Below are 144,179 nucleotides of genomic sequence, written 5' to 3'. Positions count from 1 at the left end.
TATTTTTGCGTTGAATAGACCATTCATCGAGGAAGGTTTTAGGCTAGAAGCCCTAACGCTGCGAATAAAAGGAGAGAAGATACAATGGAAAGTGTGGAAAAAACAAGGTATAAATTATAACTTATGTATATCTTCTAACCACGCGGACGAAGTCGCGGGCAACAGCTAGTCGAAAAATAAAATTCAAGAGCTCATTATTAATTGGCACTTCATTTATAAGGGAAGGACCAATAGAATATTTATAGGCAAGAACAATAATAGATTATGGTTTATAGTGTGATTTCGGGGTTTAAATAACAGAACGATGTAAATAGGCGATAATTCCGACATTGATTGAATTTACATTTAGCTAAATGCAAATTTGACGGTACCATGTTTGTAGACCAGTAGCATTGGTAGTCGCGTTTTGGTGCATTCCTAATTTGAATTTAAATTGGCAGAATAATTTGTTTGATTGTTATTTGTTTTATACAATAAATATTTAAATCGTACATATATGCCAGAATTGTAATTGTTGTTTTGTCATTCTGTTATTTGTTAATTTGTGGTTTTGAAAGCAAATGGTAAAAAGCCGAACCCTTTTACTGATGTAATGCTGTCTCTATCTAGCCATCCTTCTGTCATGAGCCTGTTTTTCATGAACCGTTATAGCTAGACAGTTATCTTTGTTTCCACTTTAATATTAAATAAAGATTGATGTACAGCAAATATTGTTTATTAATTTGATGGGTGATCAATTTTGTTTTTTTTTTACAAACTCGTAAATAACCTTTTTTATTTTATTGATGATGTGCTTCCAGCCATGACATTTGACACATATACACTCCTAAACAGTTTGCTATATTTACACATTTAAAGTATTTGATACTTTTAAATTAAAGCTTCACTTAGTCAACTTTCGAACTAGGTTCAATGGCCTTCAAAACTCATTGATCGTTCCACATGAATTATCTCTCAATTCATGTCAATCCCAAAAAACACCTAAAGTGTATCAAATAATGTTTGTCAAATACTTTTACGATAAAGACTTTGTATATTGCACGGACATAAATAAGTTCTGTTAATTAAAACCACACTGTTGCTAAATTAATAATGAGATCAACATTATTTAGTGACTTTGGAACTTTATGATTAAATTCTATGGTATATGGTGTTCCGTAATTAATCTGTTGTTAATCCCCATCATGTTTTAATTAGTAGTATCAAAGTATTTGGTTACAATTTTAAAATGTGCAAATAAATAGCGGTTTCAATCAGGAATGTTGGATAGTTAGTGGTTTACTTTGTATGGAATTAAATTATGTTTTACACTAAATAAATAAAATGATGTTATAACGTTATGTGAAAACTTGTAAGTGAAAGTCGAATTAGCGATCGGGGTTTCATAAAAACATTCCAAAAACTAACTAATTGATGATAAGACCTTTGGCCCCTTCATCAATTTTATTTTTATTTCTTGTTATAGAGTTCTCAGAAACCCTGAAATATTCATACGATATAATATTATCATGACTACGCCAAATCTTCTAAAACATGTAAGAATCTCAACAACAAATGCAAACAAGTAATCCCATCGTTAGGTATATTAAAAGGCAACTTGATCAAAACAAGGTTTTTAAAGACCACTGAAATTCAAATGCACGGCAACCCAGGGAAGGTAGCAGGGGAGCTTGGGAGCCGTCCCAGTTTACATAATTTAATGGGATCCAAGTGTTGGTCGGTCCGAGGTGGTAAAATTATATGAATCGTGCGGTGTAAGGATAAACTTTCACCTGGCATGTTCTGATAACACGGTAAATGTTATCTTTAAAGTTCTTTTAGCTGAGGTTGAATGTTCCTTTTGAGTATTACAAGATGGTTTGGTTTGGTCAAAAATGGTTTAACAAATGTATGCACACTGAAATCCTTACATATTATAAAACAAAGTCCCTCGCCGCGTCTGTCTGTCTGTCTGTTCGCGATAAACTAGAAAAGTACTGAACGGATTTTTATGCGGTTTTCAACGATTGATAGAGCAATTCTTGAGGAAGGTTTTAGTGTATAATAAGTTTAGGTTTTGTGTAAACTGACGATATTACAGCGATATTAGTTAAACATGTCAGAAAAAATTAAGCCATTCGAGAGCTTTCATCGAGAACGCTGCCAAAACCTTTCGAGTTACAACAAAACAATGTATGGCAAGTTTGTACCTCTTTAATAGATCTACAAAAAAGTCCGCGGTGGTATATGTCTATCTTCCAAGGATAACCCACAATAACCATTTTTATGTGTTTTCTTAATACAGTAAAATTATTGGTTACTTACGAACCTCTTTTTAACAATACAGTAGTAATCCTTATCCAAATAAATAAGTTAGATATATTATGCATGTAATATAGAACAAATTGCCTTTTACACTACGCCAAAAACGTAAATAGGTAATGAGTTATCGTAATATTAAAATCTCCGCGCGAGAAATTAAAAATCGATGAAACGTAACGAAGATATCGTTGGCATCTATATACTAATTGTACTATATATATACTAATTACTATGTATATACTATGTATGTACTATGTTTATACTAATTGTTTGTTTGAAAGCGCTAATCTCAGAAACTACTGGTTCAAATTGAAAAAATATTTTTGTGTTGAATATACCATTAATCGAGGGAGGTTTTAGGCTTTATGTATATCATCACGCTGCGACCAATAGGAGTGAAGAAAAAGTCATAACTTATATCTTCTAACCACGCAGACGAAATCGCGGGCAACAGCTATCCTTACATCCTTATCCTTACATATTATAAAACAAAGTCCCTCGCCGCGTCTGTCTGTCTGTCTGTTCGCGATAAACTAGAAAAGTACTGAACGGATTTTTATGCGGTTTTCAACGATTGATAGAGCAATTCTTGAGGAAGGTTTTAGTGTATAATAAGTTTAGGTTTTGTGTAAACTGACGATATTACAGCGATATTAGTTAAACATGTCAGAAAAAATTAAGCCATTCGAGAGCTTTCATCGAGAACGCTGCCAAAACCTTTCGAGTTACAACAAAACAATGTATGGCAAGTTTGTACCTCTTTAATAGATCTACAAAAAAGTCCGCGGTGGTATATGTCTATCTTCCAAGGATAACCCACAATAACCATTTTTATGTGTTTTCTTAATACAGTAAAATTATTGGTTACTTACGAACCTCTTTTTAACAGTACAGTATTAATCCTTATCCAAATAAATAAGTTCGATATATTATGCATGTAATATAGAACAAAATTGCCTTTTACACTACGCCAAAAATGTTAATAGGTAATGAGTTATCGTAATATGAAAATCTCCGCGCGAGAAATTAAAAATCGATGAAACGTAGCGAACATATCGTTGGCATCTATATACTAATTGTACTATATATATACTATTTACTATGTATATACTATGTATATACTAATTGTTTGTTTGAACGCGCTAATCTCAGGAACTACTGGTTCAAATTGAAAAAATATTTTTGTGTTGAATATACCATTAATCGTGGGAGGTTTTAGGCTATATATCATCACGCTGCGACCAATAGGAGCGAAGAAAAAGTCATAATTTATATCTTCTAACCACGCAGACGAAGTCGCGGGCAACAGCTAGTATAAAATAAAAGAGTCGTCTTAATTCTGACAAAAGAGAATCCACAGTGTAGATAGGAAAGTATTAATAAATAGTAAATAAAATGATTTTATTTTTATGTTGACTATTATTATTAAAATGATTAACCAAAGCCTAACCTTTTACGCTTGAAAAAAATACTACAATTTTATAGTGACGACGAAAATTTTTTAGACAATTTAAAACATTTATCCCTTAACGACGTACTATTGTTATTTAAAGAAACCAAAAATATCTCATTGTACGGTCTTCTCAATGCGAAAGGTCTCGACCAAAATTTGACATTCATTCATATTCCGTTCATTTATTTATTCATTCGGTCTTCAATCGGCAGGTGTCCCGAGTAATTGCTCTCTCGCTTCAAGACGACGCTTCGGGAGGTCACCTGACCTTTGTTTGGGCTTGTAACTAGGTGCCTGGTTGTTGAAGAGGTCATTATCAAATGAATGTGTTGAACTCTCTACAAGTGCTACTGGCAACGCTTGGCACTGAATAAATATAGGTACTCAATACGTTTATTGCAATCCACAATGTGAACTTAGGTGGTAGGTACATGAGGATATACATTAGTTTTGGAGCATTGTGGGCCCTGTCGGGCATAATTAAAACAAGAGTTAAGAGAAGTAATTATGAATATTTACAAAAATATGAAAAATTGTATCTATTTATGTAAACTGAAATTGAACTGCTCAGAAACGGCTCGACCGATTCTCATAAATTTTGGGGTATATTGGTATACTGTAAAAATAATTACACAACATTGATTTTAATGTATTTTCTGTTTGTTTGGTTTTAGTATTCATACATTCATATTTATTTAAATTAGAGTTAACTCCTTGCAATATAGTAAAACGATTTGTTTCGTATACTTTAGATCATTAATTCCAAGTTTTCTCGAGATGTTTTCTCAACTAATTCGAACCAGTTACTGCCCTAAAAGTTTCATTAATTAAAACGAGTTTTTCCTTTTTCTGTTCTTTTACTTCGTTAATAGTTTTCCGAATCAACAGAGAGACAGAGATGGATATTTTAACTTCAGATGGGTTTAACCCTTAAGCAGGAGAATAAAGTTGATATACGACCCTATTGAAATGGACAGTTTTCAATACCCACTGCTGGCAAAAAAAAGCATACAAAAATTGTGAATAAATTTTTAAATATTGCGAGCATAACGACTCTTTTAACGCACCACTGAAACGTTTCAACTCTTAATATCGCTCTTTTAGTGTTTGGAAACTGTGTAATCTTTCTTTTGTAGTTCCACATGGACTAAGAACTTTGTATCTAATTCACTGGTTTCAGGTGCTTGACTGCACGGATAAACGAGTGGTATAGGTCAGCACGCAAAATCCGGAGTGTGCAACGTGCCGCATGTTCGTTCCCCGCGTAGGACAAGGGTTTGTGTGATCCACGAATGCCTGTCCTGAGTCTGGGTATCTTGGTACATATGAAATTCAAAGTAGCTTTATTGTGTTGACTGAGTATATTACAGGTGTTAAATAATAGTAATAGTGTACTAAAGCCAGCTTTAGCATCAAAATATAGGCGTAAAATAATTAAATCCCAGTCGGGCAGCTATAGATATAATTAGCTAAAAATTACATTGAAAGGAAAAAAAAATGGTGTTCTCAAAATTTCGAATTTCATTGTTATGTTCACAATTAATATTATTTTATTTCTCGACATCAAGCCTTGTAGACATAATATCTACCTATCAACATTTTGAAAGCACATTATTCATGAAACAATGTAATATATTGGGGTCATATCTTTAGTTATATGAGGTATTGAAACGGTAGCAGTACACGTGTACATACTAAGGAAGTGTATTATTTTCAAGTCACGTTTCAGATTCATGGCAACGATTGCGACTCGTCCCGGTTCCTACAATTTATCTCTTAGTGATAATGCGTCGTGGTAATTATGGCCGCGCGGCGAACAACAGGCGGGCAGCCCTTTTTAAATGAGGAATATTTTTTTTCCTATTTTTTTCAATGTTTTAATGGTTTTCGTCAGGTTTTTACGTGACGGCGTCGGTAAACATATAATCTGTTTGTTTTTTACGTATACTTTGAAATATATAAGTTTCGAATTATGCATTGCATTTGATTGTAGGTAAATTAAGCTGAACGATAAAGAATAAACAAAAACATAAGCGAATAATATTTTCATAATTATTATAATGATTAGTTTTAACTCATTCTTAAATAAGAAATTTTCGTAACAGTTACACCACTGGTTGTATATAATAATGAAATAAAATGAAAAAGAAGATACTAACAGTTTTTACAAAGTAGTTTTTACTTGCGATATTTGCGTCACACAATCAAACGACGTCAATACAAAATCAGACTTATTTGTACCAGCATGAATTGATGAATACAAGTGCAACGAATCAATAAATGATTTCACTCGTTAAATTGTCTGGACAATGGAAACCGCCGGCAATTTTTATTGTTAGAGTCATATGTTTCAATAAATTCATTTGACATCAATAAACGTCAAATTTAAAAATATATAGACGCTTGTTTTTGGATCAGTAAGTTTCGTAACGATTTTCGGGGAAAAGTGAAATACAATTTGACTGCACGGATAGCCGAGTGGTTGAGGTCATCACGCCAAACCCACTGTGCGCGTCGTGTCGCGGGTTCGATCCCTGCGTAGTACAAACGTTTGTGTGATCTCCAAATGCTTGTTCCGAGTCTGGGTATCTTTGTGCATGTGATGTGAATGTTTGAAAAGAAAATGTAATTATGGCTAATATCACCGTATAAGTTGAGACTCCTTTCATTAAACAGTTATGTAATAAGACGAGTATACCTCTGACTTTTTCATTTACGATAATTTGAATGTGTACGTAAAATTATCAAAATGTATTTTAAAATAATTTGTGGTGCGTAAAGCTGATTTATTTATTACTTTTACACTAAGAAATGACGAGTAAAATTAATCTTGGCAATTAATCTAGCTTTGGTTTCAAGATTTAATTCTATTGCAATTAAGCAAGATTATTATATTTGATCTAGCTTCAATCAAATTAAACTTAAAATAGGGGTGAATTTACATTTGCATAGAGCTCTAATTCTGTGAGTATATTAATATACTAGTCCACATGATGTGTACTAGTATATACCTACTAGTCCACAAACAATTATAGACCCAGTGGTAGTGTGTAGTAAAAGTGGAAATGGGCCGGCCATGTCTGCAGACGGACAGACGGTCGATGGAGCAGACACGTGTTGGAATGGAGACCACGTTTAGGCAAACGTAGTGTAGGACGCCCTGCGGCACGATGGACCGTTGATTTGAAGAAGGTGGCTGGCAGCGGATGGTTGCGGGCTGCCCAGGACCGGGATGGTTGGCGCTCTTGGGGGAGGCCTACGTTCAGCAGTGGACGGCGATGGGCTGAGATGAGATGAGTAGTGTTTCAACGTCTAGCTCAATGCCTGGATAGCATCTTAAAACGAAAATTAAAATAAATAGTCTTGTTATGTTCTCAAAATGAAAATGCAAAAGGCCACTAATAGTAACTCTTTAAATTTTATTATCACAGAATATATAAAATGTTCGAAAAAAAGACCGTGTTTTGTTTTTCCCAAGCAAGAAGCTTCATATTAAATATTACCAGCCATATTATTATCTTGAAACAACCAGTTGTGACCTCAATATATTTTCTACGTCATAAGCTGTCTCTTACAAGCGGTCCAGTTTTCCTCTCCGCAACGCCCATTTGTCTTGACCTTTGAGGATGTTTTTCATTTACGCTTAAACGTACTGTTTGTTCTATGGAGAGTGGGATAATAGGTCTTGTTAAACTGGACATTTTAGTCTTTCATATGTTGGTAGTTTCGTATCGGGAGTATTTTGGTGATATAAAAATAGGAGCTACTTAGGTTTTATTGGTCGTGACATATGTTTATACTTATTGTCTGTTTCTTGTGTTTTTGTTCCGACGTTTAAATGATTAATGGTGTATATGATAACCAGAAAAGGCTATGTATGTATGTTCATATAATATATATTTTTTAGGTTATGGGAAAGTAATTAAAAAGCCGACCAAGTTCCGTACTAGGATAAAATATCACCTATCTAATTTATGGTGGGAGCAACCTGAGCTTAACCTTCGGTACTATTTATTGTTAAAGCGACAATAATAATTCATTTATCATGAAAATTTTAACTTTCTAGCAATCACGAATTATGAGAGACGCCTGTTGACAGACGGACAGACAGACGTCAGAACTTTAGTGATAAGGTTCCGTTTTGACCCTTTCGGTACGGAACTCGAAAAGCTTGTATCATAATACTTGAATATAAAATGGCACAGGTGACTGTAACATGTGATTATCTACCAAGTAAGGTGTGGGAGCTAAAACAAAAAATAGCACCTAACCTTTTTTTTTTGTACCAATGTTTTGTCATGTAAATGTTTCATAATTTTTTAAGACACCTGCGATTTGCTAAAATCCCTGACACCAGGTTCAGATGCCAAAAACTAATACTTTGCCAGATGTTTTAATTTAAAATCTCTTTTCTGTAATAAGTTGTACCTTACTCGCATAACTTACACGCGCTAACCATTTTTGAATTTAAAATTAACGGTCGTTTGCTTATTTATTTCAGAAAAATTCTGACTCTTCGCATAAATAAATGTAATTACCTTACTTTGAATTGAATTGTGTTTGTCATAGAAATTAGAGGATTATTTAAATTGTTTTAAGCTTCGAGACGAAAACATGGCGTTATACAAACTAGAAGTATTAATACCAGCTATAGTATTGAAGGGCAGAATGACCTTCGTGAACGGGAAAATGCCGTTGATGTATCCATATCAAATGGTCGTTTAAAAATCATGTGTAAGTACTTTTAATTCTTCTTATTTATAAAATATTTTGGATTTATTACCTATATGGTTACCAGAATACAGAAATACAAAACCAATATAAAATGTAATTAAGTTTTTATTTAGTCTTGTTGATATACAAATGTCACGTTTAATACGGAAAAACATGTTTACCAGTGCAGTACACAAAGTAAAAATTTAACTTAGCTTTGTTTTGAAATCAAGTTCAGACACTTTTTGTATCTATGTATGCTGTTCTAGGAAAACAGTTTTAAGTAATGTGTTTTGATACCAAACTTTTTATTTGTTGCATGAATGCAGACTCCTTTCAGTTTCAGGTTTGAATCTACCTACATTATCGCTATCACCTATTCTTTAGAGCGTAAGGTTGTGCTATTATATCATTCATCTCCAAAGCTTTAGCCCTGAATAGGTTGGTCTCAATTTCTTTCTCAATTAAGTTAATTGCTTTCCCATATTTTGCATCACGATACTCTTCAAGTTTTGTATTAAAATGAAGTTAAAACAACCAATTATAAACTCCTGTTTCCAGAAAAAAAATCCGTCACTTTCTATAGAAAATACGCAATTCATTTCAAGTGATATGCCATCGACAGTGGTTGCCAACAGCAACATAAGTTAGCGACTCTAATCTGCTTTAATAGCAGTAGTTTTTATATTTATAGCATATTTTTATTGTTCGCCATCAGTTTGGATGGCGAAGAAAAGATAATTACGAAGAGATATATTTATTTCTCCGCGTTTTGGACATTATGATGGGTTCAGACAAGCGTTTTTTTTGTTCGCGTTTCGACCTAAGCTTTATACATTTGTGCTTAAAAAAAGGGACTGGTGCACACGGGCTTATTTTGATGTACCTCCGCAGTACCGTTCGTCGCTCACGTGTTTTTATTTATTTGGGTCTTGCAGCCCCATCTTACTCTAAATATATATAATCCTTAATTAAACAGACGTTAACACTAAAATGGGTCCTACAAAGGCTGTGATCCAACTAGTCAATATATTTGAGCCTTCCAGGTCTTGCTTTAGCACATTCCTAGGCCAAGCTTAAACGACCTTCTAAGCTCAATGTTCATATAAGTTGACTATATGGCTGGAACCGCGCCTGAACATTCCTAAAAAGGTTTCCAAAGTCCAAGTTATACGTGCGTATAACGCTGGTTTGCAACCGCCCTAATTACAGCGACGGTTAGATCCGGAAGCGGTGTAACTTTCTGGCGCCAACACGAACGATTTATTTCGCGTATTTTATTGGTGGTGGGAGTTTGATGGGGTTTAGTTAGTGGATAGATTCGGAGGATTAAAACTTCTCAAGTTGTAAGTGTCAAGAATGATTTATGTACTGGTAGTTAGGTTTGAGTTAAGAATTTATGAGTGAGGAAGTAAATAGGGATTATTTCGGTGCTGTAGCTATACCTGAGTAGAACTACTAGGCATAGAGACAACTCTTATTTATAGCTGGGATACTTCACTGCACCATTTAATTTACATTTTGACGGAATCTTCAACAGTAGAAACCCGGTTCTTTTTGAGATATCGTACAAAGGGACATAGGTCAGACATAAAGGCCTTGTTGAGATTTTTATTCTTAACACCCCTACCCTGCGAAAGAACAGGCATGGATGTCCATGAGGCAGGTATAAGCGATTGCAAATTGTTAACCTACATCAAACTTTGGAATACTCAACTGCCTTCAAACACAAAACGGTTTCGTATTTATAGTACAGTCACTTGAGTGCTCACACGATAAAGTAGGAAGGATAATGGATATGTCACCTAATAAAGTATGTAGGTCCAAAGGGTTTCGCGATTCAAAAATTATCGAGTCCAAGCTCTAAATGGACTGATATCCATTAAGGGCTTAAGATTAACATAACTTGGGAATGTCATTTATATGCGGGGTCACACCAACATATTTGTTCAAGTTGAGTGCTGTCACATAATAATAACTTTGGAAAATGGTAAATGTTGCTAGGGATTACTCAACAAATTTGGGGAATAAAAAAATGTTCCAAGTGTGTGTGTGTGTGTGTGTGTCGATGTAAAGACTATGGAAATATTATTGGAGTTACATTTATGTTTTGTTAAAATAACATAATCTGTCAGTATATGTTTTTTAACGCTTTGATTGGGGGACATTCTCATAGTGACCGCACGCGTATTGTTTGATACCGTGAACATCAAATGTTGTTTGAATTTTAGCCTAAGGGCCCATTTAGACACGTATCTAACGTGATCTATACATATAATAAAATTGTAGAAAAGTGAAAACTGTACATTGAATATTTTTAAAAAAGAATAATTGGAGGGTGGTCTAGGAACGATTCCGATGCCGAAAATATGATTTTTAGAATTTTTGTCTGTTTGTCTGTTTGTCTGTTTGTCTGTATGTATGTCCGGAAAGATCTCGGAAAGTACTGGATAGAGTTGATTCATATTTTCAGAGAATAACAACAAGAGGTCTGGTCAACATACTTTTTACTTATTATCTCGCTTTTCGATACAGGGGGTGAGCAGGAGCCTTTTATATCTATACACAAATATCAAATTATCTCATAAACTACTGAATATATTTCGTTCAAATTTTGCATGAACCTTATCGAACACATGATACAACAAATATACAAAAACCATAACGCTACTATGCAGGGGGCATGAGCAGTAAAGTTTTAAATTTTTGGACTCACCCGTAACATCGTGTAATACAATTATGAGGTGTATTTTCACCCCATTGAGTAGTAGGCAGCACGGTCATCAATTTACTTCAAAAACATCACGCTATTTATCTTCAGACTTTTGGCAGAGCAATAATATATTTTTTCGAAAGTAAATCATTTTCACAAAATCAGTCATTTTATTCTCTTTCAAGTCTAATGTAGACCTAGCGCGACAATAATTAAAATAAAAGAAACATAAACTATTAATACTTTTATTATTATTCTTTTGATGCAAATGTTACTTCGTAATCGGTACATTCTTGAAACAAAGGAACTTAAATTATTTTTATTTTTATTGGTGTACTAAAATTACTCGAGTTCAAATGTGGAATGCCGTAATATGATTTTGTGTTTATTTACGATAGGTGTTTATACCTATGTTTTTAGCTCGGTAATGTTGGCGATGCTACTTCAAGATAAAAGAATTCGTAGTAACACTCAACCCAAAGTTGCATGTAGTTCACATTGATCTCATCTATAATTATGCATAACAATAAATTACTGAACGACACAGTTAATTATATTACCTTGGTTCATCTGTAACAACTAGCAACAAAAATATAAACTTTCAAACAAAAAAAAGCCTTTCAAACAATGAAATAATGTTTTCTTAAATTTGCAACATTACATAGGCCAAAAGTATTTCGGATAGAAAAGCCCAGAAAACTTGCATAAAAACTTCATAATAGGTATGCAATGTGAAAGATCTGTACGACCAAAGCTATCAATGAATACGAGCGTACGCTAGAAGGTTTTTGACATTATGTATCTATGATAGAACAATGTCTACTGATAACTGGGATTTTTCAATATTTTAACGATTTGATTGGTCTACATCCGCCATTACAGAGACCGCACACGTGGCCCTCCCAAAGATTCCTTTAATAATTTATTGTAATCTCTACTTCTTTAAAATTTTCTTCTCTCGTAGCCTGGTAAAAACAGGGTAGGAACGAGACTGAATGAGTTTCTGAGATCCCAAAGCTAAGCCGACGAGGATTAGAAACATATTTTTGGAAATTTCTCCAATAAGGCTGATAATAGCGTGTAGCTATCAGCACTTACATCCGTCACACAATGTCTGGAAAATTCATTGTGGCTGTCGGAATCGACAGCGTAACCTCATAACCAACCTCATGTAGTCTTTATTTAAGTTCCATTTATGCAGTAGGGATGACGGTATTTTACTTCAATGATCGTCAGGTAGGTTAACGAATAAAACACGTATTTTTTCTTTGTAAATTGGTACAGTAAATAGAACTCATGCGCATGAAGACACTTTTATGTTCATATTTTGCTTTGTCGTAACATCACAAATTGGACATATCCTATACTTTAGATTTTGTCATTGTCAATTTAAAAGAAGGGGTGTCTGATATATTTTTTTCACGCTATTTATTTATCAGCAATTTAAAGGCAAATTATGATCAAAACACCAGGGGGCCAAGATAACACGTTTACCAACTTTTTTATTTTGGAAATATTCCAAATGTTTGTGAGGAAGATCAGTTTTAATATTAAGAGGACAATCAAACATAACGTGTTTCAGGAAAGCGTTTATCTGGGCGCAATTTTGCAAAATCTTATATCTTATGACACTATGTAACATCCACAGTTACCGAGCCCGACTCTCACTTCACCAGCTTCGTCCACAAAAATAATTTGACATCTTATTTATATCGTCAGAAAACATCGTGTGTGAAAATAACAACTGTCTGGCTATCACTGTTCCTGAGAAACAGCCAGGTGACAGACAGACGAACGGACACCGGGGCCTCAGTAATATGGTTCTGGTTTACCTCTTTGGTTACAGTACAATAATAACTCATAACCACTATCATAATCCGTCTAACAATTTCAGGTGTAGGCCGGCCAAAGAACAGACGTGCTCGAAAATCATAACCCACCCAATTAGAAAATGGAAACCCTCGAAAGTAAAACATTTTTAGCAGAAGTGCTAAGACTGAGTTATACCTTCTGTTATTTTGAGGGTTCCGTACCTCAAAAGGAAAAAACGGAACCCTTATAGGATCACTTTGTTGTCCGTCTGTCCGTCCGTCTGTCCGTCCGTCCGTCCGTCCGTCTGTCAAGACCCTTTTTCTCGGAAACGCGTGGAGGTATAAAGCTGGAATTTATATCAATTACTCAGGTCTACTGTCCTTTGAAGCTGTGAAAAAATCAAACTTCTAAGCCAACGCAATCAAAAGATACAGCCGTTTATGCTGCAAATTTTCGACACTTGCAAGGGAATCAAAACCTACAGGGTGCTTCCCGTGAACTCAGAATCTTGAAATTTGGTACGAAGCAACGTCTTATAGCATAGATAAAGGAAAAATTACGAAAACCATAATTTTTTCGTTATATCACATAATATATATTTTTTTAATAATTTTAAACTTACTACCTATTTGCTCATAAACGCGTAGAGGTATTAAATTGAAATTCATACCAAATACTCAGGTCTATAATACCTTTAAGCTGTAACAAAATCAAACTTCTATGTCAACGCAATCAAAAGAAACAGCAATTTAAGCTGCATATTTTGAAACTCGCAAATACTGGGTACTTCCAGTCGACTTAGAATCTTGAAATTTGGCATGAAGCAACGTTTTATAGCACACATAAAGGAAAAATTCCGAAAACCTTAAATTTTTGGTTACATTACAAAATATATAACCTTGCAGGTTTGTACGGAACCCTCGGTGCGCGAGTCCGACTCGCACTTGGCCGGTTTTTTAATACTTGCATCCCCCCCCCTATTTTTGAACGGCTCGATTTGTCAAACATGTCTTAACGAACACTCGCACATAATTTACGTTTAAATTAAAATTGTACAATTCGTTCGGAAGCTATGATGTCACAGACAGACAGACAGGCAGGCAGATATGTCAAAGTTATAAGCCCCTCTTTTTGGGATTAATTAAGAAAAAGTCATTAAAACAGCTGTGAAATATTTGACACCAGGATAGTATACGATGAAATTTGTTTGATTCAAACATTTGATAGTCTTTGGGCCGCTCAAGATTCATTATAATTTAGAAAAAAAAGCAAGCTTAAATGTAAAAAGAAGTGTTTCATTTTCAATATTGCATTACATTTTTGCGATGATCGTTATTATTAAACTTTATAGTTGTTCACATCTTGAAAATCACGCAGACAAAGTCGCGGGCAACAGCTAGTAGATAGATATAATATGATCAAGCCAGCAATGTACTTGCACAACATTTTTCACATCGTCTAAATGGGCCTTAAGTGTGGGACTCAGTTAAAGCGGGAGTCGTGTAAAAAATAAATGATAAAAAAAAGAATTATCTCGGGCCGAAAAGACATTATTAATTAGAAAGTCTAGGGTTAAGAGGCTTAATTCATGTAATCTCTTAAATTAGTTATTCGGGTAAAAAATGGAGAGAGAAATTCGGATTAATACAATAAATCAAAACGCAATTATCTTAGCACGTGCGAACTATGATTTATCGGCTCAGAAGTCGCTTAGTGGTTACTCCTAAAATCTATTCTTAAGATCTCATACATCTTTCGACTTTGAGCGTTAGTGCAAACGAATTTTGAAAGACTTTGTCAAAAGCTAAAGTTTTGGCAGACTGGTATCTATGTCATAAGCGTATGACATTGATATAGAGTAATATTTTATATTAAACCAAACTAAAAGCTATGTGATATATAACAATGAACCTAAAAGTTTTGTTCATAAGATTCTTTATTGAATCAACAGTACTCTTGACGAAATTACAAGGCATTAGTAGTCAGTTACTGGCTCCAAAAAGTAATCCAATATGTTTCATTCGAATTTGAATAAGTGGGTGCTATTTTTAGGGCACGACTTTAATATAGACCTAAATAAAGAATAACGGGAGGCGGTCTATTCTTTGTAGAATAATATTACAAAATATTTGGAACAGAATAATATTATTATTTGATTACAATACAGTTATGGTAACGAGGAAGACCGACTTGTATAATGAAAACTAATTTTGTCTTAATATGAGCAGGTTGACAAACTTAAAATCGAATTTAAATGAAACTTGATGATTTTTATGGGACCAAATGGCAGCTTTAACACATTTATAAAAAACAAAACGCATGTAAATATGTATTTGAGACATTAAAGACGTTAGGACTGTGTGGCGTCGAAATGATTAAAAAACATGCAACAGCTATTAAACTTTAATGAACTCCGTTCTATAATATTGATTTCTGAATTAATAATTTTATTTTTATCTACTTTTGCTGTTGACTGTTACGCGACCGCACTATTACGATATAAAAGGTGGTCAGGTACCACACTAAAAATATACTTTTTAAATGGCGTATTAACGTATAAACCAAATATTAGTCGTTGTCGTAATAATTATTAGCCGTCATATTACTATAACATTTTGTAGTTCATCGATATAAAGAGTTTGACTGACATGGATGTTCCAGAGACATCCCACCACGTTTCACAAAAAATACCTGCTCTTACAGTTATGAAAGCGAGACGCCGCTCTACACCGTATATAGCGCTTACCTGCTCCCACATCTCTAACAGTGATAGTGCGATAGGTAATACTACGCTCCAATTCATTCAATTTATTCTTATTTTTGTTCCCGTTGATTGAAAAGTCACAGAGCTGTTACTGTAAATTTGTAGCTTTTAAGATTGCCAGACATTTTTGCTTTTAGCAATCAACGTGTCAAAGCAAAGTCTGGATCCCTGTTACGTGATTAAACGGGATCGGACAAGTTGAAATCGTTAGAAAGGATCAGAAACTCTGTCCGCTATCGATGTATATCTAAATATCTCACTTAGGATGAGATAAATTTGTATGGGATGTATAGGTGTAGGGAACTAGATTGTTTTTAATGATATGAAGTTTTCGTTACTCAGCAGCTTTCGTACAAGCTTGAAATAAGGATTGCAATGCATTGCCACATAGCGAAACAAAAACGCGGAGGACGTAAACGGCGGTTTAGGTTTAGTCAGTTAGAGCCTGACATTACCCCTCCCCTCCCCCGAGGGAGCAGTTATCCATGAGGATTCTTGACGATTACTTTACTTTTCTCAGAAATAATCTAAGCAAGTCAAATAATTTGGAAAGAGATAACGAAGTTCAAGGCACTTTCATTTTTATTTTTGAATAAGAAATTGGTGACTTGATTCTTACATTATCATAAAACAATGTTACATTAAAACTTTTTGGACGTCTGCGGACTTAGCATATAAAGTCCCTAGTCGCGACTGAACAGGTGTCTTTGCAACATTTTATCGTTTAGCAATTGAAAGTGACAATTTTTTGGGATAATCTTTTGTATTCTTCTTACAATGTTAGCAAGAGTCAAAAATATTTAATTAATCAATGAAACCTAAATTCCTTGATCGATACTGAAGAAATCGTCCCAAAAAGCTTCCATTGATTCCCATACCTGCTGATGAAATACTACAAAAACTAATTAATGGCGGTTAACTATTGAAACCACGTCATAATCGTAAGTTTATGTTAGGTTGAATATTATTAGCTAGTATCTTATATCTTATATACTATATACTAGCTAATAATATTCAACCTCAAAGATCAATGAAGCAGCAGATCTGATTCCTAGTGAAAGCAATAAAGTTGCAATGGGCGAGGAACAAAACACTAATGATGTATATAGAATATTCTATTATAGATGTAGATCGATCCGCTTTTGTTTTGTTAGTGTTATTAGTGCAGATCACTTGAGCGTTTATTTATCAAAAGACTTCAAAGAAAGATTTAGAGATCTTTAAAGGGATTTTAAAGATTTTATAAAATATGATGAGTTTTCAATGATTGTACTACTTTTAAATGGGTCAGTTAAATTACTTGGTCGCTTAATTTTCAGAAGGAAACACTAGAAATAGACAGGTACCTAATTTAAACTTATTTACTTTTACATATCGCGCTATAATTGTTTCAAGGTTTTCTTGCAGCAATCAATAAATCGGTAAATATTATTTAAAATCAGGTCATCTACAGTAGCTATTTATGTCAACCGGATAAAAATAGGCAGATGTGACTGACGTTACCGAGCTTTATTAAAAGGTTGACAAACATTGCAAGAGATGCCTTTGTATACAACCACTTAGCCAAGGTGTACGAGCAGTCTTCATGATAAGGAATTTGAGAAATGACTGTTTAAAAACCATATTGATCTCTTTTCTTTGTTTCTTTTTATCTGTTCACTCAACAATTTAAGCAATGAGAACAAAGGATTTTAACCCTTAACACTAATATTGCAAGTCATGAAGCTTAAAAATCACTTCGACAAAATATATTTTTCGTATAGGGGAAGGTGGGGTAAGACGGGGACCTTAAGGTATTTCATAAATAAAACCCATCTTTTTTAATTGCACAACGTAGGAACTTTTATTAATTAAATAATCAGTCTTTCTTCTTTTAATAACAATCAGTCAAAACAAAAAAAAATAAGTTCTTCTCATAAAAATATAAACTTTTAAAAAATAACTTAATCACCCCATCTTACCCCACCTATAGGGTAAGATGGGGTATACCCCTGGGGTAAGATGGGGTATAGACTATTTAAGCGCCGTCATCTTCACAAACCGGGCAGATATGTTCAGCTTCGTCATCGCTGTCTTCCACTCCTGCACAGACACAATGCGCTCACTTGCCTCAAGTACGATAAGTGATACAAGTATGATAATCGGAATACAAGCCGCGACAGTATAGACATTCTGTATCTTCTTCTTCTGTGCCTTTTCGCTTTTTCGGTTTTTCAAGTTCTCTTTATTGTTATTTTTGTCATTTACTTTTTGTTTGTTACATGTGGTTTTAGTTTCTACCTATTTTAGTTTTCCTCTCATTCTTTTTTATATAGAAAAGCAGTAATAATAGCTGCTTTTCCCCTTCTTCGAACTTGTCTTGGTCTTTTTTCGGCGAATCGCGAATAAGGCATTAACTTTTTCGGGCTAACCAGATGGAATGCATCATTATCTATATAATCATTTACTGTTGCCTGCTTGAGACATGAGGTTGAAGCAGTTGGTGGAGGTGGAGAGTTTGCTAAATGATTTACGGCGGTGTAGCCATTTAAGCATCAGGAAATGACAACATTACTGTTTTTGGAACTGTACTATAAAAAAATAGTTAATGTTGAATGCAATCTCAATACAAACTGAATAACAACTCAGCGGATAAGATCGGGTACCTACCCCGTCTTGCCCCACATAAGTGTCCCATCTTTCCCAAACTGGACTTAAAAGTTGTATTGAATTTTTAGAGGTTATAAATCAAAAGAAACCGGCATGAATTAATGAGTTTACAATAGTAAAATAAATACAAATTAACAAAAAAAATATGTCACACATTATGTTTATCATACATTATAACAGTCATGCACTTTATATGCTTCAATAATTAGATAAAACCACTTCAAATTTTAAAAATGTACTTACCATGAAGAATCGTGCGCTCCTTCGAACAAACTTTTTGCGACTCTAACAAGTACTGATAAATACGACTAGATGGCGTCAAAATAACTTTTCAATTAATACTGTATTATATATTTTTGGAGGGTCCCCATCTTACCTCGCTACCCCGTCTTACCCCACCTTCCAATATTGTTAAACTTTGCGATACTCCTTTATGAACTTTTGAGTTCAAATTAAAAAATGAGTGAGGTTCGCCCTTTATACCACAAAACATGACAAGGGGAAAAGTTCAAGATGAATGATGGTGAATTTTCATTCCAACTTTTCCTGGAGGAAAACGCGTAAACAATGTTGGGGTCACAAAATTAAATTTACATCTAATTACTGATGACGTAAAAATGTCAATTTGATTGAGAGAATGACGCGGTGGGGCAGACAGGATTTTAATAAAGAGATTTGCCTTTATTAAGTTCGAAACAAACAACTAGTAGAAGACGAAAATAAAGAAGACTATTCAACGCAATTCAATAAGGTGAAATTCTGCGTGTTGCTAAAGCCATTTTTGTTGAACGGAAGGACTATGATTTAATAAAAATTAAATAAATATAAGAAAAAATCGGTAACTAATTATAGTTAAAAATAATCATAATAAGGATTTTTTTACTCATATTGTATATTAATAAATACGCATTTTTACAACCAGTAAATTACGATTTACAAAGAATTAAAAAGCTTTTTGGTTAGGTTAGCACCTAGCTCGCAGCGAAGTTTATTGTAAAATTCGGTCAGTAAAAACCATTTGACATTTCGTTTAAATATTTGACTTTGACGTTTTGAATTACAAATTAAGTTTTAAATCCTTCGAATAGTCGAAGAAGCACATTCTTGATTGGTATCGTAATTTAATTCAGTTAGATAAGTAACACTTAATTTTTAAGAACAAAAATTCAAATTAACTTTATTATCAAGTTGAAATCGCTCGAATTTCTACATTTAAATATTTAACTAGTTCTTAACTTACTTCGTGGCATTATCAGTACGTTATTAAGTTTCAGTGAGGTAAAACTGTAAGTTCATTTGAGTCTTTTTTTTTTTAAATGAATTTTTAGGGTTTGAAGGTAACTGTTATTTACTTACTATGCCGATTAAAGTAGAGAAGTAAAGGTTTGAATGACAATGACCATGAATCGTATTTTGAAATTTAATTAACTTTTTTTTAATTTCTATGCTTTCGATATAGTCCAAATTTATACACTTTTTCTTTGCTACAGCTTGTGTGCACTTCATTTACTGCTGGCTGGAACTTTATTCGATTAAATATATTTTTACTGTTCAGCACTAAAGTAAGTTAAATTAGCTCAATTTTTTTAGGAGCTATGATGTCACAGACAGACATGTACGTCAAATATTTGAATTTTTAGTCGACCGCACCGGAATTTAGGCTACAATTGCGAAAACATTGACAGGAAGGAAAAATATTTTTTATATTAAAAAAAATACATTGTGGTTAAGAATAATATGCAATCTATTAATAACTTTATTATCGCTGTTACTAAATACAAATAATGTAATGACGGTAACGTTAACGTTTTGTTGATACTACAAATTTGCGTAAAGGCATAATTTATTAAATTAGTGATTGCTATCGTAATGGGTGTCCAACAGCAACGATTAACTGATCCACGTTTTATTAAACTGATGGCATGCAAAACTTTATTTTGTAGTAATTCAATTGAATAATTGTGTTTTTAATGTTGTTTATTCTGCGTTTGTATGCAGAACTCACCTATGTTCCTTCCTTTCCCCTTCGTGTTCTGGGGCACAGAGCCCTTTCGGACAATCGTGCTGCCCCGACAAGCATCAGTCCAAATGGGCTCCATAGAGCTTGCCCAAAGACTGGAAGCTTTTGTCTGGTACCACTCCCCGACCTCATCATCGGCCTAGCCTTTTCCCAACTATGTTGGGGTCGGCTTCTAGTTCAACCGGTTTCAGCTGAGTACCAGTGTTTTTACAAGGAGCGACTGCCTATATGACCTCCTCAACCCAGTTACCTTGGCAACACGATACTCCTTGGTTAGATTGGTTGTCAGACTTTACAAGCTTCTGACTACCCGTAACGACTATCAAAGATGTAGGAATAACAGCCGGGACCTACAATTTAATGTGCCTTCCGAAACACGGAAGAATTCGTTATGACAAAGATAGTCAGCCATCTGCGGACCAACCGCGTCAATCGTAGCTTAACCAGTGATCGATTCACTTATGCGGTTATAGCGTAGCCACTAGCTCCTCCTTAGCTTTGCCACTCCCGAACTCTGGCACAAAATCTTTAAATCATTCAAAAGTGTAACATTTAACAATGTAAACTCGTAAAACGTTCCTTTGTAACCAATATTAGTAACGATCTACCGATGACCCTTCCACTTATTTTTAAGAACATCGTTTACTTTGTTATGACTACCGATCCCATTTTCTTTCATGGCCGGCAATGTGCATAAAATGTCGTATATCTCCGTCATCATAGCTGGTTTGAGATGAAACTACATGAGTGTACCAAGAAACGGGACCACGCCTTTTCGCTACGAATTATAAATTAAGTAGCATAATTTGTATTTTATCCGTTCTTTTGGTATATAAGGAGGGATTAATAAGGGAAAGGGATCACTCTTAAACAAAATGTGTAATTTCGCATTCAAATAAATGAAATCACAGGTATTTTCTTACATCACTTTTTAATTAAAAAACTTATTACAAATCAAAGAAATAGCTCAGAATACACGCATGTTGAAAAGTTCCACAACAGTCTCTCAAATTAAGCTACTTTGGGTTAAAACTAAATCAAATTATTTAGATTAGGCAAACTTATAATAAAGCCTGCTTCACAAACACGATTAGACACAAGTAGTCCCGTACAAGGGATGCCTGAACATCGTAATTGAGTAATAACAGTTAACCAAAGCTAATTGCTTACGTCTGTGATTGTACTAAGCGGGTTTCTGCGGTTTCACGGCCTTTATTTACGAGCGGGAAAATCGGTTTTAAATTGAAAACATGTGGTTTTCTTGTGATTGCAAATGTAAGTATTTGTTTTCAATTTGACTTAGTTTAGATGCATTTTTAATATATGCAAGTGTAATAGGTTTCTTGTTCTGCAGTGGAGTAAAAACGGTGGGTTAAAAAAAAACGAGATGGAGTGGCAATTCTTAAGTTTTCCTACAATTAATGTTCTAATGATATAATAATTAGCAAGGAGGCATCTTTTAAGACTGTACCAAACATTCATTAAACTCTAATTATATTTTTGTTATTTGTTATTAAATTGGCAACAGAAATACTTCGGCTATGAAATTTTCCAGTCTAGTTATTTTTGTTAATGAGATACAACCTGGTCAGAGCGACGGAAACAGACGGAGGGATAGTCGAGCCTTGGCAACAGGGTAGTTTATATTTTGGGTACGAAACCTACAAATTAAATACTATTAGATACTAACACTTTTTGGTTTTACTAAAAGCGATACTATTGAAATAGCTACATAACAACACCATTTATAAAGTGCATTTATTGACTAGGCATAAAAGAAAAAATCCCAGCAATAAACGATTAAGCCAATAGAGATTGATGGATCTCGGTTTCCAACGTCGTCAAAGAGCGTCGAAATCGACTCTGTTGACACGAAAAGATACGGCTTTAAACTGAAGTTCCAATTTGACGAGACCGTACCGTGACATAGGAGTCGGCACGATTTTACGATCGCTGTTAAATATTCCTCGGTTTTAGAGATCCGTATCAAAGGGTTCACCCCTATGATACGGAACGTATTTGTATCATATATCGTAGCTCCTATGCAACCTTACTACTTGGTTCCATCTGTCCATCCGTCCGTCACCAGAGCCCCGATTCTGCTATTTTACAATGACCGATGAATGAATGGCAATTGGATTAAATTTGAAATTATTCCTGTTTTCTTAAACATTTTGCCAATATAATGATTGGAAGTTAATTGTTGACCTTGAGTGTGACGTTCCGTACTGAATTTAAAATTATTGTGTAGAGAATGCTTAAGAGAATATGAAAAATGTCATTTTGAGCCAAATTTCATATCGAATCGAGACCCAGGTAGGTAATATTTCATGACCGTGATATCAAATGAGTATTTCAGATACCGCTATGAATAAATACCAAAAATCGGTGCAGAAAAGTTGCGATTGGGTATACACAAAATTATTAATCGCAATCGATTTGATTCTGTTTAAACGGAACCATGTGTCTGACTTGCACTTGACCGGCTTTTTAAAGAACTCTGAGCCCTCGGCATGTCTACAAACGTCATCAAAAAGTGAGCTCTTAAAATGTACGATGCAACAAAAATGTTAAAGTAATTAAAAAAAATCCTACCTTTAATTTAATCGTCAAATCATTTACATAAATACCCATCCATTAGTCAACTGTTATTCTACATCTACATACAATTAAGTAGAATACACATATCTATGTATACAAGGTAGGTGTTAACACGACCATAAATTAACCCTCCAATCAGTTTACATTGTAAACACAGTCTGGACACGGCGACAGTAAGCTATGTTATACGCCCTGATTTAGATCTAGGTACCAAGTATTGCCTGGATAGCTTACGGGATCACCAATAGAGATTACCAATATTTATAATCTAATATATTATGTATTTCGAAGTGGAAAAAATTAACATGATTTTCCTTTAAAATGACCTACTATTTTCGCTCTAAGAAATAATATCTATTATTTATCGACAAAAACTACTAAACCAAAGACGATTAACTTTTATGGGTCTAATGACAGGTCCAAAACGTCATTATTTAATCGGTAGCAAAAATACGTAATCTGTAGAAAAATCGACTGTTTATAAGATACAGCCTGGTGACAGACGGACAGACAGCTGTCCGCTTTTACCCTCTGGGTACGAAACCCTAAGCCTCATAACTTTTTCGTAAACCAATCACAGAATCACCCTAGTGTATTTAAATGTATTTCTTCTTCACATAGCAAAGGAGGTTCGTTATGTTTTTTCTAAAACAACATAATTATTGTACTTTATTGTAAAGTGAACTGTAGTCACAGGGCACCGAGATTAATCTTATGCCAAGTAACCGCACACTAATCTGAAGTTGGCAAATGTTAAATGGAACCAATCTCGCCTTGTGGTACTTGCATGTACAGTGTGTTTCTCAATTAACTATAGGCAATAGTTTACGTTGCAACAGAAGTGTTATTTTTTTATCGTTTTATTTGTGTATGGTTGTTATTCACTCTAGTGTCAGAGTCTTAACCGTTCGTGGGTCGTTTGACGTGACGTAACCCTTAAAAAAATCTCAGGTGTAAGTTTTCTCACGATGTTTTGCTTCACCATCTTAGCAAGTGAGAAATATCTTGTAATACGCCTATTGGAAAGTCTACCGCCTTATCATATCATTACTCCATCACTGGGGAGGCCTATACCTAGCAGTGGACGAATATAGAATGATGATGATGACGATGACTCCATGAATGCATATTTTGATTACAAAATTAATCATGAGTCGGCGTTGATGCATTCATCGTCGCAATTCATGCGTCCAATAAGTTGAACCATACCGACCTATACAAATTTATTTCTAACATTATTCCCTAGAAAGAAATATTACACTTACATCTCCAATTTAAGGTTAGGATGTATAGAAACATGTTCTAAGAACCAGCCTTTATTGTGTACCTATTGATTCCACGTCTCTCTATTATTCTCAACCGAACGTCTAACGTCTGCTGTCTATTTATTTTGATAGATCACAAATTCCGCCATCCTTTCTTATTACAATCGTATCGTATTTTCATTTAGTATTACATGATATTACAGTATTCGTTTGTGAAGTACTCCAACGTTTTTGTTGTTATTTTCTATTGTTTGAACATCCAATTAGCAGATAAAGTTTGTTTTTGAAAGAAATGTTACGTTTTCTGAAGTTTTTGTTTTGTAGTAAACAGAATAATTAGGTAGTAACAAGGTTTCTTAAGTGATTTCATTTCTCATATTGTATTCTTATAAAAAACAATTGTTTACATGTATACGTACAAGTGCTTTGCCGATATCTCTTTTTATAAAAATACCAATCCAAAAATATTTGATACGGCTGAAAATAGGTTAACTTATGGTTTCTATCTTTAATCGAATCTATAAGATAGTAAAAGTATAGGTAAAATTCTCAAAAAAAATGTGTATTGTATTGGGTCAGAGAAACTTTCTTGTCATATGTCAATATACGAATCCGCGCGCTTTTGATTTAGTGACTGGTCCAACTTGGCTATCAACGCAGTATCGGAAAACTATGGTCAATTTTTTAACCATTTTCCGCTGCGAAGTTGTAATAATTTGTGCATTACGATACCATCACCTCATAAAAGACTATTGCAGTTGTTAAAGCGAGATAGTGCTCTATTCGTAGAGCGGCGTCTCATTTCCGCAGTTGCGACAGTTTAACTCTAAGAGAGGTAAGACCACTGAAACTGTGTACGTGGCGTTGTAAACACAGAAAGGCGACCACGGCTTGTGTTTCTAGTAACAACATTGTCACATATTGTTCTAGTATTTCAAAGCTTAATGGAAAGCTTGTGTGTTCCAGTCACTATGGAAGCGTTATTATAGTAGAAATTTCTTGGTGTAACCTGTTATTGGAAACTCTGCATTGATAGACTTAAAATAGTTTATTCAATTTGGGGCTTTTTGATCACTATAAGCTAGTTTTAAATGTTCTTAACACCATTTCTTAACAAATGACTCAAAGTAAAAATAATACCATCAACTATCGCAAAAATTTTCAAATCATCATTAAAATCTCTAAAAACAACAGTTAGGTACTCGAGATTACAATCTATACTAATATATAAAGCTGAAGAGTTTGTTTGTTTGAACGCGCTAATCTCAGGAACTACTGGTCCAAATTGAAAATTTTTGTGCCAATTTTGAACTTTTTGTGTTGAATAGACCATTCATCGAGGAAGGCTTTAGGCTATAAACCATCACACTCTGACTAATAGGAGCGAAGATAAAATGGAAAATGTGGAAAAAACAGGGTAGAAATAAATCATAACTTATATCTTCTAACCACGCGGACGAAGTCGCGGGCAACAGCTAGTATTCTCTAAAATCGTTATCGCTATCGGTTAACAAGTATACACCAAGAAACTGTCACCTTAACATTTAAGAAGAAATAATAGAATCGTAGCGTGTGAGTGGCCTCTATCGCCCCGTGCACGAAAAAGAAAACAAATATTTCTGAAGGAAATGTCTCCAAACTCATCCAAGTTATAAATGGTTTTTCGATAGTAGCTTGTTGTTATTTCCCTCACTAAAACTCTTTAGTGGCCCCTAACGACACCCCTGAGTACAGCAGTAAGGTCCCATTAAATGCTACTCGAAAACTAACTTCATTAAACATTTTGAATTTATATTTAAACAAAATATTCCATAAGTTTGGCTCCCACGCTAGCCGCGGTAATGGTTCAAAATATTTAAATATTGGTAAGTAACTTTTAATGAGAGACCTGAGTTCCTGTTGCTTAGCATTCTATATCATTTTATCTATTTTTATATCAATAGTTTTCATTTTATAAAATGTAAATTTACGCAAAGCCTTTAGCCACGCAATGGCTTTTGCTAGTATAACCAAGTCTCTGGTGTACCCCTAAACCTTTTTAAGTGCAGAACAAGTCCCCTATTACAGAAAGTCAAGCCACTTATTCACTGCGCTTATTAAGAAAAATAGTGTTCAGATTCGATCGGATGATGACAATTGGCAAGAAAACAAAACATACCACCAAACACTTTCCATTGTCTTGCCACCACGAAGGTATAGTACAAACTATGCTAACATTGATTTACATACTATTAGCGTAGTACTGCACGGTACAAGTTTCGCGGGAATCACACTCGCAATCAACCGGTAACAATTCCTTGAGGAACAAAAGCGAGGTATACCGTTTACTTACGCTAGGGTTGCCACCAAGCTATTATAGCGATATGATTTAATACGTTTATTGTTAGTCTGGGATTATGCTAAGTATTGCCAACTGTTATGTGTATTATCTGATTGCGGTTCTACTAAGTCCAATTCAGAAGCTTGTATACTCAGTACCTGCGACGATACAATTATACTGTGTTTCGAAAACATTAATGCATGTAACCTTTAAGTTTTTTATAAACGCCCTCCTTTTTTTTACACATCATAATTGACTGAACTGCCATAAGGTCACCACATCATTGACACGTCGCGGGTTTGTTCCCCGCGTAGATCAAGCATTCGTCCGATCCACGAGTGCTTTTTCTAGATCTGGGTGTTGTATGTATGTGATGATATAATCAGTATGTGCCTTTTTAAGAAAATATATGTTTTTTTAATCAACATTAAAACACCGCAAAGCAAAAATCAATCACAGGTTAAGCTACGCTTGACACGGTCGGTCAGTAGATAAGTGACTATCGACGTCATAACGACCCAACATAATTGGGAAGAGTCTACGCTGAGATAACAGTAAAGCTAAGACGACGTAGCACTTGGCTGCCGTGACAACCCTAGCCAACCACATCACAATCAATATCTAAACAACAATCAGTTCACTCCATCAACGCCACCATAATGATCACTGCTTCACTTCCTAATTACAGGTGATTGCAACTAACGATGAATATCTTGATCCAGTTTTCTACTCTATGCTTTAAAATAAATTAATGAGTGTGGAAAAAATAATGGAATACGAAAAATTCTAATTTTGATTAAATTTTTGAGTCTAATTATCGCGGGGTGAACGTAGTATTATGTGCAAATTATAAGTCTTCACATAAATAAATAAAATTACCTTATTTTGAAACAGATTTATTTTTTTATGTCAATCCCATGGATAGCTTAGTTTTTAAGTGCATAATTGTGTAACTTACGAAAGGATTATATTTATTGAATCACACTAAACCTATATAACATTTACTTACTTTTTACTTCTTTTTGGCAGATAGTATAAAAAATATGTTAACTCCAATGTAACGAAATTTTATGTCAAGAAAAAAAAAATATCAAGTACCTAAAAACAGCTTATCTAGAATCTATTAAACAGATGGTAGTGAAATTGATACTAAAATGTTTATGACTAAGTAGGGCCCGTTGAAAATACTAAAACGACAAATACAGGCTGATTTCGGTATCAATTACAAAAAAAAAATGTGAGTTGGAAATAGATCGGAATTTGAAACCCATCTGCAACTACAAAAAAAATTAACTTCGTACCGTGAGGTTGTTTACAATAGTTTTACTCCTACTTTTAACATTTAGTACTTTTAAATTTTTCCTTGCCAAACGTTATGAAACCCACCTTGTATAGTCCTTCAATCTTTATGGACAGTTGACCCGATGATGATAAAACGGCATTTGATCCGGAGACCGGGCCCTAAAGATCTAAGGATCACTCGAAATGGATATATTTACGAGGCATACCTACTTAATTTATTTAAACGGAAGCCGTCTTTTTATAGCGCCTAATGGAACAAAGATTAAGTCATTTTAGTGCCCTTACACAGTTGATAAAATATTTTAGACTGACCAGACTCAAATACTCTGATCGGAAATGAAACGCATTAATGAACAAATCTAGGATTTTTTCTTTAAAATGTACTTTGGGTTTCATGGTAAGTAGTTGGTGTTGGATGGTAAGTACTTGAAGGATATAAAATTGAAAATCACACCATAATTAATAGGTGCCGAGCAGTGATGACAAATCTTACAAATATGGACAGAAGTTGCGTGGAGTCTAAAAACTAATCCGATTTCAAAAAATCCTTCCTTATATCTTCTATCCACGCGGACAAAGTCGCGTTTAACAGCTAGTAAAGATATAGCTATATTACCTTATGATGTTAATGCAACTCAAGCCTATTCCTCTACAAGATACTGACGTTTTTCATTTCTTTACGTCAAACACGGAATGTTACTTCTTAGAAATGTATGACATCTTTCTATGTTTCCTCTGTCTCAGACCAATAAGTAATGAGCCTGATTCTTATAAGTAGACTATTTTTTTTATATTGGAAGGAGGCAGTTTGTACGTTGGCTAATGTAAGACGGTTTCTTCTTCTTGCATACCCTAATTTTAATCATCGAAAGAGATTATTTTTTTCAAGTTTGTTTCTGCTTTTGTCTAAGCGTAGTGATTTGACTATGCTTAAGCCGTTGTAGTTATAATTTAGTGCAATATTTTTTTTTCAATGAAAAATATTATAAATTATCTAACTTCTAAAAATAACTTGTTATAACTTAAACAATAAATTCTTAAAACTCTAAATCCTTTAATTCATAAACACTCAAAATAGTTTCATTTTGGAAATAATCTATTTGGAAGTTAAAAGTTTATTTCAGTCATAATGTTTTTTTTTCTCATTTTCAACTAAAGAATCACTTATTCAACTCAAATAATTGACTAAAATTATCGTCGATGATAATGATCATGTCTGAATTATTATAATCTTAAATGGTTATAAAATGACGCATAAAAATAATCTGATAATTATTTGATAATATTAAGAATGTCAGTAGCCCATGTGTTAATTCACTGTGTAAGCTACCTCCATAGCCAATTTCATGAAAATCAATTTAACCTACACACATTCACATACCCCATTTTGTCTTAAATAAATAAATAATAAACAAGTTTTATTCTATGAATGATCGTCAATATTATTATTGTTAAAAAAATAATTCATACTAATAACGTTTTTCTCGCACAACTCTGGTCTAAACGTAAGCTAATAATGTTTATTTGTTGTACTGTAAAAAAAACTTGGAAAAAAAACAATGTGATTGAAACAGACCTGTTAAACCACATAATCTGGATTAGTTCAATCACAGACGTAAGCGATTGGCTTTGGGTAACTGTTATTACTCAATTACGAACTTAGCACCTAATTGTTTTTGGAACATGTCAGCCGATGTTGTTCAGAATTTTCGTATTATCACCGAAACGAAAAAAGAAAATGGATGTTTGTTTTAGAATTATCCGGTACTTTTGTCATTTTGTTTTACAAACATTTTGAAATTCTTACTGTTGATTTCTGTTTTAAAAATATCGTCAATAACTTTTTCAATTTTCAATTAACACTTATTATACACTTCACAATCAGTCTCTACTTGAGTCAAACCTAGCAAACGGTTCACAATTAAATTACGGAAACACCATATGGTATGGGGAACTTTGCTGTACCGTAATGAGTGCCAAAATTTTGTTCCAGAAACGACCATGAAACATATGAGAAAGTCAAATACAATCGCACCTGAAGTCACTTTGTCTATAATTGTCTACATATTTGTTCGTGAAGGGACTTCTAACAACGCTTACAAAGTTTTGTCCTATGTAAATGAGTTTGAATTGGATTAGTTAATTAGATAGACTGTTTCGATACATGTTTTTATACATTTCAATAAAGTAGACGTATTTTGTTTAGTTCCTCTTAAGAACGTCTCTCCCATATGCCATTGTGTATTTGCTGCTACAATCTTCTGCCTTTTTTTCAAAATAGGCAAAATTGTTGAGCTTGGTGATAATGGGGTGAAAAGCAAATGACTGGAACAATGTCAATGTCTTTATTGGACGTTCAACTATTCATAAAGGTATAACAACAATTGCCGAAAGTGGGAGCGTTTGTACATGCTCTAATATTAGAACGTTATTATGTAAATACTGCTGTCTGAAAAATAGTTTTCTTTCTAATTGGCTAAATTCTTTCTATGTTTGTACCAATTTAGACGGACCTTCTGCATATCCAGTTCTCGGACTTCGCATTTTTACTTCGTGGAAACACGCACAAGTTCCACATAGTCAAAAAATGATTTCTCTTTGTTGAATCTAGTCGATCTGGTATACCTGGAAACTCCCTTAGAGTTGGATGTCGTACAGAACTTTAATATCGGCTACCCGTTGCTCTGAACTAATATTGAGTCGATTAACTGTGTGCTTGAGTAATTGATCCTATCTGTGTGTTGTTGGCTCATAAATACATTATACATAACTTAGCGTTTATCTAGTCTGAGTTCTCGTAGTTTCAATTTTCTCAGTTGATGGAGATGGCGCAATACACCGGACCTGACTACATGGATAGACGAGTGGTTGTGGTCACTACGCCAAACCCATTGTGCGCGTCGTGTCGCGGGCTTGATCCCTGCATGGGATAAGCATTTGTGTGATCCATGAATACTTGTTCTGAATTTGGCTGTCTGTGGGCACGTGATTTGTGTCTTGTGATTTTGATTGAAATTGTGACACAAGGATTAAAATCCTTAAAGCGGGAGTCGTTTTCTTTTTAAGTACGAAAACAATTCGTCCTTTATTTTATAGTGGAAGTTACAACTATCAATATTAAAAAAAAATATTAAAAGAAGACCGTGATTTATATCCAGCTCCATAGCTTCAGTATCTAAGGGCGTAACAAAAGATAAACAGTGTTTTAGCGCGAACAGACGTCGTTCGTACAAAAGATCCATGTAGCCACCTCGTCAAAGTAACAAGGTTCCTCTTATAACAATGAGTGACTGTCACAATAACATGTAAAAGTGTTTGTGTTAACAATGGTTTTTGGAATACATAACCTTATATTTGTGTTTGTAACCGCTTTTAAACTTCTTGAGGGAGTTATCTTACATTGTATTGTTCTTTCCCCTCGTGCAAGATAGACTACTTAATGCAATGATCTTTCGTCCCTCAATAAATGTATGCAATTTATACATTAACCTTTATTTTTGTTCGAAATCAGAAACAGCCTCCAAATCCGTTTTACCGTCAAAAATTAATTAATGAACCAATTATATAAATATAATTATTTTTTAATAGTGGTCTATTTACGTGATTTTTCGGGGTTGTTCAATTAGTTTCTGACCCAACCAGACCAACCATATGCATAAGTGACGGCGGGGTTGCAAATCAAACTGAATCGGTATTCACTCCCGATAAATAAATATAAATATAAATAAATGCGGACAACATCACATACATTGTTCTGAACCCAAAGTAAGTTGCTGAAGCATTTGTGTTATGGAATTCTGATACAACGAAGGTACCACAAACACCCAGACCCGAGACAATGTAGAAATGTGAATTTTTACATTGACCCGACCGGGGATCGAACCCGGGACCTCAGAGCTAGCGACACCTTGAAACCGGTGCGTACGCCACTCGACCACGGAGGTCGTCAAATAAGTTTGAGTCATCCGTTACTAGAAAGTACTTCTACATGAGCCTCCCGAAACTTACTTTAAAATCTATGTGACGATGTTGATTATTATTTAACTGTTACTGACTTATACGTCAAAATATCGTTTCCTTCTGACGTATTTTGGTAACCGATAAACCGTTTATAATTAAATTAAAGACAACGGAAACTTGAATCTTGGGATAATGATAGAGTATTTTCGGTAAGTATTAAGTGAAGCTGAGGTTGTTAATCTTCTTGCAATTAATGTTCTTTAGGAGGGTATCAAATGTCATATTTTTTCTATGTAGAAGTTTTGATCTGATTTTTCTTCAAAATGTTGGATAACATCAGCATTTTGAAAAAAGAGGCTAGAAATAAGATATAGTTGAACGTCAAATTCATGCAGTGCAATATTTGTAAATTCATACATCAACATTTAGACAATTTTCATTACTCCCAAATTAATTTCTGAATGTAAGTATAAATTTTGTCTCTTGGAGGAACTGGAAACAAAAGTTAGTTTGCTTGTATTTTTGTTATACTACTCCGCAAACAAAGTATGCGTGTTCACAGTACACTCGATCAATTAATAATATATCATTACGTGTTGATGTATCTAAAGATACACACAGTCGACAATGGTTTTTAGGATTCCTTACCCAATGGATAAAAACGATACCTGGTTACTAAGGCTTCGTCAGTTCAGCTGTTTTTTTTTCAGTTTATGTATTTCTGTCATTATCTGATTTGTTATTCTTAAAACGAGTGTATACAAATTAAATATTTATTGAAAAATAATGTCTTATTATCGTATTTCTATTCAAAGAATAAATAAAGGATTAAGCGATTAAAACTTTATTCGTATTTATTTTGTTCCATTATTATTTTGTACGAAACCATCAGTATTGCAACTCTGACTCGTACTTGACCGGTTTCATTAAATAATTAGTGTTTGCTTACAAGCCAAAACAAAGTCAAATATGTGATGTACACGCGACCATTAATATTTATACGTGTTTTGAACTTCATACCAAAATTATAGGTTTGAACATTCCAAGTAGGTTCCCCACAACATTGAAACGGACTTACGGAGATGTTTGCTTTTAGAGTTTTGAGCTTTAATTCTAGGGTTATAAAGTTCTTTTTGCTATTATGTTCTGGAATTATATTTCAGATTTTGAAATTAACAATAGATAATATTTAACGAGTGCTGTTAGAAATGCGAGTGATATTTTAGTCCTAAAAACATGGGTAATATAGTAAGAGATATTTCTATTTTTTAACGTTCGGTACCCAAATTTTAATAATAGAACCTTATTACAGAGGCCCCGGCTGTCCGCCCGTCCGTCCGTCACCAGACTGTATGTCATAAACCATGATAGCTGGACGGACATAATTTCCTCAGATGATGTTTTGCTGTAGCTTTACCAACAAAGGCTTGAAATAAGGATCGAGGTATTTAATTAATTCGCTTACCTGATCTCGTTTAACGTGACTTAGGGTTAAGTCGAATTTATGTTGATTCAGAAAAACCGAATCCTATCCTCGTCCAAACTGCGAGATTCGATAGGTACTCTTGACAATTTACCAGCTTTTGCTATCCACACCAATTTTCGTACTTATTCAAGAGAGACTTACAAATGTTGTCTAGCAAGTAAATGAAACTAGTCATTTGCCTAATTAAAACAGCAGACTTTATCCAACTCATATCGCACAAGTTTGTAACGACGAGAAAACGCGACACAATTTTCTCGTTTCATGTAAAGCATACGATTAAAACTTCCCCTCACAATGAAACATTAAAATGACATCACATCGTGTACGCCAACAAGACGCTTCAAGTCCTTCATTATTGTAATTAATCACTTAAATGTTGAGTGTGTTAAGTTAGCAACTTTTAGGTAATTATTTGAAAGCCTTGACTTCAAGAAAATAATGAACCACATGCCACGACAGCAATGAGAGACACCCTTATCACAAAGGTCTAGGGTTCATTTTTCAACCAAGAGTGTTGCTTGGTTACATTAAACTTTGCGAGGACTGAGAGCTTCATGGACGAAGGAACTATACGTTTGCTAATGAGCAAAAGTCTTGTTTTAGTTAGGTTACTAATTATTCATAACATTAGGTAATTACTTAATTTTATAAACACCTAGCTCTTTATTACTATTAAGCGAATCTCTTTATTTGAGTCTGGTATGTAATTTGCTTTATGTTATTAGCATATTCGAGTAGTAAAAACTGCGGCAAATAAAAATTAAACAAGAGTGACAAAAAATATTGAACATCTTTCGTAATCCACAATTGTTGTATAATCATTTGATAACGGCTACGCATGAGTAAACCGTTATCAAATAAATATAAATCCGCTTCGTAGCAGTTATTAGAATAATAATAATTTATTGATACGTATAATAAATTGAAACCGCAGATAACATTTGAAATTCAACAATCTCGTATCTGCTAATTGCGTGACAACAATGGCAAACAATGCGTTCGATAGGCACGTAAATACAGAATTAGTAATGTGAACGACGACCATCATTGGGCTGTTTAGCGGATGATAACAAATAGAACTGTTACCATACATATGCCTAGATCTATTTGAACTCTGTGTGTTTGTTACGATGTAGAGTATGTACATGGGGTTGGATGCGATTGGGAGGAAAATATAGGCCAGGATAAAGTTGGGGGATAAAGAGTAGTGGGATGTGGGAGGACTGTAAAGAGACGGAAGGTATAAGCAAAAACAAACAAGGCTGATGATAAAAAGAAACATAAAATTGTATTTAGAAGAAAGTAACATGAATCCTTCCAGTCTGCTGAGAAAAAGCAATAAGGGTGACAAATAATTATGAACGCTTTTTAAAATATCACTTGTTGAACGAAACTTACACTTCGAGACGAGATGATAGTGAAATCATATCATATAAGACCACGTCTGATTGCATTGAGTGCATCAAGTACATAAGCACCCACAAACTACTGCGTGATGTTAATAAGTGAATACGTCCTTTTGGTAGATGAAATTAAATTTTGTCTGATAATGATTACCAAGCAATATTATCTTAGCGATTTACAAGACAAGACTACAAATCATTATGAACATGATAAAAAATTTGCTTAGTCATTACGACCAAGCGATTTATTCTTATTAACACTATCATGACATTTAGGGTACCGTGTCGGCTGTTTGCATTAAATTCAAATTTACTGTTGGATAGCCTTTGTTCAATGATTTTAGTCCAAGTACCTACCTTATAGACCTTATGACCTCATGACAAATAGTACTAACGTCTAAAAATTTAGGTTAGCTTTAATTTCTAGATCCCTAATGCGATCTCAATATTAATACTTTCGTCTTAATAAGTAAGTCCATTTTGCTTTTTAATAAGACATGTGCATGTTTCCACTGCAGGGCAAAGGCTTCCCTTTCCATAATTTTCTGTCCGACAATTTCTTGCCGCTATTTCTGAAGTAAATCTATCTATACTAATATATAAAGCTGAAGAGTTTGTTTGTTTGTTTATTTGAACGCGCTAATCTCAGGAACTACTGGTCCTAATTGAAAAATTATTTTTGTGTTGAATAGGCCATTCATCGAGGAAGGCTTTAGACTATATACCATCACGCTGCGACTAATAGGAGCGAAAATGTGGAAAAAACAGGGCAGGTATAAATCATAACTTATGTCTTCTAACCACGCGGGCGAAGTCGCGGGCAACAGCTAGTTAATAATAAATTGCATTGAAAAAATCTACGGAACTAAAGATTGTTTTATGAGTCACTGTACTGATAAGCACTGTCGTTATACATGAGGATGTATGGTTATATAAATAAGCAAAACATTAGTCATTCATTGATTAGAGTGGAATCATGAGTTTCAACGACAAGGTGGTTATTGTGACTGGCGGCAGCTCCGGCATTGGAGCCGCAATTGCTATTGATTTTTCCGCTGCGGGTGCCAAAGTTTGTATTACTGGACGCGACAAAAAGAAACTCGACAACATCGCGAAGAAATGCAAGAATCCATTAGCCATACTCGCAGATATAACTGTCGAAAATGATCTCAAGAGGATTGTCGACGAAACAGTCAAACATTTCGGGAAACTTGACATCCTGATCAACAATGCTGGGATGGGGTTACCTGCAAGTATTTTATCTGATAACGCTATGGAAGTCTATGACACAGTGATGAACACTAACCTACGGTCCACAGTATACCTCACACATCTTGCTGCACCTCACCTTATTAAAACGAAGGGTAACATTATTAACATTTCAAGTATTTGCGGACAAACTGTGATGGGCACGAACACTTTTGCCTACAACGTTTCAAAGGCAGCTGTTGATCACTTCACGAGATCTGTAGCGTCTGAACTGGCTTCAAGTGGTGTTCGAGTTAACTCTGTAAACCCTGGACCCGTGATGAGTGATGGATTTGAAGCCGTATCACAAATCATGACGGATAAAGGTATAACGTTTAAACAGCATCTGACCCAACAGACAGCATTAAAACGTCTTTCAGAAACAAAAGAAATTGCTGATTTAGTTTTATTTTTGGCAAGTGAGAAAGCTAAAGGTATCACTGGTTCGTTGTTTGTTGCGGACAACGGATTCTTGGTTAATACTGATTAGAATTTTATTAAATGTTGTGAGAAGTTATTATTAATTTAATGCTTGTTACATTTATTATTTTACGTGTTACTGTACATAAACAGAGCAAAATATTGTTTCATACAGGTATTTAGTAAAACGAGAGAGTTTTTAAAAATGGGCAATGGGAAATTTAACTCTTATTATTAAAGGTTTAAAGGAGTCAGTTTCAAAGTAAAAAGCACTCAATTTCAGAAAGAAATTTTGGTTCAACCTACATAAGAAAATATATTAGCTTTTTTAAATATTGTTTGGACGTTTGTCTCATTATTTGAAGCTTTCTCAGGTTAGAAATATGAAATTCCTAATCGCATTCGGCCGGCTTTTAAAATTTTATTTTAATGTTCAATATTAGTTTTACAACTCTCTGCTTTTCTTAAAGTTATGAGTAAAAGAAACTATCGCGACATTGTCATTGTTATGCTTTGCCTCATCAAGGAAGAAAATCACGAGCTGTGTGAAGTTGGACCAACTTAGACCACAAATCCGGTACGAGCCTTTGTTTTCACAATTACCAAGTTTATGTACAAAGAGGTTTATTTGCTTTTCACTTTGAAATGAAGATTTTTAAAATGCATGGTATGATCTTCAAATTTTTGATAGTACCTAACTGTTTTTTGCCATGCTAATAATTAATAATAGAAGGTTAATAAACTAGTAAAATACTACATTTTAATCCTACCAGAGGTTAATTTTGAAATAAGCTTTTATATTTTTTCAACGTGTAGTGCAAATCTTTTATGGCTACTCATACCACTTTTTCCCTTTCTTATGAAGAACCCAAAATCTCAGAGTCTCAACACGTCAATGAATGAATACTTTAGGAGCATAACAATTTGCATGCATCGTTTGTTTCTTTAAGAAACAACTGACGGATCGTCGGGGAATTCCGGGACCCTAGAGTAAATAACTCGGGGCCGTTGGAACCTAAGATTTCCAACAATTTTCCTGTATTGTGCAATCTTGCCGTATTTGAGTATCTTCACTGTGAATGGAATACCATTACGTGTCTTGTGAGAACCGTAAGCCTTGTGTTGGTTTAGTAATGAGAGGAGCTTAAATTTCAGAAACGATCCTTCTCGGAACTCAAAATATGGCTCTGTTAGGAGGAAATATAATCGTTAGCTTAATGTACCTACGTTTTATACCATTAAAGCTTTACTTTTTCTTGAAAATATCCTATTTTATCAGTCTCGTGACGTAGATTTTTCACTTCGACAAATTCGAACAAGAACAGTTTTTGGAAAGATTTTTTATGAATAGAAAGTGAAAAGCACAAAAATTTATCAAAAATAAAAAAAAGGGTTTTCATATGCACAAATACACTCCTTTGCCAAAACCGGGGTGAGGAATAATAAGCACGCACTAGCAAGCTCATCAGTCTTGTCGACCTTTTCCTAAGGGTTAGGTTTAAAGTCAATACAACTCACTTCTTCAAAGGAAGTGGGACTTCATATCCGTTTTCTCCAGGGCCTGTCAGCTGATAATGGTTTTGAACATGAATGCTATTTTTGTATCATGATGATGGCGCAATTTTTTAATCAGAATGATGTATCTACTACGATACTACTTCTACTACGTTCACTGACTAAAAGTACCCAATATTGAGACTATACTATATTTTTGAGATTAAAGTAAATGACATGTTCAGTCACTTGGACAAGGTAATTTTAATACTCGAAATTTGTATCCAATAGCCGGTCAAGTGCTAGCCGGAAGAAAAACAAATCGTTTTGATGACCTCGTCATCCAAAAAACGTATGGCCTTGCCAACTTTGCTTAACCTTGAGCTCTATATATTATTTAGTTTGTAATTAAATACAAACAAGTAGTACAGACAGCGGTACCTTAATAATAGGGTTCCGATTTTATTTTATTAGTTTAACTTTTCTACATAGCTAAAATTAAAAATGCTATTAATAGAACTAGAAACGATAACACAGCCTTGTTTTTCACAACGTAAATTTTGTATAGTTAGTTTTTATTTGTCGTAATTAGTTCGCAAAGTTCTACGGTACTTTGGGCATATTTTTTAGTTATTGAAGGCCGATAAGCTTTGTTTATATAGTGATAATTTGTACTATATATTTTGCAGTATTAACATTAGTCCTGTATTGATTAGTGTCAAATCATGAGCTTCAACGACAAGGTGGTTATTGTGACTGGCGGCAGCTCCGGCATTGGAGCCGCCATTGCCATAGAATTCTCCGCTGCTGGTGCCAAAGTTTGTATTACTGGACGCGACAAAAAGAAGCTGGACAACATCGCGAAGAAATGCAAGAATCCATTAGCCATAGTCGCAGATATAATTATCGAAAATGATCTTAAGAGGATTGTCGACGAAACAGTCAAACATTTCGGGAAACTTGACATCCTGATCAACAATGCTGGGATGGCATTACCTGCAAGTATTTTATCTGATAACGCTATGGAAGTGTATGATACAGTGATGAACACTAACCTACGGTCCACAGTATACCTCACACATCTTGCTGCACCTTACTTAATTGACACAAAAGGTAACATCGTAAATATATCTAGTATATGTGGGTTGACGGTAATTGCCCAGAACATTTTTGCCTACAACGTGTCAAAGGCAGCTATAAACCACTTCACCAGATCTGTAGCGGCTGAACTAGCTTCAAGTGGTGTTCGAGTTAATTCTGTAAGCCCTGGACCCGTGATGACTGAAGCCTTAGAGGAAACAGGCGAGGCTACACTGGAGTTCCTGACGCAACTGACAGCATTGAAACGTCTTTCAGAAACAAAAGAGGTTGCTGATTTAGTTTTGTTTTTGGCAAGTGACAAAGCTAAAGGTATTACCGGTTCGATGATTGTTATGGACAACGGAGCTTTGGTAAATGCTGATTAAAACTGAAATTTGGCTGTTGTGGAATTTTGTTTCCAATTTCAACAGAATTAATGTGATGAAAACATTACAAAACTTAAAAGAAAAACATTCTATTATATTCTCCAATTGCTGCTCTAGGTAATTATCTGATAATCTAATTATATGATAGTACTGTTAGTGTACTGAAATGTCTGCCGCAGTTGATAATAAACTGATAAAATTATGACACGACCGATAATAAACAAATTGGTATCAACATTATCTTGTTCGAGCTGTATAGTTATATAGTTTCCCTTGTAAAAGCGAGACTGCAAACACCATGTGTAGTGTTATTTTGCTTCTACAATCCTTGCTTCAACTTACTGTAAACTGTAAACTAAACGTACTTGTTGAACATACTTCGTTCTGACTCTAGAAGCTTCAACTATTATCGAATTGTTTGCGTCGCTTGCCTTTTGTTGTATTAAAATAGTTGGGTTTGCAGCTATTTGAACTGCATGGTTGTGCACGCTCTTCTGGGTGACTTGAGTTACACGTGACAACTGTTCTGAAATTTTAAAATTAATTGTGAATGTTTCAGTGTAATAACAACCAGCACAACTGTGATTCTTTCCACGGGTTTTTTCAAACTTAACTGTTTCAGATACTGACGTAAGATGAATAGTAAAAATGTGAAAAGAAATTCGAAGAATCATTTTAGATATAAAGAAAAATATCTAAGGCTTTAAAAACTAAAAGTGAGTTATTTGACACACAAAATGTGCTTCACGTCATTTTCGCATAATGTAATGTTATGGAATAACTTACACCTTGACGATCGTTAACTAGTCTTGGAATTTTACACAAAAACTTCTCTCTGCCACTCAAGCCACAAAACTCTAAAGAGGCAGAAGGTTTAGTACTGACCAAATCAATTTTGATCATAATAACAAGAATAACACTAGTCATACAACCTAGGTTTTAAGAATCAGCAAACTTGCACAAGAAAATATGTTAAATAGAAAACAAAATCTGTGTTCAAAATAAAATAAATGAGTTTTTAATCCTTTTTACTTATATTCCTCATTCCTTATTCCTTCTCATTTTAGTTAAAGCTAACTATTCCATGAGAGATAACCTTAAGCACTTATAGTGCAAATACGGTTTTATTTTATTGTGGCATTGCAACTTTATAAACACTCAAGCTGCTCCTGTCTAAAATAAAATATGATCTGGTGACACGAAAGCACTGTCTGGCCAAGCTTGGTTTGGAACAAATTTAAAATGCCCAAGACGACCACTGCTCCCATAAATTCTATATCCGAAATTTCCCAAAGGCAAAACGAAGAACTGTTGCACATTTGCGCCGAAGACATTTTTACGTCCCCTTCTGTTGGGAATTCTTTACAGCTATTAATCAAGCACAGTTTGGCCTCTAAAGATTTTACGCAGATCGTTTCCTTCTTCTAAATTTCCATGATTATAATCATGTTTTTTTGGATTTACTTAAATTACGTAATTGGCCCATAAAAATGATAGGATAATTATTTGAAAAACTCAAGAAATAGGATTGATATTTGGACAACAGAATTTATGGTTATGTACCGACGCTAAGATGCTTAACCCAAAAATCGTTAAGGATTTCAGCATTGATAGTCACACAATAAGTACAATCAAGTTTTCTATTCAGATACTGTACAATTTTGAGGTCAAAAATGAAACACTCCTTGCAGAATAGAAATCATTTAATACATTTTTTAAGCAAAAGCTCATTTTTGATTTATTAGTTTTCTCAAGGTGTCGGTCACCTAATATAGGTATTTAATAGTGGAGTCTAAGAGAAACCTCAGTAAACATTTACCTCATGAAGAAACACTTCTGAAAGGCATCATGATTAACCCTATCGAGAATCAAGTATTAGTCCCTACTTAACCTTTGGGAATAAAAGAGGGGTTTTTATTCCTTGCGTGACTTATAAAAATGTGTGTAATTCTGTAGGCGAGGGAACAAATGAAGTTTTCGCACCTTGATTGTGATTAGCAACTCACTCAATTCTGATAATGACGTAAATAAGTCGACTAATTACCAGAATTAGTCGACTTATTTCTTTAGTAATCCTGCCAGTGATTTCCTTATTTGCTGCTTCTAACCGTGTCGATGGCAACTAATTTTTCCAGCCCAGATGTGGGCTATAAGAATGCATGACAGCAGCGTTTTATGTTTATGATATGAAGGTATCCTTTTTTGTTAGGTGCAAGAAACCTCATGTACACCAACATCTTCATGGAACAAAGTGGTTATATAGTGGGCTATTTTAAAGCCTAGTGACCGACCTCAAAAACTTCGAATTGTCGCGATGAAAGCTGGCAACCTTATATTATCAAACTAAATCAAAGCGACAACCATGTCGCTTTGTATTTTTGGAATATATGTGAAAATTGGAAGCCTATATTACGAGTATCAATCGAAACCAACGCAACAGCGATTTGGCTGTGATATTTGTACAATGACAAAATCGAAATAATGTTATTGTTATCGCTAATCAGGTTTTGCAATTTAGATAACTTCTCTATTGGAGTGATGGAGTAATATGAGGCTTATGTTAATCAAAAAACTCTGAATAATCTATAGACATCAATCAATGTCATTAAGTTAGCTGTGTCAACTGCGGACTAGGACCAAGATAAACGTCGCATTTTAAAAAAACATCTTCAGATATACCGGAATAACAATAAGTTTCGACAAGGCATTAGACTTTGACGTATTATTGCAGTGCACTTGCAGTTATCTTCTCACTATTAAAGCCAGATGAATCCATCAGTTCCTCATAATCTGAACAAGGGGCTACAATTCAACCAATATTTTTTACCAAAACGCCACCAAAGAATTCGCCAAATATACCCCAAGCAAGTGGGTTACGAGAGATAATAATACAGAAGTAGGCAAATAAAGATATTATTATTCTCTTTAGAGCCGACAAACTTTGTTTATAAGACCACTGAAAGTTAGTTTCTTGATGCTTGGATATGAATTGTGTTAAACTTAGCGATTCAAACGGGGCAAAGATAAGGGAGATTTCTAAGTTAGTTAGTTGTAATTTTAGTATGATTTATTGCTAGTGGAAACATTGAGGCTCAAAAACCGAGTGTGAATCGGATTCGCGCAACGATGTTCAAGTACTAACCGATAGAAGGCATTTGTGTCTAATATGGATTTGTTCAATGGCGTAAATAAGGTTTCGGAGTTTTTCTTTACCTGTGCTGTAAACAACTCAGAAACTAGCAATTTTATGAGTTCTTTTTCCTTTGCATGTTACTTTTCTAGATTAAGCAAACAGTTTTTTTAATGTATGTGTAATAAAGGTGCCTTTGTAGGCAAATGACATAATTATGTACCCACGTATGAAACTTTAAATACATTTTTTACTTTGACAAGTTATATTACACAGACACATATCACTCAGTATTTTTTATTGTTTAAAACAATTTGTACATTACTCTTACAGCCGAGTGGTAAAGTTCAGTCCACCAAACCAGCTATGAGCGACGAGTCGCGGGTTCGATACACATGCGTAGGGCAAATACCCTCTGTACCCATATTTAAAGCGAAATAAATGATTTGATTTGATTTGTAACATTTGTATTTCTTCTTGCTTTGAACGTGTGACGAATTTCCCGCAGCTAAAGACAAGGCTATATTCCTCAGTGCGGGAGTCATTTTAATACAAAAAGTTGCCCTTGAAAGATATTATACCTGTCTCTATCATTCTAATGCAGAGTTAAATAGGGAGTTAGGAGCGCGCCTGTCAGTCTTCACACTTAGAGTATTTTGATGAAAAGGTACGAATATAGCAATTGTAATTTGTTAAAGGTTAGGTTCCTCTTTAGACAGATATGTAGCAATATCTTACCGTAAGATAGTTGCCAACAGTGACGTTGTTTCGTTCACAGAAATAAAAACATAAAAGAAAAAAGCAAAATGCGCGTCAAACTCGCGATATTAAGGGTTCCTTATAAAGAAATTAAAGATAACTGTATGCCCATGACGAGCACTGTTCATGAGATATAGCCTGTCGAAATACGGGCAAACAGATCGCTAGACTTTAAAACACTTGTCCCAGACCTCAAGACAGATATTACACATTAAGTCAATAGCCGAATACCATTAAACAAAATCTTTTTTCTAAAAATAAATATGCTGTTTTATTCCAGTTAACAGCAAGTGTCATAAAGTTGTCGAGGAAAATATTATTCTTTTACTAAAGTTCACACAGGTCGTTATGCAGTGGATGGGCGCATTGTTCCAGTCGCAGACGTAACTTGCGCTGTTCCCTGTACATGCATATTATTACGCTTAACTCCATAAGCGAATGATGTTAATAATATGCAAATGCCTTAGTCCAGCCACTGTTTGATGAAAAAGGAGTGTTTACTTCAAGGCTCGGTTTAAAAAGTTGACAACTATTCAACATGCAATCGTAATACGTTTTGTAATGTAGAGTAGTTATAATTAATTTTTAACCGGTTTGAGCATTATGATTAAGCAAAACAAACAAGGCCGAAGGGTAAAACGTCAGTCTACAACAAGGGTTCATTGAACGTCCGGCTGGCCATCTACCTAGAGAATTGATTTTTTACTTATGGCATAAAATTTCTGTTACCGCAATAATAAGAAATCAAAAACGGGATTAATTTTTTACTGTAACGTGACTGTTTTCTATTCTAAATTTGTGTTTTTTAGCCTCTTTAGCGGCATCTTCAGTGTTGCGCGACCGACTGGTTGACTTGACCTATACACTTTATCTTGGCTTATGAGATAAGGCTTATTAATAAAACGGTCGCATTAAAATAGTCTTCGTTCACAGACCCTCAAAAGCGTATACAATGCTTCGTCAGTAGACATAAATGTTCGGAACTCCGGATTATAATTTTCCTGAGTGATTGCACTTCGAAATTGATCGTCGAAATCGTTTTGAGTATTTTGATTTAATAGCTTCAGAGCTTTTACATAACATGGTGAATGTATTAACGACAAAAATTAAAATTAAAATGCCTGTGCAAAAAGAATAAAATGCTCAATTTTAAATTTCATCCATTCAGTCACCCAGTAATTCAACCTTTATGAATGTCTTAAGCGTCAATTCTCTTGAGTCGGTGATATAATGTGGATGTATTAAAATACTTATTCTAGCAAAATTCTCCTTAGTACGGGGTGAAATTGACACATTTCCTTGAGAACAATCTTTCTTCCCCTGGAGTTTATACGGGGGATACGTTATAAGTTACGTCGTTTGGCTTAGACCGGGCTTAAATATTGTCGCTCTGAAGAACAAAGATTGTCTTTTGTTTTGTTGATGCGCTTTAAAAGTTGTCTTATTTCATAGTATGTTGTGATCTGTGACGTCATGAGTATGTTATGATAACTGAGCGATTTGCTTACAATATGAAGCTTGAACATTGTTTATTTTTATTGTCTGTTCTATCTGTCGGTTACACGTTTATTTTTTGTACATACTGTATCAAATAATATGCAATAATTGAAAAAAAAATATATTAGAGCTCTGAACTTAGTGACTATTTTTCTGACGGCACAGAAAAAAAACGAAAGCCATAACTTTCAAATTTTTTGATAATGTAACTTAAACGATACTCCATGAAATAAACCATAAAACGGGATACAAAAAAGTTTGAATCCTTTTTAAAAAGCGATAATAAGAAATTTCGTTTTATGGTGTCATAAAATTAACAATGTGGGATGAAACTTGGACCGGCATAAAATACGAATGTGCACTTTATTTCCTTTTGAAACCTTGTTTATTTTATAGAGCTTCGCATTCGATAGACCGAAATTTAAATAGCTATTCGTTACAATGCTTCATACATTATTTTTTTTATAAATTTAAGATGTTTATGATATTATGATACTGCACGTAAGATTTGAAATGATAAGATATTAAATGGTATATACAATTCGATTCTTATTTATCAACTTTAAACAAAAACATTTCGAAAAGCAAAAAGTAAAAACAAAATACATACATTATAAGACAAAATTACACTGAATATTAATATTAAATAAATACATATTCATAGAAGTGACTTTTAGATAAACAAAAATCTAATAAAATTGCCATAAATTACACTAAAAGCTTGTAGAATACAACTGTTCACAGAATATATCGACAAATCCAAAGGGATCGCTTACTAAATCAACCCTTCTACATATACATTAAACCCATTTGGATATCATAAAATATGGATGGTACAGTATTTACAAGCACTAAGTACTACTTGGATAACGTAACATAAATTTAAAGAAGCCAAATCAAATGTCATTTAGACCCTTTTAAGATACACAAATAGCTGAGCAAATAAAGGATAATTCATTTAATTTTACAGCAATAAAAACTAATTAAATGATGGCACGTCGTATCAATTTGTTGTAGGGTTAATTTCTGTACTGAATGAGAGTGTTTTTGAAAGACAGCTGTTTTTAACCCATGTGTAATTTGAAACAATAGTTCATGAGATTAGCGCGTTCAAACAAACTCTTCAGCTTTATATATTAGTATAGATGTATAATCTGAAAATTGTTTAGTAGACAGTTCCATATAATGCTGTTTTGTACAGGCTGTGAATGTATTTACCAAATCTGAACAAAAGTGTAATTTTTAAAATAATGGCTATTTCAGTTTCAGTAACACCAACACTTTTCAAGTCAAATTACTGTAAGCTTTTATTTTAAAATTCTCACCACACCCTTTACCCGCCTTGCCATCTTTTATTTCCAGCCAAAGAGGTTTATTATATTGTAAAATCCTATTTTCCTCTCTATTTTTGCAGAGGGTTTTTTAAAAGATTTTGCGGTCACAAATTTTCACTTAAGCGGGCGCATTGGGTGACCGTTAAAAAGAAATCTTTCCGGATTTTTTACGGTAGCTTAAGTTCTACGAAAAATAAAATTTTTAAAGGGGAAATACTTTTTATTCATGTTTTTTTTCTTATTTATCAAAGGTTCTTTGTCTGTATATAGACATCGTCTACAGTTTGGTAATATTCCTTGGTTAAAATAACTTCAGTTAACTGATGTGGGTTTTGAATTTTGTCTCAAGACATTTATGTTCCGCAAAATTATTTTTTGAAATAATTATTACATTTCCTTTAATATACATCACAAATAAACGTATAAAACCATAACGGAATAATGACATCAACAAGCAAAGCTCACAGCAAACAATATTTAATTAGATAAGATATTACCAAGAATTGTTTTATCGGAACAAAGCTTCCACATGTTTTTGTGGGGAAATAAGACTACATATTAAGCTTGATTCAAACTGCGATCATTATCATGTAAGTTGACATTCATTGCGGTCTCGCTTCGCTATACTGACAAAAATTATCATATACAGCAGGCATTGCACAGCAAGTGTCACAAAATTTCTCGCTTCTAGTGAATGAAGTTTTACTACCCACTATTGTTACACATTGTGGCATATTTTGCGGAATCAAATCTCGTATTTGTTTCGCAAACATGGGACGATTCTCGCCTGAGGCCAACCAGTGTGTTCACACCAGATATAAATATTATACACCCAATTATTACGTAATAGAATTAATGAAATATAATAATATGTCTTTTGAAAATACATGCTGGGAGAAATTACTTCAGTTTAACGAGTTTGAAATTTTTGTAGTCCTTTTTAAAATGTAAAAATAATACGTTTTCAGTCATAGTTTCATTTATAACTTTTTAAACACTTTATATTGTTCTTAAAAATACAAATAAACTCTGAAACAGATTGCCAAAGAAGTTTCAGAACTACACAGAAAAAACAATTACTGAAAAACAAAAACAGATGCCAAAGAAGTGAAGGCTAAAATTTGAAATGTTTTGTTTGAACTTTAATGCTTGAAGTATAGTTTATATTATTGTAGGTACATATATCATGAAATTTATAATGCAACTAATTTTGATAGTTAGCAACTAATTAGATACAATTTATAACACTTTTTAATAGCTTTTGCTTAAGCTTAGTATAAATGCTACAATGATACTGGCGCTTTGAATGTTGAAATCCTTTTAAGATTATTTATTAAATCATAACAGTGCTGGATAAAAAACGTTTTTAAAAGGGAAGAAAAAAAAACAAGTCGACATCTTGAACTAAAACTATTTTGAACGCGTCTAAAATCCTTTCGGACAATAGTAGAAACATCGAAAAAAAGGTTTAATATAAAATTTTCGAAAACATTTTTGACCTAGAACCCAAGCCAAGTCCAGTTCCCTTTGAGGTTCGCATGCGTTTGTGTATGGAACTGCCGCCTGCGACCTCGTTCCTCGGGATGACGTCACAAGTAGGTCGGTCGTGAGAAAAGAACAGACGCGCCTCTGTCATGGCGACCCTACAGTTAATCCGTTTCAACTGTACGGCGGAATATTTTGCACGGTTCTGTGTTGATAGATTGAATGCATAATTTGTTTCAGGTATTTTCCAGTTATTTTCTCTTATGTTTGAGATTTTGTAGTTGCAGACAAATTTTGAGGGAATAGTTTCGATTGTGGAAAGATCAAACTATACACGGTGATTTTTTAGTCGTCTTACAAAAGAAGCCCAGTTCATGTATCCGACGTAAAATATCCCTAGGCGCGATTATTACTTTTTTATCATCAACTAAGATAATAAGTACGAAGAAAAATTAAACAAGAGAAATCTGACATATACTCTTAAAAATGTTGTGTATTTATAAAGCTTATGTTGAGCGTCCCTGTCGACGAAGTCTTATAAGCGATTAAAATTAAAATTTCTGAAATAACTTTGACAAATGCTCACCAATAGCCAATACACGTTCTTTCTTGGACCATTATTAGAAAAGCTTTAGAAAAAAGAGGCACTTCAAAGAATTTCTCACGGGAAATCGAGAAACGAAAAATGTGATTGTTTTCAATTGCTTTAAGTTTCCAAAATTGTTTGTTTTCGATATTTTCCATCGCCATTTTAACTAAAGACTCTTGAACTGAAAAGTCTAGTCATCGTAAAATGCAAATACGGAACGATGTAAACAAAACACATAAAATATTTTATACCTTAAGATGAAATTTGCACTTTACAAATGGAATGATATTTTACAGCTGCTATCACAATAACACTACTTATTGCATTGGAAACTAGATATGAAGGGCCATTAATATATTTATCGCAAAAACTACACGTTCTACAATCATTTTAATAATATTACTTTCATTGTTGAAGTCTAATCCGTGAGGATCTCTTTAAGCATTACAATTTGGAAATGCTGTAAAAAATAAGCTGAAAAGATTTTGATAGTAAACTTACTTCACGCGAAAGTACTGCTTCATGATCAATGTACCCATTAAAAATAATTCGTCATTACATTATTCTACTCGTAAAATAACCTCTAATTGGCATATAGTAGGTTATTTTGTAAATGATAGGTCAGCGCCAATTACAATGTTGTTAAAAACAGTTCTGGATTTCGGGCCAGTTATAGGTCAATCCAGAAATACTAGACTACTATAAATCTTTAATATAAATCACGAACTAAGCATAGTTCGTCTCCCGAGGCTTAGGCGTTTGATTTATCTAATTACAGCTGTAATATAGTTTTAGTTATTTCATAAATATAAGGACCTAAGATAGCTATAAATTACTGTATTAGTGAATTATTACAGAAAAGTCTATTTAGTCCCTTAGGTATTGGAGGTCTAGTTTTAAGGCTATCTTAGTTTATCAGATATTTCTAAGTAGCTTTTTATTTGATGTAATGGTATGATAGATATAGCAGTGTTTCTAAGAAGTGGCGAAGATATTTTATGCGTAAACTAGAAAATTTTAAGAGCTACTACACAATATATATGCTCAAATTAAGAGTATGATTCATACACATTCAGTAGTTTTTACGTGAAAGAGTAACAAACATCCATACATCCATACTTACAAACTTTCGCCTTTATAATAGTAAGTAGGATAGGCTACAAAGTAGCACTTATTGAATGTCAAAGTTAAAAAGTTGAAAGTCACAGACAGCTCCCCGTATCGCCCACCAAATAAAAAATAAATATTAAAAAGATACAACTAGATAGACTAGTTTCGGACCGCGAGTCGAAATGGTCGACTTGCGACGTTGCTGCCGCACCACCTCCTGGTGAACCGGTTTATTCCGATACTAGTCAATCAATCCTGATATATACTCGTGACTAAACCTTTGCATCCTTTAAGTACATATTACGCCGCGCCGTACTGTAAACACAAACGAGAAACTTGAGTAATCGTTAATCACTTCGCCATTAAAAAAAAAGAGATCTTTATAGCAAAGTTCGGTGAAGAAGGTCCCAAAATAAAAGTACTTTTCTCTGAGATTGATTCGGCTTAACGCCTTCTTATACTAAGGAATCTATTTTTAGATGAAAAAATCATATTCTTTTAACTTGACATTAAGATTCAAGGTTGGCAACAAGAGCGTTTTCGTAGAACTATTCTATCGGAAAATGAAAGCAGTTTCTTGAGTCAGCTGAAGATTTCCAGTAAGCTTTGTTAGGGTAAATGTTTGTATGTACCTTTTCAAGGAAATTATTATAACAAGAAGAAAGAGTCGTCTCTTATAAAAGCTTTTTTTTGCATTTTATCAAAGGTACAACCGCAATGATACTATATGTAATACCAGGCCGATGATAAATTTAAAGCTAAGGAGTGATTTAAATATTCAATTATTTGTTTTTCCTATTGAACACGATTGGATTCTCAAAACTCTCCAGGTGAATTACGGGGCTGTTAATAATTGCTTAATAGGTTTTAAATGTGACCAAATACTTATCTACCTTTTGTAACTAGGAACTGTTTTTACATTGAGAGGATAAACAAATTTAAAAACAGCTGCGTAGAGGCAAACAAATAATTTTATTTAATTCCATTCTTGAAAACTATTTTCGTACCATATCCATGTTATGCCGGTGTAATGTTTTCGTTTTTAGTTGAGCGCTAGGATTTTGTTTTCATTTTTTTGGAGTTTAAAGTGCCTATTAGTAAAGGCAGCTCTTGCCAAAATTTCGAAACATGTTTAAATGTGAAGTTTTAATTAGTGTGTTTTTACTTTTTACGAATATGTTTTACTGTATAGTTTTACATAGAAAAGTTCATTTCACGTCCTTAAAAATGTTGTATGGAAACTCAACGGCCTTTTCGGGCGGATTTATATGTATGGAAACTAAGTCATTTATAATTATTTTGAAATGAAACTACTTTTACGGATTTTATCGCGGTTTAATTTTAGATTTTAGTTTCAGACGTCACGGGCAGACCAAAAAGTAGTTTCATTTCAATGTCTAACATTCGCGTAAACCTAAGAAACCACTTTATAATTATTTCTTATCACTAACAAGATAAAACTGAATTTATTCATTTTATTATTTAACAATTTATGTACACATACAGTATTCATCACAAAACATTCGAAAAGAGCTGTACAAAGTTAGAATTTATTTCTGTGAAAAATCTCTTCCCAACATTTGAACAATAGAAGTCTTTTACGAACAATACGACCTCTGTGGTCGAGTGGCGTACGCACCGGTTTCAAGGTGTCGCTAGCTCTGAGGTCCCGGGTTCGATCCCCGGTCGGGTCAATGTAAAAATTCACATTTCTACATTGTCTCGGGTCTGGGTGTTTGTGGTACCTTCGTTGTGTCTGAATTCCATAACACAAGTGCTTTAGCAACTTACTTTGGGTTCAGAACAATGTATGTGATGTTGTCCGCATTCATAGTTAAAAAAAAAAAACTATTTTACTGAATCCTTTGTAGAAAATAAGAATATCAGTCCATTACTGCTCCAAAAGTGTAATACAATCAAACTACCGCTTTTAACGTTACTAAAATATTAATCCTCACAGACTGTACTTAAAATAAAGGTTATTTTATTTATAGTTACAAACGCCTACACATTACCACCGCGGTTATCTAATAGAACACAGAACATAGTAAAGGGAAATGCCAGAGTAGTAGTGTACTAGAAACAGTTGATAAACGGTTTCTTGTTGTCATTTTAAGCAGTCTTTTAAAAAGACTTTCAATTCAATTTTTCTATTCAAGGTTAATTAATTGTTTAATGGTTGTGTAGAAAATTGAAAAAGTTTGTTTATCTATTCAATACGTATTTTAGGGTTAGTTATGAAATAATACTGGTTTTATTTCTGACAAATTTTACATGTGAAGTCTTCATCTCGTGCCTAGCCTGAGTACCACTTCTATATTTTTCTAAATTCTATGTACAAAACAATTTAAAATCTATAAATTACGACATTCGTTATTTTAGACAACTCTTAAGTAGATAGTAAAAAAAAAATATGTTATTTCTTGACATTTTACTTGTTCGTGAATAACTGTTGAGGCAATACTTATAAAATATTAGTAATTTCTTTAAGTGTTTGTCTAAATACTTGCTTTGTGCAAAAGTTGAACCCACGCTTCCCTAGATGGCGTTAAGATCGAAAAAGATCGCGCTATGGTTTCGTTACCGAGCAAACTATATATGTTTTTATTTAATTTTGTTGTAGTTGCGATTTCTTGTGATTCCTAGTGAATTAATAATAAATTGTCCTTAGTGAAACAGTGAGTGAGTTTCATTGAGTGTTCTCGCCTTCGGACCTTGAGATCCTGTTCAGTGTTCTTATTTTATGTTTTGATGTTGAATATAATCATATTTGAATGTTGGTTCATCCCAAAAATTTATTAAACCTTATAAATACACGGCTTATTCAATTTAATTGACCTTAATTTGTAAAAAATATAAAAAAATTATGATAACATTAAAAAATACGGGGTTATTACTCCTCCTATACAAAATAGATTTGTGTTATTCCAAAACAATTGAATACCGAATTCGACTAAAGGAAAAAATAAAAACATTACAACTAGCATTCGACATCTATCATCCGATGCCGGAACTACTCGCGACTGTCCACTATGATTTATATTGAGCTAAACTTTAGTACGACGAATGTTCGTAAGCCCTTTGGTCACTTTTGTTGATGAATGTACTTCGATGAGATCAACGTTACCGAGATGGATTTAGTGTATCGTTTATTTTCTATTTAAGTGATTTAATTTGTGTTCTATATTTTGGTGTTCTTGTTTGGGGGTGAAAGTTAGTAATAAAGTGGGTCTTGTATATTTTCTGTTGTAGATAATATATTGGGTTATAATATTGTTGCTAAGGTCAACTGTATAACGTAATCTTAAGGAAAGTTGGTTATCCATCATGACCTTTCCTGCGTCTTTAAGGAAGCTGTCATGATAATAATTTCTGTGAAAAAATATATCTCTATTTCTTATCCTACCTACCTACCTACCAGTCCTTTGAAAATCGGCCTATTACGGCACCATTATTTACTTTTCTCAAGGGGACAAAAACCCAAAAAAAAACAAAATTTTGTTTTTAGATTAGATGACTTAAAAAGAGGTTTTTTTGATTCAGATTGGCTAAAACAACTTTATTGATTCTCTTTTAATTTAATTTTAATGTCACATCTCATATCAACATAAATATCTTTATAAAATTTCATCAAGTTTGGTTCAGTACTTTTTGATGTGAGAAAATGTTATTAATGTTTCCAAGTCTGCTTACAACCCTAAAGGAATAAGAATTTCACATTGAATTCCATATCATGAACATCTAATGCAATAATTGAAAAGCCTATTTATATGCCTCACAGTATATCACTCGCGTATTTTGAACTGGCACTAAACTAAATTTAATAACGTGTGAACATCAACTGCATACTAATATAAAAAAATGCTTTAATTTTGTCGATTTTAAATTCAATAGTCTCATATAAAGTGAAAGGGATTGAATTTTACGAGCGTCGTTTTACAATTTCATCCACAATTTATTGTTTCAGATTTTAGCTGTTCTAATTTCTAGACGTTTTGGGAGACTAAGTTTCCAGTTTGCGATTCATCTTTCCGTCATTTACAACATTATTATCTCGGATATCTTTCTGAGTTATTTACGGAGATGACATAAAATTTTTGATGAATTTGCACTTGGTTTAATTTTTATGGCACTAAGGCTCCGCTGTCCGGCTCTCCGATCATATGTCACCAGGATGTATGTCATGAACCGTCATAGTTAGGTAATTTAAAATTTATCGCTATAACAAAAATAAGAAATATAAAAATCGAGGTGAAGGAAAGGTTTCAGGTGTGTTTCGGAAAATTTCAATAAATTTTGTAATTCTTTATTTTTTTATGTGCGCGTACGCGTAATCCTTAGTTACGCGAATCTCTCTTGACCGGTTTTTAAAGTTTAAAGTTCGCCAGTTACCTTGTGTAATGTCCTGTGGTAAAAAGTTGACCGGTAAATACATTTTTCATGACGTAAATAAACTCGCGTTCTTTGAATACACAATAAAGGGAAATTTTATTTAAGTACTAAAAGCTTTGGATCGTAGTTTACGAGTGTAGAGTTTTGGGCATAAAATAGGGCTTAATATTACCTTCGCTACGTAATCACTTGTGAATGTATTCTTTTATTTATTCCAACCTTCTGTTGTTTTAATTTATGTTATTTGAATGGTACTTTATTCAAGGTTTAATTTATGTTTGAATTTATACGAGGTATATATTAGTTTTACGGGTATGTGCCCGTCTCTTCACAAGGTTTCTTATTTAGTTGCCGATTGTGGAACCTTTTTGTTTTTATTGATCCTTCCGCGACTCGTCATCATTAATTATCATACATATATGCTACGTCAATAATGTTACGAATGACGAATAATAAAATTCTTAACAAGAAAAATAAAAACCAAACCAAAAGACAAGCATCACAAGAGTAACAATTTAAAAGCATCACTCTGACACGATTCAATATAAAGTTTTATCATTAAAACATTGGGCTTACACTCAGCGCCCGGTTTGTGTAAATGTCAAAATTTTTAGTATTAAACTTGGTGTCGGAGATGCCAACGATTAGTTTTCCGTCACGTACCCGCGATGACGGCCTAACAGAAAGTTATAATGAAGCTGAGAAGTCCCAGCTGACGATTTAATCCTACCGGCGATCACTCATCGTGTTTATAGGGTTAGGTGATAGTGATAGCGGGAGGAATTGTTTTTTTTTTTTGTTCTTCAGGGTAAGGCATTCAATCATTGTCCTGCGGGGGTGTCATGTGAATGAGAGTCACATGCACAGAGACTCAAATTTATTGTTAGTTGCCAGTTTCTGAGTTTTGGAGTGAGTTCTTTTAAATGTGCGACAATAGATTCCTATCCATGAATCATGGCTCTATCATTGATGATTTTGTGCCCAGTCTAAGTAGAGGATTTATACGTCTCATATTAAATAAATCAAAACAATTAAATTACATTTTATTTCAATAATTCAATTAAATAAAAAAATGTATATTAGTCATACCAGTTGTCGTGAAGACTCATGTTGCTCAGTTACCGGGCCAGTTGAAAGACTTTTTTTACGAGAAAAGTTATTAGTCTGTAAGTTTTGGGTGATGTTATTATGTGTACTGATTTCATCCTACAAGCAATCAATCATGCCACTTTCTAGAGTTCATCTGTTAGAGGTAATTATGACTATTTTGTCTTAAGAGGCAGTACTCATATTGAACGTTGCAGTTTTTTTTTAAATATACGTCAAACAAATATTCTGCACTGGCATTATCTGAGTGACTCACGCTAGAACCAAACTTAGCATCCCCTAATGTGTTACACGAAGCGTCAAATGCACTTGACTGCATAATTTGTTACCAAAATAAATATCTCACGTGTGCATGCATAATTGATCAGTCTAAATTTAGTACACTTGAATCAAAATCTCACTTAACATTCATAAATATTGATAATGCGTTTAGTCGTGGTTGCTGACCGCGGACTTTGGATCGATCATTGGAAAAGTATGGAAAAATGATTTATTGAATTAATTATAAGTCAATTTTGTCCCACAGCTGAACAAAGACATCTGTCTACGGCAACTTTAGCCTAGTCCTTCATATAACAATGGAGCTTATCATGCAATTTACGTCCAAAACCTTATTTGTAGACTTAAAAAAACTGATTTCGTATCTCTTAGATCATAAAGTACATTAACATTTCTAAAAATTAATACATTTTTCAGCGAATAGTTTGCGGCTTAGGATTGCTCACAAAACCTTTTCTTTCATAGAACACAATTAGTGACTACGAAGAATATTATAATTGCCACTATTAACGAACGAAGTTCGATGTACTTTGAATGTTCAACTAGCATCTAATTTTAAACTTTTAATAACTTCTACGGTTAGAAGAATGTTTCCTTAGTAAGCTGCATTTTCCCGTATTCCTTTAAGCTCCCATGCCTATAAAAAATAACTTCAATTTTATAATGCTTTAATGACTCTCATAGGAATCAACACTTCGGAAAGAAGTCCTGGCGGGTTAAGAACGAGAAAAATCTCTCTTCTAATATTGCAAGTTTGTTTTAATTCCAGTTCCTTATTAAACCAAATTACGGTATAACCTTTTTTGACGTCAATTTAAACGTTCAAAGAGTAATTAATTTTGCGCTGACTGCAGAACCCAAACTGAAATAAGAACCTTCACTTTTTTCCGGTGACACTGCGAGATTATTTATTTTAGTTGTTTAAGGATTTAAATCCCTCTGTTTTCTTAAAACTTTTAACAGGGATAAGTTATTTTTGGGTTATTTTAAGTTTCTTGTTATGCTTGTAAAAAACAAAGCCTTTTCTTTTTTAAGTAAAGTCAGGTTATTTTCAGTTCCTGCTTCCAAAATACTTTTCGATCGAAAAGCGGCTGCCTTTTTATTTTTAAACGTCAGTATAAAATGAAATGGTATTGATAATACTCGTATGTATGATATACTTAAAATATATGTAACTTATACCACTTCGTGTACATAACACTTCAACAATAAATGGTACTGACCTTCGTTGAAAACTTACTATTTAACTTATGTGTATAAAATAAAAAGTACCTTAAAAACATATATCATTTTTGTAATAATAATAAAACAAGAACTTCAAAAAACCTGTATGAAATAATACACAGGCAAAACTTCTCGTCGATCCAGCCCGAGTCTACTACGGCGTAGACAGCTCGTAGCGTCAGTTGATAGTCGGTCGCTACGGAGTACACCCGCTACGGCCGTCAACGAAAGTGCTACAGGAGAGTGCTACGAAAGTGTAGCTTCATAGAACTTTGAACTAAGTACTAAAGTGCTTGTGAAAGTAACTGTAGTAATAATTCAGAGTGAGAATATTAACTCTTTTGCAATAATGAACAATATTTAATTTTTAAATTTATTTTAAAATTGGTATTTAGTGTCGAATGTGTTTTAAAATAAATAACATACAATGAGAACACTGTTCACCGAAAAAAGCAATATATAGGTAAGTGAATAGAGAAATATACTATTTTTCTAATCATTGTTTATTAAAAGTAAATTGAAGTTAATCTATTTATATACGAATCGGGATTTCTTTTTTTACAATACGAATTAAAAGAAGACCATATTTTTTAAGTTTCATTTTATAAATTAATGGTACGATTGAGAACAGACTAATAATAATGTCTAGTTATAATACAATTCTTTTTATTAAAAACGAAAAACATCTGAGAAGCTTTCACAGCTTAGCTCAAGCCAACCTAAAGTTGCTTGTGTTAATATATTATTTTTGGAACATGTAATCATTGTTTCGGACGACTTGCAACTTTTTCTTTTATAATCCGTCTACCTAACAACATCTTCTTTAAATACATATCTTATTTTCTCGCTTAGTAAAACAGTAACAAAGTAAAGCGTACCTTTTATTTAAGAAAGAAAACAACAAAAGGGCACTCAAGCCTTGTGCAAAAACTAACATCATAGAATTAAGTAAATACTTTAAAGACATAAATAAAATATTTTCGACATTCGCATTAATCAAGATTGGCTTGAACGTTCAACTTTCTCATTCCACACGTCATAACAATTTATATTCTATTTATATTATAACTGTGATTACTAGAGACCTAGAAAAAATAGGATTCCTTAACAATTTTAAAATTAATTAACTGAAGCTGAATTTAAGCTATTCTCGTATTTAGGCAATTACTCAGTGAGAATTCAATTTTCATTTCTACTTATTAGAATTTTATGATTTTTTCTTTACGATTTCTTTATGGTTAGCTGCTTAACCTTTTAGTAGGCGGATGCGGTTCGCTTCCTGTCTTACCAGATTTAGATGAGTACAAAATTTGACATAGGAAGAGTATAAACAGTATGGCTCGCGTAAATATCGGTTAATGGAACAAAAACTGGCAAATATGTAAGAATTCAATATGGTAATTACTGCCCTAAAATCATTATTCGTAGTAACACAAAGTAGCTCGCAAACTTTACTTTGAAAATGGGTGAGATTAGATACTTTTACAATAGAGCATCATATAATAGAGTCAAGGGAGGAGAATGGTTTCAAAATATTTTAAAACAAACTGAACTGTTTACAAGTCACCCTTTTTAATTCGTAAAAAGGCGTTGATTGTAAAAAAGGATTAAATCAAATAAAACGAAACAAAGCAAACAAATTGCTGGCACACAATTCGTTTATTTAAAAGAAGAATTAAAAAAAAACTTAATTAAAAAAATCTTTTGTTCGAATTTGTTTAGAGTAATTGGATTCCGCATCAATCCCTTAGGTACTCGGCAACAAAGTTGTAATTGGAACCGAATTTCAAATACACTGAATAGACAAGAACGTAATTTGACTCTTAATTCTAATTCTAACATGTTTGAAACTTGGAATGCTTCGTCATCGAATAAACCCTTTCATGTCAACCTCATTTTCGCCGATTTATAATTCAAGCAAGAATTATCTTTAATATCTCTTTTTACAACTCCACAGAGGATTTACAGACTTTTTTGTTCTTGTAATTTCAGCACCCTTTTTCGCTATGTTTTTTTTTAAATATCTATTGCCTTCAGGGACTCTACTTTATCACCTAGACTATCACTATCATTTCAAAAATAAATTTAGTTCATCACTACAAGCTGTAATCAGATCAATAAAAAAACGACAAGCTACATTTCTTCCAATGTTTTACTCCATCGTAATATGTATAAGTATTCACTGGCTGAAAAAAAAACACAATGGAATATACAGATCTCGTTTCTTACGAGGGCCTATCCATAAAAATCCTCCAAGTAAAATGAACCATACGAGTGATGCGATCTGAGATTACCGTGCCAATTGAACTACTACATAAATTATGTAGCCGCCGATAAAAGCCTCAGTTTATTAGGCTTCCATAAAGCGTTAGGGCTGTCACTCACATAGTAAGGAATGAATTGGTTCTGTAAATATAGATGCTCGTACGAGTCGTTACTCTTGATTCATACTTTCATGGTCCAATGGTAATATAGCGCCTCGGTTTTTTAGGGTTTTATGTAAGACGTTCTATTGTTCTGTTGTGTTGGTATGAGATAAATAGAAAATTAATTTTAGTTTTTTTTCTATTTGAAAATTTCGTCGGCTATGTTGGTTTTGTGGCAAAAAGGAGTGCGAGATTACCGTACTTAATCATTAAATTAAGAGGGTTATTCGCTTAATTATAACATATCGTCATTATTTATTATTATAAAACATAGTCGTTTTACTGATAGTTAATTCGAAAAGTTTTACCATTTAGGAAACTATAAAAACTGTCCTAGAATATATTGTTTATAGGTATCATAAAATACTCAAAAATCGTTGTCTATTAAATTCTTCATGACAAATTTTCAAGATTGATGCTGACTGAATTACCCAAAGAACTGAAAACTACAAAATTTTAATAACCTTAAGTAGGTAGGTACCTATGGAGAGCTACAGGATACAGTTAAATAATAATTATAATGTGACATTGAACAGGTCACCTCACCTTTGTATTTCTAAGTACTGGAAATTGATTTAGTTTTGGTAAATAATCAAATATCGTCTTAAATCTAAGAGCGTCTGTTAATGAAAGAATCGTAATTAAAACTTTCTGTCTGGCCTTTACTTTTGAGCCTTAATGACGTCAAGCAATTAATGCCTGTTTATTGGTTTTTTCTTATAAATATCTTCTTGAACAAAGTCTATATTTTAAATGTACCTTACAGTACCGAAAAATATCAATTACCAAGTAAATGTTAAAAGAACTTACCTAACTAGAGTGAACGTGTCGGATGAAAGTTGAATATATTTCGAAAAATATTTAAAGGCCTACGTTCGTTTTCAATATTACTGACTATATTATTGCGAGAGTGGTAAAGACTACATAAAAACACTTGCAAAGTCAATTCGATTTAAAAAATAATAAAACTTATATCGAAATCTGTTTACAGTTCAACTTGGTCTATAGAAACGAAGGAATAATCTGTTTTAGAAGGAAATTGCTTGGAAAAAATCAAGTTAGTGGGGAAATCACTGCAGGACGGGACATTGCTGTTAGAGCTACAGGGAAGCTTACTTTTTTATGGCAGGCTATACAATATTAAAATTTCAAATTACCAAGCATTGAAAAGAATGTTAAGTGGTTTGGCGATTGCCTCGGTAGAACTAAGTATGGACCTATTTGTGCATGATTTTATGAAAGAACTCTTAAATGTTTTTATGATACTATGGAGTTTCTTGCTCGTTCTTCTCCATGAGAATCTACCTTCCGAACGAGCGGTAGCTTCAATAGGAGACTGACCGACAGACTGACAGTAGTTTTTAAAATTGTTCATATTTAAATTGTTTTGACGTTCAAAAGTGCCATATACTGGTCTAATTGAAATAAAGAATTTGACTTTGAATTTATGTTTTCTGACAGTTTAAATTGTATTATGCTAAATAAAAAGCACCTATGTAAAAGAATCAATATTTGCATTTTTTCTGGAACAAAAATAAGTTTAAATGTATTATTAAAATGTCCTGTACATTATATACCGATGATTTGCTGTGGATCAAGTAAAAAGCCAGTATTTTAATTCTTTATTATAGAATTCTAAATATAAACTGACTCTGTAAATTCATAAGCGATTTTAATGTTTTTTTTTCCAAACAGAACACAAATCAAAATATTATATATTTTACTTCTGAATATCTGAGGTATGTAGGTGAATTGGGGTGAGCTAGGAAAATAATAAATTGAATCGTCTGCCAGATATTCGGCCCAGATGCGTCACCGTGGACATTCTGATCATGTTGTGATACAAAACGACTATCTCTAGTTGTTACCGTGTGATTACATTTGACTACTTTTATATTTGATTATTAAAGTTAGGTACTTTAATAATCAAATGTAAAATGTTTTAACAGTTTATAGATAAAAGATACTTGTGTTTCATTTACTTAAGGTAATTGATTAATATTACATGTTTAAGTAAAATAATTCAAGAAAAAATAGAAATTGTTTGGTTGGTGAGCCTTATTATATAAGGTGATTTTTTGTCGTCTTACAAAAGCAGCCCAGTTCATGTATCCGACGTAAAATATTCTAGGCGGATTTTTTTTTTAAACATCAACTAAGATAATAAGTACGAAGAAAAATTAAACATGAGAAATCTGAAATATACTCTTAAAGATGATAAAAACGCCGCCGCCCGCGCCCCTCACCATTGTTACAAGGCTCAGACAGCGCTCGCAACAGAGTTGTGTTTCTAAAAAACAACGAATTGCATCATAATATTGAATAAAAATTGCATTTAAATTTATTCAAATCTCATAAATACCTATTTTTTATCATGAACGTGGTCTAGTCATTGGATACATGAACTGGGCTGCTTTTGTAAGACGACTAAAAAATCACGGTGTATACACAAACCAACAGTAATAGTTAATGTAAAACAGTAAATTTTTTGCCATTTAGTAGTTTAACATCAATTTTATACACACCCAATTAATTTAATCACACTTACATTCATCTAAAATGAAACATTAAACATTCTAATTCTGCCCAATTTGCATATTCTCTGTCGTTTTAATACACGTATCTTTCCGGGCCGTTGCCCTGTATACCCGGATAACCGTCTGACGTCACTGACGCCCCTTATGTAGAAGGTTAAATTATTGGCGCTCAAAATTGGTGGGCCGAGCCGTGGCAGTGACATATGGAGGGGACAAAACGGGGTTAGTAATGTGACCGGCCTAATAATTATAGTAAAGTACATAGTGGACAAAACGGACGAAATTGTTGCTAAATACTTGTTTTGTGGATATAAAGGATGTTTTATAGGCTTGTAATGAAATAAGGCATTACAAAAATGGAAATAGATTTCTCTATTTATTTTGTAAATAGTTTTTTAGGCGTAGTTGTTAACTATGCTATTTATGCTGATCAAATAATAGATCAAACATATTTTTGGATCATTTTTAAAAGTGCAACTGGAATTTAAAAGAAATTAGCTATAAACTAAATTCGCGGTCGATATTTTTGTCAATGCAAAAACAAAAACTTTTGAATGAATTGTGACGTCATCGACATAACAACTCATTGCATGCATAAATTATGAAAATAACTACAGAAACAGAACACATATTGCATCTTTACAATGGCGAGATATAACAACGTATAATACCAACTCTGAGGCGACGTAAGATAAAACAAAAGATATCGCAAGACGACGTTCAATAAAAGGGTTAATGGTTTTCTCGAACCTAAACAAAGGTATATTGTGTGAAGGACCTCCGATAGTAAAGAAAGGCCCTTAGCCCGAGCCACCGACTGGCCGAGTTATGATCGGTCTTCGTCATACAATATTGACGCGACGTGTCAAATATATAGGTCGCCTTTGATACCCAATACAAGCTGTCTTTATACTTAGCAGTATGACATTTTTCTGTTCTATTTCGTGAATTTTGAGGTGTATGAAGTAGGTGTGTGGTTTTCCTGTCTCCATTAAAGTAATTCAAATGAACTTCCAATATTCGTAGTTAATAGGTGTTCCAAAACTCAAATCAATTTACCATACAAAACATTGGTCGACGTCTTAATCATTTCATAGGGCCTAAAACCACCTTTTAAAGTTATATACACTATGTATCCTTTATTTTCAGTTAAATTTTACAATCAAATCAAATTTAAATCAACAATTCAAATGTCGCATTCCCAGTAATCATTAAGGAATACAAATTGAAAACATAAAACATTTAACAAATAGAAAATACACAATTCAATATCCTATCAAAGAAAATTTGATTAATTATTGGGTGACAAGGCGAATTTTGGCACGAATGGATTTCAAAGGTTGCCCGTATTTGGTTTGTTTTGTTACAAATGATAGGGAAATATGGTTATACTAGGCTAACGTTTAGCGGCTGTGCCCAATTACCTACCGATGTTGCCAATGTTTTTGTTATCGCGTTTTGTTTATGTTGTAATTATTATTAGACTCATATTAGATATCGCGGTTTAATATTAAATTTGATATTGTTATGAGTGGTTTACATTACAATGTAGTGTAAACTGATAGGCTTTTATTAATGAAACTTTTTGGTTTGGTTTTAGCACGACCCTTTTTTAGTCCTAGCTACCGCATTAGGTTAAGTTACCTGTAATGGTAGATTAGTGTGATAATTAAATAAATAAAAAATAAGTTAGTTGCATTAACAAAGAACATAAATACGCAGACAAACAGATAGATGGAGAACAAAGTGAGCTTACAAGGGCTCCTTTTTGTGCGGTAACTACGGAACCCTCTAAAAAGACCCAGAATTGCTTTTAAATATCTCATGACGGAGCCACGTTCCAATGTTCAGTCAACACAACTTGCTAGTCAAAATAGAAAGTCTGCAGAGAAAAGTACAAAGGAAAAAGGGTTTTAACCAACAATTACACCATAAAAGCAATATTCACTCGGCAAGAACTACTTGACCCCCACTTATTAGCTTCATATTTCTTCCACGCATTACTCGGGACGTAGAAATTATTCGCGTCGTTATTCTCGCTATATTTCTTTTATAAAAAATGGGTAAATGTAAGTAGGAGCATCGATCGTCGGTCCTTGGGTTCCAGGAAATTAGTCCTGAGAGCATTTGAGGAGACAATAAACGCTTGGCGTACTGGGTAAGGGATAATCGTTAGCGATGTTGTAATTCTAAGATTGTTTTGACATTCCCTAATGTTAGGAATTGCGAAAAGATTTTTGAACAAATCGAGTTTTATAGACTAGACTTTAGGTACATAGTTTTTAAATAAATATTTTTGTTACATTCATCTATGAAAAATTCCTTATTACTGATTGCTTAATCCTGATCCAAACCTTACGAATTAAGGTAAACTAAGAATATGATCAAAATAATGTTTATTTATTAGATCGTCATAAACGAAAGATTAATAACAGCTGTGGTTGGTCTACAATATTCGCAACAATCAACACGTTAGTTTTTAATTTACAACACATACCAGAGTACGTTATATCTATAATCTACTTTAAAAACAGGAGGATAATACAATGCACACTAAATCAAATTTTGTCGTTTAGGTACATGAGACAAAGTTTTCTTTTTTACATTATCGTTCCTTTGCCCATTCCAAGAATATAGAATACACCTCTGACATTATGCTGAGAAAAATTGGGTCCTATTTTCCGCCACTCAGTTTGCAAAAGAGCCGAACATAGTTACTTTGTCAAACGCACTGATCAGATGATTTCATCATGACGTCATATTGAATGTATTCTATTTCCTGATACCTTTTAGTGTTTTCTGAATAAATAAAAAAAAGTCAAATCAAACTACTATTGTATAAATCACTTGACTTAAGTTTGGCAAACATTATCGAAATAAAAAATGAGCAAGTATTTTAGGAGGTTCCGTGCCCAAAAGGATAAAACGAAACTATATCACTAAGTCTTTGCTGTCTCCTCGTCAGTTTGGCACAAGATTAACTTATATCCCAGTCCGAGGTCCCGAGTTCGATCCCATTGTTTTCAGACATACTTCTTCATCGTGTAAGTGTTATTAAAGAAACTTACTTATAGTGTAGGTCATCTGTCTTGCACTTGACCGGTAATTAGTATTTCGATACGATATTGGGATAGGTAGGCAACAATACCTACATTTGTTCAGATATGTCTTGATAATTCAATTGAATCCAGTAAATGGTACTTTTGCACGAAAATATCTTTCTTTAGCTATTTCTGTTACCTCAGAACTTTGGACTTACTCTTTGAAGTTTTAAGTGCTGAAAGGAACATATATTATTGCTTTATTCCTCGGGATTCCGGCAAATATTTGCGAACTTCCATTATTCTGGATTGGAACAAGAACCTCTTGAAGAGTAAAGTTCAGTGGTGCGAATATTTTTGACTGTTGAACACTTTTATCGAAGAAATGTTTCAAATAAACGTAAATATCAAGCTGTTTTCTTCCTAATCCTACTTAACGATATAAAGTAAACAGGTGGCGATTGATTTTAATAAGTTTTGTTAATAAAGTTTTTTTTTATTAAGATAAAATAGCAATAATACTCTTTCTGGATTCGGTTAAAACTCTTCATCGAAGACATAAGTCAAAATTACACCTATTCCAAAATCAAATTGCAAGAATAGTAAAAGTTATAAAATTAATTTAAATCTTTAAATAATATTTTAAACGAAACATGTAAATATATTGCAGACTTGTTGAAAAATGTGTAAAATATGATTCTCTACGAAATACAACTGACCACGGGTAACAGAGATAAAGTAATCTTAATTTTTCCCCAGCTTTTATAAACTCGCTTTTTATCCTTTACACGAATTAATTTCAACAATCAATCCACACAAAATGTATTGCTTTAGAGAGCTGATTAAACTCATTTTTTAATCCAACAGTTTTTCCCAGAAATTAAATTAAATAAAAAAATAACCCAGACTTATTAATTAAGAAAGTTTAATATTCTAAGAATCGCGATTTCACATATTCTAGTATCTTTTTTTACTATAACTTATTATTATATTTTATGTGATTTTAAGTTCTCTTGAAATGTATTTATTTCTAATCAAAAGAAAAGTGGGCTAAATTTAGGATCGTCAGTCCTTTGAACTTACAAAAAGACTGCCTTGACTTTTGGTAATTCTACCTCGTTTTTGACTCTACATTGGGAGCGGCTTTCAGTCTCATCGGATTCATTCAAGTGCTGTATGCTACAAAGACCTTCGCTCATTCAATTACCTAATGTAAATATTTAATTACGACCTAAAGCTTCCTTATAAATAAGATAACCCAGAAATTCCGAAACCCACCAATGCTATCTGATCACTTTTGATTACTGATCAATTAACAATTTAAATGAGAATTGGATATCTGATTTAATTTGTAAATCTGATCCCCTTGTGAATGAAGTAAGCCATTCATTACATTCAATCCCTAACGAGCTCATTAGGTTACTTGGCGTTAAGGGAAGCAAAGGTTTACATTGGTGTGCGTAAATTAATTATCATTCGTACTTTTTATTAAAGGCACCGTTTGAAGGTTTCTGTAGGATTATTTACATTATGGCAGTGATTAAACGGAGTTATGAGAATAAATAATTTATAGTGATCTAGGTGGACATATATTTTTTTTAATTTAATGAGTTTTTTTTCTTTTAGAGAGTTATCTATAAAAAAAAAAATTGCGTGAGCTTTTGCCTTTTTTTTTTCCTTTCCTTTTTCACTGTTAGTTTTTGGAGAACGAACGAAATTGAACTTTGAACAAAAAAGCTAGCGAGAACATTTTACTTCATACAGATACGGATCGGATTTTTTATACGAACCGATCGGTTTGAAGCAAAATGTTAAAGTAAATATATCTAGATTCCAGCTAAGAGCTGAGATAGAAATCTTTGTCAAATAGACTGAGCGCAGGTACGCCTGTGTGAAAAATTTGAGGACCGCATAATATGGCCATTTGCTAGGCCTGATAAGTATTCTTAGGTAAAGTACCTCCATTTGCTAGACCACTCTCAGTTGAATAGCACAGGTAGTACAGTGCGTAAAACTCTGAAGTAGAATGTTGCTTTTTTTGAAATAATTTATCTTTTTTTCTAAATAGTAGCTAAGAAATTAGTCCCGTCTCTTAACTGGTGATCTAAAAACCAGGGAGAACTCAAGAAGGCCTATTTCCCTAAAACACAACCCAGTTCAGATAAGCAGACTTTCTACCATTATTAAAAAGCTTGACACGTTTTTGATAAATCAACGCCACTATCAGAACTGTTTAAACAAAAGTGGCCGAAAAAGTTTTAATTAAAAAAAAAATAAGTATCTTTAATTTGTTTGTCATTTGAAGGTGATGAAAACTAAATCGAAGGAGACGTAAATGCAAATAAACAAACATCAAAAATACTTTTAAGCAACATATCTCATAAAATGTCTTAACAAATGCCCACATCTCTAAGGAGATATTTGAAAAGAAAGGCATTTATTTGCTTCTGAATAAAATTATTTACAAGGACACACCAAAGTCGCAGGTTATATTGAACAAAAATCCGTTACACTATTTTTCTGTCCACCTGAAATCCAATTTGCCAATAAGCCACAAACGTTTCCAATTGGCAAGGTTTCCCAATGAGGCTCAAAGGTTTTCGTTTGAATGACGGCAATATTGCCTAATCCGCGTCGGTACTACGTATTCTTGTTATAACAAAAGCGAAATATCAGGAACAACTAAACAATTATTAATTTTAGTCAATTTTTAAATTTACTAATACGTTAACCTGTGAAAAAAGTCATGTTAAAAAAAGAGACAGAAAAAATAGGGTTTTACTCTTTACTCATATAAGGTATGTTTGGAAGATCAACGGAAGTTCTCTCAGAGCAATTCAATATTATATTTTCTATAGCCATTGCGGTAACTTAACACTCACTAGCCAATATCTATCAATTATTGTACAAATTTTACTAACAATAGTTGCCACTGGAATTTGCAAGATACGTAATCAGACCGCCGATGCGGCAATCTCTTTCAATCTTCTACAATTGTTACTGGTATATATGACTCATTTTTGTAAAAAAAGTAAAAAATGATATCATTACTGTTCGAAGCATTGAACGCTACTGATTTTTTTTTTTTTAATCACACTTTAATATTATGCCGAAGAAAGAATCCGCTCTGTCACGCATTCACAGTCACAACAATATTACCATAAGACGATGCTTTGTTAAAGTTATTGTTTAATATATAGAACACTAGCTTTTTGCCCGTGGCTTCGCCCGCGTCGAGGTCGGTTATATCGCGTTTCCAAGAGAACTCTTCAAAAGTTCGGGATAAAAACTATCCTATGTTCTTTCTGAAGGTCAACTCCATCTCTGTACCAAATTTCATTAAAATCAGTTCAGTGATTTAGACGTGAAAGCGTAACAGACAGACAGAGTTACTTTCGCATTTATAATATTAGTAGGGATAGTGCATACGATTGGAGTATGCTACTGCAAATTAGCTCATAAAGATGAATGCATTTGCTGTTTTTTTCGAAAAACGAATTGAAAACTCTATAGTTAAACAGAAATTGTAGACGAAACCTTATAGATTACCTGAGTAAATTGGATAAGGATTGACCTTATTATATAAACCTCAACTTTCCAACTAAAACACTTATGTATGTCGAAACCTTTTCAAACTGAAACTTTCCAAATAACGTTAATGTTTGAATCACTGGAACCCTCTGCAGGAAGCCCGGGCTCTACCTCCTTTCAAATTAAGATTGTTGCAGTTGTGGAAGCGGGACGAAGCATATAACGTAGAGCGTCATCTCTTTCACACAATGGCAATGGCCTTGCTTTAAAAGGGGGTAGGTCTTCAGGAAGAACCTATCAAGGATGTAAGGATCGCAGCAATTTCACGGATCAAGTAACATATCTTTTGATCGTAAAGAAACAATTAATGAGAGTTTTTACAAAGGAAACAGTTCAGTGAAACCGAAACTTAAAGTGAGACATTTTACGTAAAAGAATATTATTATGTTTTGTTGAAAAGATTGTGGGTAATTGATGAGTATTTTGAGACAAAACTCAGATTATTGTGTTCCTAAGAAAAAACATATTCGAACAGAAATATTAAAAAAATGTTATATTTTATTCAGTAATCTAAATAAAATCAATTAAATCTTACTTACGAAGATAAAAGACATTAGTGATGTTGAAACGTATGAAAGGAGGAGGCTTAATGACATCGCATGGCAATAAAAGTATACCGATAAGTGATGTCACACAAAATTTTATTTTACCGTCTTCATTTTTTTTATGAGGATTAATAAGACACTTTAGAATACTAACCTCACGAAGCCAACCCGTTGATCATCATCAGCAAAATCTGGAGGCTTTTGTTACTGCTTAAAAACAACCCAGAAGCCAATGCAACCCTTGATTCAATGCTACTTCAATCCTCATTTCAAAATCTGTTTTCAATGTTTACCAATAGTGAAGCTGTTTGTATTTGTGAGTGCAACAGCTGTGATTGGCCGGACCGCATGAAACAGCCGGATATATTCCAATTATAAAATTGATCCGGACAAAAACGTTATTTATTTTTCAATACTATTTTGTTGTGGTAGTGTTGCTACACCGAATACAATATCGTGATTGGTTGCGAATTATTATAATGAAAATAAATATGGAAGCGTCATATAATAACTCCGATTAAAGGTTTATTAAATAAACAAGCAATTAATCCAATACAATTTATAATGTTTATTAAATATAATAATATTTTTTCAGTTTTATTTGAATTTAAAAAATATTTGAACACATAACTTAAAACTAAATGGAGATACAAATCTAAAGTTTACTTAAAGCGATCCATTCCAAATAGCGTGCTCCGTCCCGTAACATTGTATAACTATGCATTTCTAATCATAAACAGCGAAGTTATAGCCAAAATATTTCAGGCTATTCTATCAGGGTATAACCAATTCCAGATAATCGTTAAGTACTCATTTCGCTTTATCGTAGGGCCGTAATTCAAAATGGTTGGTAGGGCGCGATCATATTTTGTATGAAAGTCAGTACGATTTTGCTGAGATAGAAATAATAGCATGTGCAGCACGCAATCGATTCCTAGGACAAGAGTTTGTGTGATCAGATAATCTTTACCTTGAGACTAAGTACCTTAATGCGTGGAACCTACATGTTTGTAAAACCTACTGCTACACAAGGATTTAATTCTTTAGTGAGTGTGGTATTTTTTTTACTTCTTATGTTGTTGAGTTAACATATTTATTTATTTATAAAACGAACATATTTCTTAAAGTGAAATGGGTAAAAGCACAGAGAGCACTGCGGTTCCTTAAAATAAGACCTTTTACATTTAAGCAACTCCAACAAGTATGAAGGCGAAAAGCTGCGAAGAAATAATTCCTTGTATTGTTTTTAAAATTTTCATAAGACATTCATATTAAATTCAAACTGATATAATCTGATAACACAAAAAAGGGTAAACATCATTATAATTTATGAAACATTTTTGCCATCATCACCATAACATCGGCAACAAGCATTAAACCCCAAATATTCTTATTACTTCGCAAACGATCGTAGCCGGATTTAAGTGACATAAAGTCGCATCAAACCCGTCGTCAATGTGAACGCGGGTTTATGCGGTCTGCAATCGTGATTGCCCCGATTTGTATCACGCTGATGACCGCCCGGCTGTTCCCTGGATGAAGGGCGCTATTGAAGGCAAAATAAATTGCTTAAAAAGTGAAATAGTCAAAAAATCTTTGGTATGAAATTGGTACGAAAAAGTATTTGTCTAAGTAATATGTAGGTAAAGCAAAAATAATTAAGTTATTTTGTTGAATTTCATAAAAATACTAGTCCTTAGACTCAAAAATGATTGATTGACAATTTGAAAACATTCCTCGGTATTGAAAGGGAGCAGGTTTGTATTTGTAATTTCAAAATAAATCTCATACCCTGAACACTGACTGACCCATGAACGAAGCAAATACATACTTAATACCAAGCTTGTTTAATATTTAGTGTAAACTTGGCTAGTTTCCCAAGAAAGGAAATTAGTGTCACGTACGAGGCTTTCTGCCAATAACCCTCGCCAAATTCTAGGACTGAAACGAAAATGTTAAAGAAATCGAAACAGAAACCTAGATAAAGCACTCGAAAGGGAATAACATAGGAGAAATGTTTGATCTAGTTGTAAAAAGAATTGTTTAGTAAACGAACCTGAGGTTTTCGGATTCAACCTTTGCTCGGGTAAAAAGTATGTTAGGAAAACACCTAGATCTCAGTCAGGCAATATCGAGAGAATAGATCTATTGGATTGGGGAACGCTTACCTGAATACAGTTATCGTATATCTATGTCCATCTATTTGTGTAAGCCTCGTCTGATTGACGACCTCTAACGCTTAACAAATGGGGGAAAATGTGCCTATTTGGATCCACATTTGAAATAGGACTGGGTTATTTTTAGTTTTCCAAGGTGTGGTTTGTAGTGTTTTGGCGTGAAAATTGTAGGCAAAGCTGTGAATACTCTGCTTTAATGAAGCTAGTAGCTATGTAAACTACAACTGCAGAAGTGATCGATCACAGGTTAAGCTACACTTTATTCAGTCGATCCGTGGAAGGGCAAGTATTTATGTCATAATGAGTTCCTCTGTTTTTTGGAAGGTGCGTTAAATAGTGGGTCACGGATCCCAAAACTTTCAAACTCGTTACGTACTCAGAAACTAGAAAGTCTGAGTAACGGGTGCCGTATTGCCTAGGAAACTAATAAATAATTTTTATTTGATACAAGTGCGAATTTATACTGTGAGAGTCCCAGGAAATCTATTGCCAACAATAATATCAGATATTTCAATTCGGAAAATTTAAGATACAAAATGTACAATTCGATATTCTGTCTATTTCAATGATATATCATTACATGTTTAGTGGAACAGCACAGCAACCAGCTTCAGGGCCCTAATTAATGCTATTTACAATGGACGATAAATGAATGAGAATTGGCTTTTTTTCTACACAATTGGAAATTTAGTATGGGACGGTACACTCAAGGTCAATACAATGAATTTTCAAGTATTGTGTTGGCATAATGCTTAGATTAGCAAATGCTGTGAGTAGGAATAATAAAAGGAATTGTAAATAGCAGAATCGGGGCCTAGGACTAATACAAGGCACTGTATCTATGATCACGTGTGGGTTTGGGAATTATTATTTCAGTGCGTTATTCTTCTTTGAGAGCAGAGGTAAACAGGAAGATCATTACGCATTTACGAGTGCTTACTGCGCTTCGTATATCAACTTTTTCCTTGTTTTTGTTTATTTAATGGTGGAGATAATGTGAGGTGTCGGTTCATTTATTGCTTGTTTGTGACATTACATCAAATAAACTGTGGAATTATGTATGAGCCACTTTAAGTACCTTTATTTCGAGTTAAGTAGTAAGTAAGTTTTTGGAATGCAGTTTTATGAATACAAATTAAAACTGAAGCCCATAAATACGTTGTTTTTTTTGCATTCCAGCGAATGTTTATTAAATAATATTTTGTCTATGAGTCTTCAAAAAAAAAAAATTATTTGAAGATATTCAATAAATTTAAATCAACAAATTGCAACATATCTGTTACATAATAAAGTACTAGATGAAGAGATATTTCAGTTACTCGTTATTGATAAGTACTGGAACAAAGAATGAGTAAAAAGGTCTGGGATTAAATCGTATGAACTTCATGTGACATTGAGTTTTCTTTTCGCGCAATCTAGGCCAGTCCATGTTTTCCACTTCAATGAGTCGTGTGGAAATTCAGCCTTAACCTATCAACACTCGAGAAGACTCAATTTCTTTGATAAAAATGGAAGGAGTAGAAATACTTGAAGTATATACTTTTTTCTAAACTATGTAAAAAAAATAATCGTATTTCATTATGATTAGAAATGAGTAGAAATACATGGAGTACCTATCTAAATACTTTTTTCTAAACTATGTAAAAAAAATAATCGTATTTTATTAGGATTATGATTGAATTAATGATTATGATTATTTCATTGAACTTTTTTGTAATTTCCCTTTTCACTAACACGTAAAAGCTAGTCTCATTTCCTTAAAACATTGTAATGTAAACAAGCTCTTTCATACTAAAACTAAAAGCTGTGCATGTCTATTTATGCAGTACAGTAAGCAACACGAAGATGAATTTCCGTCACACAATTCGCATATTCAAAGAGCTCATCTTGCGTTGTACGCTGTACAATGCTTAAGCTGACGGAATGTTGGCTGTCGTCGTATGATAATGTTACTTTCACACGTTCTCATGTAAATTTTATTACTGGCTTTTCCGTTCCTTTTCGAAATTGAGAAATTCTCGTTTATTTGCATCGTTTATTACGTGTGGCGTGTTTTAACGGCTGTAATGAATATTTTCGCTGACAATTTTAAAGTAAAATGTTTTTCATATTGGTTTGAAATCTCTTTGTTGGGTACAAAAGTTTCATAAATCGTATACGACGTGGGTAGATATGATACGATAAAAATAGTGTACATGGAACAATAGCTTTGTCAATAAGCTAGCAGTAAGGTGCTTTAGATTACTAATAGCTTTCTATTCCATAAAATATTATGATTAAATTTACTATTCTATTTTGACTTGCGGCCTCTCCGAAGATACGAAACTAGTCGTGCTATCCCGATAAATACGCGTGAGCAAACCGTTCTCAAATAAATAGGTAAATTACTACACTTGCACGAAAAACGAAACCTAGCAGTCTCTTTACTGCAACAGTACTCCCGCACTACGCCAAAACGATTTAACAACATTCATCATATTACAGAAACCTATTTGTCTTAAAATGCATATCCTATTTCAATTTCGCCTCTTACAATGCAGCGGTTATCGATGGCCTGACTCATAAAACACTGGAAGAACGCCAGACTGCTGTTTTTGGACGTTCTTGCATCGAAGCTATATTTATTTCGTTTCGTTTGCGATCCAACAAGAGATTTGGAAAACCAGGAACCGTAGCAATAAATTTACGATACCTGGTGCATTCCATAAATTACGATTTTGAGCAAGATTGGTGTTTGGTTCCTACAAGTTTTATTTTTTCTGCGTTCTTCTTGCATCATCAAATAGTATTAAAAATGGATTAAAAAATGAGTTCAAAGATAAAACCAGGAATCGTAGCAATACTAGCAATAAATTTAAAATACCTGGTGTATTCCATAAATTACGATTTTGAGCAAGTTTTGTCTTATTGGTTTTATTATTTAGCGTTCTACTTGCTTCATCAAAGGTTATAAAAAAGGGTCCTAAAAATGGGACCCTTTTGAAATCTTCTTTATTTGCTTTCATCTAAAGAATCATTTTAATTATTAATAAGTTAACAGTTTACCATCAAACCATAATTCAAAGTAACTTTGTCTCAAAACTGGTAAATTGATATTGTCAGCTGAAGGATCTATATCTAATGATAACCAAAGTTTAATTATAATTCAATACCACCTGAGGCTTGAGGATTACCCAGACGAAGTTAGAACATTATTAACGTTACGTTGATCAATGGATTCGATGTTGTTTACCGAAAATGATCGCATGTGACTTGAATGTTTGTGAAACGCCCGCAACACAAGGATTTGTTCCTTAATGAGGGATCGTTTTTTACAAAAAAAAGAAGTAACGATACTCTTTTTTACAATACATTTTTGGATACAAATATTATTTTTGGAAAAAATTTTGTGTCGGTATTAGAAGCTATCCCGAAATCATTACAAGTTACTGATTTTTACCTCATTTAGACAAAATGGGAGTAAATATTGTGTACTGTAACAAAAAAATACTATTTCTATGTTTTATCTGTCATTCAGTCGACTTGATTCACTGTACTTTCGTAATTTCGTTAATCAAAATACATCAATTGATTTCCTAGTACACGGCTCTTATTAATTCCCGATACTAGCAGAGAGCCAGTGCGTCGTAAATTTAATATTATGAGCACTCCGTCAATATTGAACGCTGGACAGAATAGATACAATGTTTAGCCAAGATGCTGTCTTATAAATGAGTGGAGCTAAGACTTAGCAATATTTTCAATACGTCGGCTTTGAAGAAAATAATTTGGCATCCCGAAAATGTCGCCTTTCTCTATCTACCTACCTAAGCAAAGATTTGTATATAATACCTTATTGTTTACTTTAAATCGTCATTTTATCTATATTATCAGGTTTAAGTTGCTATTTAACAGAAACTTTAACGAATAGTTACAGTTCATGTTTATTGCTTTTCTTCAATCAATCAATCTATTAAACACAATAGATGATAAAAAAAGAGTTTAGTTAAAAATGGTCACCAGAAATCTCTAAATCTTTCTACGCACAATTAACCTCTATGCTTTGTCCAATCTCACACGAAACAGAATAGTCCCCCAGAAAACACGTTGTACTTCAATGGAATAGTTCAGACAATCAGTGAAGCAAACAGTCTGCGCCCGACGCCGTCTCTAAAGATCCTCCGTTCAAGACTAAGGGCCTATTCTCCTATCTTGTTTGTTCGTTTGAAAGGAATCGCAATTATCGACTGCGTTGACGTAAGCCCTTTTATAGTACCAGCCATTATTGTACGAGGTAATGTTTAGCCGAAATATATACTTTATGCTGTTTGGCTTGTGTAGTTGTCTGGTAATAAGCGTAATGAGACCGTACATATTTAAAAGTATTCTTGAAGATTTTTTTGACATGTTTTAATGAAAGAATTTTGAATGTTTCAGTAGTAAAACCGTTGCTGAACATGGAATGCCATGAAGGGAAGATGTGCATTATAGAACTTTTAGTTTGTTTTTTTTTTCACACTTTTTATTAGAGTCTGAAATCACCAATAACTGTAATGATTTGCAATGCTCTGAATGGAATTGGGTAGTAACAGAATTTAAAGTCAGATAAAAAGTCTCGATTCCGAATAATATATGATACTATGTAGTTAAAATTATATAATACATTTAAGCATCTTTAAAGTATTATAAAAAAAAAGAAAAACGAAAATTCCTTTAAAAAGCAGCGAATCAGAAGTTACTGAAAATATGCAATGTCATACTTGGATGAAAAATATTGAGAAGGGTTTTATAAATGGATCCCATTATCCGCGGTCCAGCTCCTTTCCATTACTTACCTTCACACATGTGATATTATGTAGAAGTGATGAATTCTACTCAGGAACGCGGAAGCAAAAGTACGAGCAATGAATCATCAAGTTCTGAAAAAGTGTATAAAAGTTATCTTCGTTTGTATAGTCATATCTTTATGTCCTAAACGGCTGGACCGAATCGAATGACTGTTCAACAAATATTTTTGAAATAAACTCGTTCGACTCGCCCTCATAATTAAGGACTTTGGTTAAATCCGAAACTTGGCAGTCCCTATAAGTGCGCATGAGTAACCCTTTATTGAATAAACGATTGTTAAATTACAGTCACACTAATCCCATCACTAAATCTGGAACAAAAGACGATATATATACCGTGATATAAGTAGAAGATCTGACTATAATTAAATTGAATATATTTAAGCATATCTGAAATTAAACACAAGGTACTATTCTAAACACAAAGCCATTCATAGCATAATTATAGTACTGAAGATTATATTATAATCGCATTATGCCCCTAATGACTAATTACGGGTCAAAGCCCAGCGGCTTAATTTCTGTTCACGTTTCAAGCCGGTTTGGGAAATATTTATATGGGGCGGAAGAGGCTATTAGTTATTTATAATTAGGGCGTATTTAAAACTGATAAATATGGTCATAACGCATGAAAAAAAGTTTTTTAATTCGGAATAAATTATGGACTTATTTATCCAACGTATAAATTTTAAGATACAGATATTTGAGTTAAAGTTTTTTGTGTGTTTAGAAAAAACTTGAAATCGATTAGAATATAATATAATTGTAATATACGTATGCACTTAATGTGTCTTGGTTACTTGCTATTTAGCTAAAAATAAATCAATGTTATACTCTAAATTATAACGGAGAATACTCCAATGACTCCTTAGTTTACATTAATTTAATAAGGCCGCGAGTTGCTAAAAGGCCGCAGCAAATTTGTCCGTCCTGCATCTTCAAATGACTTTGAACTTTTTACTCACAAAGATATGATGCAAAATTATTTGTAATATTTTGCCTCAAAGACGCTACAAGCCGTTGCTATTTAATGGCAAATGACCCTTTAACAACAGCACTAAAATTCATTACAGCAGAGTTAAACCGAAACCAAATAAATCCACTAGATTTACACCTACAATTCCAGCACCCTCAAGTTAATAGAAATCAGTCGAATATTCAATTAAACATCGGATCGTTCCAAATCGCACTTTGTTTTAATAACTGCCAAACGCATGCCGCGGCAAATTAGGCTAACAGGGCGAAATACGTGTTCTGAATGAACTCTATTTTGTTGACAACTTACTCATCAACGTTCTATGTCTGATTGATTAATTAACTACACATAAAAGCGGCTTTAGAGTTACGCATTTTTTCAATATTTATAATAAATAAACTGCTGATTCCGTGTAATTGAAATTCAAATAACTATGTACAACTTTTTTCTGGATGAAATGCCAAGGATTTCAACCCAAGCCGTGGGTAACTTGTGGGGATAAGACGGACTAAAAAAAATTAGGGCACCTTTAGATGCCTGAGCCAATGCTAAGGAATTATTCGCACTGGACTTAGGTAGTTTAGAGTACGTTACCTAATCCTTGACAGAAAAATAATGTTCTAAGTCAAAGGAGACTTCAGAACGTGAAGTTTTCACAAAATTGTACCCCATCTTATGATTTTTCCACCTTCTCTATACAGTCTGTTGTAAAGCAGATTTTAATTACTCGTCACGAATACATGTTTTATGAACTTAATATTTATTTAATTAATTGCACGGCGGCTATAATTAATCACACTGATACTTACGGCCCTATATTTAAGGAATACGTAATGAAATATTAAGACTGATAAGCTTCGTAATGAAGTGAGAAACTTGGGTTTCATGGTCTTTCCTTTAATTTATTTTAGGCTGTAATTTTGTTAAAGTCTGCAAATATTTTAAATCTTGATGATGTATGCCGATAAAATGTCAAGACTTCTATTTGACGACTTCGAATTGAATTCCAAAAGATTTTTAAAAGTTTTGTAGTGTTTATTTATGAATTGCGATGTTTTTTTTAGTAATAAAATATCTGCAAGTGAGTAGTTAATATTCTGTATCTTTGGGTGATATTCATAACAAGAAAATCAAATTCCCCAGTCACTCTGATTTTAAAGGAAGATTCTAAACATAATTTTCTTATGCATTATAGAACAATTTCAAGTAATACGTTTTGCGCAATTATTTTTTATACAAGTCTGGTAATGACTCGAATTACACCATGGTTTGCGGGGCACTTAAGGTTGCCCAAAATATTCATCTCGACTTTTGTTCTGGCGTAATTATGCAAAATTTTGAGTTTCGTATCACCTTCGACCGGCTCCCTAACTTAATTATTTTTCTCTATAAGTCTCCCAACGAAAAAGAAGAAAGAATATTTAAATAATCATTAAGGGAAATATCTTCGTAATTAAAAACAGATTTTTGTTTGCTTTTTTTTAATGTAGGAAAATTTTTATTTGTAGAGATAAACAAAACAAGTTTTGTTTTGGATTTCTTCATTTCTGTCATCATTTTTGTTTATTTTAATTTCTCAACAAAATCTAATTGTAAACACAATCATTAGTAATTAATTAAACTTTGCCATAGTTACTGAACAACTCAAAATTCACAAAAACACAACCAAGCTTAACATTTCCCAGACTAAAGAAACTCTTCAAATAAGTAAGTTAATGTAGAAATATAAACAATATTCGAGATTAGATAAGTCTGTGGTAACTTGATAACTGTATAATTTGGGGCCAGAATTTAATATTTAATACTGGAGCGGCCGACCAGGGACCCTTTCTCTGGCTATCAAACCTCGCTAATAATTAAAACATAACTTCCATAGACCTCTAGGGTTTCACGTGTGGACCTGCAAAGAACGTAGGTTCGATTGATCTTAATTGTATTAATTTGTTATTTACGTTATAAAGAGACTTGTACTATTGATCTCGAATAATTACTGATGAATGCTATTTTTTTCGCGATCGTAAGGGAACGGTACGTTTAGTGGGATTCATCTAGTACAATCGGACGTTTTTTTATATCTCCAAAATCAAACTATTACACAGAACTTTTTTAGCTGTAGTGATGTCTTGTAGGCATTTCTAAACTGCAATTTTAAGGTGGCCTTCTAAGGTTTCCTAAGATGTGTATTTGTCTCTCCCTAGTTTAGTCTATATACAAACTTCCTGGTTGGTCTTTCGTTATTTAGTTATTAACAAGTTAGAAAAAAATCTTGGTACCAACAAAAACATGAAAACATTGTTCTTATATAACAGGCTAGAAAAATAAGGAAGTAAATTGTTCGACAAGTTTTATCTCCTTATTTTTCTAGCCGATAACTCGAGGCTATAAAACTTGTCATCTTATTTCATGCTCGCGAAGAATCTAAAACAATAATTTATCATTACAGAACATTCTCGAAGTTTCGAGAACGTGTTGAAGTCTAGAGCTTTTTAACTTCTAGATTTATGATGACACGGAGTTGTGAAAAAATGAGGTGGAAAGGTGCTATCAAGAACGTTCAAGATTATTTTCTTAATAGGATATTAAACAGCCTTATTCCAACAGTTGTTGATTCCAATTGAGGATCTCTACACAACAGGTTAACAAATTTAAAATAGAATTTTTATTCAATATTATGATGCAATTCGTAGTTTTAGAAACACAGCTCTGTTGCGAGCGCGGTCCGAGCCTTGTAACAATGGTAAGGGGCGCGGGCGGAGGCGTTTTTATCATTTTTAAGAGTATATTTCAGATTTCTCTTGTTTAATTTTTCTTCGTACTTATTATCTTTGTTGATGATAAAAAAGAATAATCGCCCCTATTGGTATTTTACGTCGGATACATGAACTGGGCTACTTTTGTAAGGCGACTAAAAAATCACCGTGTATATTTGGCTAGTATTGTCCCAAAGCTCAATAGCGGCCTGCGGCCTGCAATAAACATGTTTGAATGGATTAAAAATATTATCTTCAATCGAAATAAAAGCTGTTATGTTCTATCAAAGTTCTATTTCAGATAAATCACGTTTCATAACTATTTATATATCATCTAGGTATCTTCGAACGGAATACTAATAGCTATTTTTATACTTCTTAATAGTACACAGATTGTATTAAATTTTCCATTAAACCGTAATAGGATATTATTTGAATAATGTCGACATTTTTTCGAATAAATATCAAAAAATCTTTTTCAATTTTTTTAGAACTATTTTAATGATATTTATTACGAAACTTTGTAAAGAGTTTTTCGATTTAAGCCTTTTGATGTCATCTGCCCTTTGATGTGTATTCAATCTTTCATATTTTTTAACTCAAAATTTACTTATTTAAAATGTTTGACGATTTGATTGAAAAAATGATAACGCTGTTTTATTTTTTAAGAAAATGTTATATTTTATTTACGTATAGTTGTTTACGCGTCAAATAGTTCGATAATAATCAGTTACAGTTTGCGAAACGTTTGGTGTAAGTACAATTTGAAATTAAATGAGGTATAATTTTATACACATGTCTTAGAAACACCTTCTCTCATACGTTTGTTAATCAAATAAGTAATTCATAACTAAGGCAGGAGTTGAACCTGCGACTCATGGCTATACTAAAGCTACCCAGTGACTGGCAAGAAGATTAATTCGTTAATTGGGCTAATGTTGCAATTAGTAAGCAGCTACCCAATTAGCAAGACACTAATTATTTTCGTATCTTATTCAGATTTCATAAAAGATATTTGCGAACATCCTACTAATATTATAAACGCGGAAACTTCTAAGTATGGATGTATGGATGTTGGTTTCTCTTTCATGCAAAAACCACTGGGCCTATTAAAATGAAACTTAGTACACAGATAGTTTATAACCAGGATTAAGGCATAGGATACGTTTATCTCGATTTTATGTTCTTGTGGGATCATTTTTGATTTATAGCCGGCGGGCCCGGGGGAAACAGCTAGTTTATTATAAAAAAGAAAACTTAAAACACTCTAAATGAATAGAGGAGTCCTTTGCCCAGCTGTGGAACAAAATGGGCTTACAAGAACAATTATAATCCAACTATGTTTTATCATGTGAAGGTTAAAGCAACTTGGCCTAAATATTTAACTATCAAGTTAGCAAGTCTCGGACCATGACAGGTTAATTACAAAATACCTCTTTACGATTTGCAGTAGAGATAGTACTTCAGTACATTTTTATGAGTAGAGTCCGCACGCAAATATGAAATTATGTTTTATAGAATAGTCACGTGAGCTTTTTATTATATTTTGCGGGTTAACCTAAATAGTTATAGTGGTATAATTTTATAATCACGATTATAAAACCTTCCTTGCACGATAGCATAATTTTTATTGTACGACACTAATTCAGACACAGTTATTGCGGGTACGTTATTTAAATAACACATAATGTTTATAACTATTTCGCGTAACAAAATTACGCATTTCACACATTTCCTCAAATTTTGTAACATAAACGCTTATCTACTAACAAACCCTGTCCATTACATTCTGATTGAAATTACATTGAACTGCTACTTAACTACCATGTTCTATTAATTCAGGAACAAGACATACCTATCGACAAATTAAACAGAGATGCGTTTTAGATCAAAATTTGTAATTAAACGACCCCAACACGATCGAAACCACACACTCACTTTTTTTGCAACTCAATTTTGACTTACCTCCCTTTAAGCTAGCAGGCTTAAATTTAATTATATTAAATTTAATTTTTCAGAGTAGATTTAGGCCAATGACAATGCTATTTAAAACTATAAAAAGTCTAAACCTATTTTGATACCAAATGAATTTAGTGACATTTAAACCGTGGGTTTTTAAAATCAAAATAAAATGTTTTTTATTTCAAGTAGGCCGTTTTCCAGGCACTTTCAAAACGTCACAATGATGACTCTAGTTGCTCGGTTCCAAGGTGTCAGTTTAGTTATTTTTTAATCAATTACGTTTTTGTTAACACTAATCTTTGTTCCTGAATATGCGTGAAAGATATTAAGACATTCAATCAATCAATCAAACGATTTAGCGTGTCGCTCTCGAGTGCTGGACATCGGCCTCCCCAGTTACGTCACAATACATGGACATTGAGTGGCTGATTTTATTACGACCAATATAAAACAATTTAATAGTAAGAGTATTTTTTCCATGAATGTATATTCAAATAAATGTTTCCACTTGGGTATTTATTCTGTGAACCCATATATTTCGAAGGAAATTGAAATGAAATTAGATTTCACGGTTTTAGGATTCCGTACACAAACTTTAAAAATGGAACCGCATAACTGAGGCTGTCTGTCCGCCCGTCCGTCACTAGGCTGTATCTCATGTGCTGTGATAGCAAGGCATTAGAATTTTGTACAGATGCTTTCTTTGTGCTGCCGCTATAACACAAAGTTAAAATAAATATCGAGGTAAAGCAACAGTTGTTACGGTCATCTAATACAATTTAAAATCCTATTTGTACTGAACCCGCAGAATTGAGAATCCGACCGATACTTAAAACATTTTTCTATTTATTAACGTAGTTTTCATTTTGCTCTCGTTCCTAGACTTTGTGGTATATTTTAGGTAATAAAATAATGATTTTTCCACTAACTAACGGTACAGGACCGCTGAATAATCTACATGAGTAGACCAAACACCATTTATCTTGTCTACGACCAAAAGATTAATGCGTGTAAAAAATATCGCTCGGTATAAAACGATGTTTGCAAAATAGCGGGTTATTGCAGAATATTTACAAATTGGCTTGCTGTTATGTATATGGAATGGATAATCTATTACTTAAAAAAATATAAAAAAACCTATTTTTCACTTTAAATTTGTGTGTATTAAAAAATCGGTAACAGTTTTTCTCCGATAAAAAATTTATTCAAATAAAAAATCGGGTCAATTTTTGAATTAGACACATGTTATATGTACATGATAAGGTACACAAAATGTCTCAGCCATAAAGAATAAAAAGCAATAACAAAGCACTATAACTTCATTTACTATCTTCCAATTAGATACACATTTAATTTGATATGATTACATCGTCACCCAGTATAATCCCTACATACTCCGCATATTAAATTACTAGCATCGGCTTTCAACCCTTCCATTTCCACAGTGATATATCACTTCGATTCTAATATCCATTAGCTTAATGACATATTCTTGCGTGTCCTATATTCATCGTCAGGCGGAATCGTTCCCCTATTTCCTGCCTATTCGATGCGATTGAACATTTTATGTCATCATTCCACCATTAGTTTCAATGGGAACCCTGTAGCTGAGTATTGTACCTATATGTGACTAGTACCATTACAACCCATGGTGTTGTTAATAAAGTACTATTTTATTTATTTCGTCGACGAACAACATTGTCTAGTGAAAATATTTGACGATAGTTGAAAGACAACCTTACAACCCATCTTTATTATTTATTTACCGTTTTTGTTAACTGTATTCCGCGGGCTCGCCACAAAATGATCTCACTAGAACATTAACATCGGGATGTACGTGTTCATGAATTATCTGCGTACTAAGTTTCGTCTGAATCTGTTCAGTGGCTTTTGCGAAAAGAGGAACAAACGTCCATAAATCCATTACAAACTTCCGCGTTTATAATATTAGTAACATTTATTGCATACCTCACAATTACCTTCTCATTCTTGGTGAATCATAGGAAACTGACACGTAACCTGAATTAATATGCTCCTTTACCCGGCTTAGCTTCGCAAAAATCAACTTAAACTTCATATCCTTATAATCTATTGTACTATCGACAGAAGAATAGTAATTTGCAGTATGTCTCGAGATCGCTTTAACATCTACCGGGGCTCAGATAACATTTACTGACCATACATCCTACCCGTACAATAGCCTCCTTTTACGGCGTACATAAAATAATTTATGATACAGCTATTCACGATTATCTGTTAATGTATTTTCGACTTTAAAGTAGATGGATAAAGTTGCTTTTTAATTGATTTTTATTGGTGGGAAGTAATTTGATTCTTTAGATTTGCGGGTCGTACTGTGAGGCCTTCTTGGATTTTTTAACCTCTGATACACTTACTGAAAATCTTATGAACACTACATTAAATGATATTGTTGTTTCCAAAATATAACAAAAATAAACTGTAATAAAGAGAGTGATTAAGGCGAGTGAAGAAATGAAGATATAGTCTGCCTTTGTGTTGATTTTAGAATATTAAAAAATTACAACAGCAGTGACGAAAAGGTTTTACTTGACTGCTGAAAACTTGAGCGTTCTTTGTCTTATTTTTCTTTGTTTCATTTATTATACAAAACAAATTTTACGTTTCTAATTACGACTGTAGTCACTCAGTCTGTTTGTTTTATTCAAACAAAACACTATTGTATTCATTTTAGTGAAGTGGATGAAAAAAAACCTCTTAGTAATTATTACTTTGCTTTTTATAACATGTTCCCTATATTTCATCCTTTCTGATGCAATGTTAATGGAACCAAATAATAACTCAGTTACGAACATTCAAAACCCATTATGGCACTGGCATTGCAAAAACACAAATATTTGTAGATGCAATCGATGTCGTTATCAACAAAGCATGCAATTTTAATGTTTTGCGACGGAGCAAGGTACTACTAAAGTACAGTAGCAGTAATCAATCGATAGTGTTCTAACAGAAATGTAGCGTTATATTGCGGGGTTAGAAGGAATTTCCAAATTTGAATCGCAGTAAAGCGTTCAATGTACTCGGTTGTTAAGCACGTTTTCGTGGTTTAGCAGTAACTGCTATGTACTTTGAAGTGGATTGCGCCTTGCGTTACAATCGGAATGTGAAGTTTGAAGTATGTTTCAAATCGGTCATTTTCAACACCGTTTCATAAGTGTTGTTTTAGACATACAATGTACAGATTTCGAACATTTTTGCGTTGCGATTGAAAATTGAATACCGAAAGAAATCAATGAATGTTGTCTCCATAGCAACTATTGATTCCAGTGACTAACAGTTAGCCAATGTTTTAACTTCAGCCGCTGAGGACAAACTTATATACAAAAACAAAAATTTTGAGGAACAAGCTTTAGACTGCTCCTTTGCTTAGGAATCCAAGTACCTACTTTAAAAGACAATTAAAACTATTCTATTAGTGTTTCTTAACGGATATCCCTCCAAAACAGCTTCAGCACTAGATCAAATCAATGCCAGGGAATATACATACGCGTTATCACGCAATACATGTACTTATGGAGCCAAATTTTACCTGAATCCAAAACCAGGAAGTGGATGAAAGTTAACGATTTGTTTTTAGACGGACAATGGGGCAGGTGAAGGTTTTGATTATTTCTGGAGTGCTGTTTTAAAAGGTCAACGAATCCTCATCCCTCACTCACCGTCAGCTGTCCAGCTTTCTGTCTGTCAGTGGGCTATACCTTACGACCGTATTAGGTAGACAGCATAACATGGAAGGTATTAAGTAGGTATATCTTTTTCTACAACAAAAATAATAAATGAGAAATTAGAATTTGATGTTTTCTGCACGCGCTAGTCAAATTTGACTTCCCTAGATTTTATTAAAATACATTTTTGAAATAGTTCGGTTTTCTTGAAAGTACTGATAAAACTTGGTCTATTGACGATTGTCTAAATTGTTTCGATTCAAGCTTCGCGAAATCACTAACAGTCTTCGCTCTAACGTGAAAGTGATTTTCTCAAACTGTGCTATTGTTCACGACTGCGATTTCTTTGGATCATAAAAAGCAACCTCACTTTGGCTTCTTTATACTCAACGTAAAGGATTTTCTCGTGCAAGACTTTTAGTTTTCTATTCCTGGCTTTTTCTAGGTAACATGGTCAAGTGTGTGAAACCTGTAGCTTCAAAGAATCACCAATCACGTGAAATTTACTGTCAAATAGAAATGGTCATCTCATGATTTATTTTTGATAATAATAAAAAAAAACTAATCGGTTTCACAATAATATGCTTCTGAATTTTTTTTCATTCATTTGCTGAGACATCTAATTGTGATTAAAATAATGGGAATGTGAGCACCCATTATAATGACATTGTAGTGACTTTACTAGTTGATAGAGCGCAAGATACGAGTAGATTATATTTATCAAGTGAGAGTCACAGAAAAATCAAATAGTCCTGTTACAGTTTCACTGTTTACAGATTCTTTTTGCAATAGAGAACGGATTTATCGAAGTCATAAATTCTTTACCAAAAAAAAGGCTTAGAGAAAATGTACGAACAATAGAAACATACCAATTTATGTTTTATGATGATTTTCCCTTTCCTTTTCTGGCTCATATTTCCATCATACTTGGCCCCAAGCCACAAGCCAGCTCAACAAATAAATGTTAATACTTCCTAACTTTCACTGTTGATAAATTGATCCACAACGAAGCAGATTAACTTAATCCGTTCAGTTCTTATTCTTGACAATAATCCGGAATTTATGCTACGCCGATGTGTTAAGTTGAAAATAATACAGCGTTATTTCATTTGGATTTAGAAATGTTCTTCTGATTAAGGTGTAAAATTTTGATGAATATAGGTTAAGAATATTTTTAAATAAATCATCATTATTTTAAATGTATTCGTTAATTTGAATACATGTTGTTACCATTTTATCTAAACTGTATCCTGTTCTCGCTTAATGAAAATTCAAACGTTGTCTATAAAAGATGCCTTTTAGGGATAAGAACGCCCATTGTGGCACCAGATTTATCTTTGTCCAAATCCTGAATCTATGAGGAGTGCAATAAAGAATATTCTATTCCATCCTATTTATTTGAGAATGCATTGTCAGCAAATTAATATTATTTGTAACAAGTACTGTAGTGTACATACACAGTACAGTACACTCTTAACAGTTACTGTTACATTTTTTCACATTAAGACAGTGAATAAGAAAGCATTACCCTCAATAATACTCCATCTCAATATTACACCGAAATGTATTAAGTAAATAAGGCCATCACAAAATCAAAACGTAATACTTTAATCTGACTCCTAAAACACTCTCGAGAAGGAAAAATAAATAACACAGTACAATCACGGCTTAGTACTTTGTCGCAGACAATCAAAGACAACGCTCTGAGAGTATTTTGTCAAGTCTAAGAAGTATTTATTAGATGCCTTAAGCTCCGTCAACTTAAATTAAGTATGAATTAGCAAGGCCATGACATGGCGACAGTCCATTAGAGAGTAACGACGGACTGGCAGATTGTTTCAGCAAAAAAATGGTTTGTTTTATTTTTTTAATTTATTTAATGTCACTGGGAGAGGAGCTCTTGACTAAGCTACAACTGCACAAGTAATTCGATCACAAGTTAATCTACGCTTCATACCGTCGAAACTTGGATTGGTCACATGTCATAATTGTCCTTAGTTCAGAGAACACGTTAAACTGTGGGTTTTTAATACGTATTCGTTACAGGTACTTAAAAGGGCATGCTGCATATGGTGGAATTTTCGTATCTACCTTACCCTTTGTTAAATCTAAAAAAACTACACGAATACATTTTAAATAACATTTAGTTACGTAACTGTCACTCAAAATGCGGTTTTACACCTTTCAGTCCATCAACTATTTAGGCTAACGACGTACTCGTCGAGTCAAAAGGGTTGTGAGTTAAGGCAGATTTCTAAAATAAAATACGTATGAATGAAACATTAGAATCACGTACGATATTTGATGCAGGAAACGCGCGATTATTATGGTTTTCCGATAGCAATAGTGTTTGAAGTTACAGATAAGGATAATACAATATAAACGAGAGAGGAGCGGAACGCATAAGCTTTTTTCACTTCTTATTAAATTTCACTTGGTAGATTGCAGATTTTTGTTTAAAGAATTTTCTTGTAAAACAATATATGTTTAGTCGGGCATGTTATGTTTTACTAGCAGTTGCCCGCGGGCCCATCCGCTACAAACCAAAAATGATTCAACGGAAACATAAAATCCTGGTTATTAACTATATGTATACCAAGTTTCATCTTAATCCGTTTAGTGGCCTTTGCGTGAAAGGGGAGGAACAAATATCCATACATTAGAAGGAAGTTTTAAATAAAAAATCTGGGATTATATTTTCTGTTCTTTAATGAAAAATATGTGTGCAAACAAGCCTTAAGTGAAATCTCTTATTAAAGGGTATATTTCAGTAGAAATATTAACGCGTTCATCACTAAGACGTTGGCTCTCATTAGTTTCGACGAAAAATAGCTTCGCTGTCCGCTTTTACAGTTTCTAGCTGACATTCTGAAGAAGACAGAGAAACCAATTAATATGGATCCGTTGACGTTGCCCGTTAAAATTAATGTTCAGGCTGCGATTTGTTTTAATAGAAACTTGAATGTATATGGTTGAAGAAAAGGTTTAATAACAATTTCTAGTACTTACACAGAATAAATACTATCTGACAATTGTTTCAACTGTGGCAGATATATTTCATTTGAAACTGCGTCAATAGACGCAATTTTTATAGTTAAACAATAGCAATATTAATATGTGACTCACGGGGCAAGAAAATGATTAAGATCAACTCTCTTCAGCCATAGTTTTAGTCGAAAAACTATCATGTGTGTGTGTTCATAGGTAGAAATAACGATAGACACAAAAGAGGCCCATACGGAACTAAAGAAACTGACGATAAAGTGCATCAAACCGTGAGCTATAAAACCCCATATCTACGAGCAGACATGTATTCATTTGTTCGTAAGTAATTGCTTAGAAGCCGTTCACGAACTTGGCTCTGTCAGCGGTAATAACTTTCCCAAAATTATAGCTCGTAGTTCAACAATTTTAAGCGCCTGTAACTTCTAATTCCGGGAGTGTATTTTTCGCACAATACATTTTGTACACTGTACGGTCTGCAGCAAATGTCGCCAAGCACTTCTCTTCATTGCTTTCTTTAGAAGTGTGAAGACTTGTGTTGTTGACCGTACGTTTAGCGTCGGTGTTTGAACTATGAAACATTAATCTGTTTTATTTCTATTGTACTATGTGTTTTAAAAAAGGAAAACACGTAGGGTGTCGGTGCGCAAAATATATATAAACTCAACTTTTTATTTCGACTTTTGCCAATTGGCTTTAAATTTCTCAATTCCCTGTTTCGATAAGTAGTGTAACTTACTCTTAATTTTTTTTTCATCCTCAACGCTTATAAAACATCCCCTTAGCATTTAGCTACATGACTAGTATTTTTCACTTTCTAAATACCTAAAATCCATCAACATACATAACATTCTACTAACTCACGCATCAAACTATTCTAGACAAGTTTCACACCCACTTAAGATTTATTACAAAACATTTGACAACTATTTGTTATCATAAAGCGAAAGCTGACACTTGTGATCCTATCATAGGTTCCACTCAACTACAATACATGGCTCATCTCTGAGGACAGAAGCTGTCAGGAGGCCGCTTGAGTAATGATCTAAAGGTCTTTTTGTACTAGACTTCAATTATCCTGTTTTCATCTTAGGTTATAACCTACTTGGTAATTCTTAAGCGTTGTCTAGGTAGAATATTTTTTGTTGGGAAAATAATTTAAAATTAGAATGTTTTACTTTTATATTCGACGCAATCTGTTTTGATATCAAACATACCTACGGTGCTATGTTTCAAAATCATGGTTTGTATACGAAATCTAAATTTAGAACATAATATAATGTAGTATGTTCAAGTAGGCAACTACTGTAAATTTCAATATACTTAGTACCATAATATCAACGATCACGCAAGCATCTCTAATTTTAGAAATCGCTATACAACACTACATTACAACCCACTCAAAACGCTAGGAAATGTCTAACGAATAATTTAAACTTACACATTCACTCGAGACTACAAATAAGGTATAGAATTATAAATGTTACGAGTACAATAAAATGAAAACGATGTTACGCATCGTCGTACAAATTGGCAAAGTTATTGCCTAACTTCACGTGTTTAGATAAACGCGATCAGTTGATAATCTTTTCAGCTAACACAGCTTGGTTCAGCAAACCGTATTGTGTTAGCAGTTCTGCTGTATTTCATACTATGAACGCATTTTAATTTGTATATTCGGAATTCGGAATAGGTATCGGATTTTTAAGTCTGTTATGGAGAACTAGGTTCTATGGAGGCTAATGTTGAACTCAGCCCTCAGTCTCTAGATGAACGATAGTACCAATATGATCAAAGTACTAACTAATAAACTGAATTAACGAGGAGTAAGATAGTGGTTACTTTAGTAGGAAGGTGTTTTAGTACGTGCCTTCCCTTTAGACAAAGACTAAAATCGAAAATTACGGTCATTACATTACATACATTTTCGTTGGAATGTACTATGGACATGTATTTATGACCACTACAATAGTAATTTTACTTCACATTTATAAATTTGATAAAGGTTGTAAAAAACTACGGTAGGTTAAACACTTTTGATAAAATTAATAAGAGATCAAAAAATACAGATTTTTCCAGCGCTGCTGAAGCAATACACTCTGTCATGTAAATTGACTGTATGAGCAATAAATACAGATTAACAGAAAAAGCTTTTGAAGTGTGGCTTTTTAATGGAAACTGTGTCCCTGTTATTCCACATTCCAGACAACGTACTGTACGTAGTATACGCAGCGTTCGTAGTGTTCGTCCCCGTGTACATTGTACACACTTGCAGTATTAAGGCCAACCCCCCAAAAACCAAAGATAATGTTTACACAATCGTCAGCAAATATCATACGCGTGTGTGTTTCTGATAAGATTTTTAGCGAGGCCAATCCAAGGCTTATTTCCGCGATCCCAATTTTGGCCTTGTGACCTTTTCTCCAATATAAACCGCATTATTATTTTCTATCGTTTCTGATCATATTTTTCTTATTACTTCTGTCGAGATCGGACAGTAATGTACAGTTGATATAAAGGGAAAATGTAGGCTCATAGAAACAAGACGAGCCTTAGAAAAACTTGTTTGAAGATGGAAGTAAACATTGAATGTAATTGACTTTACGTACTAAAATTATTACGAAAATTGTATTTATTGTTTGTTTCATTTTATTCTTTGACAAATAAAATAACGAAATGTTTATAAAGCCATTGTTGAGTTCCATATTTGATTACTGAAATATTTAATTATAACGTACTTTTCGAGAGACCTTGGAAAATTCAAACGCGAGTAATTGTAAGCATTCTAAGATTGATTAATGGCCGCTGTCTCGGTGGACTACCTATAATATAAATTGAACAACATTACTGTTTGGTTAATTACCCAGTAACCTGCCTACCGTCTAATTGTTGACATATCAATCATGGTCACCAATTACAGACAGACTTACATAATTGTCTGCGATGACATGGAAATCAAGAATTCGTAATTCGTTTTTCTATTTTTTAACATTCTAATAAATAAAAGAAAATATTTCAAAGAATACAAATTCTTTTTTTCATAGAAATTAATAATTTGAAATAAAAATATTTCATTCGTGTTTTTGATTATTTTAATAACTATTACCAGAATAACTTCAACAAGAGAAGTAACAGAACTTTTTTCTGTTTCACTAAACTAAAACCTTATTAAACGAAACGTAAGCTGACAGTTGAATTCCAATTAATTGACACGCACTGTTTCACCTGATTGGTCGCGATATAAAACGAAAGTGAGCAATCATTGATGTACGCCAATTACAAATAGCTTTAGTTTCAATTATAATTGATCAAAGGGTCAATCCAATTGATCTGTAATTGGTATAAAGAGATACAATCCTTTCAAATTTCACAATAATTGTTCAAAAGGTTTGTCTTCAAATAAGTTAGTTAAAATTTTGTTCTACAATTGAAATAAATTCAAGTGAGAGTTTTCAAGTCGCCAAAGTTAAAGAAATTTCGTCACAAATCCAATCATCGTAAACCACTGATCAAACGTTAACCATTCGTTTTCTAACTGAATTAATAAGCTAACGTAAGATACCTATATGCACACATACACGCAATATGTATAGGCTAAACATCATTACAACAGAAACAACCCGAAGTAAATAATTTGATCTGATTACTATTCACGATTCGACCTTTTTAGTACCGGAAAATATAAAATAAATTACGCGCCACTTATAATTAAAGGAGTATAACAGGAGAATTAAACAGATTATTAATACTTGTTTAGATAAGTAATTTAAGTGCTCTACTTAGCGCTTTTGATCGATAAACCGCGATTTGCGCGATATGGGCTATAAACAGGCGATAAACGTCGCATTAACTGTTTTTATTAAACTAAGCACGCAATAATTTTTCCTGCATATTAAATACTCTATAAAATACAAGTTAATCTAATATTAGGTGTAAGTGGACTGTTCATGTAATTTGAGATCATAACATCAGCATAATTTACAATTCAGATTTCGATTAATGTCATTCTGTGTTTCTATTTATTAAATGAGCGTGTCGAATTCTAAATTCGTGAAAGCACCTAGTTTGCTCATTCACCGTGTTGCTAGTAAAACGCAGGTGTCAAAAGATGCAATTATGATATCAAAGATAAATTAATATGTCTTCAAGAAAATTTACTGCGTTAGAGCTGATTTTAGTTAATCGTTTGCAAGCAGCAATTTAGTATTTTATATTAGATAATTTTACTACGTCAAAATCTGGATTTATTATCATTACATGTGAGATTTAAAGTCTATGTCCTGAAAAATAAAGAATAAAACAGCTCAGGTGATAATGGCCCACGAGATTTTCGATTAAACGAACGCTCGGCCAAAACACGACCTCTGACTTTAATTAAATTGCAGACTCTGCCAAAAAAAGTCGCTAACTTTTCACTTCGTCCATACCTACATTCGTCGTATCACGTCAAACAGAATTTTTAATTTTAGAGACTGCTAAGTTCATTAGAACGGTGGCGGCCATGACAGTTTTTATGAGTGACGTCAAACTCTGTTCATACGGAATCATTTTACCGTATGATATTTTTAATGAGACACTTAGAGAGTATTTATTACGCGTCGTTTTGGGTCGTGTATAAGAGTTTTTTGTGGTAACCTGGACGGTTTTATTCGGGCCGTTTTGTCTTTATGTACTCGCGGTTACATTTGGTCTTCATCTTTAATGCAGCTTATGGGAGGAAGCCAAATAAGCGGACATTATAGTGGTACATCGTGTTCCATAAAAAGCAAAACCTACATATAATAAGATTTTTTACTTTTGAAAAATTACAATTTAAGTACATAAAACTGTTTTGAGGATTAGAAATAAAAAAAGTGTTTGTGCCACTGAAATCTAAGCTTAGATTACACTTGTGTTGTAGGTGCCAGGAGTCTGTCTCCAAATCTAACTTTACAACGCAATTATTTCAAATCAAAAAATCAATTTGAATCTTACTCCCATGATGTTTGGATCTCAAAATCATTTTACATTTTAATAAAAGCAATATAAGCGAAACGTTATAATCCCCATACAAGCTCACATAAGCTTCATTACGTCTACTTACCATGGCATCGTACCGTGCAAATAAATTCATTCTTCATTCATTCTTGCTCATTCACTCGTTCCGTTCAATATCCGTAACGTCAGCCGTCTAAACCGCGCTTCGCAAGTACATTTCTATTATGTCGGTGCAAAACCGAGGCGAAGTAATTACACGTGTCAGTGCGTCTAGTTGCCTCCTATTGTGTGTTAAATGCTTATTTAAAAGAATGAAAGTATTAACACTAGAATTAATCTAGTATATATACGTTTTTATTGAAAAATGTTGTTTCAAGTTTGGTGACAGCTGATTCTTATAGTTTTTAAATAGTAATCTGTGTTTGTCCAGCTAAATAAATTGTGCTTTAAACGAAATGATTGCTTATCTCACAGTTGAAAACTCATTTTGTAGGTAACAACTGGCTGTCAGGATGGTAATGAGTTAACAACCGTCAAAGATAAACATATATCTGTCGGGACAATCGGCCTAAAGTGCTTTCACACGGATGGATTTAATTCTCGGCATGTTTACAAATGGTTACAAATCCATGGATAAACCGCGAGAGCTGCGGCTTAGCTTTTATTATTGGTCAAACCATTGGTTCAGCTTACATAAAGCCACAAAAGTATTCAACCTACGTGTCAATATAGCCTGAATATTTTAAGTCAAATATTAAGAACATTTTAATCCACTCCTTTTAAGTCCATTTGAAAAGAAAAAGAAAGTTGAAATTGTTTAAATAACGTAAGTTTACTTCAGGAAGAAATTAAGTTAAATAAGACGTCTTTAGCTAGCAGAAAGTTACCCAATAAGCTGCTAAAACTTTCACACTACAAAACTAAAAGTACATACACAAGACTGTTGCGTTATTTCACTTGAACTAAAAAGCAAATTCAGCCTCCATTTTGTTGTACAGTATTCAGTTAATTGATTTACAAAGTACAGTTTTACTTTCAAATAACGTTTTCATTGAATTTATTTTTAATTTTGCAGTCTACAGTATAAAATTCGCTTTCACATGTCTTCATTCTCAAATCATCATCGGCCTAGCCTTTTCCCAACTATGTTGGGGTCGGCTACCAGTCCAACCGGTTTCAGCTGAGTACCAGTGTTTTACAAGGAGCGACTGCCTATCTGACCTCCTCAACCCAGTAACCTGGGCAACACGACACCCCTTGGTTAGACTGGCTGTCAGACTTTTTCAAGCTTCTGACTACCTGTAACGACTATCAAAGATGTAGGAATAACAGCCGGGACCCAGAATTTAACGTGCCTTCCGAAACACGGAGGAACTCGCTATGACAAAGATGGTCACCCATCTACGGACCAACCGCGTCAAGCATAGCTTAACCTGTGATCGAATCACTTATGCGGTTATAGCACAGCTACGAGCTCTTCCTCATTCTCAAATATTTATAAAAATAAATATTTAAACTTTAAAAAGATTCTTACGAATCAGTTTTCAAAGTGATTAACATTGCAAAGATAAAATACATCAAGATTTATTCTTGAACTGGCATTCAAATGTCACGTATCCGTTTCAATATTAAGTTGTCACCACAAAGTGCCTTTCACTTGTTTATGTTCCCGTAAAGAATATATGTAGCGTACATATCAGAAAATCAGGAAGTTCGTAAATATTCCAAGCTTGGAAACATTGTAGAGACTATGATTTATCTTTGTTTTGTCGTTTGACTTTCTCTTCACATGATAAAGATAATCTAGGCTTTTAAATATTCAATCAGATTTTAGAATTATTAATTTAACCTAGGTAAAGTCAAAACAAAGTTGAAACAATGAATCAAATATGTCAGAACCAATACACCGAAGTTGATAACTGCTACGCGCTACGTCGTAGCAATGCTACGAATGTGCTCATTACGTATCCAGGCTGACCGCATCACTGCGTTATGCCATGCGTGCAGTGTAGCACACATATCATTTCTCAAACATGAATCCAAGTCCCTCGGTCGTACGAATTGATTAGCTACGATGCTACAGTTTTGTGTTTACTTACTTACGTATTTTTTTTAATGTGATACTATATGATGTTAATTTTTGTTAACTTGTCAGCGTAAAAATAGCTCTCAACGTAATTTTAATAAAAATTATATAATTATCGCTTCGAGGTGCCCACTGAGCTGGAAGCTGTGTGGTCTATATTAAATCATGGCTTCTACCAAATTTGGCATACGACGATAATTATAAAATTTGGCTAAAAATGTGTGTGGGACGAAAAGTAGTTACGAGGAGTTATTTTAAGGTAGCTAATTAAGATAAAAGCGTAAATACTGACTGTCGAGTATTATTTTATAACCCTAGAATTTTCATAATAATGATTTATTATATTCAAAATTTAAGTACATTCTGACCTACATATTGAGCAAAAGTATAAAGCGTGCAGAATTTTCTCTTAAAGATGTGGTCATATACTTGCATATCCACAAATATTTTATAACTTTTTTACAAATAGATGGAATTATACACGGTGATTTTTTAGTCATCTTACAAAAGGAGCCCAGTTCATGTATCCGACGTAAAATACACCTAGGCGCGATTTTTTTTTATCATCACCTAAGACAATAAGTACGAAGAAAAATTAAACAAGAGAAATCTAAAAATACTCTTAAAAATGATAAAAACGCCGCCGCCCGCGCCCCTCACCATTGTTACAAGGCTCGGACCGCGCTCGCAACAGAGCTGTGTTTCTAAAAAACTACGAATTGCATCATAATATTGAATAAAAATTGCATTTTAAATTTAGTTAAATCTCATAAATACCTATTTTTTATCATGAACTTGTTCTAGTCATTGGATACATGAACTGGGCTGCTTTTGTAAGACGACTAAAAAATCTCGGTGTATAAACTTCAAAGTACTATTCTTACGAATAAAACATCAATGCATCTAAAAACAAAGTTTTCAAATGTAGTACAGCAACAATAAGCGGTCTCGGTACAACGAATAAACAAAGCATATTGGTTCGCATACATATTAATCTAGTGCAGCATGTGGCACAAGTTTATCTAGCCATATTGGACAAGTGATGTACGACCTATGAATAATAATCGCATGCAACCAGTCTTCGATCCAATACATCTTTGTATTGCATTGTATTTCAAGTAGACAATATCAGCGAAGCAGTTTTAGAGTAGAATGTTACAAAATGAATGAATTTACCAAAGGGTTAAAATGTCCTCTTTGTACGGAAGTCTGTGTCGAGAATAAAATTCGCACTTTTTTTAATGCTGAATAAATTCCGTGATCTTGATTGTCTATCAATTTTATCTGGCCTCTGTATGTGATATAAGATCACAACAAGATATTTAAACAGACATATGGCAATTTTTAACACTGTGGCTACCGATATCCCCAGCTAGTAAAAAAAAAAACATTTTTGAATTAAATGTCAAATAACACTTGGGAACACATTCTTAATTCAGAAAGTTGTTTGTGTTCATGCACAAAAACGGTTTACCGTTTAGTGTTATTTAGACCAAACGTCACGATTTCCAATTTCATCAAAATGATATGCAAAGGAGGTGTTACACGAGATTGCAATCTATTCACTCACTCCTACAATCCGTTTGGTTGACAATTTAACACAGCTGCAAAATCAAGTAGAGCCTTGCAGTGTTATTGTCTAAGTATTTCAGCGTCAAACACAGAGCTGTCGAGCGTCAAAGTCAAAAGCACGTCAAAACTTTAATATGATTTTAGACGTTTTGATAGAGAATTTGGCGCCAAGTTCAGCGCTAGAGATTTACGTGACAAGGGTTAAGTATTTACGTAGTAAGATAAACAAAATATTAAGAAAATCGACGTTGTTCTTATCTAATACGCACAAATACCTGTAAAAAGAAGCTGACCATTCTATCAAGAATATTGTGTAGAAGCAAAAACAAAAAAACTAAATAATTTCAATATTTAAACGACTAAAAGTTTTTTAAATTTAGAATAAGTGAGTTAAATGTAATAATAAATAATGATAAATGAGATTTTCAGTTACTATTAATTTGAAACCAGAGATCTAAAGAGAGTTCTCAAGATAGCGACCGCATCTAGTTATAATAAATAACGTCAACTGGATATTTATTCTGATATTCAGTCGTAACGTAACCGAATGGATATTGATAAAATTCAATTTGCGAACCGACTCGGTGGGAACCCTAATGCATATTTAAAGGTTCAAGTAAAATGCAGTTTTGTTAGCTAAGATGTTTTTCTATAATAGTTTTAGTCCGACTTATTACTTTTTTGTTCGTAATCACAGAAATGAAAAAGCGTGATTTTGGGAAAAGGAGATTTTGTTTCCATGCTTGAGTTTTCGTTTTTGCGGAACTTTGTCACTGTTCTGCTGGCTTTTTTTGTAGTCGCGTGGCAAGTTGTTTAATTATACTGAGAATAACAGCTCCCTGTTATCTACTTAATTTGCTGATATTTAAAATAGTTATAATACAACATTTTTTTATTCGATTTTTAGTTAAATATTTTATTAGATAATAAAATTAGTTGAGTAGTATTTTTTTTTCAATTATTCTCTATGAATTCACGGATATAAGATCACCGCAGCATGCAATGTTCAAGGAGCCACTAAGGTGAGCACGTCACTCGCAGGTTCGACCACTTCTTGTGGTCGTCCTGTTATTGACAGCATGACTTCTCGACTAATAGAGGAACATTTACCAAATTGGTGCTATGCGGTGAGGTTGACACTAGTGAACAGGCTGTGGTACTTGCTTAACTATTATTTTTGATAAAAGTCGATACGTTTCACCTTTTTTTTGGTTTATGATTGCTTGGCACAAATTAGAAAAAAAAGACCGCAACTTAGAGGCGATTTCAAATATTTTCGCAGTAAGAAGGTTTTTACTCTTTCAAACTTGTGTCCTATTTTTTTTTATGTAACTTCGATACATTTCACTACACCTCATTATTAAACCCAATAATAATTTATCATTTGACACATCTTACCTTCGACAAACTTGCTAAAACGTATTTAAATTTGTACTTGTAAGTTAATTTGTTTGCAAGTGATACTCGACGTAAAAAACAAAAACAAACATGGGATATAAAATACTAGGCCGAATACTGTAATTTAATACGATTTTATGATGCCAACTTTGTATTGTGTACCAACACGTTTTGTATCACACGACACTCGATATTTCTATGAGAAGACCTTGACATTCAAGTACCAGTAGTATAAAGGTATATTATATTTCCACACATGCGATGAATCTCGCACGTAGTGACACGTAAAAAGGAATGCAAAGGCTACGGAATTCTAAAGAAAGAAATAGTTTTTATTTCTTTCTTTAGAATTCCGTAGCCTAAAGGAAAATACGTAACCGGTCTGTTGTGTCTTATGAACGTAAACGAAGTTTGACAAACTCATAAATTTAATAAGTGAACACCTTTTGTCCTAAATTCGTTTTATTTACCATATTTGTAAGGAACTTTCTAAATCCCAAGTCCAATTTACCGTGGACCGTTTTATTTTAAAGATGTTATTTTTAACTCTTTAGGTTTCATAGCACCAAATGAAATAAAGAGAGAAAGTATTTCTTATTAATTCTCTATCTCCGTCTGTAGGTACCTACATTATTGTTACAAGTAGACATTATTAAACAATAAGGCAGTCTATTGAAGCCACATCCACGATCACAATGCACTCTGCACTTACAGTTCAATCTACTGAGAATGGTAGATAATATACTAGTCTGATGGCCGTCGACTGCAGTTTGGATCACACAAAATTAGCATTTAAGTTCTGAGCATTAAGGTAGAGGAAAACTGATTAACTCTATCGGAACATACTCGAGTGAATTTACGTTCTATGACATCTATGTACTGGATTGAGAAACTTTACATAATACTATCTGACCCAGCAAATGTTGTTTAGCCTAATAAATTATTTCTAGTTGTATGTATTTTTAATGCCACATTATAAAAAAATAAAAACAAAAAAATCGTCCAGAAAATAAAAAATAACAATTTTATTGGGAGCAATCCTTATCACTTAGGGGTATGAAAAATAGATGTTGTTCTATTTTCAGACCTACCCAATATGTATACAAAATAACATAAAAATTGGTCGAACCGTTTCGGAGGAGTAGGTACGGTAACTAACATCGTGACACGGGAATTTTATATATTAAAAGATTACTATTGATCAATATCCGTGACGCGGATAAACAATGATTTACTTAATAATAGTTTACTAACGCATATTCATCGGGGTTGCCCGACTAGTTTGGGACCAACTCGTAAAAGGACTCTGGTTGGGTACAAAACTAGTCGTGCAATCCCAATAAATCCGCGTAAATGATTTACAAAGCAAATGTACAATAATTGAACTAAGAGTACATTTCGTAATATCTTTTGAAAAAATCTTGTACACATGGTACAAAATAAAAACAAACCGCGACTAAGCTCAGTACCAGGGCTGTGAGTTCTAGCACAACTATTGCCGATGTGGAAGCAAGATGGTGTTACGAGAAGTATATTGCGCTGTCTCACTTACTCGGTAGCACGAGTCCTGTGTTATGGGCTTATGATGTAGGTACAGGGTGCACTCACCGAGAGTGTGGCTTGAGATCCGTTGAGAGTTACTGCCACGAGGACTAATGAGTTACTGTTTGTGTATCATACATTTATGAAATACTATATTACATTGTGTTACTAGAAAATACCTACCTACTTACCCCTCCTTATTGTTAACGCGAAAAATTGTATGTTTGATCTTCTCTTACGCAAAAACCACCGATTTTACACGAAACTTGATACACCGATAGTTAATATCCCGATTTTATGTTCCCGTAGAATTATATTTTATTGGTAGCGGGCGGGCCCGCCGGAATAAGCTAGCAAGTTAATCTGCAGTTTAAATACATTTAATAAATCATTTCTCATCAATACCATAAAATTAAGAAAAATAACTCATAACGCAAATGCTCGTTATTTAAAACAGCAACAAAGAAATAATCAAATTGAATAAATCTAGCTTTTCATTTTGCAGTCAACTATCAATATTTAATATCAACAAATCTGACCCGTAGCTAAAATATAAATATAACGAGTTCGGTGAAAGAACTAATCTCCGTTTCTAAAATAAAAAGGTTTTATTTTATTTTCAAGAAACCTCATTATTCTGAATCAACAAAACGAAACGAAAAACTATTATCAACGGTAACTAGCTTCGCAAATAAAAATATGAGTTTGCATGTAGAAAATTTAATTAGAAAAGTAGGACAAAAGGTTGCGATATCGTTAATATTCCTTTACTTTTAATATAGCAACGGCTTAGAATAGATTTATCTTTAAACAGGATAACGCGAAGAAATGTTTATTAAGATTCTTATTTAAAGATTTGTAAAATAGACCGCATGATATGCTTACCTCAGCGATGAGGTTTTAAGTTTATTAATGTAGAACGATTAAGTGAGATAATTTCAGGATTCCTTTTAAAGATAGACAATGATTTAGTTAGCCATGAGTGACTTTTCCACTAACACGAATCGATTTTGAAACTAAAAGAGTGTGTGTTTAAATATGTAGTGCTTTTTGATTACGATAATAACAATAAAAACTGATCATCGTAAAAAGATTTCATCTTGTTTACATTTTGGAATTTCGAATCTATTGTTCTTAATGTGGTGAACGGTGTTATAAAAACGTCACTTAGTATGACACATTATTTATTCAATTTAATTCACGCTTTTAATACAAGGGAACAAACATAACACGTCTTGATGGGGTGAGGTGAATAAACTTATATATAGCTACATTCCATAGGAGACAAAATAAACTTAAAAATAATTGTCATTTATTGTGATTACGGTCTTCTTTAACCGAGATAATATGATCATCATACCAAAATGCGATAGTTAACTTATTACATAGTACACACGTACCTACACAACAGCATAAATACAATTTCAACAATGTCCCGTGTGGGTAACGACTATGCATAACTTTCTAAATCAAAACTCATTACTAAAATCTACTGACAATAAATTGAATAGAAAAATATTATTTTGCATCCGCAAGCGAGGTCTGCGTTGGAAGGGCAAATGACAGGCAACCATCGGACCGATCAGCTTATGAAAGTGTTATTGAAATCTGTTGGAAGCCTCGCAATATTCCAGTAAATGGACGAAAAGGAATCCCAAGAACTCGTCTCATATCTATACAGAAGCTTTACTGTATTAGAATTTATTATCTTCTTGCTTTTGTTGCAATATTATGAAGTTGAACTGAAACTTCGGCGAAGCTTGCTTCTTAGTACAGTTATAATTATTAATTTTCTAACAGAGGGCCAAGTTACAACTGCACAGGTTCATTGAGAAGTTAAGCTACCTTTGATACGGTTGGCCCTTGGATGATTGATCTAATGATCGAAACTTAGGTGCTGCTAGCTGTTATTTACAAATCCTTGTCTGTCGTGATGTGTTATTAGAAGCTAAAAAGTCTGACAACCAAAGTCTTACTAAGGGGTCAGATGGGTCTGAAATCCAGTCGTTATTTATGGTCCGGTGGCTCCGGTTAGACTGGAAGCCGACAGCAACATATTTGGAAAAAAGAATAGACAAATGATGATCTAACAGAGCATGTATCATCTGTTTAAGTTTAATTGGTTCTATCGTTGGTGTTTCATCAAAAAGTTTCATCAAAAACAGCCAGTGTAAACTCAATTAACTTCAATAATAAAACTGGATTAAAGTAAAATGATAAATTCCTTTTAATATTTTCCATTTTCACTTTTTTGGTTTGTAACAGTTCAGTTGCAATTGACCGCCGCTTGCCCCCAGTTACATACAAGTGCTTTTATCTGGCTTGCCATTTCAATTGCTAAGAAAATAGTGTAGAAGGAAAAGTACCACGAACTCGAGTAGTGAAAGTGGTTTAGAACATTTTCGTTAAGTAGCTTCTTCTGCTATTGTTACTTTGAAAAATTACTTTTCAAAATATTTATTTTTAGAAACCAACACCTACTACAGGTGATAATGGAACAAATCAATGCGATCTTACGTCAGTTTTTTTTAACTTACACTAAACTAAATTATGACCAAATGTTTTAATTTGCTCCATAAATGTTTTTTTTAAAGAAAATCTCCTGTACTAAGGACTAGATCTTAGCGTACATCGCAAACATTTAACTCACATTTACAAAGACACCCAGACCCACGACGAGCATTTATTTATTTATTTTTGTACACACAACAAAGACAGAGTAAAACACATATAAAAAGAAAAAATACTACAGGTACAAAGGTACTGCTTATTTCTTATGAATTTTCTTCCAGCAGACCTACGACAGGAGATAACAAGAAGAAACATAGTGTAGACAAATATAGGACATTAAAAAAAATAACGAAATATAACAACAACTATACCACTTTTTGTTAACTATATACTTATATAGATATCTAATATGTACATATAAAGTTACATTAAACAAGGACATTAAGCTATTTTACTGATCAAGATAGTGTTCTTTGACACGACGCGACGTTTAAATATACCTATGGATTGGGAGTCGCGAATGTTAGACGGCAGCGCATTCCACAGCCGCACTGCATGAACAGAGAAGGAGAAGGAATAGAAGTCGGTGGAGTGAGGTTGAATTTTAAGATGGGATTTAAGATGTGATCTGCAAAGGGCATTCGTTTATCACAAAATTCTTACTCTGGGATCAAAAACTTGGCTACTCGTACAGTCTTAGCTTAAGGAGGCATAACACTACCAAAATTCAGTCAAAAAAATATTTAGAACATTTTAAATTATTTATATTTCAAAATGTTATGAAAATACGTAACATTGAGGCCCTACTTAATAAAACTTGATGCTTGTATGTATAACCAAAACAGTAGTGCACCAAATCTTTATATTCAGTTGATTCACATACGATTTTAAGCATACAAAAGCGTTCAATAGACATCTGGCATATATCTCAAGCGGATTCTCGTAGGGAATATTTATAATAATAATATGGGCACGTTTGCCGGTTTGCCGGATTTTTGGGATATTATTCAGAGAGTCATGTACAGAACATGACGGTTTATATGTACGATCCGTTCCAATATTTTGAGGAAGTCTGCTTTGTGTATTTTGAGGATAGATGATTGCAAGTTTCAATCAAGGTTTTTCTTCTGACTTCTTCTTGTTTTTTCTTTCTTGAATTGTTTGAAATTATACATGACTTAAAATTGAAAAATACCTCGTTGTTGAAATAAAAGTGTACACTTCTTTACTTTTTTAATAAAATGATCTGGTATGAACTCCACTCCCAGTTCATTCGACCAAACAATTGAGACACCACTTAATTTGTTTTTAGAAAATTAACGAGCAACTTACTAAATTTCGGCTATCCACTTAATTAATGTTCAGCAGACACACCTCAGTTATTTTTTTTCTAGCTTGGCTAAACTTTGAATTATATTTATTGGACCAAATTTTCTGTTCAGGTTTATTGGTTAACCAGTTAGTGTTTATTGGTGCGTTCTAAATTAATTCAAGTGATTCTCAAACAAATAATTAAAATTATTTCTTTTATTAATTTAGTCAGCTGAATAATCTAGCTCAACGATCCATATCTTCAGTGAGGTAAACGATAAATACACATATGAGTATTCGGTTTTGGAGTTTAAGACCTATGCGAACATAACATCATGTTTCGTCGGTATAAAAGTTGTTTAGCCTTCGAATAAAATATGAGGAATTCATTCATAATAAGGAAGACGTATTTCTTTATTGTTTAAATATTCCATTATGTCAAAAAGACCTTGAATTGAACGTTTGAGCATGTGTGATGGATGTGACCTCTTTTTGAAACACATAAATCAAAACGTAACCGACATTATTATTTTGACTTATGTTTAACATCGATCCATCCTGCAATGATATATGTATCTGATATTCTTCCTCAGATGGCATAACGCGATTGCGCCTCCTGGTGGCACCGCCTCGTAAAATATATTTGCCTTTCATACCTGACTGACTCTGATGTGTATTCTCTTTTGTTACAGATTTGTTTACGCATCGAAAAATGAACAAGTCACACAAATGGGACTTCCTAGTAAAGATTTCTAGTAGAAGGTAATTTATACGTTACATAACTAACAATAATCGACACTCACGAGTAGAAGAGAAAATTCGATTTGTTCTGATCATGTAATAAAAATATATTGTATTTTTGTTCCAGAAAACTGGAGTATGAGAGAATGAATAACGGAAACGCGCTCGTTTCACACAAGAAAAATTACCGACGGATGCTGGTAAAATGCTTTGAAAAACTTACAGGACTCGCAGTTCTTTCGAATAAAACAATTTGAAATGTAGCCAAGTACTACAAAAGACATCATAATGGGGCAGACAGCAACGCACGTGGACTCAAACTTCACATCAATAAATTATACTGATGAGGTAATAGAGGACGATAGAGATGTTTGCGCTGTGGCAGATGATCCTAAATATCCAAGTACCTTCGGTATTACCCTTGCCGTCCCGGAATGGGAGGCTATTTGTACAGCTATAGTCCTAACGCTGATAATAATATCAACCATAGTTGGGAACATCTTAGTAATCCTCAGCGTGTTTACCTACAAGCCGCTGCGGATTGTACAAAACTTCTTTATAGTGTCGCTCGCCGTAGCCGACTTAACAGTAGCAATATTGGTGCTGCCGCTCAATGTGGCATACTCCATTCTCGGGCAATGGGTGTTTGGAATATATGTATGCAAAATGTGGCTTACATGCGACATAATGTGTTGCACTTCGTCCATTTTAAATTTATGTGCAATCGCATTAGACCGGTACTGGGCGATCACGGATCCTATAAATTATGCACAGAAAAGAACTTTAGAAAGAGTACTTCTCATGATTGGAGTGGTCTGGATACTCTCATTAATAATTAGTTCCCCTCCATTGCTAGGCTGGAACGACTGGCCTGACGTATTTGAACCTGATACACCATGTCGATTGACATCACAACCAGGCTTTGTCATTTTCTCCTCATCCGGATCATTTTACATCCCACTAGTTATAATGACCGTAGTTTATTTTGAAATCTATTTGGCGACTAAGAAAAGACTTCGCGATCGTGCTAAGGCTACTAAAATTAGCACTATTTCTAGTGGTCAAAATAAATACTCTAATAAGGATGATCACAATGATCAAGACTCTGTTAGCTCGGAAGCCAACCATAACGAGCACCAAGGCGTTACTCGCTTAGTCTCAGATAATGAGAAAAAAACGAAACGAACCAGAAAGCTAACTCCCAAGAAGAAACCAAAACGTCGATATTGGAGCAAAGATGACAAAAGTCATAATAAACTGATAATACCAATTTTATCGAATGAGAATTCCGTCACCGATATGGCTGATAATCTGGAGAATAGAAACACTTCATCAGAGAGTAACTCTAAAGAAACTCATGAAGATGATCTGATTGAGGTCAACGAAACTGCTCCGGTGAAGACTCATAAACGGCCGAAGCCAAATCAGCAAAGTGCTGTTTACCAATTCATTGAAGAAAAGCAGCGCATCTCATTGACACGAGAGCGCCGCGCGGCCCGAACACTCGGCATCATAATGGGCGTATTTGTAGTCTGTTGGTTACCCTTCTTCGTGATTTATCTTGTTATCCCGTTCTGTGCAAGTTGCTGTTTGTCTAATAAGTTCATTAACTTCATAACTTGGCTTGGTTATTGCAATTCCGCACTCAACCCTCTCATCTATACCATATTTAATATGGACTTCAGGAGAGCATTCAAAAAGTTACTTTGTATGAAACCGTAAACGTGCCAAAGACTGTAAAATTACTAAGTTTTATGCTTTCATTGAATGCTGCTGATTTGCTCAAATGTTTTGACTCATTCGTAAGTAGTGATTTAGAAATAATTAAATAAGCTATTGGATATTAACGTATATAAATACAAGAATGATTACGAATCTCAATGTACGTTTCTTATATACAGAAATGTTATGATATTATAATAATAATAATAATAGTTATCTTTCAACTATTGTAGAGTAGTGTTATGTATATATTTAAAGGTTGAATAGTGCATAGCACTTTAGAATTCTATGTGTGTGTAAATAAGAATTGTGAGTTAATCGAATTCGGACGAATCATTGATAACCAACGAAAACTTTCAAATAAATGTAATATTTAATTATGTACATACATATCTTGGTCCGTTTGTATATAAGTATAACAAGTATTGTAAATTATAGTAATTGTGACGGTTCATACTTACATATTATTTAGCAGATTAAACTTAAACAGTTACTTAAATATAGAGTTTTGTTTTTACGATTGTATATCCCTTTAAAATAATTTGAGCCCTTATTTAAAAGGGATATTAGAGTTACATCAGGTTGTTTAATTTCTCCTGGATTGTAATAAAATTTGAATTTATTGCCTTGTTTTATTTCTTTAATGAATTTTGAGGGGGCGTTAAATTAATGGGATCTCAAGTCAAAGTAAGAAGAGTTTTCTAAACTTTGGTAAGTTTGCTGACATCAAGACAAAGTTAGTGCTTAAACTCGTTAGAATATGACCCAGTTAATGAACTTTCTGGTGCAATTTGTGAAGCAGATGAGCAGTAAATCTTATTAAGCTCAATGAATAAGTTTGATCTTTATAACGGACGATCTCAGTAGCGAAACGAGTTGAATTAATCAGCCATTCGCAGCATAAGTTATACTGTCTGACGTAACAACGATATTGAATTTATTTTTTAATTAAGGATTATACTCATTTAATATGATGACGTATTAAATATGCATCTTAAACGCGATAAGTATTTGATACATAGAGAAAAGTAAGGTATGTACATATAACACACATTTACCAAACCTAACTTTCCTAAAATATTGACAACACAGGTTTGTATTCGAAAATGTATTCCATTCGTATACAATAATGTCACATACATTTGCCTTACACTGTAGCTACAATGTAACATATTGTACATCCGGCAGACATAAATTACTAAAACAAAATACAAGCGTGCGCGTCGGGGATTGAAAAACATGGAAAATAATGAAAGAAAAGGGTTAATACAAAAGGGAGGCTCTTAATCCTATTGAGACCGGCTTCATTGAAATATATGAGCGTCAAATTTAAAGGTATCAGTGCTAACACTGTCAGGGATAGAATAGAATTCAATGAAGCATATTCTAGACGTTCATTCTGACGTACAAAGATTAAAATGAAAAACCTTTTAACGGAAATTTATCCAGTGTATTCGGATATGTACGGTTCATACTGTGTGGAGCTGCTACACAAATAATATGATAAATAATTTGGGGTCGTTGCAGAATCTGCTATTCTCTTAATTAAAGGTTAACATACGGCTGAAGGATATGGAAGGTACTGGAACATAATTGACAAGGAATGGAAGAGGTGAGTCAATGTTCAACCTAGCGGCACAACATGAGAAAGTCAACGGTGATCTGACGGCCGACGGTGTGTCATGTCCCTTTAAATTATGCCAATTACTTGATTTCATTATACAGAAAATAAATATCATGATTTAGATTGTAATTTTTAAACTTTTTATTAACAACTTCATTAAGTCACTCGATGTTGACTACCAATAATATATCAAGTGCTTCTAAGATCTCTTATAAATGGAGCAGCACACTTTTACATATTACCTTTATGTTCTGTTTATTTACTTTGTTTGAACGTAAACTGTGTTGTAAATGAATAAATTAGGAAATATTTACATGAAACGAATTAATTAAAAAAACATGTTAATGATAAATCGAAACTTAGCTTAAGCATTTTTCTTAAATCGCATATATATTTTGATTACATGCATGCCATGTTTTCACTTCGACCCTGTAAATCTATACCGTGTGGGCCAAGTCACTTTATTTATTCAGAGGGTATTCGAATAAGTTTCTCTTTAAGGCATAAATGTACGATAATCCTTAAATTATGTAATTTTTTTGTGTTATTGTTTGTGGAAAAAACCCTAAAAGTACACTGAAGAAAATTAATATACGCGCTCTACAATGATTTGGAAAATTTATTTTAGGGTTAACTTACTTAAAGACTGTTCGTCTGTAAACTGTCCGTCCGTATGTGTGCTACTAGGCTATGTCTCATGAAACGTGATTTCTGAAACGTCACTTTTGTTGCTTTTACTTTAAATAAGGAAAAAAATTAACAGGCTGTTCATCCACAAATACTTTCTAATTAAGATGAGTAAATACTCTTGAAAGTCAAAATATCATACGTATAAATAGATGAACTAAAACAAATTATTCGTTCTTTAAGACTTTCTTTCTCTCGCTGTCAAAACAAAACACAGTCTGGATCTGTTGATGAAAGACAAAGGAATGTCTACGTCACTTTTATTCTGAAAGCCATTCACGAGTTTATTTAATCTTAGAGTAACATCTCGAAACAAATAGTACCTTTTTGCCATTCTTATGACGGCAATTCGACTAATGGTATATTCGCCGCAGGCACTGAAGCGGAGTCACATTTTGTGTTTCTCAAAATAAACTTAGAAGAGCAAGGAGATACAAAACATCAAATAAGTACCCCTTAGACAGACACCCAGTTTCTTTTGATCTGACAAGAATACAAATAGACGCATTAATGGAAAAACGAAAGGTTAATAGAACTAAAATACTTTAATCCTAAGAAGAAGGTGTTCCATTCAAAGTGACTCAAAGTCTAGAAGTTTTATTGAAGTGAATAACTTTACCGTTACATGTTATTTAAATGATCTGCTCGATATTTTTTATTGCGTTCTTTAAATAAAAGGGCCGTCTCTTTTATTCACATTTTGGGTTAGATTTATTTATTACTTAGGTAAATGTAAATTTCCTTGCCATTATTTTTATGTGAACAGAATCCGAGATTTAGTATGCTACACTCGAAGCAAGAACTTCTCTATACAATGCAAAATGGAAACCGGAACAATTGATAGGGTTGTTGACGTTCTTAGATAAAATAATATCGTTTGGGACGTTACTCGTTGGATATTATTTAGTAAATGATATATAGAAAAAAAAGATTGACGAAAAAAGATTAATAATTCAAATTACTTTGAATATTAAAGCCATGATCATTCCATTGGGCAAAATTTTACTTTAAAATGTCTTAGAAACAAACAATACTCATGATTCCTTACACTTCAGAACTGAAACCAGATACAGAGGAAGCAAGCACAACAAATACTCATTTCCTATTTTCTGAGAACCAAAATAGCGGTATCGGCATTCAATGTCGTGATTCAATACTCCCCTCCTGTGAGAATAAAAAGTTATAGGACCGACAAATACATACATAGGAACATTTTACGCGTACGCTTTGGAACTAGTGTTGATAAGGCGCAGTTTGCTTTATACATATGCAACACACGTAGGCAAAATGCGCGGAGTGCAATCAAGGTGTGAATTCATATGGCATGGTGCTACGTGTTTTACATATGTACCAGAGATCCTTCAGCCAGGGATTTGCTTGAGCATTTTATTCAAGAATTCTAATTACATTTAATTCTGTATGCGCTTTGCAATTTTTGAAGTGTTAGCTTTCTTAAAAGGAAATATTTTAAGAACTCTGGTATATTATGTGTTAGATAACTTACCTAGAATTAAATTATAAGAACCCTGTGGTTTAGTCACTTTATTTAGGCCAAATAAAAAAAAACATTTAAGAAAGAAAATAAAATCATTTATTTAAGTATCCATGACTCGTTATCTTAGTAACAATTTACTTAACAACTGTTTTAGTAGGCTTTCTATTGTAATGCAAAACCTAATAAAAATATACCTACTCGATTTTAAATCTTATTTTCCAAATTCACTTAATCTTTGACAAACTATGCTGTTGTTTGCTAAATACTTGGAAATTGCAACGCGACTGTAAAACCTTGTTTACTTCAATTCTCATAATAAGCATATTTGTAATATTTAAAAGCATTTTAGAACATGAATTTTAATCGAAACATGTTTTCAAGGTTGAAAGAGCGTTCTTTCTTTGTGGCACTTGACAGATGGTGAATTACGGTAGGGTTAAAACGTATACCAATATGATAATCATTGTACTGAGTCAAGTATCATATAACATACTTTTATTGCACACACCCATAAGTAAAACATGACACGGAAAATTCCAATACCGCCACCCTAATCGACTCGGAGTGTGTCGATCAAAATGTCTTTTCCCTTTCAAATGCCCTTTGAGTGACAGAAACAAAAAACGTATTTTGTTTTTTTGTCGAGAAAGTAAAATCTATTAGGGAAAAGGTAAGCTCGTTATGTCGCTCTTATAAAGCAGCGTTTTGCTTTATGTTGCCGACATCTGTCAAAATTATTTACGATTTTCTTAACTGTGGCGTTTATACGCTTTTTATTAAATTTCACCCTTTCTCTTTATGATACTAAACGTTCCGTTTTATTTATACCTTTGAAGTTGTTCTGTAGGTGATTTACGTACTTTAAATAAATTGACTGAGTTAAATATTTAACGTATCTTAAATCTCAATTCCATACATTTTATTGCGTAGTGATAGCACCTTTAGTTAAAAAAATATCAGAAAAAGCAAAAGTACTCCACTTATCGCTTTGCCGAACAATTTATTTTACTTTAATCTCTAAAAACACACAGAAATACAAAAAGTTTACATAGAAAAATCCAGACCGCAAAATATAAAAGTACTAAAAGCTATCGAACCTTTTGTAAACTTGTGTTATTGCCTTTATTTCGATCGGTATTTTAATAAATGCATTCAAACAATACAAAAACAAAAAAAAAACGCTTGTTCCTGTATTATGAGATTCGAAAGCAGAACTGTTATTGTGAAAAAGAGCTGGTGCAAGAGATTTCTTATAGCAGTTTCTCACTCCTACGATCGCATTTCTATATGTGCTCGCTCAATTCAATAGTTGGTTCGGAAACTTGAAAACCAGTGAACATATTTCACAAAGTTGAACCGCATCTGGTTTGCAAAACTAGTCAGTTTGAAGTATTAAAAGCAAACAAGTCGGGGCTGCGTTCTGTCATAGCAAGAACTGGTTTATAGATGGAAATGTATTTTACAATTTATTTTGAGATTTGCTATCGCTGTGCGATTTTATAAACGTGAATACTAAAAAGTTAAAAAAAATATATTCTTGCATGTAAAATGCAACTTTTTAATAATCAGGGAACGTCGAAGCAAAATGAAACGACAGCCGATAACTCCTCTGAATAGTTGTCAATATTGGTCTTATTTCGAAGAAACTATACATTTAGCATTCGATTCCTAGTATTCAAATAGGTAGAAACTAGACCAATACTACTTAGATTGTTCATCAAACTATTTCCAACATTAACATTACAAAGCACAAGCTGAACTTGAATTGCTTTTAAAACCAGTGTTGTACCAACACAGTGGTTCATTAAGTAAATGTTCACTTCAACTGCAGCTGAGTCCACAAACTGTGTATAATTTCCGCCTCTCATTAGCCCGCTACAAATAAAACTTTTTGTTTCTTGAGGAAGCCCAAGAGACAGCGTAATTTTTCATTCGGAGAACATAATTTTTAAAAAGAATATTTTTTTACCTTGATGAATGTTTGAGGATAACATTAAAGGAAATTAAATGAACTTGTGTGAATGTTTTCTCACTGATTAAGGTGGTTGGAAGAGGAAAGTAAAACGAACATTTGTGATCGTCGAAACTATAAAGTTCTGGACGTATCGCCGTAAGGGTGCGACATGTCGCGGTTTCGATTCCAGCATAGAACAATGCTTAACCTAAGTCTGGGTATATTTGTGCTTGTGACTTGAATACTTGTAGAACCCCCGCAATACAATGATTAAATTCCTTATTTTGTTTTCTGTATTTCAACCTCGAATGATAGATAACCACTTATAGAGGAGACCAGAAGCTGAAAATCGCACTAAGAATTAGAAACAACGTATGCCTTTAAAAAATACTTGCATCATTTATTTCCTACCAATAAGTAGAGAACAAACAACTACATTCCCAATAAAAAAGAGATATATAGGCAAATATTAATCAAGTCTAGTCCACTATTCACAAAAAAACTATACAAATAAAATCACGATTCATTAATTGCGTGGCTTGCAGTTACATATTGCAGTGTCCATAAATAACTGGCTTAAAGGAAATAAGTTTAATATCATTTGTTTCTATACAATATTACATCGCAGAGGATAAAAGACTATAACCAGATTAAGGCCGCATATTAATAGCTTCTAGAATCAGGCATAAGCTTGGTAATAAGCCGACTGTAATTAGTTTCCTTGAATAAGTTTAAACCTGCAACAGTTTGCAACATTTTCAAGTTGTGATACATGTATCAAACATAATTAAAATGTTCAATAGTGAAAAAATACAAAAAATATAGTAATTTATCAAATCAATAGGTTATTTGACAAGAAGAAAAAAAATTGGATAAGTAACAAAATATCAGTGAAGTAAAATCTAGTGTTACTTACCAGCACGCTTTTTAATAGCATGTGATGTTACTAGCCGCACTACCATTCGTTTCATCATCTGAAATGTTTTTCAGATGATGAAAATGAAATGAATGAATGATGATGATGAAAAATCAAAAATCTTCCTAATGATAGTAACTTATTTATGATATGATATTTTTTTTTTTAAGCCCATCTAAAGAACTACCTAGATTTTTTTACCTTATTGATAATGGCAGAAATCAACTGAGTATTTCGAGATACTAAATTTTTTATTGATTGAAAGAAAATCTGTCTACAGGTTTCCAAAAAAAGAGCATTGATATAGTAACAAATAAAAATAAAGTACATATTTTGCATACTATGAATGTCTAGTCAAAATGTTGGCACGGTGTCATAACATAAAACTTTACTGTTCATTCATCACAAGCACAACCACACCGAATAAACAAAAACAAACAAGTACGATTCTCCAAAACATGTGTAAAATGTATGAATTCAACAAAACAGTTTATCCTATAAGCACTCAAATGACTACCGTTTATCAAAGGGTTAACAATTGTAAATAAAAACATACGCAATTAAGTTTAATGTTTACGAATGGGTACAACATTTAAGCAGCATGTGCCGCTCTAATACAGCCTATTAAAATAATTCATATAAATTATATTGTCCTAGAAAGAGGAAGAGAAAGGTTTTTGCCCTGAAGCGGAAGAGAAACAGAATTAATACAAACTGGTACGTACAAGTTATACGAAGGCAAAAGAAAAATAATTTTATAACAAAAATTTGTCAACCACAAAAATAATGGAGGCTCATGCTAAACCCCGATATTTTTCATTACAATAACAATAAAATACATCATTTGTAAAAAAAACAACTATCACCATTCAAGAGATACAAACTAGAGACATTCGACAGATAGATGTGGCGGGCAAAAGGATAGACAGCGGGACCTCGGTAATAGTTTAAGGGTCTTTTGACCCTTTCAGTACGTATCAACGTGTTTTCATGATTTGACACAAGTTCATGATAAGTTTTATTTTGTAGTTGACAGAAATATACAGAAAATAACAACCGTAAAGAATCGACGTACTCGACATACGCTGCATACACGGTGATTTTTTATTCCTTAAATAAATAAAAAATAATAATCGCGCGTAGGGGTATTTTACGTCGGATACACGAACTGGGCTGCTTTTGTAAGACGACTAAAAAATCACCGTGTATGTCTTACAATGGAACCATGTAGGTATTTCAAACAAATCATTTTTTTACGACTTCCGCACTTAAATTTAATCTTCGTGGCGCGGGGATTCCACAAACATTTAAGTCACATTCAGAATCAAAACAAGCATTCGTAGATCACACAAACATGTCCGCGTACAGTGGTGACCTATCACTACACTATCCGTGTATATAGAAAAAAATCAATGAAAAGTAACAGTGCTATACAAAGAGTTTTAAATTGGTTATATGATCACAAAAGGGTTTAATTGGCCGTGGTTGAAATCCGACTATAAAAAACTGGAATATGTGGGTGGAGATGTCAATGGCCAGTTTCAACATTTTTTAAATTGTACGTACTAGTTTTTGAAATGCATTTTGTAATTTTTTTTTGGAAGTGTAGTTTTTTGCAAACTTTGCAAATTAGGTTACAAATAAAGTGCTTGTTTTTTCTACTATATACGTATGTAAAAAGTGCAAAGTATAACTTTACTTATATATAAAAATCAAACTAAAAATATAGGTAATTGAGTGGCTCGATTACTGCTTCTCAAAAAACAGATCAACTCTGTTAATGATCTGTCAAATCTAAGTTCTCTATTGCTCCAAAATTGCCCATAAGTTGCCCCAACATTCAGGTGTAGCTTCGAAAAAGATTGATTTTTCTTTAGTTCTCAGATAGGTCTTAAAAGTCTATGAAACTAGGATTAGAAATGTTTATTTCGTTTTAATTATTACCTTACGTCTGCTACTAATGTGAGATAAACATAAACTAAAACCATTTAACAGTTTTCTTAATCGGGCTACCTCTGTATAGAATCCTGTTGCTATGGCTCTACCTACAGGTCATCAATACATTATCTACAACATTATTTGTTCGGTTCAAACAATGTTATGTAATGTTACTCAGGTGGTCCCTTACTACTTAATGTAATAACAAAGTATCGTATGTCTTTTGTTTTGTTATTGACTGTTCTACCGTCGCTGCAACATTGTTGCTATATGAAACAAACAAATGACACTCGCGGTCAAGGCTACTTGTCACTTGACAAGTCACGTGACAACATTTTTTTTATTGTAATGAATAGTGACTATACTCCATGGGGAAGTTCTGTGTAATATTGTGTTTTGGCATGAATATCAGATTAATGGGTGCAGTGTCTTGTAGACGATCTCAGGAATTTGGTCAAAAGTAGATTGAACCTCGAAAATCAGAACAGCATTTCATTGCTTCAAAAATTGCCTTACACCGCGCTTGGGACACATGATAAAAACTAATATCAGAATCAGAATAAGATACTGACAATGTTTTGTCAGTACATACTTCCGTACAGAAGTTCTTGCTATTTTGATCCCTACAGTATAGTTACCATGCGCTCTTAGAAGCTCATGACGTCATTACGTGTTGGTTTTATGGTGAGGATGTTGCAATATAGTTGCAATCTTCATTCTCTATGCATGAAAACTGTACCCGTATCTTCCATAGTTTTAAGTTCTAGCTCTAGTAGTTTTTAAACATAAAGGAAATTGTTTTCTATAGCTGTATCTTGCAACTGGTTAGTTAAAACTTCTCGTCTATGTTATAGACACTGTTATATGTTATACCATAACTTGATGTCTATTACATAGACACCAATAAAAAAAATGACAAACAATCTCATGTTTTATAACAGTGTGAATTTTAGATTATTACAGCGATACCTAAGATAACCTTAACGGTTGTCCAATATGAAATCTTGATAAAAAGTCAACAGTTAATTATTTCTTACTAAGAGTGTTGACATCCGCCAAATATACTTTATAGGCATAAACAAAGCATTTGTTTAACAATAACAAGGTAATCATATTCACTTGTATTCCTCCAACCGCTTACCGCAGCCAAATCTACATCCCTCACAAAAGCCCCCTCACTCCATCACAGACATTACAACCCATTCAAATCCGCTATCTCAATTCTTTACTCAAAATAACATCGTAAAAACACGTAAACAGCACGCAGTAAATAGTTGAATCACGAACAAAGTATGAGGGACAAATCCTATAAAGTTTCGAAACACAAAACCTCGACAGCGGTAATGGTGAAACGGCTGGCATCAATAAGGGTGTCGGCTGTGGAGATAAAAAAGTAGAAAGAAAAGAAACCATTGCATAAACTGTTTGAGGAAAACGCAGCGCGCTCGCGGCTCTAAGTTGGATGAAAGCAAAGTTTATCTTTATTCCCCTTGGTCTTGTTATAATTCTTTTGTAACATTCAACAAGGAGTTAAATAATTTGTAGGTTTAACAATTTGTTTGGAGGATTTTGTTGGGTCCCATTTGCTGAATTTTCAGTTTAGCGCACCTGCGCTTAGAATCAAAATATGTTTGTTAAGTATATTTGCAAATTTAAAGAAAATGGATTTTGTCTAAAAATGAACCAACCATCATAATTATTTAAGAGACACTATCGTGTGAAGGTTTTCAAGTAATAAAATTAAGCAGTTTTTTTTTTAACTTCAAATTTGTTTTATTTCGTTTCGTGTTTTTTATCTATCTCGTTATTCATTTCGAATGAATCCGAAAATGAATTAGAATTTCTAGTATAAATCCAATTTCAGGAAAGAAGAGGATAGTTATTAATCACAGATAAAAATCTCATTTGGTCTATCGTAATTGGCCATCAATTCGGAAGCCAGACTTTAATAGGAAATGTTACGTCGATCCTTCCGTATCTGATACACAAAAACTTTGATGGAAACAAAAAAAAACTAGGAAATCAGTTCCACATGAGATAAAAGATCGATGTATGAAGAGAGATATACAAATAAAAATATAATGGTCATAAAAATATTTCTGTTATCCTATGCCGTAAAGAAAACAACTACATTATTTACAAAACCTTTTATTCAACAAAAACATAAATAACCTATAAATTAGTAAGGACACGCCAATCTAGGCTTCCCGTAATATTAGTCGAAATAAAAACAAAACGTAGCATTGCAAACCCAGACCCAATACATTTCCGGAATAGGCTAGGCAAAAGAAAGAGAAAATAATAATTATCTTTTCAGACCACAAGAAGGGAATGATTCAATATTGATTTAAAGTAAATCATGATCTTCCTTGATCATATCAGCTGCTTTCTCTCCAATCATAAAAACTGAGCCCATAGGATTTCCTCTAGTAATCGTGGGCATCACACTAGCATCAGCTATACGTAACCCTGTTACACCATTCACTCGCAGACGTCCATCAACCACAGTCCCCATTGGACATGTGCTGGTCATGTGACTGAGCCCAGACGACACACACATTACATAGCAACGCCAGTAATCTCGACTTCCTTGAGGAAACTCATTACATTTCGGGTCAGCGTCAGACATTACAGCCTTAACGCTAGTGTAATAAGTAGTATTCATGATGGGAACATAATCAAGTATGTAGTCAACTAGATCTTCTACATCCTGCTTGTCTGAGAAGAATCCATTGTAAACAAGAGGATCATCAGCAGGATTGTTACTCCTCAACAAAACTTTGCCTCGTGATTTCGGGGCAATGTTTAGAATTTCATTAAATGCCTGAAGTCTGTTTACTCCTTGCGCATACATGGCGTCGCAAATGTCATCTCTAAATCTGAAAGCGAATGTGCAGTAAAACAACATAATTTCTGCAGAACCCAAGTAAGTAATTACTTGATAATCTGGATAGTCTGATTTCTTGTCTAGAGCAACGAATCCAGTGAATGAGGATCCGGGCAGTTCGTATGGACTAGGTTGAGGGAAAGGTTCAGATAATTCATCCAAATTGTGTATTAAAACAACGCAAATATGCTCTTGCAGATTTTCTCCTACAGGTAGGTTAGATACGACATCAATATTTTTGCTCTTTAAGTGTTCTTCTGGACCAACGCCTGACAACATAAGCAGTTTAGGAGTATTAAATGTTCCAGCAGATATAATTACTTCTTTCTTTGCTTTCAAACTCAAAGTTTTACCATCCTCAGTTACAACTTCTACTCCTACAGCTCTTTTGCTTTCATCAAATAAGATCTTAGTAGCCATTGTGTTCTTCAAGACGTGAAGGTTGTGACGGTCTTTGACAGAAGATATGAAAGCGTAAGCACTGCTCTGGCGAGACCGCCCAGAAATGGTAACAGCTTGTGCAGAATAACCTAGAGGATGATGTTCGTTAAAGTCTAAGACAATATCGTTTCCTAGTTCTCGGTAGGCATCCAAAAACTTCTCAATTTCTGGGCGATGATCCCTTGTTATTCCTAAATAACCATCAGATCCGTAATATTTCTTGTCATTCGTGTGAAGTAACTGTTCATCTTCAAGTCTACCACTCTTGAGGAAGTATGGTAAAACATTTTCCCATTTCCAAGAATCATCTTTAGTTATTTCAGCCCATGAATCGAAATCTTTGGGCTGTCCTTTGTGGTAAATCATGTAGTTGAGTGAACTTGTACCTCCAAGCATTTTGCCTAAAGTGAATTCGTAATAGGGTGTCAAGTGGCACTCATCTTTGTATCCGTCGTACTCTGCGGTGTAATTCCAGTCGTAGGCAGATCTCTTCATCATCAAAGGTAAGCCAGGTAACTGAAATTCAAGTACTTTATTATTTTAAAGTTTCTTTTTAAAATGTTTTTATATTTATTGTTGAATCAAACACTTCAATTTGTAAGAAGTGTTTTTTATAGAACGAAAACTTACGTCAGATTCAAAAGGTGGATTGCCACCAGCCTCAATGAGCAAAACATTGACGTAGTCAACTTCAGTGAGTCTGTTAGCTATGACACTCCCGGCACTGCCTGCACCAACCACGATAAAATCATAGCTAGCACCATCTGTGAAATAAAACAAAATAGGACATATGACTTTTTTATCATTATTGACATCTTAAAATAAATACAAAATGAGAAAATTAAGATGAGAGCGAGAGCTTTTTATATTTTATAAATATTATTTTAAAGTTTCTTGTCATCAGTTAAATGAGTAAAAAAAAAAGTTTTGGTCGTTACTTACCATGAACAGTGGCTTGATGAGGCCAGAGGTAGTGCGTTAGTTGTAATGTAGCCAACACCCTCAGGGCGTTCTGCATCACCTCCACAGACTTAAAAGTTGCAGCCGCATTCATGGCGCTCTGTAAACATTTATTAAAAAATAAATTATTTATTTAACTTTTGCGGTGGCCTTACTAAACATTTATACCTCAATCTTATATTACGCTGAAATTCAAAACATCAAACTACCTATTCTCGTACCATGGAAATGAAAACCTAAATTCGACAACAACGATCGTATAAATAACTTAGTCTTTTAGAAAACAGATACACTAAACAAATTATTCACTGTAGCTAATTACATTACTAAGGAAACAATTAATTTACTTTGCTGATTCGTGTAAAGTCCAAGTGTACTTAGTATTAGCGGAAGGTCAGCATTATCAATAGCTTGGTCAACAATGTACGTATTGTAACATCACGTCTAAAACGACATGTTGAATAAGCGTTTTAATTAATACAAATATTTAAATGCGGAAGTAGTTTTGCCTTTTAGACTGTTACATTAAATTACACATGTTTTGGGAGATGTGGAAATGCCTCGGATTGAACATGGAATTGTTGTAGCAATATAATATAATAAATCCTGGGACAACTCACACACGGTTATCTGATCCCAAGCTAAGCAGAGCTTGTGTTATGGTAACCAGACAACTGATAAACTTACTTAGATATTTTTAAATATATTCTGGTGTCTGGGTGTAATTTATCTATAATATGTATGATATTATAGATAAATTAAACCCAAACACCAGAACAAATGATCCTGCTCATCACACAACATTTGTCCTGGGCGGGAATCGAACCCACGACCTCCGGTATAGCAGTCAGGGTCACTAACCACTAGACCAACAGGCCAATATATACTTGTATGTTTAGATAAACAAGAAATAGAGTCCCTGATAGAATGTTGGGCGAATTTGGCTGGATATATTTCAAGAAATTTGCTGCCCAAAGTCTAAAACGAGCCATATTAGGTACTAGCGTTTACGGTCATCAATTTGATGGGTGACCAGTTTTTGTTGTAATTATGTTTCCCCTAAACGGAACTTTTTATATACGGAATCCCCGGAATTACCATTCACTATAACCGGATTTTTTATTTAATATTTATATTTATTTATCGACTCTACCATTTTTATTTAGATGATTAGACAAAATTAATCATGACCCGATGTTATTGACCCTGACTGAGTAATCATTTAAAGTCAGAGTTTAATGTTATTATTATCGTATAATAGGATTTCTACTATCTAAAACACAACAAAAATTATATCAGATACTTAATTATATTAGTATGTAGATTCATTCACTCTGATTGACTAGAAAATAACATTAGAAACTTCTTGCAATGCTTACTGTTTATGAGCAATGTAAATAAATATGAAAAAGGTAGTTTCTTTATTATTAAAAAATAAAAAATAAACCAACAAATCGAATTTCAAATTATATTTTACAAAATATTTTTTGTGTGTATTGTGTTGTTTATTAACGTTCAATATATCAAAATAAGTGTGAGTTTATCCTTCCATTGTGTTTTAATAAGTATAATATTTGTTAAATTATAGCCTAATTGTTTACTTATAAAAGCATTCTGGTACTCTGTTTTTTATCACATTATACCCATTTGTCTTGATTTTATCATAAAAGAACAATTATAAATAATTTAAGTGTAAATTTTTCACACAAAAATAAGAAGAAGCGAATAAAATTTGCATATTTAAGTATAACTATATTTAAGTATGTTAAATAGACATACCTAAGTTTAATTTAAAGTGCCTAATTATTATTATTATCTATTTGATTATTATAATGATGAAAACATTTAGATAATATAATTAATTATGTCAAAATCAAACGGAAGTGGAAAAGCCGTAACATAATATACTATATTGTTTTAATTAATGTAATTAGTTCTATAAGTATCACTTAATGTTACACAAACGAATGACTATTAATTATTTGCCTTTAATTGCTTATAGACTTAACCACGGTTAAACGGCCACCAATAGAGTGAAATCAACTGTTCTTTTTTAACACCAAACTTAATCAAATTAGCCAATAAAACTTGACATCAATATAATTTTTTGACACGTTTAAGCACATCACAAAACAAAATCACTCACATCACTTATATTTTATCTATACATATAATAAAATAGTAGAAGAGTGAAAACTGTACATTGAATATTTTTTAAAAAGAATAATTGGAGGGTGGTCTACGAACGATTCCGATGCCGAAAATATGATTTTTAGAATTTTTGTCTGTTTGTCTGTTTGTCTGTTTGTCTGTATGTATGTCCGGAAAGATCTCGGAAAGTACTGGATAGATTTGATTCATATTTTCAGAAAATATCAACAAGAGGTCCGGTCAACATACTTTTTACTTATTATCTCGCTTTTCGTTACAGGGGGTGAGCAGAAGCCTTTTATATCTATACACAAATATCAAATTATCTCATAAACTACTGAATATATTTCGTTCAAATTTTGCATGAACCTTATCGTACACATGATACAACAAATATACAAAAACCATAACGCTACTATGCAGGGGGCATGAGCAGTAAAGTTTTAAATTTTTGGACTCACCCGTAACATCGTGTAATACAATTATGAAGTGTATTTTCACCCCATTGAGTAGTATTCAGCACGGTCATCAATTTACTCAAAAAACATCACGCTATTTATCTTAAGACTTTTGGCAGAGCAATAATATATTTTTTCGAAAGTAAATCTTTTTCACAAAATCAGTCATTTTATTCTCGATCGATCGATTTATCTCGATGCTACTTCAAGATAAAAGAATTCGTAGTGACACTCAACCCAAAGTTGCATGTAGTTCACATTGATCTCATCTATAATTATGCATAACAATAAATTACTGAACGACACAGTAAATTATATTACCTTGGTTCATCTGTAACAACTAGCAACAAAAATATAAACTTTCAAACAAAAAAAAGCCTTTCAAACAATGAAATAATGTTTTCTTAAATTTGCAACATTACATAAGCCAAAAGTATTTCGGATAGAAAAGCCCAGACTTGCATAAAAACTTCATAATAGGTATGCAATGTGAAAGATCTATAAGACCAAAGCTATCAATGAATAAGAGCGTACGCTAGAAGGTTTTTGACATTACGTATCTATTGATAAAACAATGTCTACTGATACCTGGGATTTTTCAATATTTTAACGATTTGATTGGTCTACATCCGCCATTACAGAGAACGCACACGTGGCCTTTCCAAAGATTCCTTTAACAATTTATTGTAATCTCTACTTATTTAAAATTTTCTTCTATCGTAGCCTGGTAAACACAGGGGAAGGAACGAGACTGAATGAGTTTTTGAGATCTCAAAGCTAAGCCGACGAGGATTAGAAACATATTTTTGGAAATTTCCCCAATAAGGCTGATAATAGCGTGTAGCTATCAGCACTTACATCCGTTATACAATGTCTGGAAGATTCATTTTGGTGGTCAGTATCGACAGCGTAACCTCATAACCAACCTCATGTAGTCTTTATTTAAGTTCCATTTATGCAGTAGTCAAGACGATATTTTACTTCAATGATCTTCAGGTAGGTTAACGAATAAAATACGTATTTTTTCTTTGTAAATTGGTACAGTAAATAGAACTCATGCGCATGAAGTCACTTTTATGTTTATATTTTGCTTTGTCGTAACATCACAAATTAGACATATCCTATACTTTAGATTTTTGTCATTGTCAATTTAAAAAAAAGGGGTGTCTGATATTTTTTTTCACGCTATTTATTTATCAGCAATTTAAAGGCAAATCATGATCAAAACACCAGGGGGCCAAGATAACACGTTTAACAACTTTTTTATTTTGGAAATATTCCAAATGTTTGTGAGGAAGATCAGTTTTAATATTAAGAGGACAATCAAACATAACGTGTTTCAGGAAACCGTTTATCTGGGCGCAATTTTGCAAAATCTTATATCTTATGACACTATGTAACATCCACAGTTACCGAGCCCAACTCTCACTTCACCAGCTCCGTCCACAAAAATAATTTGACATCTTATTTATATCGTCAGAAAACATCGTGTGTGAAAATAACAACTGTTCTGTCTGGCTATCACTGTTCCTGAGAAACAGCCAGGTGACAGACAGACGAACGGACACCGGGGCCTCAGTAATATGGTTCTGGTTTACCTCTTTGGTTACAGTACAATAATAATTTTATGATACCTCATAATCACTATCATAATCCGTCTAACAATTTCAGGTGTAGGCCGGCCAGAGAACAGACGTGCTCGAAAATCATAACCCACCCAATTGGAAAATGGAAAATTTCGAAGGTAAAACATTTTTAGCAGAAGTGCTAAGACTGAGTTATACCTTACCATACTTGCATCCCCCCCCCCCCATTTTTAAACGGCTCGATTTGTCAAACATGTCTTAACGAACACTCGCACATAATTCACGTTTAAATTAAAATTGTACAATTCGTTCGGAAGCTATGATGTCACAGACAGACGGGCAGGCAGGCAGATATGTCAAAGTTATAAGCCCCTCTTTTTGGGATTAAATAAGAAAAAGTCATTAAAACAGCTGTGAAATATTTGACACCAGGATAGTATCGTAAACGATGAAATGTGTTTGATTCAAACATTTGATAGTCTTGGGGCCGCTCAAGATTCATTATAATTTAGAAAAAAAAGCAAGCTTAAAATGTAAAAAAAAGTGTTTCATTTTCAATATTGCATTACATTTTTGCGATGATCATTATTATTAAACTTCATAGTTTTTCACATCTTGAAAATCACGCAGACGAAGTCGCGGGCAACAGCTAGTTTAAAATAATTTTATTAATTAAATAATTATTACGCATACTTACATTGTATTATCGCCACGAATATCACTGAACACCAGAGGACCACTGCCTCGAATAATAACAACTGAACATGCTCAACACTTATATACTTGAGTGAGTAGGTATATAAAAACGGTAAACATAATTGTAAATTTTGTCTGTACAAGGAGATATTTTTATCTGATTACTTTTGAGGAGACGGGGGTAAAATTTGGAAGTTGCATTTGTCGTTTTTAATTTTAAATGCAACAATGGCAATACATTTTTCGAAAAAAATTGAAATAATATAACAGATAATTTTATATGGCAATTAAAATTGAAACGAGTATTACAGATATTCTAGTTTCAATTTTAATTGCCTCAATATATTGACATCTATAAAAAATATTTTCTTTATAAAAATATCCCTGAATCATAATAGATCAAGTATAAAAATACTTTTGTGAAGAGGCTTCATAACTTTTTATTTAATATTCTATTTATAAATAATAAATAATATAAATACATCAAATGGACCGTAATAGTCAGTAAAAGTTAAACACATGATATTTACCATATCAATAAAATTTATCTTGTCAAATCAATCCATTTCATTTAAAAATAGCCTTCTTTTCTTGACTTATAAAAGTCTAAATCTTAGTAATTATACAATCATATTTTGTTCAATGTTTCAATAAACCTAAGCTTCCTTTATTTTTTTCTTACAATATGTTCTATTTTTCTCTTAAGCTTCTATCTGCAAAATCGGTTGAAGTAATTTTACAAAGCAAATCCGAAAGCATATTTAATTTTACGTCTATTTTCGTCAGTTCAAGAACTCAGTTTTCGTCTGAGTGAGTTTCGTCTTATTTTAAATAACTTAAGTTTACTCACTTCAACAAACCTAAAGACTACTACAAAAAATGCTGGTCTTGTAGTCTGAATGACAAGCATAATAAGCCCATCATGACCACCAAACACAATCTGATATACGGCTCAGGTTCTGTGATACACGATTTCTTAATTTTCGGGAGTTATTTTATTAAAAGTTTTTTTATTGGTACAGCATTAAATCATGAAAATCGGTTCAACCAGTCGCAAGTTATGAGGTAACAAACATAAAAAAAATACAGTCGAATTGATAACCTCCCACTTTTTTTGAAGTGGGTTAAAAAGATGTGTGCCCTGCAGCTGCACCAAAAAAAGGCATCAGTTCAGCATTAATGCCAGGCAACTAGTGCCTCACGCTATATAGATTTTGGTATGTAATTCCAGGGTATTCCTTTTGGTCTTTTTATAAATGTCCCATATGGAATTCAAACAAAATAAAATACTATGTGCAACCATTAGTAAAAAATATTTGTAATTTTAAATACATACTCTTTAAAGAAATATTTATGTATCTCACTACATATTTCCTTTGAAACCATGCTTAGGTAGACTTAGCTCAAAGCATTCTGCTGAATTTTTAAATTGATTGCTTTTTATCTAAAAAACACTTGAAAATAATTCAATGTCTTCACGAGACCGTAACTCACCAGGCACTTATCTTAATTAATCATTGAAGAGCTAAATTAGTGCGGAAAGTCTTACTATACTGTCTAGACAACCTTTATCTTTGTGCTACCTTAAATTTCATGAAAGGCTTTGACAAGAAGTTTAAAAGTTAGGTAAGTCGGAATCAAGTTTGCAGGATTATTGCGATACGGTTCATTTCAATAAAAAATATATAAACTATTGGAATTCTGCCAGTTTTGAAAAAGTGTTAAGTACTAATTTTATTTTATTTTTTCAGCTATATTTAGTTTTGGACGGCTATTTTACATGAATATTTTTATTTTTTAATTAGAATACATTTATTTAAAAAATTGGCACTTTTAGAATAATACTGTACTATTTTTTCATTTTGCAATAAAATAACAGAGGTAAGTAAACTAAAATTAGCTATGTAAAAAGAATCATCTATTTCATAATTTAAAATACGATATTTGTAAGAAAATGTTTACTTTCGATAAAGACGAATTCCCTAATAGTTATTAGGGAATTCGTTCAGGTACTTCTAATTTATAAAACCCATAACATTTTAACCGAAGCATCAAAATAATGGCTTAAATAGAAATCTCTTATGCTCCGAATTGCTGTAGTGGCAAGACGAGTCAAGAAGCACTTAGGAAACTTAGTTGAGTAAGGAATGCAATTAAGACGAGGTGTATGGCGTAGGAGACGATGGTAAAGTGGAAAGAAAAGGTTTTCTTTTAAGTACAAAATGTAATGGTAAACTTTAAATATCGAAGTGCCCGTTAATTTTAGTTTGATCTCTTGACATTCAAAGTCACCGTGCGACACTTTACAAGATGGTAGAAATAAAAAGGGGAAATTGAAGTACCTTTGTGCAACTGTACCCCACTCCACTCTCATGCAACGATGTACGAATAAGTTGGATAACTAAGCTAGAAGACTGAAGGAATAGGAATATGCGGACAACATCACATACATTGTTCTGAACCCAAAGTAAGTTGCTAAAGCACTTGTGTTATGGAATTCAGATACAACGAAGGTACCACAAACACCCAGATCCGAGACAATGTAGAAATGTGAATTTTTACATTGACCCGACCGGGGATCGAACCCGGGACCTCAGAGCTAGCGACACCTTGAAACCGGTGTGTACGCCACTCGACCACGGAGGTCGTCAAACTGAAGGAAAAGTTTATCGCTGTTCTAATGCGAACTATTTTCTGTTATGGTATATTGCTAAGTAAGTCGCAATTAAATTTGTTTAGAGGTAGCTAATATGTCTAGAACTAAAGTAAAGAACATTGAAGACTTGTGTGGATGTTTAAACCTCTTTAATGGTAAGCTGTAAGTGTAAGCTGTACTAGAATTTGACTGATAATAAGATAATAAAACGACGCTTTAATGCCGTAACCAATGCACACGCTTCGCCGTTAGTTTTGACTGTTATATATTTTTTGAATCTATTATTATGTATTTAGGAACTTATATGTGTAGGGACACAGCCATGCCAATCTAATCATAACCTGATTTACTAAAGGGTTTACGCTGTTTTCAAAACCTTATATACACATATATTTTTCTTTAGCTTAGTAAGGCAGCTGCATTCGAGGTAGTCTCTGACCTGTTAAATCTTGCTTTTAAGAATTCCGACGACGACTCTACTATGAAAAGTTTTTTGTTTGAAAAAAAAAACAATAGATCTCATAGATTGATGTAAAATATGTAACAAACTATAATATAATGATATGTTAAATAAATGTGTGGAATAAAGAATATTGCATATTTATATCTTAAATAAAGTTTACAACTACAAAATAAAATGCACTCGAAAATGTTTCACAATATTAACAAAATAAAAACATGCTATGAATATTCAGTATTTGATTATACATTTGAAGTAATTAATATAAGTTATGAGGTACAAATAGCTCTTCGTTTTTCAAAATGTTTGCAGGAAGCGGTATACATTTTCAACCTTCAGTCAATTTGCACTACAATTTAAAAATGATGTAAAATCTCTTCTCGTGTGTGACTAATAATCATGCAAAAAAAAACTAAAAAGAAAACGCACGTGTATCTGTAGTATGTATTCTTAAAGAGGAAGTCGCGCTGCATGTTATAGCGTGCCTTGTCACTCTTATAATGCAACAGTATTCCCTCAATTGTTTGTAGTACGTGCGTTTACGTAATTTTTACCTCAATCCATCATAATAAATCGTCTGCTTTAAAGCAACATTAAAATAATCAAGATTTGAATAAAATTATTTTAGATTTCAGAAAACATACAGAGTTCGTCTTTTCCTCATTTCAATCTCAATATTTGGAAAATTGACGTTTCTAAAATCAGACGGTCTTTTACTTCCACTTTATTTTTCACTGTTATGGTTTCTTGAAACAATTTCCACACCACTGTTAATTTTAGCCACCTTTGAAAAGTCATCATTCTGGGATCAAAAAAATATTTCATCTCAAAGTATAAAAGAAGAAAGTTTTACCTAAAAGAGTCCAGCCTATTTTAATACATGGCATGAAACGTTTTACTTAAAACGAACATTGTCTCACAATAAATGGCAGAAACTTTGTTTCAACTGCTTCGACAAATTTACATTTTCACTTAATGCTAGACAAGTTTTCGTGTAAGGCTCTGGAGAATTGGAACAAATAGATAAGTTGGATTGTAAACACTTTTAAACGACGAAGTACCTTAAACTATGTATCACCAATAACTAATCTGAATGAACTGAATCAGGCCTCAATAGACCTTGTACAAAGACTACAAAAAAAACAATAGTAAAAAAGTCAATATAAGTTTATGAATTATGTTTAAGAAATTCAGCTTAAGACGCAATTAATAGACGCAAATAATAAATTCGTGCATTAATTATTTTAAGAGGTTGAAAGAGAATTTTAATGTAGCTACTCTGTTCACACAAAATCAACAAACAAAAAGATAATTATTCTTATTAAATTTAAACTTGAACAAAAATTTCGGATTACACAAGTATGACAACTTAATTATTTAAATTTATTAAATCATTGTCATTGGGATTTATTTTATAATAAAAACAGTCATTGTTACCAGAGACTGAGCATTGATCCACGATACAGATAAATCGAGATTTATTTCCAAACTACTCACTTACTCTAAGACTCACTCTCACACTCTCAAATGACCATGAGAGTAGTTCTTCATGACTTCGCAGAGCGTAAAAGTATCTATCATACATAAGCTAATCCCGACTGTGATTTTTATGACAACAAATTCTGTGAAATGATGGGCGTATGCCTTATTTTTTGTGAAAATAATAATATATAATAATTAAATGTTAATTGTACTAAATTTTAATCGAAATGTTAACTGAATATTTTAATGTTATAATAATGTGTGTAGTTAATATCTAATCCTAATACTGTATTTTTTCTTTCTCATTCTGTGTTAACGTAATTGGTAATCCGTGTAAGCATAAATAAATAAATAAATAAAATAAATAAATATCCTTTTTATTTCTAGCATTCCGAAGCGCACTATTCGGACGTATACCCTAACCCTTGCATAAACAATACTTAAGTCAGGTAGAGTCACTAGATCATACTGGATCTTATATTTAACGCTTCTAAAGCGTCTCTTACAGGCCTACTAAAAATAAAAACATATTGCGATCGAAACAATTGATTTTGATTTAAAACAGATATCATCAACCAACTTTTCAAATTTCGTTTCGTTTGTCGCTTGCACGATACCCACTGGATTCCATACAACATAAAGCGGCGACGAAGACGACCCCGAACGAGACGGCGCGGCGATGCATACCACAAAAAATGGAAGGAAAAAGCAATAGACCGGTCAGAGTGGAAAAACCTAAGAGAGGCCTTTGCCCTGCAGTGGGACAGTAATGACTAAATAATAAAAAACCCTGTCTAAATTAGAGACGTGATATTTACCTTCTACATCGACGAAATTATATACGACCAAAAAGTGTAAAGGCCAATGAGGAATCAAAAAAATATTCCTAAACTCTTCAGACTAGAGTTAATGAGCCGAATCCTGATCTTCATAATTGAACCGCGTATCGTCGTCCTATTCCCTTGATTCCGAGAAATGAAATTGGACTCCAGATTAAAGTTTGAAACGTCTTCCATTCCCGGTAATGAGAACTGAAAGGGTTTAACGAAACTTTTGAACTCGTTCTCTTATTTCATTTTGAGTAAGATGATGCTACTTTGTTATTTGCTAAACGGATTAAGACGGGCCTTGAATGCATTACCGAAAAGGATTATAAGATTATATGAAGTTTTAGCAGCATTTTTGCTAGTGTTTTCTCTCTCCTGTCTGGTTCTTAACCTTGAAAGAATTAAAACATTTATTATAGAAATATTGAATAAATCTCTCAAGGTATTTTTTTTATTTGATTTTCGGATTTCGTAGTCAGCTTAAAAACACATAGAAAAACGGTTTACTGTGACGCAAAATTCGGGAACAGATGTTAAATGTAGTAAAATCATCGAATTTTTTATTGGTATGATATATTTTCTTATTTAACTTTACGTTTCTAGTCTTCGTTGTTTGAATGTACATTAACGTTATACCGGTTAATAACATGAATCTAAACAAAAGAAATCTCAAAATTGTTTCTTACAAAATTGCGTCGTAAATCTGTTGACGACGGAAACAAAAAACCCTTCCCAATTACAACGTTTGGAACAACACATTACCCGACAAGGCAGGGACACCTAAAACAGGCTGTAAACACAAAAACCCAGTAATAAACCTATTAGTACTTATTGTCTTACTTTTATTACGGCGCACAGATGGGCCTATTCCCGTTTCTCAGTACTTCAGTTTTGGAAAACCTAATTTGAGCACACAACCAATGTAAATCCAACCTTGCAGCTTCAGCTCATGGTTTAATTTCCCGCGTTCATAAAATGGCTTTGTATGATGGATATTAATCGGGTAAAAAGGTTACACAGTTATTATTAAATATGTATTATCATAGTACGAATGTCTGGTCGTTGTTCAAACAATTTGATGATATTATTCATTGCCCTAGGTTAATAACGTTTCCTTTTTTATTTTTTATTCAAACATTTTACTTGCAGCTTGTTTTTTGTCTAATGTTTTGTTATTATGACGTATCTATAGAGGTGAATTTAATGTCGACTTCATTCGATTAACCGACAGTAGGTACTTCATCGAATGAGAGAAAAGCGAATACCATCTCGAACTACTACTTCAGAGATAGCAAGATAGAGAAGTAAGTAGCCATATATTTTTATATCCGTGTCACACTCGGCTATCAAAGACAACTTTGCACAGAGTAAGCAATTTCGTCGGATGAGCCAATCGAAACTGCGCCTCAAGCAAAGAGCGCTCACTTCACCTGCGACCTAGTTCACTCTTCAAGGTCATATTTATATCGAAGGTACTATCTATAAGTTTATCAGAATAATACTATGTGCGTCTCAAGTAGAACTAGTGGGCAAGCGAGATGTTGCCATACACTGGTTGAAGCTGTTCTCGCTTTAACAACAGCAATAATACTGCTTCTAAAGCCCTTAGTAAGTGCTCTGTACCAAAATGCCTATAAAATGGCACTTCTAATAAAGCTAGCTGGCAAACTAAGATGGCATGCAGAATGTTCATTATTCAAATTGAAATATATAAAGGAATGTCGAAAATCCCGAATGTATCGATAAGGTCATCACACGGGATATTGCATTCAATAGTAAAACCTTTTTTATTCATAACTCATACGAAATTGAAATTTACTGGTACTCGATGCTTAATATATAGACTGTATTTCAAAAAAACATATGATGCTGATGTAGTTAAAATGGCTTTTAATTATAGTTTTTTCAATGCCCAATGTTACAAGAACCCAATGTTTAAATATTGCTTTCGTCTGTCAAAAATGTATCGTCTAATTTTCGTTCACATTTATTCATCCTGTGAGTTTGCCTGGTAGTAACATTTTTTAAATGGAATCAGACTAATTTAATCTGAGTGTTTGATTCTACTAACTCTTTGACTACTTAGATACAAACTAGTAATAAATACCTTTTTATCACAAAAAAAATTGTCTTCACATTCAATTACATAAACAATTGCATTAATTTAAAATAGAGAACTCAGTTCCATGATCACATTTAATTGTGAAGATTGTTTTAAACACATCGAGGCGTTAGACGGAATTCTAAAACAAAATGATAATTGGATTCAAGTCAATGAATTCACTGCAGACCTTTATTAATCAATTTAGGCGGCAGTCTACGGACTTTGCGGACTTAGAATATAATTATAATAATCATTTATTTTCAAATAACACTTCTGAAGTTCTATTGTGAAGTTTAAATGGTGTTTAGTGTTCAAGCTTGGAAATATAATTAATATTCACAATATAACTTGAAAATATTTCCAATGCTATGCTTCAATAAAAATGATCTTCATTAGGGTATTTGAGGAAAATACATGCTTAGACTGATAGACGGACTACCAAAAATATTGGATATGTATTTTTCTCTTATCCCGTAGACAAAAATGAAAGTGATTTAAAATCTTGTGTGACGTCACTTACCAGTACGCTTTTTACTAGCAATTGAGTTTTAAGCCCCCATTATCATACGCCCTTTTTTATATTCCTTTCTTTTTAATTATGAGATAGAATTAAAAATATGTAATCAATGTTTTTTGGAAATCTGTCTGACAGACTAAAAAAATGTATACCTATGTATAATTTGATTCAGTCAAATACTATATTGTTTAGCAATTCACAAAACTTCGTAACTTCAGTATACGTCTCGGTAATTACGAACAGGCGCTTGTCATAATACATTTTCCAGGGTAACGTTATATTAAATAACCTAGAAAAAAATAGAGTATAACTAGACGTTTCGTATTAAATTGTTTTTACAAGTTTCATAAAAGAAAGTTGCGACTAACTTGCACAATGTATCTACACATAGTGAAAATGAGAAATTCATTTTTCTTAACTGACGGATGATCATCATTGGCCTAGCCTTTTCCCAACTATGTTGGGGTCGGCTACCAGTCCAACCGGTTTCAGCTAAGTACCAGTGTTTTACAAGGAGCGACTGCCTATCTGACCTCCTCAACCCAGTTACCTGGGCAACACGATACCCCTTGGTTAGACTGGCTGTCAGACATTTTCAAGCTTCTGACTACCTGTAACGACTGTCAAAGATGTAGGAATAACAGCCGGGACCCACAATTTTACGTGCCTTCCGAAACACGGAGGAACTCGTTATGACAAAGATGGTCACCCATCTACGGACCAACCGCGTCAAGCATAGCTTAACCTGTGATCGAATCACTTATGCGGTTATAGCTTAGCCACGAGCTCCTCCTCCTCTCTTAACTGACGGATGATATTATCTATTATTGTTTATGTATAGCAGTTGCCAGCACATCAGTGGAAATAGTAAGTTTTTAAAATAAGTTATTGCTTGCAATAGAGTCTTGTTCCAAATCAGAAAGGTACATTGAATATTAAAAAAAAATACTATAATAAAAGGAGTCAAGTGCGAATCGGACTCGCGAAACTGAGGATAAGGAAGACTAATTTTCCATTTAACCATTGTATTTTTTTCTGATCATAAATAGTAGTTTCATTAACATTTTAATTAAAACATTTTAAGCCTATCCAATTTAAAGTATAGCTCAACCATTTAAAAAGCCAAACAGAACATTTATTTTTCTTTGCCCACTGTGCCAATCTTCTGGGCAAAGGTTTCCCAAAAATTCTTCCACCACTCTCAGAACACTAATTAATTAATATTTCTAAGAATTGCTCTAACAATACATTGTTATTAATTACTTTAGCGCCATCTGTCGGGCACGTTACTACAGACTGTTGCCGTCAGCGGGATATCTTGTCAGAAACATGACATTGAGATGTCCAGTCACCGGAAATTACAATGTTCTAAGTAGAAAAGTTCCTTAAAAATATACGCAGTTAATTAATAGTCTACGAAATTAATTAGGTTTCGTCTTGTTGAGCGTGTTTACTGTATATACTAAATGAAAACCAAAAAGTTTTTATTCCAAAAAGGCCGTTTTCCAGACATTTTCAAAACGTTACAATAATGTGTACACATGGTAATAAAATGTCATTCCTATGGAGAAGAAACGGCAAGAAACTATACTTATGTAGACTTGTGGTTTAGCTATAAAATATATTACACAGAAGTCAATGCGAAGATTAAGAGCCTTAAAATATGAATTGCGCAAAGAGTATTTTAGCGTTATTATAATTTCGATTAACAGGCACCGCAGCAAGGAGCTACAATTTTATGGTTGAACGTGCTTTTTGAAGAAATTAATAATGTCAGCAAAAAAATTCGAATTTTTGACAAACCCCAAAATGTTCGATAACCCTAGTGCTCTAAAAAAAGTCATCCATTATTTAAGAAAACGTTTTACATTTTTCATCTACAATTTGCCGACTAAACCACGCCAGTAATTTAATACAGTAAACTTCAACAAACTCGGTTATCTGTGGTAGACTCAATAAAAGAATCCTAAAAGTTGAGAAGTTCTTTGTGAAAGGAAATTTCCGTTAACCGTCAAATACTGGAATCGGATTCAAGAAAATTCTCGAATCTTTTGCATACACATGTCCTACAAAGGATTTTCACATTTAAATGTCACAGTCCTGGCGACTTATGGAAGTATACAGCGCAGTTTTAAATCACCGTAAGAGCCATGCTGCATGCATCGCTTTAGGCTGCCTTCAACCAGAGATGTAGTACCTACTCAAAAGAGGGAAATGTATCGTACGAGGTTCTGTATCTGTGATGTGAAAATGTGTGGCAGTTTCTACCAAAGCTATGAAAATGTGACGCACGAGGATTTATAGCGATCCTGAGTAAGTGTGCATTAATGTGTGGTGCAAGGATGTGTTGCAGGCTGGTACAGTATGACGTAATCCTCGCGACACATTCCTCAATCGTTTAGGAATTGTGCTTTCCGAGGTGACGGAGTGATTCTATAGGATCTTCACAAACACATCCTTCGATAGCCATCTTCGCATATTTCGTAAAAATCGCATAAAAAACTTGTGGCTGTAATCATATACTTTCGTCTTCAAACTTAAAAAAATAAACTCTTGAAAACAGGATACAAGACAAGTTGCAAATATTATAAATAGTCTTATCAAGAACCTTTGAATCCTGACGGTCGGCACTTACTTGTCTCTATGTGATCTTAGTCCGTAACTCTCGGTGTTAATCCAATCGAAGGCCGGTTAAGCGACTAAAACGATTAGTAGCTAACGTGGAAGTAATTTTGTTTGTTTGTGGACGCTCTTGCGAGTTAAACTTCAAACACCATCTGCATATTTCACGAAGACTATGAGTGTAATATTTGCATATATATTTTTCCCATTTCATAATAATATTAGAAACCATTCACACAATGTCATCTAGTCTCAAAATGAGCAAAGGTTTACATATTTCTAAATACATAACTATTTTAGATGAACGAAACAAACATTTGTCCCGAGTGGGAATATAGCCTGCAACCTCCAATACAGCTCCACTAGATTAACTGGATTGTGAATATAAATGCGGGCAATGCGGACAACATCACATACATTGTTCTGAACCCAAAGTAAGTTGCTGAAGCACTTGTGTTATGGAATTCAGATACAACAAAGGTACCACAAACACCCAGACCCGAGACAGTGTAGAAATGTGTTTTTTTTTACATTTTCCCGACCGGGGATCGAACCTCAGAGCTACCACCTTGAAACGGAGGTCGTCAAAAAATATATGAGTGGAAGGCCTATGTCCACCAGAAGACCGGGACCGTTTCAGGCTGAATTCTGTTTTGAGTTTAGGTGTATTTGTGCATGTGACCTGAATGTTTGTGAAACCCCCGAGAGTCAAGGATACAATTCCTTACTGAGGGATTTCAAGAAAATATAAGCTTGCTTGTATCGTTCATTTAAGCAAAAAAATACTAACATTGAATATTTCTTAAGAACTCGCCGACTAAAAACTACTATCACAAAACATCTGTTATTACTTATTAGAAACTATGTTTATATACTGTGTATATATTGTTATATGTAAAAAGAAACCAGTTACGCATGTATTATGTATGTAAATATTGCGTTGTTTTTTGGTTCATATGTCAAGAATACATCCGTCTCGAACAAACTACGTCTCAAGCGTTTAATATGTATATGATTGCAAAAGATTTTGGCAATATCGTCGGCTTATTACGAAAAGAGGTACTGACATCTTCATATTGCTTTCAATAAGCAACTATAATAGTAACCAAAGATGTATATCATATCGTATGTAAGGAAAACCGGTCAAGTGCGAGTCGGGCAGAAAGTGCTGTGCAAATAATAAAAAGCAAAATGTTATGCAAAGACATGGTCATCAATGAAATTTATGGCCGTTAAATCGTTGCTTATCATTTTTTTTTTTATATTTGTTGTTAAAGCAGTAAGTAACAGTTTAACATAATCTGTGAAACTGCAACTGTACAAATATACAAAAATTATAATTTGGATATAGGCCTCAAACCTGGTCAGTGATCACGGTAGCCAATTGGTTAAGCGACTGGCGCGTATAGCCAGGAGTCCCAGGTTCGATTCCTGTCCGAGGTTTAAATTGCTAATATAGTTTTTACATTCAAACATTTTAATCAAGTCAGTATCTTTGAATATTAGTCGCAAAATATTGACTTAAAGCATCTTTAGTATCTCTAACATGACTTGGTATCTCCATTATTTACACAGTATACCTCAAATACTTGGTATAAATATTTAACTCATATGTCCTATTTGTATAGTAAACAAAAAAGCCAACTCAGTCTTGTAACTATGTATGTACATTTTAACAAGGATGAGTCCAGTAACAACACTTTTCACAGCATTTTATGTTAAATGAATATTATTATTTCCAGTACAATCATTTGCTATATACAAAAAAAAACTAGCAAAGCGTCTCGTTGACACTTCTCGTGACCCAAAGGCTGGCTTTTACCTCGCTCAGAGGATTAGCATAGCCATTCAACGTGGCAATGCTGCCAGCCTTTTGGGCACACTCCCAGCAGGCAGCGATGCCGATGAATTTTTTGATGCATTGATTTTATTATTGTTTATATTATTATTTGACCAAACTCCAATATTATTAACAATAGGTGTAATTAGAACTGTACAGATTAGCCTTATTACAAAAAAAATGGTACCTAAAATGTGCAGTATCATAACTAAGATAAAAAGTTTAGGTAATTGAAAGTAGGGTTTTAATAAAAAGTAACGTTTATGTTCATTGCATATTATGTGCATGCATTATATTTTTAATTAAAAATATCAGTCATCCTTATTTTGTCCATTTTCATTAGAAGTCGTCGAAAATTCTTTTAAAAATAATAATAAATAACTTAGTGACTAAAATACATACATTCAGTACACATACATCATAATCCGGTATTGTTTTAGAAAATGAAAAATATTTTTGGTAATATAAATCTCATAATATAAAGGCCGATAGGAAGGTATGGAAGAAGATGGCATGTTGCGCCGACCCCAAATAAAATAATTGGGATAAGGGCAGGAGAATGATGATGAATGATGAATATAAATCTAACAAAAAATATCAAACATCAACGTTTTGATTGAATTTTTTGACATTTTTGAATTTTTTTTTTAAATGTAACTTTCATTTAAAAAAATACAAAACTAGAGAAATAAATATGTATCAGTCAATATATAATAATTATTTTGACTTTAATTGTTAGTATTTTATTCATTTGTTTACCAACCCTTTGAGGTGACTTACCCTAAAAGAATTCTGCTTCTTTTATTTAAAAAAATACTCACTTTTGTACTAGCTTGTACTGACATTTAAACCCGTTTATGGGTATAAGAATTAACGATAAATAGTTATTTATAACAGATATGTATAGGTAGTAGGTTCAACGCCAGGACTACAATTTGAAAAATACGCCAACGGTAGCACGTATCTAATACTTCACACTCAAGCTATTATTACAACTAATAACATTTTGATCGTGTTGCCAATATATTTACTCATTAGCGCTCTATCACACACCTTCCAACTTCTAAACACTGTTAAAATACCTATAATAATTGTTATTATATAATGGTTTAGAGAATTATCCTTATTATAAGTGCATGTGTCATTAATTGAATTTATGGATTACGTTTTAACGAGTTTAGATAAAAACTTGGCAGGTACTTAACTAACGAGTATGTATTATAATAGCAAAACACGAGGTAAACATTCAACTGAGTATCGACGATCTTAAAATATGTCTAGTGTCAATATGCATGATGTATCACTTGATCCCCGCGTAGGACAAGCATACGCGTGATCCGCGATCGCTTGTTCAGAGTCTGGTTGTGTTGTGAATGTGAAAGAAATGTTTGTGAAAAGCCCGCGACACTAGGATTAGATTTCTTTGAGCGACAGAGATGCATTTAACAAAAAAAAAGAGCCTACTCTCCTTGTGAAAGCGAAACACTGTTCTATGTATGTGACGCGAAACACCGTGTCGCTTACGCTATTGCAATAGACCTCCTTCAAGAAACGTAGGTAGATCACCGGCTCATTGTTTTTTATCACTGGTATAATTACTGTAACATTTTTTTTACTTTTAATTGAGATCACTTAGCTGATGACAGCTGGTGATGCGTTCGTCATTTGTTTATGAACTGACAATACTTTTTCTAACACTTAGTTGACGTCCTGTGTATTAGTCGATACTCAATGCTACTACTTGAATACCATACTGAGTATGGTAATACTCGTATTGCGTTTAATTTTAGGACTACGGAGTCATCTATACAACTTTTAATCGATCTTTGTAACTACAAACAAATTAATACATTCGCTATAGGTAGCGTAGGTCCAGACACCGTAACAAATCAATACAACCGGCTTGCTACTTGGGGAATTCTCCTGTTTTTTATATCCATGTTTGACCATTTTTTCTGATCCAATAGTAGCACCAATTATCACGGTTCGTTAATCGTTAAAGTGGTCCTCTACCGTGGCATGGCACTCAGTAACTTGATACAAAATACCCGTACATTTTAGATTCATTATTTGTTTGAAACTATAAATTGTGTTCACAAATATAAGTCGCAGAAGTTACTAACTTGATTCATTAAAACTAATATTCAACATTTAAATGAGCGTAGGTATCTTCTTGCAGCGTTTTTTATAGAGTGTATATTCGACTCAAATCGCCGAGTTCCTGTCTTCAGTTTGCCTAATTTCCCACCAAAGTGCGGTAACCTCGCAATAACTTTATACACATAAATCGTGACTTGGGTTAGGTAACGAACCGCAGAAGCCTTGACTTTGCCATTTCTGAGTTCAAAGGGTTGGGAATCGTCTTAAATTGCGTACAAAATATTCTTCTGTAATGTATTTAACATTTAATTTCAAAAGTAAACATTTTTCTTATATAATAAGACTCTTTGGTTTATATTCATTACTTATTCTAACTTAGTGCTTCACACAACACAAAATCTATCACGTTTAAATAAATGAAAAATGCCGAACAAAAAAACGAGTTTTCAAAAATATTTTTTGGTCGACGAATCGGAATGAAAACCGGTCGGCTGTCAAATATGTACTTGTGCACAAATGCAACCTCAAAACCAGTTACTTTATCCATTAACTTGTACAGTCAATAAAAAATGATCATCCCGGATACAGTATTTGACTTTTAACTCATAAAAATAACTGTTCGATCCAACAAAGGTTTGCATTCCGAGTAAGTCTTAACAAACTGTTTTGATCCAGGCTTGGCATCTAATATTGTAAGCATGAATTACGTGACTGACCGTTTATTTCCTTTAAGAGCGATAAATGGTCGGGAAGGTCACAGTAGCCAATAACGTATTTCGAATTAGATTTCAACGCAAAATTGTGGTAGCCCTACTCGACCCGCTCAAAACGACCGCGATCCAAATATGTGGCATGTGGACACACCTCGTACATAAATTAAATTTTAACATTCACATACTAGTTAATGTCATTATTCATTCTCTTTGTTAATACCAAATAATATCTACACCAAAAATCTTTCAATATTCTTCTCACTGATCCGTCGGGTTTATTTTAAAAGTATTTATTTAATGTTGATATAAATAAAACACGACTTATGGCACTATCCTCCACATCTTCCAAGTCTTCTTGTTCACTTAACACTTTCACGCTTTCGTCTATTTCTTTTCACTGGTAACTTTGATTTGTTATTCCACTGATATTTAGTCTTCGGGAAAGAAAAATCCACCGTCTGCAGGAGGCGGTTTGGTCGTCGGTTTTGTCACATTTTCAACAGTAATTTCACCGAATCTGGTATCAATGAGATCTAGAATGTCGTCCACTTCATTTTCTGATTGCTTGCGGTCTTCATAGTTTGTGGGACCCTCGAAGGCGATAGAGGTAGGGTCATCAGGGTTAGGGATGTACAACCTCCTTGGTGCCGACGCCGCGATGCTTATGAGGCACAGAAACACGACCACGAACTTTGTACGGCACATTGCGACGACCTTGCTTAACGGCGCGAGGTAAACAAATGACTTACAACAGGTTGTTAGCGTGAGTTTTGAACGCAGGCTTTTATGTTCCGCAGATGAATGAAACTTATGAGTTATTCTGCAATATATATAGTAGTTCGATTTGTTACACTATCCTGTTTGCATCTTGTGATTCATGTTATGGTATTTTGTTTTACTGTCAACAGGAATTTTGAGGACATGCCTTTGCATTTCAGGAAAATAATACTATTAAATTATAATAGTTAACTTGTCGAATGAAATTAGTCTTTTTGTTCCAGATAAATTTACCCAGATTAATAAATTAATGAAGAAGCGAGAAGTACCGTTGAAAGTTTTATCGCTTGCCTGTGTCATAATGCCCTATTAAAATAGAGCTGGTGCCCTATTAAAGTATTAATTAATTGTACCCTTCTACCATTTTTTTTAATCTTATTAATATCAATTAGTACATAGTATTAAAGATTTTTTTTCTAAAATGTCTTGTTTGATTTGTATTTTGTTCCTAAGGTATTCTTATCTTTTGACATTAGAGTTAATGCATTGCAGAATTAGATACTGCATACTCGGTAAAGTCCCTCAAACCGGTGTTGAGTCAGTCCTTAACGGACCACAAGATAATACACCTACTTAGCTGTAATTAGATAAAAACCCTTTCATTGTCTTTATTGCTTAGTATCAATTGCAACAAGCCCCATAATCGATTACATTACTGATATAACTATCATATCACGATTTCTTTAACCGACTTCGAAAACCTACTTCATAACTTGAGACTGGATGAAGCGATTGTTCCTGATTTTTTTTTATTATCAGATTTTGCTTAGTACATTTTTATTTGAAGTTAGTCTATGTTTTTGTCGTTGAAACAATGTATATTATTTACGAACATAATTCTAATATAGATAATCATTAAAAATGTAAGAAAAATTAAACCTCCTTAATACATTGATTTTGGCTGGTACATATATTATATTATCTACTACTAAAACATTTAAGTAAAAATTGGGCATTCCCCTTTAAAGTAGTTAAACTAAAACACCTTACAAAGGAATTAAATACAAACGGCTTAACGTTATCTTAATTACAGTTTAACTTAAGAATAGATGTCACAGATATCGAAACTAATCTAGAAACTTAGTTTCGAGATCGTTTCGAATCGATTAATCAATAAGGATCAATATAATGAGATTCTCATTTTGATGACCGGTTGTACTTTATATTGTCTAAATTTTACGTCTTTTCAACCGGCTACAGAATAAGGAGGTTCTCAATTTGTGATTTAGTTTTGTTTGTCCCGCCAGCTGTTCGGAGACAAAAAAAAACGCATTTTTTTTCATTTTTAGTGAAATAGCTGTCAATTTTTTTACACAGAAAATCGCTGGCTCAGTAAATTTATATTTGATGTCGGTTGTACGTTTTTGCTGTTAAAACAATGTTATAAAAAGCTATACAATGACTGATGACAAATTATCAGGTAGATAAGGTCGTAAGTTGTCAAGTGTTTTGTATCTTTACTTTTATCTCGTCTAATCTTAGGTTACGCCTATTATAAGTTATGATTAATACTTGCCCTGTTTTTTTCATATTTTCCATTGTATCTTCGCTCCTATTAGTCGCAGCGTGATGGTTTATAGCCTAAAGCTTTCCTCGATGAATGGTCTATTCAACACAAAAAGATTTTTTCAATTTGGACCAATCCTGAGATTTGCGCGTTCAAACAAACAAACAAACTCTTCAGCTTTATATATTAGTATAGATTATCCTATGATATAGTATACTATGTTTAAAACAAGATGCCCCTTCAATTAAGAATGTTGATATTGAAAACTATTAAAACATTTGGCAATAAATGTGGTTAAAACTCTACATTATTTTTCTTCAATATTTTTTACTGTAATCGTGACAAAATACTTTTGTAACCTAGTCCTGTGTGTAATAATTTCGCTCATGTAATTATATGGTGTACAGTACTTAAGTAATATTATATTTTATTCTACTCCAAATTGTACCAACATTTAACATAGATCCTACTCCATATTTCGTTAGTTTTGTAGCGTCAATTTTGTACATGACAACAAATATTCTGACATATTTGAAAAGGGTAGGTCCGTCTAATAGGAATATATTTTCTCTTGTAGACTTTATTGGAAATTTGTCAGTAAAAACACTTTATACAAACATGTTTTCCTTCTTAAAAAACCGGCCAAGTGCGAGTCGGACTTGCGCACCGAGGGTTCCGTACAAACCTGCAAGGTTATATATTTTGTAATGTAACCAAAAATTTAAGGTTTTCGGAATTTTTCCTTTATGTGTGCTATACAACGTTGCTTCATGCCAAATTTCAAGATTCTAAGTCGACTGGAAGTACCCTTTAGGTTTTGATTCCCTTGCGAGTATTTGCGAGTTTCAAAATATGCAGCTTAAATTGCTGTTTCTTTTGATTGCGTTGACATAGAAGTTTGATTTTGTTACAGCTTAAAGGTATTATAGACCTGAGTATTTGGTATGAATTTCAATTTAATACCTCTACGCGTTTATGAGGAAATAGGTAGTAAGTTTAAAATTATTAAAAAAATATATATTATGTGATATAACGAAAAAATTATGGTTTTCGTAATTTTTCCTTTATCTATGCTATAAGACGTTGCTTCGTACCAAATTTCAAGATTCTGAGTTCACGGGAAGCACCCTGTAGGTTTTGATTCCCTTGCAAGTGTCGAAAATTTGCAGCATAAACGGCTGTATCTTTTGATTGCGTTGGCTTAGAAGTTTGATTTTTTCACAGCTTCAAAGGACAGTAGACCTGAGTAATTGATATAAATTTTCATACCTCCACGCGTTCCCGAGAAAAAGGGTCTTGACAGACGGACGGATGGACGGACGGACAGACGGACGGACGGACAGACGGACAACAAAGTGATCCTATAAGGGTTCCGTTTTTTCCTTTCGAGGTACGGAACCCTAAAAAGATAAAAATTTAGTAAGAATTGGTAAACACACGAATGCATTGCAAAATAAATTATAATTCGATACTTTTTTCCGGTTTGTGTAACATTAACTGTTATGAAATAAGCAAAATTTGCATTATTAATAGTCAACATATTTTTTTAATGTATATTGCTGTTTTTATGCGACGTTATAGTATTATACTTCAATATCTGTTTAGCGCAACAATATATCTTCTCCTTAAAGATTAAAACTAATTTTCAAGCTCCTCTTTGTTTTTGATCTCGTTTTGCATAATTGAATGTAATTACTACGGAATTACTGAACCCCCATATATTGCATCCAAAGAATTGAGAGTATGACCGATTAGTCACGCTGAATGTATCGAGTCATTGCTGGGCCCCGTTAGACATTTATTAAGCTTTTTACTTATTTTGTATGACGTGGTCTTTCCTTCGCCATTTGCGTAATATTGCAACATAATTAAGAAATTGCAATTTCAGTAAAGTTGCAATGGGTTGTAAAATATTTCATTGTTAATGACTTGGCTTTCAAACTACTACATAATATGTATACTAACACTGTATGACAATTAAAACGTTACTTTAAAAGCCGAAAGTCCCACAAGTAAACTAAAAAACCAAACTGATTTGAAAACAAAATTTCGCATAACTTTATAATATGCACGCTAGACCTATACAATACTGACATTTGTTTTTATTTGATGAAGTATATTGTAGTCAAAATATTTTTCAAAATGCTTGAGGAAAAACGAACATCACCTAAAATCTCGGCGTCTTAAGGTTAACAACTTATTTTAAAGAATGCAATTTAAATAATTCCATTTGAAATTAAGATTAATAAATTCCATTATAGTTTTTATGTATTGAAACCATCTCGCTTCCATATATACACTAATGAAAGCGTAAAGAACACGCATTGTTGATAAATCAGTCCTTACTAAAATATTATAAATGTGAAAGTAACTCTGTCTGTTTGAATGTTACGCTTTCACGTCTAAACCACTGAACTGATTTTAATGAAATTTGGTACAGAGATAGAGTTGACCTTGAGAAAGAACAGGATAGTTTTTATCCCGGACTTTTGAAGAGTTCTCTTGGAAAAGCGATATAACCCACCTCAACGCGGGCGAAGCCGCGGGCGAAAAGTTAAATAAATAAAGATTTCACTTGGCTACAAAACGACGTCAGTCGAAATCAAATAAAAATTAGAATGACGTCCATTTTACGGTCAACAATTATTTCAAGAAATCAGAAAGGAGTAAATAATTACCATTAGTACCGAAATATACTAAATGGTAGCACATATTTTGTCGCTAAGTGTGGTCTGTATTTTGAAGTGAATTAAGGGGGAATAGTGTTAGTCATGTTTATCTTTTTAAATGACAAGAACTGTAAGATCTGTTAGTTGGATTGCAGGTCATAGCAAAATGAATTATAGCTTCGGCACCAATATGACTACTTGAATAAATACAAATCATACGACATTGACCTCAACGACTAGTTGACCTTCAATGATTAACGTTTATGAATATGTTAGATTTGAACAATAAAACCAATACATTATTAATATCGTTTAGTAGTGCGGTAAGTAATTAAAGCGCACAATAATAATATTAATTCTTAATCACTTGTATTAATTTTTATTCGTTTACCAACCGGCAAACGAATCGGTCAAACAA

The 144,179-nt window shown here is 33.4% G+C and overlaps 4 protein-coding genes across 4 annotated transcripts; 3 read left to right on the top strand and 1 right to left on the bottom strand.

Moving 5' to 3' along the window:
• The first annotated feature begins 35,573 nt into the window (after positions 1–35,573).
• Positions 35,574–37,095, top strand: LOC113505885 (uncharacterized oxidoreductase SERP2049-like). The gene has a single exon (XM_026888743.1). It carries the CDS (start codon positions 35,739–35,741, stop codon positions 36,498–36,500), a length of 762 nt encoding a protein of 253 aa, XP_026744544.1. The 5' UTR covers positions 35,574–35,738; the 3' UTR covers positions 36,501–37,095.
• A 73-nt stretch (positions 37,096–37,168) lies between these two features.
• LOC113505886 (uncharacterized oxidoreductase SERP2049-like) lies at positions 37,169–40,412 on the top strand. Its single transcript, XM_026888744.1, has one exon. The coding sequence runs from the start codon at positions 38,650–38,652 to the stop codon at positions 39,388–39,390; it is 741 nt and encodes a 246-aa protein (XP_026744545.1). The 5' UTR covers positions 37,169–38,649; the 3' UTR covers positions 39,391–40,412.
• Positions 40,413–56,508: 16,096 nt separating this feature from the next.
• Positions 56,509–105,818, top strand: LOC113505857 (octopamine receptor). Its single transcript, XM_026888698.1, has 3 exons — positions 56,509–56,759; positions 103,924–103,993; positions 104,100–105,818. The coding sequence occupies exon 3, from the start codon at positions 104,261–104,263 to the stop codon at positions 105,692–105,694; it is 1,434 nt and encodes a 477-aa protein (XP_026744499.1). The 5' UTR covers positions 56,509–56,759; positions 103,924–103,993; positions 104,100–104,260; the 3' UTR covers positions 105,695–105,818.
• A 10,622-nt stretch (positions 105,819–116,440) lies between these two features.
• Positions 116,441–123,727, bottom strand: LOC113505777 (glucose dehydrogenase [FAD, quinone]-like). The gene is made up of 4 exons (XM_026888590.1): positions 123,489–123,727; positions 118,579–118,696; positions 118,267–118,400; positions 116,441–118,152 (listed from the first exon to the last, which is right to left on the bottom strand). The coding sequence occupies exons 2-4, from the start codon at positions 118,688–118,690 to the stop codon at positions 116,656–116,658; spliced, it is 1,743 nt and encodes a 580-aa protein (XP_026744391.1). The 5' UTR covers positions 118,691–118,696; positions 123,489–123,727; the 3' UTR covers positions 116,441–116,655.
• Between the last annotated feature and the right edge of the window lie 20,452 nt (positions 123,728–144,179).

The sequence above is a fragment of the Trichoplusia ni genome, chromosome 27 (genome assembly GCF_003590095.1).
Source record: "Trichoplusia ni isolate ovarian cell line Hi5 chromosome 27, tn1, whole genome shotgun sequence".
Taxonomy (NCBI): domain Eukaryota; kingdom Metazoa; phylum Arthropoda; class Insecta; order Lepidoptera; family Noctuidae; genus Trichoplusia; species Trichoplusia ni.
The sequence above is the reverse complement of the archived record's forward strand: the minus strand, read 5'-3'. Positions and strand labels throughout refer to the sequence as shown.

Bases quoted from the DNA above. Each gene is read 5' to 3' on its own strand.
- LOC113505885 (XM_026888743.1), top strand. From the start codon at position 35,739: ATGAGTTTCAACGACAAGGTGGTTATTGTGACTGGCGGCAGCTCCGGC.
- LOC113505857 (XM_026888698.1), top strand. From the start codon at position 104,261: ATGGGGCAGACAGCAACGCACGTGGACTCAAACTTCACATCAATAAAT.
- LOC113505886 (XM_026888744.1), top strand. From the start codon at position 38,650: ATGAGCTTCAACGACAAGGTGGTTATTGTGACTGGCGGCAGCTCCGGC.
- LOC113505777 (XM_026888590.1), bottom strand. From the start codon at position 118,690: ATGAATGCGGCTGCAACTTTTAAGTCTGTGGAGGTGATGCAGAACGCC. The intron at 118,401-118,578 runs GTAAGTAACGAC...TTTATTTCACAG, and splicing joins TCATCAAGCCACTGTTCATG to ATGGTGCTAGCTATGATTTT. The intron at 118,153-118,266 runs GTAAGTTTTCGT...CTTGAATTTCAG, and splicing joins ATCCACCTTTTGAATCTGAC to TTACCTGGCTTACCTTTGAT.